Here is a 144,179-nt window from a genome sequence, read left to right as displayed (position 1 = left end):
ACAGAAAATGACACTGTTGGCTCCCTCAGCTAAGAAATGGAGATGAACTCCGTGCCCTAAAGTCAGATAACACTGGACACTTTACTTTTTATAACAAATGAATAGATCTTGACAAAATAAAGTCCTTTACAGACTATGTACCAAAATACATGGGTTAAGTCTATGGGCTGGTTGCAATCACTGAATGATGATTTGTAGCTGCTTAGGAAGAAATAGAAGTCTCAATATATGTGGAGGAGGCATTATTTAAAAGTTAGTTACCATACTGGCCTTGTTCCCATAACATATTTAACTGGGTCAGTCAGAGCTGTCAATAGTTTGAGCAGACATCAAGAAAGAATTGGTAGACCCAATGAATTAATCAGCGTTAGCTTAAATTAGCTTCAAAAAGATCCACTTGTTCACAAGTTCATGCTATCTACCCTGTGGCTTTGTCATAAGACCATCAAAAGCCAGTTAAAACTATCTAAAACCAGATTTTACTTGTATACACCAAGAAAAGGAACAGCTGAACATCCAAGACTTTTCATTTTGGAGCTCACTGCAAAATCCTACCAAGTATAGGTGATCTGCAGCAACTAACTCATGCCTCCTACCACTTTAATAGGAAAAGGCACAGTGATATAATTATTTTCAGTTCTTCCCTAGTAAAAATATTGTAAGATATTACAGAGTTCTTATAGAAATTTAGAGTTCCAAATTTCCCTAGATGATACCTGACCCAGCTATGTAAGCATGTGCCAGAATTATTTGATGACTATTAGGATTAAGTATGTTGTGAAATAAAGCCAATGATTTCTGTTATCTGGCAGAGATCAGCAGAAAAGATTTATATACTATGCTAAGTGGTTGAACCCAACCATTGTGGCTTATTCAGTAAGCCATGATAAAAAAAACTATGGTGCTAGTGGTGCATGAAATCAGCCATAATGTCAAGATACATGAAAAAGCAAGCTATGATTGTACAAAGCCCAATAGCTTGTGTTACAGGCTGATCCTAAAGTAGTCTTTGCCAGTCAAGATAATTACTCTGATGTCTTTGGGTTCTGTGATAACCTTTCATGGATTCAGAAAGAAAATGCTGGAAACATTAATTTCACCGTACTCATCCTCTTGTGCCCTTCATTATTGACTTTAACTAGAGTAATTTGGTATTGTTTTTATTAATGCTTCTTTATAGCACATTTTTTTTCCCTTGAGCTCCAGTTAAGTTAGCATTGGTTATCAATAGCTTTAGATGTGTAGGTGAAAATTCCCATTAAAATAGCATATGTATGCTATTCTAAACAATCAAAAACAAGCTGGGATGGACTTCCAGTTTGGCATCACGGCGAGACAGTGGGGGAAATAGTGGGCTCTGATGAGCCCCACGAAAACCCTGGGTGCCGAACCACCGTCGATGGGTCTTCAGACCGAATCTGTCTTGCAGAGATGTGGGGAGAAGAGGGTGCCTCGGACGACTGAGAGGAACAGGCAAGTTCCTCAGAGGTCGGAGGGAACCCTCTGTGAGTCGGCGGCAGTTATGACGACTGCCACGAAGCTGGGACAAACCAAAAAAAGAAATGTGTAGGAGGAAGAAGTAAAGAACGATGTACTTTGAAGCTGGGTGAGTGACACCAACCTTGGCAAGAAACAACATCAGAGTATGAATTTTTACTAATAAGACCCCTAGCCTTAAACAGCGGCTGTGGATTTGTGGGGCAAGAAGATCTAGTAAAGGAATTGCAGGAGGCAAAGACCCTTTAATCCCTGTTTATCATTTTTTCTTTTTTCTTTCTCCAAAGATCAAATCAGTTCCAGTTTAAAAAAATTTCCTCCAATTGTTCTAGCATGTTTCAATAGTCAATTGTTCCAAATTAGTCTATACTAAGATAGTATAGACTAATTTGGAACAACTGATTATTGAAACATGCTAGAAAAATTGGAGAAATTCTTTTTAAACTGGAACTGATTTGATCTTTGGAGAAAGAAAAAAGAAAAAATGATAAACAGGGATTTAACATCTTTAAATTTAAAAGAAGAGAGACAAAGGGATGGTTACATAATTACAACAAAATGGAGATTGCCGTGACTAAGTGAAAGTTGGATTGCAGAGATCCGACATCCGTTTGAAAAAGAAACAATGTGATTTGTCATTTATTTTGGATTACTTTGAAAACAACCAAGGGCTTTTGAATTTTGGAGATTCCTGTTCTGTCTATGGGTGGTTTTATTGGTGTAAAGAAAGAAGAAATATAACAGAACTATTAAAAAAGTGAAACTAACATAGGAACAAAAGAAGTTAAATGGTGCAGGAACAAAAGAAGGGAAGCTGACGGACTTTGCATGGAATAGTTATAACAAGAGAATTAAAAAGACCTATAGAGTTTCAAATTTGGCAACACTGAATTAAATGGAATATTGATGGATAGATAAGGAAATGCTATAAAATAAAATAGATTTGGTTGTGAAATAAGAACATAAAACAGTTTGATTAAAAATGAAAATGTAATGCTTAAATATTTAAATGAATTTTGAACATATATAGGAGGTGTTTATAAAGTAATAAAGATGGAAAATAAAACAAGGTAATTAAAATAGAAAATCAGTGTAAAGGTGGATAAAAATGATATCCTCATAGAAGAATAAGAGTATGAATATGGGATAAATTTAAGAAAATTCACTACCTTATGGGAGAATATATGGAGAATATGTTTGAGGTAATATGTTTTAATTTTAAATTGTTAATAAAACTGAGAATGGTAAATATGATTAAATATGAATGTTTAATATATTGATGGATGATGAAATAAGATATACAGATTTAATTAACAAACTAAGATTGAGCTTAATGTATGTTGGAAATGGTCAATATTCTGAACCACGCTGGGAATCACCCAGGAAGAGATGTACAGAGATGTATAGCCAAAATAAGATATGCTGGGAATCAGCCAAACAATAGTTGGAGATGTGGAGGAGATTATGCTGGAAATCAGCCAAAACAAAATATGCTGGAAATCAGCTAAACAATACTTGGAGGAGAGGAGGAGAATATGCTGGAAATCAGCCAAAACAAAATATGCTGGAAATCAGCTAAACAATACTTGGAGGTGAGGAGGAGAATATGCTGGAAATCAGCCAAAATAAAATATGGTGCGAACCAGTTAAACAACAGATGTAGGTGTGGAGGAAAATATGCTGTGAATCAGCTAAAATATAAAATGGTTGGAAATTAGATAAAATAATAGATAGGGGGTGAAAAAAGAATATGTTGGAAAAATAATTGAAATGAAGCGAAATGAGTATGAAATAATTCTGTATAAAATGAAAAAAATAAGTGTAAATTAATAGAGTTTAAGATTTAAGGATTTGATGAAATAGGTCCAAGGACTAAGGAATATAGATAGAAACTTGATTTATAAATTGAAATAAAAATAGAGTTGTGCCTATTTGGAAATTAAGATTTGTGGTGAGATAATAGTAAGGTAAATATCTAGATTAAGAGGTTAGAATATTTGTTAAAAATTGGTGTTTTGATTTATATGTTAAAAGGTGTAATAGAGGAAATTTGGGGAAGAACTAGATAGAATTTTGATTAATAACTGGAATTAAAAATGATGTGTTTATTTGGAAATTAAGATTTATGGCGATACAATAGAATGGTAAATATCTAGATTAAGATATTAGAATTTTTGTTAAAATTTGTGTTTTGATTTTTATCTTAAAAGATGTAATGGAGGAAATTTGGAATAGAGCCTGTCAAAGAAGTGTAAGCGATTGTACCTATCTATGACCGGATCAAGACTTCGTTCTTAAAAGATGTATTTTATGTTTATGTTTAAAAAAAAAACATTTTCAAAAAAAAAAAAAAACAAGCCGGAATTTTTATTTGTGAGGTTCAATAGTGATAATATAACTATCTGAAGCCATAAAAAGAATGCCAAGATAGTAGGCAAAAGAAGATTTGCTTTATGACATGTTCCCCAACTCTCTGTTGATGCCTATTGTTGTTACTTTCATTAAACAAATTCATTGGTGCATCTTTAGAATTTAGGGCAATCAAAGTAAATTGCAGAGTTCCCTTTGATACGCTATTTTTTTTCTCTTTGGGAGTTTGTTTCCTTTTCTTCATAATAAATTCTGAAATCATCCTCAGGGAGTTACTTCGCTTCATCTCCTTGCCAGACTCCTAACCATATGGTATGCTGTTTTACTTTCTGCATTAAATCAGTTATTATACCATTGAAAAGGTCTTGATTTACAATTGTCTTGTATTAAATCCTATTTTAAATAGTCCACTATATATTAATAGGTACTCGGTTCATTTGGCAAACATGAGTCAGCAGTATGCAATTTGTCGGGAAAATTTAGAAGGCTAATGTTTGATTGTAGAATTGCAGCAATTATCTCTCTAAACTTACCGATCATTTAATTCTCCTTTTTTGGGGGGCTCAAAAGTTCTAATTAAGTTAAACAATTGTATGTTCAACTACTGTTAACTTTAAATTCAATATTATAGAGAGGAGATAATTTGGTGATCACTACAATCTCTTTGAAATGAACTCAATATTTCAAAAACTTCTATTTAGCAAAGGAAATACATACTGTATTTTTAGGAGTATAAGATGCACCTTTTTCCCCCCCAAAAGGGGGTGAAAATTTAGGTGCGTCTTATACACCAAATGTAGCCCTGCCCACCCACTGGCCCCCACCCTTTGGCCTGTGCCTCGCAGCAGTTACCTACTTGCAAGCAAACAGCAAGAAAAAACAGCCCCTTTCAGCTTCAGCATAGTTAATTAGTACAAGTTGATTAGATCAGCCTCCCGACTCTCAGCTCATTTGTTCTCATCTGTTTTGCGAAGGGCTCTCCTGCTTGCTGCAGAGTGCTGGAGCAGATTTTTTTTTTCCTAGCTATGCTGAAAAAACGAAACTGAAAGTAAAGCAGGCTCTTTGCTGCAACGTGACAAAATGAGACAGGGAGAGATCTCTTTTTCTTTTTCCTCACCAAAAAAGGTAGGTTCAAACAATGGGAAATTTAGGGCAAAAGAGGAGAGTTCAAGATTTTAAAACACAAAAGAAAAAAAGCTCTATTTAACTAGGGAATTGTAATAATTGAGATACTATTAATTGTATATTGTGTTGAAAGCAGAAATGGTTAAGTTGTGGTTTGGAGGAATATATGGGGAAAATTATTTGATTTATTATTATTGGTAAATATAATTAATTGATTTGTAAGAAATTGGATTGCATGGAAATAATTGGAATATTCATGTTCATATTGATTAATATACAAAAAAGATAGCTATAACTAATTGATTTATATAAAAATGTTGAATTTGTATTAAACAATTGTAATATTAAATAATTAACCAATGTGAGGATGGATATAAAAATAGATGACAATGGGAAGGGGTATAATATAGAATAGAAGGGAAAAATTGAATTTGATTAAGATTAGAGATGAGGATGAAGGGTAATATTGGTTTTTTTAAAAAAATAGATGAGGAATAAATATGGCAAAAAGGAAATATAGAAATTGTAAATTTAATTGAAATGACTAAACACTGTTTAAATTTGTGAACCAGCCAAATACTCTGTTCAAAGAAAATACATTGTATGTTTGTATGTGTGTTTGTCTAAAAACTGCTTTAGCATTTCATCTAACAAAGCCTAGCAGATAAATATGCATCATTATTCAAATAACCTGGAAGAATTATGATTACTAAACTTTCTTTCACAAATGAGCAAGTAGAAATACATATCAGTTACTAAAATAATAATAGTCTAGTTAAGGATATGTTCTATCTAGAACAATTTTTTATAAATTTTAGGATAAATAGCAACACCTAAAGCAAACCCTATAAGAATTATAAAAAACATTTTTCTTTGTTATTTGGAATTAATAACCTGAAGAAACCAACCATACAAACATCAAAGGAAAGAAATCCTAGATACAGAATTATCTTCTGATTAACTACTATAAAGGTCAAAACAATATTTCTAAGAGAAATTGAGGAATTTCTAGGCTGTATTAACAGAGGGATAGAATCAAGATCACGTGAAGTGTTAATACCACTTTATAATATAATCCTGCCTGGACTACTGCAATGCTCTCTACATGGGGCTCCCCTTGAAGAGCACCCGGAGGCTCCAACTGGTCCAGAATGAGGCTGCGCGGGTGATTATGGGAGCATCATGGCGCTCCCATGTAACACCTCTCCTGCGAGAGCTGCACTGGCTCCCGGTGATCCTCAGGGTGCGATTCAAGGTGTTGGTGACCACCTTTAGAGCGCTCCATGGCTTAGGGCCGGGATATTTACAGGACCACCTTCTGCCACCAAGAGCCTCCCACCGGCCAGTACGCTCCAACAGAGAGGGGCTCCTCCGGGTGCCATCGGCCAAACAATGCCGACTAGTGGCCCCCAGGGGGAGAGCTTTCTCTGTGGAAGCATCTGCCCTCTGGAACAAGCTCCCCCCAGAGATACGGACGATTCCGGACTTACGTACTTTCCATCGGGCCCTCAAAACCTTTTTATTTCATCAAGTCGGGCTGGCCTAATCTCTCCAATTATGTATTTTAATTTGGATTTTAATGGGGGATTTTAACTGTCGGGCCAAATTGTTTAATTCATTTTTAAATTGTTTTTACATTTTTGTATTTGATGTTTTTTACTTCTGGCTGTTCACCGCCCTGAGTCCTTCGGGAGAAGGGCAGTATATAAATTTAAATATTAAATTATTAAATTAAATATTAATAATGCCTTGGTAAGACCACACTTGGAATATTGCATCCAGTTTTGGTTGCCACAATGTAAAAAAGATGTTGAGACTCTAGAAAGAGTGCAGAGAAGAGCAATAAAGATGATTAGGGGACTAGAGGATAAAATATATAAAGAATGGTTGCTGGAATTGGATATATCTAGTTTAATGAAAAGAAGAGAGACATGATAGCAGTGTTCCAATATCTCAGGGATTGCCACAGAGAAGAGGGGGTCAATTTATTCTCCAAAGCACCTAAGGGCAGGACAAGAAGCAATGGAATGAAACTAATCACAAGTAATTTTTTCATCTGTACTGCCAACGAAAGATCAACATCCAGTAAGAGAACAAAGGATTCTAGAAGTGAACCACTGGCTAAAGGGTTGGTGTTGCCAAAAAAACCTTTGGATTCCTGGCCATGGTCTGCACTACCTCCATGATGAATTTTTGGCAAGGGAAGGGCTGCACCTCAGAAAGACTGGGAAGAATGTTTTCAGAAAATGACTGGCTCAATTTATCAGGAAGGCTTTAAACTAAAATTGAGGGGGGAGGGTAACCAATCTTCAGGAGCTAATTCCAAGCAAAAACCCCTAGAAAACAAGTCAAATAATCAGGTAAGGAGGAATGGCAAGAAGACAAACTCAAATACCAAATAGGAGAGATAGGAAGTAGTTGTGGGTTGCTCCCGGTTCGCACTGGTTCGCAAAAACTGGTAGTAAAAATTTGTAGTAGTCGGAGAACCGGTAATAACATTGGCTGGCCATGTCCCCAAACCAGTCCTCAGCCCTGTCGTCGCTCGCTTACCCTGCCCACTTCATCAGAGGCTTTTATTTCTTAAAACTTTTAAAAGCATTTTTTTTACCTCTTCGGCTGAAGAGGTTGTAGGAAAAAAAATGCCTTTAAAAGCCTCTGGCAATCCCAGCTGAATTATCTGATTGTCAGAAGCTTTTAAAAGCATTTTTTTCTGCAACCTCTTAAGATTGTAGAAAAAAATGCTTTTAAAAGTAAAAAAAAAAAGTTGGCCACATATTACCCCCCACCAAGCCATGCCCACAAAATAAGCCACGCCCACAGAACCGGTAGTAAAAAATTTTAGAACCCACCCCTGGTAGGAAGCATACCCAGAGTCAGACATAAAGACTGTCACTGCGTTATTTTATTTACCAGCTGAGCTCATTATTTCTGGACTGTCAGAGTCTCCGTAGCTTTGCCAACTTCTTATCAGTAAGCTACGTGTTTCCGTATCCACCCACATTCCTTCACTTGCTTCTCACACTCTTCCTTTGTTCTCTTGCCAGAGGTCCGGCTCAGATAGCCGGCCCGAATTACTTTAAAAAATGTAACAATTAACTTTTCTTAGTTAGTGAGGTGTTTTATTTTCTTTATAACAAATAAATGAGTTTTATTAGAAACCTTCCTCGCGTTTCTTTTCAGATTATTGCAAACTTAGAATAAGCCTCGATTCATCTCCTCCTCTAAACCAGGGTAATTAGTCCCAGAGCCAAACATGGGATTAATAAATGCCCTGACATTCTGATAGCACGAGGATGGTTTGATTTATGGCTTTTTCCCTTGTTTTTGTTACTTCTGATAAGAGCGCATAGGCAATTAGTTTTTAGCTACTGAGGTACGCTAATTATATTGCTGAGATGCCGAAACAGAAGTAAAACAAATACAAAATGTATTTTGCTGAGAAGGTGGCAGAAAGGAGGTTTCCAGATTTCCACCCCCTTACTACAGCCACACGCCTGGAACAAGAAAAAGCCGTGGGAACAGAAATGGAGACAGATAAGACAGAAGCTGTTTTTGAAGATGATGATTTACGACTGAGGTCAGTAACATTTTCTTCTGGTCTTCCAAGCTCTGAAAAAGTCTTCCCAGAACCTTCTGAATTTGTAACGCTCGATGCAAGGCCAAAGCACACTGCTGAGCAAAATTCCTCCCACGCAGAGAGAGAAACAATTCATTACTCTTCTCAAAGCCCTGAGCTCACCCAGCGTGAGATGGCTATGAAAGCCTATCGTGACCGTATAAAACTCTATGAACAGCAGCTATCCCAGGCAAAAATGGCTATATCTATGCTTGAGCAAGATATGGGAGATAACTTAAATTTTTCAAAAAGCGCCATATTGTCTTCTTGCTCAGAGCCAAAGACACTCCCCCTGGTGGATTCTGTGTCAGGCCAATTAAGGCAAAGAGCACTGCATACGTCACATGAAAGTCTCCCTGATCAAGTTACATATAAACCTGCCACGCAATCATTTCTTGAAACAAAGCTGCCCGAAGCTAAAGGTGCAGCACCATCTGCTGGCAAAAGTAATTTACTACAAGAAGCTGAAATGCCACAAGTGTTTCCACAGGCCCAAACTCAAACACCCCCTGGCGGTGTTGGTGTCTTTTTAGATGGAACACAGCAAAGGCAAATGACTGCATCTCCAGCAGGTCATGCCAATATTGCAGATCAAGCACAAATGGCAACTGGAATACAGCAGATTCCAGTGCATCAGCCACAGCAGCTACAAATGCCTGCATATGTGCCCCAGCCACAAGTGCAAATAGGGCCACCTCCTGGCCCACCTCCAATGGCACAACCAAGACCATTTTTAGGTCCACAACAGGCACAGCAAATACCTCTGCCTGCACAGCCAGCATACCAAGTGCAGGCTCCTCACCAGGCATTTTCTGTCTCTCCACTAACTGGTGAGTCAAAACTAAAAATGTCAGGGCACAATTACAAAGCCTGGGTCAGTGAGATTACACTATTGCTTCTTAGAGAAGGCAGTCACTGTATGGTATTTAACCCACCTGCTCAACCATGGGACTTTGCAATAAGAGATTTAGAGATAAGGGCTCGCACAACATTATTGATGTCCATGGATACTGAACTGCAGGTCACTTTTCCACCAAATACAACAGCCCGACAAATTTGGGCTGAATTGGAAAATTGCTACAGGCCTATCTCAATTGAATCTTCATGTTTACTCATGTCTGAACTCCACGGTTCGAGATTGAAACCTGGTGAACAAATTGGAGGACATTTGACCAAACTGAAAGGTCTGAGAACAGAATTGAGAGAAAGAGGCCATAACATTGAAGATATTCAAATGATCAGCATCATTATTAACTCTTTGAATTATGAATGGAAAGATGCTGTTACAAAAATTAACCAAGTCCCAATTGCTCAACGCACAGTGGACAATGTCTGTAGGCTTTTAATTGAAGAAGAGGCATTCATGTTGGCCACGCCACACTTGAGAGGACCACCCGCATCAAAGGCTCCAGCTAGTCGCCCCTTCCGAGGAAGGACCTACGCTCCAAGGACGCCAAGATGCAACACCTGTGATCGTGTGGGACATGCCACCCGGGATTGTCCCCAACGAGTTCCAGCTCCTGTCACGTACCAGCCCAGAGGAACAGATTCCAGAGGCAGAGGCAGAGGCGGTAGACAAGGTCGTCGTGGTCCCCGGCGTGATCCACAAACTCCACTCGCCACATTGGCTTTAACCAATGATCCACAACCTCAACCAGAGTACGACAGACGACTCCTGTGGACTTTGGACAGTGGTGCAGCATTGCATGTTACCTACAGAAAGGAACTTTTCACAGAAATGCACGAGCCTGAACCAGAACTACGTGAACTTTATTCTTTTTCAAATCATTCTTGCCAGGTCAAAGGAAAAGGAACTGTTTATGTTGAAGAGCTCGATGCATTCATTCCTGATGTTTATTACATACCAACAGCAACAAGTAATTTGCTTAGTCAGTATCACTTGTCTAGAATGTTAAAGTTCCAAGTTCACCACCTTGAAAAAGCAAGTTACATAGTTAAAGATGGAGATATTGTTGCTGAAACCATATTAATTGGTGGTGTTTATTACTTAAAGCCAAAGCCTAAAACACAAACACAGGCAAGTATGCAAACTCCAAAAAGGCAGAGCACAGGCCCAGAGAGAGATGCTCCAGTGAGAGATCCTGTTGCTATTCCTAAGGCTCCTAAAGCCAACAAAAACAGAGTTGGTAAACAGGTTGCTCAGAGCAAGCCTGAGGTTCCGCATAAAAATGTTAATGTTGAGAATTCACTAACAGGTAAACCTTTGCATTCCAGGTGTATCCACAAATGGCATAGAAGATTGGGGCATGCCAGTTTCCGTGTTCTTAGGAAGATGCCGGAATTCACAAAAGGTTTGGATCTAAAGGGGTGTAAGGTGTTTTTGGATTGTGCTGTATGCAAAAAGGCCAAATCCAAAGCAGCAGCCATTCCCAAACGCGCTACACGCCTGTCAACACGCATTTTTGATTTGGTTCACATTGACATAGTTGGTCCTTTCCCGTCATCATTTGGTGGTAGAAAATATTTTCTAACAATTGTTGATAATTACTCTAGATATGGATATGTATATCCTATGAAAGAAAAATCAGAGACTTTTCAGATCTTTAAAGACTTTGCAACCCTTGTTTCTACCCAACACCAAGTTCGCATCGCCAGAATCCAGAGTGATCGTGGTGCCGAATTCATGTCTCAGCGTTTCCAGGACTGGATGCGTAAGAATGGAATTATTCATCAGACGTCGGCGCCTTACACACTGGCTCATAATGGAGTCGCAGAACGAAGACAAGGGGTACTGCAAACCATGATGCGTTGTCTCCTAGAAGACGCCAACCTTGGTAAGATATACTGGGGTGAAGCTATCAAGTATGCAAATTACATTGTCAACCGTACTTGGAGCAGTGTAACAAATCAGACTCCTTTCTTCATGTTGTATGGCTACAAGCCCGATCTTAAAAACATCCATATTTTTGGTTCATATGCTATGGTGAACATTCCCTTAGCTCAAAGAAGAAAAGGAAGTCCAGCAGCAAAGAGACTGAGATTTATGGGTATTGATGATAATTCAAAGTGGAGCAAATTTATTGACTCTAAACATGTAATTGTGATTTCCCAATCTGCTAATTTTGAAGAAGATATTGACTGGTCCAGGATTCATTCCAATGATCCTGGAGTTTATTTTCCCAGAGATGATACTGCTGATGCCACGCAGATTGATGATCAAGATTCCACTGGTTCTTCTCAACCCGATGTTCCGTCTTCGCAAGCCGCGGATGCTGATGCTAGCGACGAAAGTGAGGACGAGGAAGCAGAAGAAGACTGGACAGTTGTTCCGAGACGTTCCAAGAGGGCCACAAAAGGAATCCCTCCACAACGATATTCTTGGCAACTGACAAAAGCACCCTTGCCTTTGATTTGCAATGTCACACTTCCACCTGATAATTTCACGCAAATCAAGCAGCTTCCTGATTCAGAGCAAGACAAATGGTATGATGCAATGCAGGTTGAAATGGACAGTCTAAAGAAACTTAAGGTATTTACACCTGCAAAACCTCCAGCAAACAAAAAGGTCATTGGCACTCGATGGGTCTACAGAATCAAAAAGAAACCAAATGGTGAGTCACTGTACAAGGCCAGACTTGTAGCTCAGGGTTTCGCTCAACGTTATCCTGAGGACTACACAAATACTTACTCACCGACAGTCAGAACTGAGAGTGTAGAAATTGCTTTAGCAACTGCAACTATCCTTGGTTTAGAAGTTTTCCAGTTTGATGTTGACACGGCTTATCTACATGCAGACCTAGACGAAGAGATCTACGTGAGAAGTCCTCCAGGATTCTGACAGCAAGAAGGGGATACCTGGTTCCTAAACAAAAGTCTCTATGGTCTGAAACAATCTGGTTTAATGTGGTATTTATGTCTTACTGACAAACTAAATTCAATGGGCTTTATTAAGTCCGAAACTGATGAGTGCGTGTTCACAAAAAGATCTAACAATGCATATGAGATAGTTCTTGTTTATGTTGATGATATTGTTTATATTGGTCCAAATAAGCAAATGAGTGAAATTTTTGCCAAAGCTTTGCAGAGATACTTCACATTGAAATCATTAGGTCACATTAGCACTTATTTAGGTGTTCAGATTGAAAAAACACAGAAGGGGTTTAGTCTTTCACAAGAAGATAAAATTGAACAAGTTTTGCATCATTGCAACATGAAAGATGCTAACACAACAAAGACACCCATGCAAACAGATTTTCACAACTTGACACAAGAAGAAAGTCCTGAGTTTGAGGATCAAACACTTTATCGTTCAGTCATTGGGTCACTATTGTACATTAGTAGTTGGACCAGACCCGACATTGCACTTAGTGTTAATCTCTTATCACGACACGTAGGTAAGGCAAAACAGTTTCACTGGACATGTATTAAGAAATTATTGAGATACCTAAAATACACTAAACACATGAAGTTATTGTTAGAACCAACACATACTGATTATGCAGAATTATGTTGTTATGCAGATTCTGATTGGGCAAGTGATAAGAAATCACGTAAAAGTACTTCAGGTTATATGATGTTCTTAAATGGATGTCCTGTTTATTGGCAAGTACGTAAACAGAATTTTGTTTCTTGTTCATCTACTGAAGCCGAATATGCTTGTGTTTCAGATGCATGTAATTCTCTAACTTGGTTTGATGCTTTAGTCACAGATATCTGGACACACCCGATCCGACCGATCACCGTGATGGAAAACAATGAATCGGTGGTTTATATTTCTGAATCTCATTTTACAGGTTCTAGGTCCAGACACATTGACATTCGTTACCAAAACATAAAACATTTAGTGAAAAAAGGTTTTGTCAAAATGCAGTATGTATCTACACATGATCAAATTGCTGATATGCTCAACAAACCACTTCCAGCAGCTCAACACGAGTATCTGCGTGAGAAGATGTGCCTTATTTGATGATGTACTGATATTCGCTCAACTGGTCAAAGAAGGGGAATGTCACTGCGTTATTTTATTTACCAGCTGAGCTCATTATTTCTGGACTGTCAGAGTCTCCGTAGCTTTGCCAACTTCTTATCAGTAAGCTACGTGTTTCCGTATCCACCCACATTCCTTCACTTGCTTCTCACACTCTTCCTTTGTTCTCTTGCCAGAGGTCCAGCTCAGATAGCCGGCCCGAATTACTTTCAAAAATGTAACAATTAACTTTTCTTAGTTAGTGAGGTGTTTTATTTTCTTTATAACAAATAAATGAGTTTTATTAGAAACCTTCCTCGCGTTTCTTTTCAGATTATTGCAAATTTAGAATAAGCCTCGATTCATCTCCTCCTCTAAACCAGGGTAATTAGTCCCAGAGCCAAACATGGGATTAATAAATGCCCTGACAAAGACATCAAGTGCCTATATACAAATGCACAAAGTTTGGGGAACAAACCAGGGGTGGATTATACTTACCTTTACTACCAGTTGGGAACAGAATCGTGCACGCTGGAAGCTTTCAAAAGGAAACTGGACTGCCATCTGTCAGAAGTGGTGTAGGGTCTCCTACTTGGGTGGGGGTGGGGTGGACTAGATAACTATAAGGTCCCTTCCAACTCTGTTAATCTGTTAAACAAGAAGAGAAGCAACCTAGAACTTTCCTGACAGAGAAATTTCCTGACAGTTAGAACAATTAATCAGTAGAACAACTTGCCTCCAGAAGTTGTGAATGCTTCAACACTGGAAGTTTTTAAGAAGATATTGGATAACCATTTGTCTGAAATAGTGTAAGCAGTGGGTTGGACTTGAAGACTTCCTAGGTCCCTTCCAACTCTGTTATTTTATTTCTATTCTATTTGTATTTATCTCAAAGTCAAGGTCGAATCATCAAAAAGAAAAGTGCTTGAGAGGAGGCTGTTAAAGCACTTATTACTTATTAAAAAGATATTTTCTCCAAGCAGAGTCCTTTTTCCAAGCAGTTATGAGATAAGCAGTTAATGAAACTATTCAGTAAACAGATTGGGATCTGGTTTCTTATTCCTACTATAATTATCTCCATTAGTTAAGAGCTTGGTGGGACTTACTGTTAAATATAGTTGGGCACATCAACATAGTTTTTATAAAATATACAGATAAATGCAACACAAAATCAGTTGCTTATCAATTGTGCTATATAAACTGACTTTTGATAGATAGCTGGATTTATATATAGTCATTCAAAAGCCGCCCCATTTAAATTAGTGCAACAGAAGCTAGTCATGACTAACATATACTCTATTGAATTTACTGGAATTACTCAATGACCAAAATTTCCAAAATAGAGATACTGTGAAATAACTAGAATAGGATAGGACAGTCTTGATAACTGCATGCCTAAGACATTAATGATTAGTGGAGTATATGTCAATATTGGTTGAGGCTTAACCAAGAGGCGGTAGAGTCAATGTTTCCTTATTTTTTTTTTATTTCAGGTATTATTCCTTTTTTTAGGGGGGTTTCCCTTTTCTTTCTGACATTTCTCTCCTTTCCTTCCCATGAACCCATGGTGAGCAGATTGTACATGTCAATGGTCTGGACTGGATAAAATTAGATCACAGGTTGCCCTTCTCTGAATCTGATCCTATCTGCTGACTCTGATAAACATTGTGGTTGGAAGGCATCCTGTTCTACTTCCTTTTCATAACATTGTTTGTCAAATATCCTAGGCTAGATTAGTGGTAGGATTCAAAATTTTTTACTGCCGGTTCTGTGGGCATGGCTTGATGGGCATGGCATGACTTGGTGGGCATGGCAGGGGAAGGATACTGTAAATGTCCATTCCCTCCCCATTCCAGGGGAAAGTTACTGCAAAATCCCCATTTCCTTCTGATCAGCTGGGACTCGGGAGGCAGAGAATAGATGGGGGAGGGGCCAGTCAGAGGTGCTATTTACCAGTTCCCCAAACTACTCAAAATTTCCTCTACCTGTTCTCCAGAACTGGTCAGAACCTGCTGAATACCACCTGTGGGCTAGATGCAAAGATAAAAGTATAAAATAAACATACCCATGATGAAGTGGTTCAGGAATAACGAGAGGCACAAGCAAGCAAGTGACAACAGCTCTTTAATATATGGTGAGACTTCAGCAAAAACTCAGAGGCTGCAGCCCTCCTTATATACAATCCTGGAGGGACTGTCAGCCAATCAGAAACTAGGCAGGTTTTGAATCTCCCACTGAAAAGTATCAATACATAACACCCCTCCCTTCCCAGAAGGCACTAACACTCAAATATTTACATAAGTACACACAAAATCTCGCAGGTGCCCTGGCCGAGTTCTCGTTCTAGTTGACCTGCGCAGTTCAGTGTTTGGTGGGGCGTCGAGCTGGTCGGAGGGACTTTCTGTCTCTCCCGGCTCCGCCAATGGAACCTCCTGGATTTTGTCCGGGGCATGGTTATCCCCGGTTGGGAGTGGCGACTCGCTGGGGCAGCGCTGGAACCAGGGCTTGTCAGCTAAGTATTCTCTCGAACCCGGGCTTGAGTTAGCTGTTTTGGGAAAGTTGTTGTAGTTAGGTTCGGAGATGTCTAAATTGATATTTGCTTCGCCAACTATTCTTTTTCTAAGTTCGTCTATGTGGCGTTTCCAGAGTCTGTCCACCCCTACGTCTACCATGTATGATTTTGGGCCTGTTATGCCCACTATGGTTCCTGCAACCCATAGAGGTCCGCTAGCATAATTGCGAGCGAACACCGGGGACCCCACCTGGAACTGTCTTAGTCCGGTGATCTCTCCCTTGAAATTCTCATGTGTATAATTGGGGTGAAGCCTGTCTAACACGCACCGAAGCTTCCTGCCCATGAGGAGTTCGGCTGGGCTTCTCCCTGTGGCCGTGCATGGTGTGGCATGCTGGACAGCTAGAAATTGATCTATCCTGGCCTGCCAGTCCCCGTTATCTAGTCTGGACAATGCTTCTTTGGCCGTTCTTACGAAACGTTCAGCCAAGCCATTAGAAGCCGGATGGAACGGGGACGATAGGGCATGGCGGATGCCCAGTCCGGCCAGGTAGCCTTCAAACAGGGTCGCTGTGAATTGAGGGCCGTTGTCACATACCAGAGTATCCGGTAGGCCATGGGTGGCAAATAGTTTGCGAAGGACTTTGATGACTGCCTCGGCTGTGGTTGAGGGCATTAGTATTATTTCAAGCCATTTTGAAAAGGCATCGACTACGATTAAAAATGTTTGCCCATGGAAGGGGCCGGCAAAGTCAATATGGATCCTCCCCAATGGCCCTTTTGGTTTCTCCCACTCTCGGATGGGCGCTATCGGGGGATCGGGGCGAGACTCCTGGCAGGGTCTGCACTTCCCCACCCACTCGGATATGACTTGGTCCATGTTGGGCCACCAGACGTAACTGCGGGCTAAACTTTTCATTCGGACAATCCCTGAGTGCCCAAGACAGTAACTCCAAGACCCTCGTTCTCAGTCTTGTTGGTATTACCACCCTATCACCCCACAACAAACAACCCCCTTGCATAAACAATTCGTTACGTTTGTTAACATAATCCTGGTACTCCCCACTGACCGCCTTGACCGGCCACCCTTTAAGGACCCAACCCATTACAGTACGAATTACAGGGTCCCTAGCAGAGGCTTTCGCCACCTCGCAAGAGGAAATAGGTCCCAGAGTCATAGCGTCGATCAGCAGAACGGGAGTCTCCGGCGTGGGGTTGACCAGCAAATCGGGGAGGGGCAGCGGCTGAGGGCGTCCGCGTGGCCCAAGGTCCATACGGGTCGATGGACAAGCTGGTATGAGTAGGCCGATAGGAAAATGGCCCACCTGGTCAACCATGGGGACAGGGCAGCGGGGGTGGGTTTGTCACCGGCCAAAAGTCCCAGCAGGGGCCGGTGGTCAGTCACAAGTTCGAATTGATGGCTGTAGAGGTATTCATGGAACTTTTTAACCCCCGCAATTGCAGCCAGAGCCTCTCTGTCCAACTGACTATAGTTCCGCTCTGCGCTTGACAGGGTGCGAGAGTAAAACGCAATGGGCGCCTCTAGGCCGTTTGGCAGTCTATGGCCTAGGACGGCACCAACTCCTACGGGGGAGGCGTCACAAACCAATACGAGCGGTAGCGCTGAGTTGTATTGGATTAGGAAACTGTCCTCAGATAGAAGTCTCTTTACCGCCTCAAAAGCGGCTGCTTGTGGTTTCCCCCAAACCCATGGTACATTCTTCCCCAATAGTTTGTGTAGGGGATCTGCAACGGTAGCCTTGTCCTTTAAGAACATCGAATAGAAATTGACCAGTCCAAGGAAGGCTTGGAGCTCCGCTTTGGTCTTGGGGACTGGTGCATTTTTGATAGCTCTCACTTTGCTTTCGGTGGGGTGGATGCCTGTGCCATCCACCCTGTACCCTAAAAATTCGACTGAGGGGACAGCGATCATGCACTTATTTTTCTTTAATTTAAGTCCCGCTTCCCTAAATCTGGAAAGGACATTCCTCACTCTGTCCCCCAGTTGACGTTCATCCTGAGCGCTGATTAAAATGTTGTCAAAATAGGGCACCACCCCCGGGAGCCCTTGCAAGAGGCGCTCCATGGTGCTTTGAAATAGACCGGGTGCGACGCTCACCCCAAACTGGAGCCTGGTGCATTTGAATGCACCCCTATAAGTTACAATTGTCTGTGCCTCTGCCGTGGCGTCGTCGACTGGTAATTGTTGGTAGGCCTGAGCTAGGTCTAATTTGGCAAAAATTTTGCCGGGCCCCAGGGAGTGTAGTAGATGATGCACGATCGGCACCGGATAGGTGCTCGGCTGCAAAGCCTTGTTGATCGTGCACTTGTAGTCGGTGCAAATTCTGATTGAGCTGTCAGATTTAACTGGGGTCACTATGGGGGTCTCCCATTTCGCATGGTCAATGGGGACCAACACCCCTTGTTTAATTAATTTGTCCAGTTCCGCATCGATCTTTGGTTTCAATGCGAAAGGCACCCGTCTGGCTTTAAGTCTTATTTGGGCTACATTGGGGTCTAGGTTTAGGAGATAGGGGTCCCCACATACTTGCCCAACGTGTCCCTGAAGACGTCTTGGAACTCGTTCAGGAGGCTGGCCTTCAGTGACGGCTCGGACATTCGGTGGACGCCGGTGAAGCCCATGCCCAGGGCTCGGAACCACCCCATACCCAGAAGGCTAGGCAGCTGCTTGGTGACGATGGTCAGCAGCAGGTCTTTTTCGAAGTCTCTGTAGGTGACTCGGAACGTGCCCACACCTTCGAGGGGGACCCAGTTCCCCTGGTAGTCTAGGATGCGCAGTCTTTGCTTGGATAGCTGGTCCTTCCGGAACGACAGCAGGAGGGTCTTCAGGGTCGCCCACGACATTATGGAGAGAGCTGATCCGGTGTCGATCTCCATTGAGCATGGCTTGCCATTGATTTCGACCACCGTGCTGACTTTGTCCTCGATCACCGTGCTGGCCTGGTCGATGTGTATGCTGCGGCCATCTCGCGGTTCAAATTTGCGCCGCTTCTTCGCGCCGCCTTCTCTCATTGGATGCTTCTGGTGCGTTGGTTCTGGTTGGCTGCGGCGCTCATGTGGTTGGTGTTTTCTGGGCAGAATGGCTCTATAGACTCGCGCCAAGTGCCCTTTTTTCTCACAACGCCTGCAAATAGCCTCTCTGTACTTGCAGGACAGTCTATCATGGTGCCCACCACAGCTGGGGCAGTTGCGCCGGGGGCTGCCTGCGTCTTTTCTGTGGTGTTCTGTTCGGAAGACGTCCTCATCGGACTCAGACTCCGAGCTGGATCCAGCGTCTTCCCTGTGCACTGGTGTGGACTTGGGACTGTCTTTGCTGGTCAGCGGACGCTGCAGCATTTCTGCGGCTTTTGTAGAAGCTTCATGAGCCCTGGCCTCGTCTAGGGCTCCAGCAAGCGTTAGATCAGGCTTAGCGAGTAGTCGCCTTTGCAGTCTAATATCTCGAATGCCACAGCGCATCGTCCAAGTCTCTATAGTTGCAATGTGTTGCGGCTTTACACAGGCTGGCCATGTAAGCGCTGACCGGTTCTCCCTCTCGTTGTACGCGCTGTCTAAGTTGGTATCGTTGCACGAACTTGGAGGGCACGGGAGCGTAGTGCGCCCGGAGAGTTGCCATCAGGGTGTCCCAGGAAACAGTCTGGACTGGCGTTGGCTCACACAGTGACTCCGCCATTTCGAACACGTCCGGTCCGCAGTGGCTTAGGAAGAGGGCCCTCTTCCGATTAGCGGAGAGCCCTTGCATGTCGCTGGCTTTGAGCGAGCACTTGAACCTTGTTAAGTACGACACCCATTTTTCACGGGTCGGCTCAAAAGGCTTGGACGGAACATAGGCAGACATATTTGGTATGCTCCTGTGGTTCGCCTCGTCGCCTAGCTGAAGCTCGTGGTCTCACTGGTTCACTTCTTGTGGCCTCAATCCCACCTTCGTCGCCAATGAAGTGGTTCGGGAATAACGAGAGGCACAAGCAAGCAAGTGACAACAGCTCTTTAATATATGGTGAGACTTCAGCAAAAACTCAGAGGCTGCAGCCCTCCTTATATACAATCCTGGAGGGACTCTCAGCCAATCAGAAACTAGGCAGGTTTTGAATCTCCCACTGAAAAGTATCAATACATAACACATGAGGCTGAAAAAGCTTTCCTAACTTCGAAATAAACTAAAGTAAGGAAGTAAAGTATACAGTATAAAGAAAATAATAACACTTGCTTAAGTTCTCAAAGGGATTGTGGAATTATGGATTGTGGATCCTGGAAATGTGATAGGTTAGCCCACAAAAATTCCTGCGAGTGTCATAAAATATTCATTCTGATTCACAGTATGTTTATACATTTTCTAGTGTACATTTTCTAGTTTGACAGTTCTTCAAGAGACATAAGAAAACAATTCTTATGCAGTTAAGAGGAACCAATCTATCAATCATTTAGCTAGAAAAACAGACTAAGTGCACACAACTCATTTTCATTAAAGCTTGTTGCAAAGAAAAGGAATGTAGCAGAAGTAGTAATTCACCTTTTAGTTTTGAGAAGAAATTATAGAGCCAAATGCAATTAGTAAATTAAATTTGGACTTGGCAGCTTACAGAAAATTAAGAAGGCTGAAATTTCCTTGCCTATATTTTCTGTCCTCTTCTTACGGTAGTAGTTTTATTGAGATTATATACTTAGGTTAGTAGAGTCACATCTTATCTTACTACTGTTTTCCTACACATAATTTCACAATGATTGCCTTTCAGCTATTACTTAATGCTGCCACGTAATTTTATTGCAAGCACAGAGGCCCTTAAAGGCTATTTTCCAGCTGTCTTCAATAGATAACTTTAGATAGCTTTTATCCACTTTCATTTTAATGGCATGTCTTCCTATTTATCAGATGAAACAGCTTGTATGGTACAATTGGCATTATCTTTCAGTATCCTGACCTCAGATTTCTCCATATAGAAGTTATTTGAGGGTAATTATAGTTTCAATTAAGTGCTTTTATCTTCCTTTTAACAAATGGGAGGGGGGTTGCTCTAAGTCTATCTTAAAAATATTATAATGTATCCTGTTAGGAAGAACAACCTAGAATTTCCATCTTCACCACAATACTATTATTTCTGTTATACAGAAAAGGTCACAGGCCAATTGTTTGAAAGATGCTGACTTCCATTCAGAAATCATCCTCTCCTATTCCATGTATTTGGTGGAGTGACTTTACATACAGCAGCTCAGATGTCAGTTCCAAAGTCCTGTTGTTTGCTTGTCTGCCTGAACAATTAAGCTGGTGAATTACAAGGGCGGCAGTTTATTTCAATTATGTCTATCTTTGGCTCTCTTCCTGAACAAAATGAAAGGTGCACAGTCTTCAAGTAAATATGTATGTTATAGATTCCTGTATAACTAGTATTAGTTTATTTTAATTACTATCGTTTATGGGATGAAAGTTGTTTGTGAATAGTGTTAAATAAATTCTTACTAACAGTTATGATGTCTACCAGTTTAGAATGACTATATATTGTGAATTTGTATACTGAAAACAACCTATGGAAGATTTGACTATAAAATCCATTTATAAATGGTTAAACAAACTTCTAAAGCAGGGAAAGAGAGAGTGCTAAATTCTTGTTGATATTTGCTTTGAAACAATCAAGAATGCAACAAAATATTTGTCCAAACTTGTCAAAAGCATTTAATAAAAATACTAGTTAAAAAAATTAAATAGTTAATTTAATAACCATAGTCCAGAAGTCAAACGCAATAAAATATGTGGGCATAAGCACCCATGCAAACCAAAAATACTCAGATAGGAATAAAAAGATACAGTAAAATAAAATAAAGAATGGTATCCAAGTGAATAGTAGAAGTGACAAGTAGAGATCCATTCTAGCTGGGAATTTCACTAGGATGAAACAGTTTAAAATAATTTAATATTCCTGTAAAAAGGAACCATTTCTACAATTCTCTGATATAAATGTTCCAAAGGTGCTTTTTCAAGAGCAACTGGACTTTCTGGTTTTTCTTTGAAGACTTTTGACTTCTCATCTTCAGCTCTGAAGAAGCTTCTTGGATGAGAAGAGAAATGTCTTCAAAGAAAAAGCAGAAAGTCCAGTTGCCTCTTAAAAAAGCACCTTTGGGACAACCATGAGCTGGATGACTAAGAATCTCCATAAATATCTGATATAAATTATTTTTTAGTAATGCCCCAACAAAACAACCTAGCCAAAGTAAAGACTCATTGAATCTTCAAAACAATAATGCAAGAAAAGTAGGAAACTGGTGCTATTAAAACTTTTCTATTGCTTTCAACAAGAGACCTGGGAAATAGAGCTATAACATATTTTAACCAGGTTAACTTAAAAGAGCTCAAAGAGGAGTAAACCCACTGAGAGAAAAGTAGCTTTAAAAAGAAATCAAGAAGTTTATATCAAGCTCTAGCATTTACAGAGACCAAGAACATCTTTAAACAAAGACTGTATTCTTAATATATTTTGGGACTACCGCAACAGCTCTAACAAACTTATTGTATTACTTCAAGGATGTTAAGCTTGATAAAAGTACAGAATTGGGCACTACATTTGGACCCACCTAAGAGATACTTCAGCTAAAAAGATCTTGCAGGCAACTAGGATCAAATGTGTTTCATTTGTGAGGAAAAATCACAAGCTATCAGAAGAGCTACACTGAGCAATACCAGCTATGGAAGAAAAATATTCCCTCCAGAGCAGAGAAGGCTTTAAGAGTACTCCATATTATTTATAGCTGAGGTTGGGAACAATGGCCCCTTTATGACTTGTGAGCTTCAACTCCCAGAATTCCTGAGCTGGCTGGCTCAGGAAATCTGGGAGTTGAAGTCCACAAGTCATAAAAGAGCCATCGTTCCCCACCTGTGATTTATAGGTATATACCTGCTTGATAAAATTTCTATCAATTACCCTGTTTCCCCAAAAATAAGACATTCCCTGATAATAAGCTCAATCGGGCTTTTGAGCGCATGAGCTAAAATAAGCCTTCCCCCCTGAAAATAAGCCCTCTCCAAAAATATTTAAACGCAGAGCTGGAAGTCAGGTAAGACAGCAAAAGGAGACCCATCTTGCTCCAAACACCTCAAAATAATAAGATCTCCCCAAATATAAGGCCAAGTGCTTATTTTGGGGTTCAAAAAATATAAGACAGGGTCTTATTTTTGGGGAAACATGGGTAGCTAGTTATGATTTTTGTAAAAGTTCTATGCAACTATTAAAACTTTGTCTCTGATGATTCATATCAAGATTTACCAAGGCAAAAATAGGCCAGTGTCTTCAACAGTCTTATTTTAACCTGGGAAATATTATAATAACCTATCCATGCAAAAAAGCTGGAAATACCCAACCTGCTAATACATAACCAAGAGGGTTTAGATCAGTGGTGTCAAACTCGCGTCATCACATTGTCATCACATGATGTATCATGACTTTTTCCCTTTCACTAAAATGGGTGGGCATGGCCAGTGCGTGACACATCCGGCCTGCAGGCTGCGAGTTTGACACCCCTGATCTAGATGTATGTATGTATGTATGTATGCATGTATGTATGTAACAGAATTCTTGTGTGGGGATTTTAATTGATCACCAGATGATATTGAGTCCAGATCTGCTCAGAGTTTGTGGCCTTCTTGGTAACAAGAAACTTGACCCATCACTCATCAGTCATTAACATTAACATACATCAGCAGCAACACATGGGATCTGGTTTTTTATCTCAAGCACTTGAAATGTGATCTGGCAGAAGACAAATGTCTATCTGGTTGTCTTTCAACTCATTAGAAACATATATCTATGTAACACCTCTGATTTGCAAGTTGCTCTGGCTCCTAGTTTGTTTCTGGGTGCAATTCCTAGTGCTAATTGTTGCCTATAAAACCCTAGAGGGCATACGGCCTGATTACTAGAGGGACTGCCTATCTCCCATATAACCTGACCATTTTAAACTGACAGAGTTGACCCACTCTGGATTGTTTCAATTAAATAATGCCATCTGTTGGTACCCCAGAATTGTGCCTTTTTGGTTGCAGTGCCTGCCCTCAGGAATGTGGTTTCCCCAAGATCTGGAAATCCTCCACTTTGCTGCTGTTTCAAAGGACTTGAAGACCTGGCTTTTCACCCAGACCTGGCTTTTCACCATGAGTGAGTGACATCTCCTAAACTTTGGCTTCTGTGGGTTTGTTTCTCTCTCCTTCCTGTTAATTTTTTTTTCATCCTTGTCATTTTATATATTATTGTATTTCTTTTGTATTTCATGTTTTTACTTACAAACTGCCCAGAATCTTTGTGAATTAGATTGCTTTGATATGTTAATAATAAAAGTTATAATAACATCTGCATCACTCTCTCTGTGTGAAAAGCACTCCAAAAAGATGTTTCTAGATGAGTATCAAACTCTCAAAGAACTATTACAGTACGGAGATTGACTATGAAGCAGCCTTTTTTTTTTTAATTGAGCAACCCCTTAGTTTTTCCCACAGCCTTTCCCTTGAGAGCAAATATAAAGCTGATTTGAAATCAACAAGGCTTCAAAAAGGGAACATCTGGGTTGGGAAGAACCAGTCTTTGTTTTAGAGCTCATCATTCCCTTCTAATATCAGCCTATTTCTCATCAATATTTTCCCCAGTTAATATAAATTTAAATGAAAATATAAATGGGCCAATGTGAATTTTATTTTCAATCAAGCTAGGATTCCTCAAAAATAAAATCCAATACATACTGTAATATATGCTTAATATAATACATTGTCTGTGATGCTAGTCTCATATTTTTCTATTACATACAAATGAGTTCATCCCATATGTTGTATATATTTTAGGCAAAAAGGCTAACACTATTTTTAAGAATCAGAGATGATTATGGAGACTGCATCATTATATATTCTTTCAATCACTTTGAGAAGCAAAAGATAGGCAAGAAATTCAAAGAAATATTGAAAGCAACTCTGGAATAATTCTTCTTGTACTAATGGGAATAAAAGAAACCATTTGAGAATAAATCCGTAGCAAAAGAATAAGAGGGGCAATAAAAACAACACAATTGCCTTAAAAGTAATTGGAGAATCTTACAGTTCGGACATAGTCAAAGCTATTAATCAGCTGCCTCTTAGTTCAATTATGGAAGCCTGTTGAGGATGAAATGGAAAGAGGTTCATTCATGGAATGAATTTTATTGATTGTGTTGATGTGTTCCTGAGACCTCTTTAAACAGGCAATTATACTGATCAGAGAGGTAAACGATGGTGCCAGAAAGGATGCTGTCACTATCTTAAATAAAGTTAATTCTGGTCTGAATGTTAAGTCCCCAGTTTCAGTCATATTTAGTTTAACCACTATTCGATGCAGGCTAATGAGTCATGCTGAAACAATATTTGTTTTGGAATAGTCAAAATAATAAAACAACTAGGACTGAAAGGATTTACAAAAAGTTTACATTAACTCTTCATATGAACATTTTCATATGGAATTAGTATTGGCAAAAGGAAATTTCAAATGACAAAATCTTTCACTGATATTTTAAATAAAATATTGTTATTATCAACATTATAGTATGTTATCTCTTTCTCTGTAGAAGGGGCCTACACCTGATAAGATTACCTTTATATTTTCCTAGGTGCTACTGATACTTTAAATTTAGCTATATTTTTGTGTAGAAATCAGGAAACATACATATTTGTATGCCTCATTCAAACTATTATATGTATATGACAGTATTAAAGGGACTACAGAGAGTTTGTTCAAAATGTAAAATACAGGCTATTTAGCTGCAGGCAGACTTTGGGAATATAAATTGCTTTATTGATTAAGGATATGGATTCACCTACAGCACCTCAGTATATTTCAATTCTATCTACTGAAGCCAGAGACTGAACGGCAGGTCTCCTCTATGCCAGACATATTAATTATATACAGTCCTTTGTGGATTTATATTCAATTAAAATCCAGAATTCTACTATGTGGATTTACTTACAGTAAGAAAATTTGGAAATTCTCCCTTTCCTGACTTTCCTGAATTATCCCATCTGGTTTACAAATTTTCAGTGACTGCTAGAGAGAGTTATGAGCAGAAAGATATAGAAGACTCAAAGCCTTTGTGTTTGCTGGGGTTTGGCAGCTAAGATTGGGTTGTCAGATATACATTGCACATACATCCTTTATGATTCTAGGTTATCTTGTCATAGAAAATAGAAGTGCAAACCTAAATCATTACCCTCCGCCCCCCTTTTCTTTAATGTTTTATTATGCATTTTCCTTTATCCAACATTACATTTTCAGTTTTGCAACAACAGGGTACTGGTTGTATTCAATCCTTTTTAAACATGCACAGTACTATACACCTTGATCATAACCATTATTCTCATAATCATACAGCATAGTATCTTTTCCATACATGATATTGTACATCATAATTATGTCCCTTATTTTCATAGTTGTACTATGACGCTCTATATATTTCACATTCTATACATTTTAATCCATAGTCACGTACAGTCCAATAATAATATTGCTTACAGTATATATTCATATATATATATATATCCTTATCCCTGTATTTGTTTCTAGTTTGTTAATCTTCTTTCGCTATTAAGTTTCTAATCTCTGCACCTATTATCTAACCATTTATACAATAAGTCCCATGTTGAGTAATACTGTTTCTCCTTTATCTTTAAATTCCATCGTTAATCTGTCCAATTTGGCACATTCTAATATTTTCTTTATTACCATTTCTTCTGTAGGTATACTTCCATTTTTCCAATTTTGGGCATATATAATCCTAGCTGCTGTTATTACATGTAACATTAAGTATATGATTGTTTTCTTGTATTTCCCTGGTAGTATACCTAATAAGAATAATTCTGATTTTAAATGTTGTCATCTCTTCTAGCCATCTTTTTATCTTTGCACAATATCTTTTTGCCGATGGACAGGTCCACCATATATGATAGGAGGATCCCTGTGCTTGTTTACATTTCCAGCACTCTGGTGACATATTTGGGAACATTTTTGTCATTCTTGCTGGTGGCAAATGCCATCTATAGAACATTTTGTACAGTTTTCTTTATATGCTGTTGACATTGTTAAGTCATTACCCCTTATATACATCTTAGTCCTTTGCAGCTGTAGTTATGGGTAGTTTACCAGGATTGTATAGAAGCACCTGAATGTTTCATATTGAAAAGGATTACTAGTAGCTTATTAGCCACAGTTTATAACCCACAGCCTCATGCAACCACGGTTACATTTTTGCAGAATATATCAGCAAAATTCATCAAAAGGTTGTCAATGTTTAGTGATATTTTTGTTGTTGTTGTAAGTTTTGTAAAAGAAAGGCTTCTTACATAAAAACTCAAACCTCCCAAAATACAGTATAAGAAGGACTGAAATTTTGTTTCCTGGCCAGTGGTATTATTTATCACTTCCATGCCTCCTGCAGACTTACAGAATATTTAATAATGCATTCCCTAGCCACAAAAAAACTTGCCTGTCCCTATTTTATACCATCAAATCTCAGGGACAATAAATACAACTTTCCACTTAGGAAACCTAGTGAGATAGTTGGTCATTAGAAATTGATTTATGTACCATTCTACAGATAAGGTGAGATTGAATCTCCCCTGAAGTTACATTATATTTTAAACGCAACTGCTACTTATAATGGTGGGGGGGGGGGGGAGAAAAAAATATATCAGGAGAAGTCCTTTCGATTACTTTTATCTACAGTATCTTATTAGGGGGGAAAAACTTTTTTCTTCCACTTATAAAAGGACAAAGCTAAAAGTAAGAAAAACTACTATTCCTCTAGTATCAAACACACCTTTGCTTACTCATTCCTAACACGGAAGTTTTACCAGGAACAGGATCCTACTTTTATTTTCATGCCACCTGAACTGTGTGATTGCTAATTACAGTATAAACAATGAACTCTATTGCAACACAGAAGTATTGGAGGCTGGTACTAGATATTCAGAAGTATTGAATATCTTCTATAAAGATTAATGTCCAATCACAAATATTCCTTTGTGTTCACAAGCATTCCTATTTCAGCTTTACAAATTGGTGCTAATCCACAGGCAATCAATAGAAGAATTTTTTCCCACTTGGTGTTTTGCAGATACAATATACTGAGCAACCGTATAGGGTAGGGCTGATGAAATTTGTCATCCACAGCTGCAGAAATATTTCAATTGGGGAAGGCTACATTAAAACAAGCAGGAATATTTTGAGATGGGTATAGGGGAGCAAAAGTAGAATTGGAAGCATGAGTGAGTTCCTTCTGTAGAACTGTGAAACAGGACAGGCCACAATTTTTTTCAAAAGAAGATAACATGAATTCTGAGTAATGATTATGAACAGAATGTGGGAATGAAGATGATAAATTAAACGGTATTCAAATTGCTAGAAAAAGACGAAGAAGAAAATTCCTTTCATTATCTGCTTATGGTTACCAATGGAACCTACTTGATTGCTATAGAAAAAAAAATCAAATGCTCAATTGAAAATTTAATATGACAGAAAAAATATGTATGAAGTAATCACAATAATTACTGTATGATCATTTTAAATTAATTTTGCCTTGGCCCTATTCACTTGTGTTATTCTTTTCTTTTTAGAAAGAAAATCTGTGTAATGTGGCTTTTAGCCTGAAATTTATTTCTGTCTCTAAGTTTAAATAAATCTACAGTGAGTGGCTTTTGACTACCATATTTGCATTGCAAAAACAGGGCAGTTGTTGGTGATAAAAAAAGAATTGTCTTTATAGCCTGTCTTGTCATCTGGATTTTTCATTCCAAATCTGTTAGCCCTATGATTCCTAGAGAAATATATCTGTGGGTCTAGGTGTGCCTGTCACTTTATCTACCATGATATTTCTATATTTAACTAAGATCTAATAGGATATTTTGATAGTTCAGATTTAGGACTATTAAGGTCATTTCTCTGTAAGTTTAAAGCAACTTTGTCCAGTCTGCTGCCTTCCAGTGCTTCTGAGACAGATTAATTTAAGAATTTTAAGAGTTGTTCTATATTTCTGGAGGAATACTAGAAAGGAGTAAAGTATAAAATAGGTTAATACACAAGTGATATAACCACCAGCTGTATTTGGTATACCTACAAGGAAACAAATGAAGGCAGCAGTTAAATGGAAGTTCTAGCATTTTAGATAAAAGAAAGTCTTAGTGGTTACTGGGATCCATGAAATTGAAATAATTCCCCGTGCAAATTATGGAAAAGGAAATAAGTTGCCAGGCTTTCATATTTTTTAAAGTTCAGCAGGAAAAAAGTTATATTATTAAAATATTAGCAGGCAACACTTGATGTTTAATGAGAGGAGTTACAAGTGTTGAATGAAAAAGCACAACCAGGAAATCAAATGGATAGCGGCTGCTGAAGTTGCCTTAAATTATTTCTCACAGAGGCTTCTCTTTTTGTCCCTCTTCTTTGTGGAGGATTAATTTTGGATCAGGGAACATTGCAGATATTTTCAGAACAGCAATATATTGCCATGGTTGTACCTAGAAAGTAACAAAACATTTGCAAGCAAACAACCAAACTCCAAGAACACCTAGGACTTCACAATAATCAGTAAATAGGATCCAGCTATCTTGAAGCTCACATTGTTGAGCATAAGGAAAAGAAAACAAATGTTGTAAGTTATATGCCATGTAAATCAGAGCTAATCAGAGCAATCTTGAAGAACTGTATTTACCATGTCATAGCACTCTGGCGATTTCATAGTTACAACTAGCTTTTTCCATAATTTATTGAAGTACTTGATATATATTGCATCAGTTATCGCTACATCTTCTAAGGTAGTAATTATCATATTTTGGGTTGTGACATCATGTGGGGATCATGAGCAAATTGAGCGATGTGGGAAGGATCACACTTCACTTCCATTCCATCTAAATGTGAACTATATTCATAAACTGAATTAGGTCCTTGTAGCAATGGTCCATCATTACTACAAGTGTGTCACTGCGTTTTTGTATTTACCAGCTGAGCTCATTATTTCTGGACTGTCAGACTTTCTGTAGCTTGCCAAAATTTCTTATCAGTAACTGATACTACACATGTCCGCATTCTTTCACTTGCTTCACACTCTTTCCTTTGTTCTCTTGCCAGAAAGGTCCGGCAGAGAAATAGCTGGCATGAACTTTTGCAAAAATGTAACAATTTTCTTAGTTAGTGAGGTGTTTTATTTTCTTTATAACAAATAAATGAGTTTTCTTAGAAGAAATATCTTCGGTTTTTGTTTTCTTAAAGTATACTTGCAAGGAAAGGTCTCGATCCTCCCCTCGTAATCAGGTGCAATTATCCCAAAAGCAGAATGGGATTAATCAACGCCCTGACACTGGTAGCAGAGGGCGGTCGAAATTTATGGCTTTTTCCTTGTCTGTTACTTTTGATGATAAGCGCATAGGCAATTAGTTTTTAGCTACTGAGGTACGCTAATTATTTTTGCAAAAATGCCAAGAAAGAAGAAAAGGGGCAAAATGAAGCCCAGAGTTTTATCCTCTTCGGATGAAGAGCAGGAGATAGAAAGACCCTCAAGATTTTAGCCCCTTGCTACAGCCACACGCCTGGAACTAGAAGCCGTGGGAGAAGTAACAGATGAAATGCTCTTAAAAAGGCATCAGGAGAGAGATAAGAGAGAAACTGCTTTTGAAGATAATGTGCTACAACTGAAGTCAGTAGCGTCTCCTTCTGAATATGCATGCTCTCAAACAGTCCTCCCAGAGCCTTCTGATTTTGTAACGCTTGGTGCAGAGCCAGATTCCCTACAAACGGCAAAGCCTTTTTACTCCCACGCAGAGAGAGAAATAATTCATTATTCTCCTCGCACCCTTGAGCTCACCCTGGATGAGCAGGCTATGAAAGCCTATCGTGACCGTATAAAATTCTATGAACAGGACCTATCCCAGGCAAAAATGGCTTTATCTATGCTTGAGCAAGATAAGAGAGAATCTCGTGACTTCAAATTCTCTAAAAGCGCCATTTTGGCTCCTCCTTCTTCGGAGCCAAAGACACTCCCCCTGGTGGATTTTGTGTCAGGCCAATCAGAACAGAGAGCTGTGCACATGTCACATTGTCACATGATGATCACTCCTACTCTAAAGTTCCAAGTGCCACATATGCAGAGAGATTAGCTGAGCTGCCTGAAACAAAAGGTGCAGCACCATCTGCTGGCGAAAGTAATTTACTAGAGAAAGCTAAAAGGCAACATAGTCTACATGAACATTTTGAATTATTACAGCAGACCCTGGCAAACCTGTCTCTAACTCACTCAGAGATTCAGGCTGCAATCCCACAAGTGTCTCCACAGGCCCAAACTCAAGCACCCCCTGGTGGTGCTCGTGTCCTTTTAGATGGAACACAACAAAGCTTAATGCAGCAAAGGCAAATGACTGCATCTCCAGCAGGTCATGCTAATATTGCAGCTCAAGCACAAATGGCAGCTGGAACACAGCAGATTCCAGTGCAACAGCTTCAACCACAAATGCATGCACACATGCCTCAAGCTGTACAACCAGGGCCAGCTCCTGGTCCACCTCCAGCACAAGTGCCTTTACTTCCACAGCCAGCACCTCAAATGCACATTCCTCAACAGGCATCTTCTGTTGCTCCACTGGCTGGTGAGTCAAAATTAAAGATGTCAGGACAGAATTATAAGGCCTGGGTCAGTGAGATTGGATTGTTACTTCGTAGAGAAGGCACTCACTGTATGATTTTTAACCCGCCTGCTCAGCCTTGTTCTCCTGCAATAAGAGACTTAGAGACTAAAGCTTGCACAACATTATTGATGTCCATGGATACTGAACTGCAGGTTACATTTTCGCCTGATGCAACAGCCCAACAAATTTGGGCCCAATTGGAAAATTGCTACAGGCCTGTTTCAATTGAATCTTCATGTTTGCTCATGTCTCAATTCCATGGTTCGAGATTGAAACCTGGTGAACAAATTGGAGGACATTTGACCAAACTGAAAGGACTCAGAAGAGAATTGAGAGAAAGAGGCTATAATATTGATGATATTCAAATGATCAGCATTATTATTAACTCTTTGAACTATGAATGGAAAGATGCCATTACAAAGATTAACCAAGTCCCTATTGCTCAACGCACAGTGGACAATGTATGCAGACTTTTAATTGAAGAAGAAGCACTCATGTTAGCATGCCACATTTGAGAGGACCACCCGCATCAAGAGCTCCAGCTAGGCACCCCTTCCGAGGAAGGACCTACGCTCCAAGGATGCCAAGATGCTACATCTGTGATCATGTGGGACATACCACCCGGGATTGTCCCCAACGAGTTCCAGCTCCCATCATGTACCAGCCCAGAGGAACAGACTCCAGAGGCAGAGGCAGAGGTGGAAGACAAGGTCGTCGTGGTCCCCGGCGTGATCCACAAGCTCCACTCGCCACATTGGCTTTAACCAATGATCCACAACCTCAACCAGAGTACGACAGATAACTCCTGTGGACTTTGGACAGTGGTGCAGCATTGCATGTTACCTACAGAAAGGAACTTTTCACAGAAATGCACGAGCCTGAACCTGAACTACATGAACTTTATTCTTTTTCAAATCATCCTTGTCAGGTCAAAGGAAAAAGAACTGTTTATGTTGAAGAGCTTGATGTATTCATTCCTGATGTTTATTACATACCAACAGCAACAAGTAATTTGCTTAGTCAGAGTCACTTGTCTAGAATGTTAAAGTTCCAGGTTCACCACCTTGAAAATGCAAGTTACATAGTTAAAGATGGAGATATTGTTGCTGGAACCATATTAATTGGTGGTGTTTATTACTTAAAGCCAAAGCCTAAAACACAAACACAGGCAAGTATGCAAACTCCAAAAAGGGAGAGCACAGGCCCAGAGAGAGATGCTCCAGAGAGAGATCCTGTTGCTGCTCCAAAGGCTCCTAAAGCCAACAAAAAGAAAATTGGGAAACAGGTTGCTCAGAGCAAGCCTGAGGTTCCTCATAAAACTGTTGATGTTGAAAATTCACTAACCGGTAAACCTTTGCATTCTAGGTGTATCCATAAATGGCATAGAAGATTGGGGCATGCCAGTTTCCGTGTTCTTAGGAAGATACCGGAGTTCGCAAAAGGTTTGGATCTAAAGGGGTGTAAGGTGTTTTTGGATTGTGCTGTCTGCAAAAGGGCCAAATCCAAAGCAGCAGCCATTCCCAAACGCGCTACACGCCTGTCAACACGCATTTTTGGTTTGGTTCACACTGACAAAGTTGCTCCTTTTCCGCCATCATTTGGTGGTAGAAAATATTTTCTAACAATTGTTGATAATTACTCTAGATATGGATATGTATATCCTATGAAAGAAAAATCTGAGACTTTTCAGATCTTTAAAGACTTTGCAGCCCTTGTTTCTACCCAACACCAAGTTCGCATCGCCAGAATCCAGAGTGATCGTGGTGCTGAATTCATGTCTCAGCGTTTCCAGGACTGGATGCGTAAGAATGGAATTATTCATCAGACTTCGGGCCCTTACACACCGGCTCATAATGGGGTCGTAGAAAGAAGATAAGGGGTACTGCAAACCATGATGCGTTGTCTCCTAGAAGACACCAACTTTGATATGATATACTGGGGTGAAGCTATAAAATATGCAAATTACATTGTCAACCATACTTGGAGCAGTGTAATGAATCAGACTCCTTTCTTCATGTTGTATGGCTACAAGCCTGATCTAAAAACATCCATATTTTTGGTTCATATGCTATGGTGAACATTCCCTTAGCTCAAAGAAGAAAAGGAAGTCCAGCAGCAAAGAAACTGAGATTTATGGGTATTGATGATAACTCAAAATGGAGGAAATTTATTGACTCTAAACATGTAATTGTGATTTCTTAATCTGCTAATTTTGAGGAAGATGTTGACTGGTCCAGGATTCATTCCAATGATCCTGGAGTTTATTTTCCTAGAGATGATACTGCTGATGCCATGCAGATTGATGATCAAGATTCCACTGGTTCTTCTCAACCCGATGTTCCATCTTCGCAAGCCATGGATGCTGACGCTAGCGACGAATGTGAGGACCAGGACGAAGCAGAAGAAGACTGGACTGTTGTTCCGAGACGTTCCAAGAGGGCCACAAAAGGAATCCCTCCACAACGATATTCTTGGCAACTGACAAAAGCACCCTTGCCATTGATTTGCAATGTTACACTTCCACCTGATAATTTCACACAAATCAAGCAGCTTCCTGATTCAGAGCAAGACAAATGGTATGATGCAATGCAGGTTGAAATGGACAGTCTAAAGAAACTTAAAGTGTTTATACCTGCAAAACCTCCAGCAAACAAAAAAGTCATTGGCACTTGATGGGTCTACAGAATCAGAAAGAAGCCAAATGGTGAGTCACTGTACAAGGCCAGACTTGTAGCTCAGGGTTTCGCTCAACGTTATCCTGAGGACTACACAAATACCTATTCACCGACAGTTCGAACTGAGAGTGCAAAAATTGCTTTAGCAACTGCAACTATTCTTGGCTTAGAAGTTTTCCAGTTCGATGTTGACACAGCTTATCTGCATGCAGACCTAGATGAAGAGATCTACATGAGAAGTCCTCCAGGATTCCGACAGCAAGAAGGGGATACCTGGTTTCTAAACAAAAGTCTTTATGGTCTGAAACAGTCTGGTTTAATGTGGTATTTATGTCTTACTGACAAACTAAATTCAATGGGCTTTATTAAGTCCGAAACTGATGAGTGCGTGCTCACAAAAAGATCTAACAATGCATATGAGATAGTTCTTGTTTATGTTTATTATATTGTTTATATTGGTCCAAATAAGCAAATGGGTGAAATTTTTGCCAAAGCTTTTGCAGAGATACTTCACATTGAAATCATTGGGTCATATTAGCACTTATTTAGGTGTTCAGATTGAAAAAACACAAAAGGGGTTTAGTCTTTCACAAGAGGATAAAATTGAACGAATTTTGCATCATTGCAACATGAAAGATGCTAACACAACAAAGACACCCATGCAAACAGATTTTCACAACTTGACACAAGAAGCAAGTCCTGAGTTCGAGGATCAAACACTTTATCGTTCAGTTATTGGGTCACTGTTGTACATTAGTAGTTGGACCAGACCCGACATTGCACTTAGTGTTAATCTCTTGTCTCGACACATAGGTAAGGCAAAACAGTTTCATTGGACATGCGTTAAGAAATTATTGAGATACCTAAAATACACTAAACACATGAAATTATTGTTAGAACCAACACATACTGATTATGCAGAATTATGTTGTTATGCAGATTCTAATTGGGCAAGTGATAAGAAATCACGTAAAAGTACTTCAGGTTATATGATGTTCTTAAATGGATGTCCTGTTTATTGGCAAGTACGTAAACAGAATTTTGTTTCTTGTTCATCTACTGAAACTGAATATGCTTGTGTTTCAGATGCATGTAATTCTCTAACTTGGTTTGATGCTTTAGTCACAGATATCTGGACACACCCGATCCGCCCTGACAAAGTGCAAAGGTCACTGAAAGAGAAACTCAAGTTTCTCTTTCAGTGACCTTTGCACTTGTAGCAATGATGACCAACTCATTCCTAAGCACACTCTGGTTTGAGGCACTCTTGTCCAATCTTACCTTCTGTTTTTCCAAGGATGGCTCTTTCTAGGCTGTGGATTCTGTCACTTAATCTATATGCCTGAACCAAAAAGTGCAAGTCTTCTTATGAAGGATCTTGGTGTTATTAAAGCTATGAGACAAGGACAAATAAGCATTTTTTGTCTTCTCCAGAGAGGGCAAAAAGTAAGGAAGTGATACTAAATATCACCAAAAGAGGCAATACTAGTAGGGGATTAAATTTGTTTTCTTTGGGAGCTTGTGGATTTTCTTCAAATTTAAAATAAAATAGATGCATTAATGTATCCCTGACTTCACATATTTCAAATACTTAATTTTAAAAAAAAAAAAAACTACCATATTTTGGCAATGCAATTTCTAGGTCACAAGGATGGCAGTAAAACTGTAATGGTCATATGAACTGTGCACCATGGAATTACTATTCTGTCTATAGAGAGGAGATCTAAAAGGCAAAATAAAAACATCTAGCTATCAATATGCACCATTAAATTTCTATTTTTATTTTTTATTTATTCTGCCTATCAAACAAGAGCAAAACCCATGAGCCACCATAGATTTTTCATTTACAGACCCTGGAATAGGCACAGCCTGCCTTTTCAGCTCATAATTGGAGTTTGGCTGAGGGATTTGAAGGACAAAATGAGCAAGCTATCGGTTTCATTTTTTAAAATGCTCAAACATCCTAAAGGTGGTGTAAATTTCATTGTTTGCTTGAGTTAAGGTGCCATTCGCCCCACCAATTCCTCAGGAGCCAGGGCAACAACTTTGGCCCACCTCATTCCAAAGATGTCATATGCAGCAATACAACCTTGAGCCTATTGAAGAACCTTTTTTTAAGAGCAGTGTTCACTGATATAAAACACCCACAAAGAACCTTTCCCATATCACTGATTTGTTTTTTATTTTTGTTTTTTATTTTTTATTTGTTTTCTCTTTACATACAATATGTGCTTATAAACAGTGTACTGTCTAGGTCAGTTTGTTTACATAGTAATACTTCTTAAACAGAGGTGGGATTCACTTACCTTCCCTACCAGTTTGCAAATGTGAGCGCGCGCACCTTCCACGAATGCTCGGCCTCCCGCGCATTCTCTGCTCGCATGCACACCATCCATGCATGTGCACGGCCTCCAAAATGTGGCAAAATAGGACGGCATTACACCTGGGTGGGTGGGCGTGGCCTACCACAGTCACCGCTACCAGTTCGCCTGAACCAGACAGAACTGGCTGAATCCCACCACTATATTATTAGTTATAATATTTTATGTTTATTTATAATACACACACACACACACACACACACACACACACACACATATATATATATATAAATTCATATAAATGTATATGAAGTATATATAATATGTATACTGTATATATGTGTGTGTAGTATATGTACGTATATGTATATGTACTGTATATCGTGTGTGTAAAGAAAAAAAACCTCACTCCCTTTAGCACTGATGATATTTCTTAGTTTGGTAAAAAATAACTGCAAGAAAAGAACCAAGTTTAGAGAGTACCAAGCAGGGGTGAAATCCAGCAGGTTCTAACAGGTTCTGGAGAACCAGTAGCGGAAATTTTGAGTAATTCGGAGAACCGGCAAATACCACCTCTGGCTGGCCCCAGAGTGGCCCCAGAGTGGGGTGGGAATGGAGATCCTTCCCCTGCCATTCCCAACAAGCCACGCCCACAGAACCAGTAGGGAAAAATTTTGAATTTCATCTCTGGTACCAAGAACATCACAGCTATAAACTGTTTATAAATATACATGTAGTCCGTTAATTTGAATTTCCAGTTGTCAAGCACCGAAATTTTGATCATATGATCATGTGGAGGACTGGTTGTAGGTTACTTCACTGCTATTGCAATTTCAAACAGTGGCTAAATGAATGGTTGTAAGTCAAGGACAACCTGTATTAGTTTATCTTTTGTGAGTAGAGGAAAGGTATACCAATGCTTTATTTTTAAAAAACAAAACCTTCAAAAATTCATTTTCCACTGCCTAATATTAAGTGAATATCATTTTCAAAGGACCATGTCGTAGTATTGGAAGCCACAAAATAGTTAACCATTTCCTGTGGAGCTAGATTTACTCAAAGCTAAATTTCATATTTTCAACGAGCAACAATCTTCAGTGGAAATAAATATACAGCTGCTGTGGCAAATCCATACAATTGTAAACCACAGATGGTCACACTAGAGAGAGTTAATAAAGGTGACTTAACTGCCAAATCACCAGCTGGCAGAATCAAACAACAACAGCAGGAAGAATGTTTGGTATTGCAAGCCAGACAGTTCTGCAGAATGAAATAAACATTCACAACGGTGCTGACTTTTTAAAAAGTGAGCAACAAACCTTAACTATGTAAATGCACAGAAATGGCTGATTAAGCAAATAAATTTCTCACAATAAATATTTCATGAATATCATTGGAAGGATGATTGACGACATCATTATAAAATCATTGAATAGGAAACCAAGAATATTGGTATAAGGATGGTCAGTTTTCCAACTGAAATAAATCTAGATGTAAAATTCTGCTTTATCCATTTTGGTCTTTCAAACAATTCCCCCCAGCCCCATGATTTCACCCACTCAATGATACCACTGTACCATAAGCCACTCCCTTAAGTCCTTGGATGCTGAAAAAAAATCCTAAGGGAAGTCCCCAGGCTGCAATTCAATTCAATTCAATTCAATTCAAATTTTTATTGTCAGTGCACAATATATGTACAATGAGATTGGTTGAGCTCCCTCAGTGCACCCCCAACACAATACAACTCACAGTGAAGACAGAAAATCCCTAAGCCAATAAATCATATTAACAAAACACCCAGTCCTATTGCACCAGTGCAAATTATCATTAGAATGATAATTCAAATAGAAAGGTAAGGAATATAGATGAGTTGAGTCCTAGCATACATATCTTTAGGCCAGTTGGGATTCAGAAGATAAGTCAGAATACATTTGCAATAAGACAACCCATAAGGTTACGCTATCTCTGAACTTTTTTCATCAACATAGCACAGTCTATAGTAGGGCTGTATTATTCAGTTTGGATTGCAAGATTCAGGCTACTTGAAGACAACATCTCATTGCCAACATCTGGCCAAAATGCCTTCCAGAACCAAGTATTCCTCTAGTTTGCTACCTTCTTCCTTTCCATAGAAGCTACTGAATCTCCTCACCAAAAAAATCAGGTTTTAAGGAGCATGATTCTTTCTCACAGTTAGTCTTTTCACTATTTATCTAGTAGGTGTCTCATTTTCTCTTTTTCCATCCACAAGTTATAAACTATGGTCATAACCCACTGACTAGGAGTTTCAGAAACCAAATGACTATTACAGATGTAGAAAAAGTTATATCTGGGCCTTCTTTGGAACACATGATTAGGAAGTAAGAGTTTAGATGTATTTAGACTGGAGCAGGTAACAACATTCTGAGCCACTACTCAGCTGCTTTCTGTATTTGGTTTATACTGGAGAATGCTTTCTAAAAAATTTTGCTTGCAATTTCCAGCCATATATGGTTCATTTCCATCTATAATCTTTTATTTGTTGGGTTCTACCACACCAAAGTTAGTTCTGTTTTCAATTAGCCTTCCTTTAATAGATAGATAAACCAACAGAATTCCTTTTGTATATTTATCCCCAACATTTCACTAGGTCAGAAAAAATAATTCTTGTATTTCAGCTGATGCTCTAATACCATAATAATTTCTAACTTCAGTTTTTTATTCGTATTTTATTGATTTCATTTACTCATCCTTAATGTACAGATGTATGATGCTACAAGATCCATTGTAGCAAACGCTAGTCAAGTTAAGCAATCCAAATTATTTTCCATTTTGTTCTAAGCAGAAGGATAAGCTCTAAATTTAGTTGCAGCAAGACAAAATATTCCCATACACTACCAACTTTACCCATTGTATTTTATCAAGTTCTTTTTACCATATATCTTCCACATTGTGGATTTTTTCAACTAACAGATCATTACACAGAACCTGGATTGAGGCAAAGAAAAATAAAAATGGAACAAATCATCAAAGCAACGGATAGGAATCTTGCATGTAATTCATATTACTTGAAAACTGCTAAGCCCTTCAAGTCAATGTACCAAAGAACAGCCAAAAACATGATTCAAAGAGCTACAGGGCATTCTAACTATTAGGGTTTATTTTTAAAAAGGTAAGGGAGGATTTGGGAGGATTTGGGTAGAAAGAATTATAGATTTATATGTTGAGAAGAAGGTAATTGGAAGTGATTGAAAGGACTCTGATCTAAACAACCATATATATTAATGCTGCAGTGTTATGCACACTTAGCTGGTAGTAGCCCTTATGATCAGTCCAGATGTTATCCATATATAAAAATGCAGAGGATCTTGACAGAAAATATGGAAAACTGACTGGGAATGGGGGGACTCAATGCCACTAGGTTTTTAAAAAGTGGCTTTAAAGAAACCTTGCAGAGCCTTGGCACTTTAGAATAAAAACCTTGCAGAGCCCTGTGGCTTTAAAAAAAAAAACAACTTGCAGAGCCTGGGCACTTTAAAAAAAAAAATGCAGCACTTAGAAAAAAAAAAAGCTGGCGGAGCCATGGTGCTTTAAAAAAAAACTTTTTTGGGTTTTTAAAAATTATAATTTTTAATTGAATTATAAAGTATTTTAAAATACAAAATAAATAGAAAAGCAGTAGTGGGGGAGAAAAAGAGAAGTTAGGAAAGATAAGAAAAAAAAAGAAGCATTGACTTCCGATTCTCTCTGTTAAGTAAAATAAGGCATTAACATCAAATCACAACTTTTTGCTTTTTCATAATAATATAAACAAGCCATTTCTATAAAGATCTATCAGTCTAATCAGTAAAACCCAAAGTCAGATTTTAATTCTTTTCCACATCAAGCATGAAGTTCAGAAGTGGTCTCCACAGGGAAACAAAAGTACTTCTTTTCTGTAGTCAATTTTGCTATTTCAGCCAACTCCATCAACTTCTGCAACCATTCATCCATAGTAGGAATCGAAAAATTCTGCTATGGTGGTTGAGAGCTTTTTTAAGAAGTAGACTCATGATCCATCAGGGCCAATAGATAGAGATGGTTTTAGGTTGTGTAATGCCTTTTCAACGGCATCTTCTGTGAAATCGACAAGTAGTAGATTGTTGTGATTAGTTGTGTATGATTGGGAAATGTGAGGCATGATCAGTTGCTGTTTACAAAGACTGAACTGAAGAACGTGTTGAAGAGGTTGGCCTTAATGGTTTCATTATTACAGTCTTTCCCGTTTGACCCTTTTAGTGGTGGGATGGATCTTGAATCTTTAAGTTTGTTGTTTACAAAATTATAGAAGGCCCAGGTGAATTTTGTGCATGGTAGGTTTTCCTCTTGTTTGCTATGATAATTGATGCATTCTGCCTTTATCTATCAGCATAAAGATTTGTAGCAACTTTTGAAGTTAGCTACATAGCCAGTTTTGTTATTGCGCCAAATAATGTTTTTTTGGACTGAAGCTTTCTTATTGTTATGGGTAATTTATTTTTCCTGGTTTTGGGGGTTATTTGTGGTACGTGTAGTTTGATGATTCTTTTGACTTCATGTAAAAATGAAGTCAATGGCTGCAGTGATATAATGCAATGATATAATGCTGCAATGATATAATGGCTGCAGTGATGCAGCCAGTGAACAGAGTTTGCCAATCAAGAGATGACAGGCCATCAATTATGAGTTCATAATTGGCTTTTCTAAAGTTATACTTCCGGATTATATAAATCTGGAGTTTATTTGATACAAATAAAGATCAAATTCTATTTCCCTTTCCTCTTTATTAGTTAACTGGGCCAAGGTCTTTACCATTTTTAATATGATATCTTCACCTGGTTGTTCAGATATTCCACAGTCTTAATTGAAATTCTTTAATCCGAGTTTCCAGAATTGTTATCTCTTCCAGTTCAGTTTTACATAAACCGTTTGTCTTTTTCAATTGATGCTACATTCAATCTATTCTAGCTTTCACCTGTTTCATGTCTCTTTTCAGACTTTTAATTTCTTCCTGGAGTTTCCTTGCAAGTGATTGATCTTGGTTTCCAGCTTTAATCCAACATTTTGAATGTGCTCTTGCGTTTTTAGCATGTACTCATCCATAAATGGCTTTTAAAATTCTATATCTCCTTATAAACATTCTAATTTCTTTGTCTTCTTCCTTGTGGCCATTTGCATTTAAAGCTAAAAAAATTAAAATTTTATAATTAAAAGTTACAGATTTATAGGCTTGAAACCTGTATTTCACTGGAATTCTTAAGTATTCTTAAGAAGAGTCTTCCTTGTGGTGAATCAACACTATTATCTGAAAGGGTCTCTGAAGGGGAGGAGCAGAGCTTTACAGCATACGACCCCAAATGACCAATCAAAAGTTGTTTAAAATGAAACTGTTCACACACACCCCTCACAGCAGTCACCACACTTCATACAAAAAGTTCTTGTTTAAACTCCAAAAGCCAAATCTGTTGAGTCACCTAATAATATCAAATTCACTGAAAAGTTTAAGCCAAAAATTACAAAAATAGTTTCAGTAGTTTCCACATGCTTTAGTTTTAGATTGTATCAGGCTTCTTATTCTGGCTCTGCTATCTCAGCTCCACCCTTTTGCCATCTTGAATCACAAAGCCTCAAAAATGATGGAAATTCCACAAAAAAGGAAAGAGCAGGCTGCAACTAGAGAAAGCCTCTTTCAGCATGAAAGGTAAATACGGGGGGGGGAATCTAGTGCCTAAGAAGCGGTGGCACCTTTTATTGTCCGTTAGAATGGCTGATTCTTCCACAGTGAACTTGCTTGGTTGCCTCGCCCCAGCCAAGAAGCAGCTTCCCAGGAGAGTAAAAGGGTCGACTTCAGGGGTGGGTTCTAACTACCTTTACTAACGGCTTGGAATGGGGCCGCACACACACGCTCTTCTGCGCATGTGCAGAAGCATTCTGATGATGTCAGGGTCAGTGGGCGGAGCCTCCCACCGGTTTTACTACCGGTTCTATAGAACTGGTCCAAACCGGGGGCAATCCACCACTGGTCGATTTCCTAAGCCTCCCCCTATCCCATGGGGGGGGGTCTTCTTCCTTAGAAAGCACTCTAAGCCCTGAACTGTGGAGAGTCTGTAGGACAGCTAAAGATTCCCCTGCTGTCAAAGGTGAAGATCCTGCCAGAAGTGCTTTAAAAAAAACTTGTAGAGTGGCACATCCCAAAGCTCAGGGGCAATGGTGAGGGGTGTCAAAATAGGAAGCCCCCACTTGCTGCTGCCTCCCTGGCTTCTGCCCCATCTCCTGCTGCAGCCAAACTGCCAGTTCGGGGTAGAGCCAACTTCCTGAGTTATCTTCACAACTATTTTCCAGTGTTGAGATGTCCTGCGAAGAAATGGAGGCACCGAGTTGGCAGAGGAAAGTTGGCAGTGGTGAGAAGGCCACACACTGCTGGCCACCCTGAGCTAGTGGTGTTGAGTTGTTATAGATCTCCTTCTTTACAAATTGTTAGATCAGGCGCAGGAAATGAAGACGTGACCAGCTCGATACATTAAGTAACTTTATTAGCTACAAAAGTAACAAGACAAGACTGCAGGCGCGCTGCCGGGGCTCTCCTTATATTCGCTCCTGGCAGACGCACTGCCCCTTGACAGGGATTCAAATCTCCCGCCCGATGGCTCGCAGCCAATCCGGGCGGATGTCCTTATAAGGACATAACACTCCTCCCCCCTTAGTCCGAACTGTCAATCTCGTTCACAAAAGTCACGTAATCGCGCAGGTACGTAGGACGCCTTGGCACCCTAGCTGACCTGCGCAGTCTCACTTCTTCTCCGTCTCCGGCCTGGATGGACGGGGCTCCTTCGTCTCCTGGTTCCCTCTCCGGAACCGGGCTCGGTTCGGCTGTCGAGTGAGCGGGGTCACCCCCAGCGCCTCCGGCCGGACCGCAGACCTTGGGTGGCTGGTCCTGTTGGTCTTCCTCCTGGCCTGTGGATCTATCGCCTCGTCTCGATTGCTCGGTTCTGACCCGGGAAGAGCGTCTGAGTCTCGGTAAGTCTGTCGCTTGCTCTTCCCTGGTCTCCCGGGCGCTGCGGTTCGGTCGTGGTTCGGCCTGCTGCCGGTTGGGTGGTGGTTCCGCTCGGTGCCCTCAGGTCCAGTCCGCTGGTCGTGGGTGGTGCTGGCTTGCATCGTGTTGTCCGACCTCGCAGGGGTGGCGTTGGTCCCCTCGGTTGGGTTGGTGTTGGTCTACCCCGTCTGGTTGGTGGTGGTCGAGCCGGTCGGGATGTTGTTGCAGGACTACCTCTGCGGGGCGGCGGAGGTCTCCCCTGCCGGGGTGGTGTAGGTCTCCCTGGCCGGGTTGTTGTTGCCTTTCCCTTCCCCCTAGTCCCTGGTCTACCGTCGGGTGGTGCCTGGGGTCATCCGGGTCGGGTTGTTGTCCGCTGGCTGTTCTCTGAGATGGGCGGGGGTCCCTCTCGCTGGGGAGTCGTGTGCCACCCTCGCCCATGGGTAGTGGGGTGCCCGTCTTGGCTGGGTCCCGGTCTACTCGCCTGGATCTGCGGTCTCCCTGGCTGGGCTGGTGTAGGCTGCCATCACTGGTGGGGTGCGCTGCTCCTTCTCTGGGCAGGTCCCGGTCTACTCGCGGGATGGGTTGGTGGTCCCTGGCCCTGCTGTGCCGGGTGCCCACCTGGCTGGGTTGGTGTTGCCATCTCCCGAGCGGTTGGCCCCGGTCTACCTCGCTGGACTGCCGACGTGACAGTACCTGGTAGTGAGCCGGGCCGACCTCGTCGGGATGGCGTTGCTCTGCCTCGCAGGAGTGTGGTAGGCCTACCTCACCGGGATGTCGTAGGCCTACCTCGTCTGGGTGTGGTAGGTCTACCTCGCCGGGGTGTTGGAGGCCTACCTCGTCTGGGTGTTGTAAGCCTCCCTCGTCAGGCTGGTTTTCGTGTGCTCCCCCCCCACCTTTTCCGGAGTTGGTCGATGTGGCGTCTGCAGACCTGTCCATCTTCCAACTCGACGGTGTAGGATTTGGGGCCGGTTGTGCTGGCAATCTTCCCCTTCAGCCACTTAGGAGAGCCGTTGAAATTCAGCGCGAAAACTGAATCTCCCTTGCTGAAGGCGCGAAGCGGGCAGCTGGCGGTTGCGGTCACTTCCGGGCTGTATTGGGGGTGCAGCCGGTCCAGGGGTGACCTCAACCTTCTGCCCATTAGTAGTTCGGCCGGGCTCTTGTGGGTGGTGGCATGTGGCGTGATGTGTTGGGTGAGGAGGAAGTTGTCTATGCGTTCTTGCCAGTCTCCCGGGCCCATCTTGGTGAGGGCTTCTTTGGTGAGTCTGACCATGCGTTCAGCTTGTCCGTTTCCGGCCGGCCTGTATGGGGCGGACAGGGCGTGGCGGATGCCCAGTCCTGCCAGGAAGGATTCCATGGCCAGGGATGTGAGCTGGGGGCCGTTGTCCGAGACCAGCATGTCCGGTAGTCCATGTGTGGCGAACAGACGGCGCAGGGCTCGGATCGTCGCTTCTGTTGTGGTAGATGCCTTGGGCACCACCTCGAGCCATTTGGAGAAGGCATCTACCACGATGAGGAGGTGTCGCCCCTGCATCGGACCCGCGAAGTCGATGTGGATCCTCGACCAGGGGTTGCTGGGGGTCTCCCACTTCGCGACTTCGGATTGTGGTGGCGCTGGGCGAACTTCTTGGCACGGGTCACATCTGGAGACCCATTGCTCAATGTCTCTGTCCATGGATGGCCACCAGACGTAACTCCGTGCCAGGGCCTTCATGCGGACGATGCCCGGATGCCCTTTGTGCAGAGTCTCTAACGTCCGCCGTTGCAGAGTGCTTGGAATCAGCACCCTGTCTCCCCATAGCAGACAGCCCTTGATGGTGGACAGCTCCTTCTGTTTCCTGGCGAACGGGCTGAACCTCTCCTCCGTTTTTTCCGATGGCCACCCTCTGAGGATCCAGGACTTCACTTGGCAGAGTGTGGGGTCCTTTTGGGTGTGAACGGCCACATCTGCGGATGAGACTGGACAGCTGGCGGCGGCGTCTATGTGGAATAAGTGGAGCATGGGGGCTGGGTCTTCGACTGGATTCTTCGATGGGCATCTGCTGAGTGCGTTGGCATTTCCTATGGCTGTGCCTGGCTGGTGCACGAGCCTATAGGAGTAGCCGGCTAGGAAGATGGCCCATCTCGTCATCCGCGGGGACATGAAGGTCGGGGTGGGTTGGTCGCCTGCGAGGAGTCCCAGGAGTGGCTTGTGGTCGGTGACTATGGTGAAGTGTCTTCCGTAGAGGTATTCGTGGAAGCGCTTCACTCCTGCCACGATGGCCAGGGCTTCTTTGTCCAGCTGACTGTAGTTCCGTTCTGCGCCGGACATGGTCTTCAAGAAGTAAGCGATCGGGGCTTCCGAGCCGTTGGGCAGTTCATGGCTGAGGACTGCCCCCACCCCGTAAGGTGATGCATCACAGGTCAGCTTGATGGGGAGCGTCTCGCTGTATTGGATGAGAACGCTCTTGGACGTCAATAGTCCTTTGATGGCCCGGAATGCTGCTTCCTCTTCCTGGCCCCACTTCCAGGAAGCCGCTTTCCCCAGCAGGCGGTGGAGTGGCTCAGCAACTGTGGCTTTCTGTTTTAAGAAAATGGCGTAGAAGTTGAGCAACCCAAGGAAAGCCTGAAGCTCCGTTTTGTTTTTTGGGCTTGGAGCTTCATGGATTGCTTCCACTTTTGATTTGGTGGGGTGGATGCCAGTGCTATCAATGAGATAGCCCAGGAACTCGACTTCCTGTACTCCTATGGTGCACTTGTCCCGCCTGACTCTCAAGCCCTTGGCCTTGAACCGCTGCAGGACAAGCCTGAGCCGTTCAAGGAGTTGAGCTCGTGAGTCACCTGAGACGAGCACATCGTCGAAGTAAGGTACCACCCCTGGAACGCCTTGGAGAAGGCGTTCCATCATAGATTGGAAAATGCCTGGGGCAGCGCTGACTCCAAATTGGAGGCGGTTACATTTGAATGCCCCCCTGTGCGTGACAATTGTTTGTGCCTCCGCCGTTTTTTCATCCACTGGCAGTTGCTGGTAAGCCTGGGCCAGGTCCAGTTTCGCGAAAATTGAGCCAGATCCCAGGGAATGCAGCAGGTGTTGCACCACTGGGACTGGGTATGCGCTCTGTGCCAACGCCTTGTTGATGGTACAACGGTAGTCAGCGCAGATGCGCACAGACCCATCATGCTTCAGTGGGGTCACAATGGGGGTCTCCCATGAGGCATGATCGATCGGTTCCAGGACGCCCTGGGCGATCAGCTTATCCAGCTGCTCGTCTACTTTAGGCCGCAGGGCAAACGGAACTCGGCAGGGCTTGAGCCTGATTGGGGTGATTCCCTTGTCCAGATTGAAGGAAATTGGCCTCCCCACAAATTTCCCCAGTTTACCATCGAAGACTTCTTTGAACTCTTCGAGGATGGTGTCGAGTTCGTCCCTATGGATTTCGTGGATGCCCTCAATGGAAAGCCCCAGCGGCTTAAACCACTCCACTCCCAACAGGTTCGGTCGGCTGTTCTCCACGATGGTGATGGGCAGCTCTCCGTTAAAGTCCTTGTATTTGATGTGGATGGTGGTTCTGCCCAGGATTCCGATGGGATTTCCGTTGAAGTCCACAAGCCTCGACTTAGGGGTTTTCAGCTGGGTCTTCTTGCAGGATGGTTTCAGCTGCTGTAGGTGCTGCCAGTCCATGATGGAGTAGGCGGACCCGGAGTCTACCTCCATCTTGCATGGTGACCCTTCCGCCATCAGCGTCACGTGGAACTTGGTGGTCCCCTCATCACTTGTGTGAGCGATGGTTGTCTGGTGCACCGTTCTGCTGCGGGGATAGTCGTCCTCCCCGCGCCAGGACTGGTTCGACGACCGTTTGGATGTCCTCTGGTTATCTTTGCGATTCTCGCGGAATCATGGTCTGGGCGGTTCCGGGGCTGGATCTGCTGCTCTGCAGGCCTCGGCGATGTGCCCCCTCTTCAGGCATCGGCGGCAGGTCGCGTCCCTCCATCTGCAGGTTGCCCTGGGGTGGTCGCCTTTGCAGCTGCCGCATCGTTCTCCCCGGTCGCCCTGCTGTGGGTTTTCCCGCCTGGGGGGACGGGAAACCTTGTGGACGGCCCTTTCCTCATCAGACTCAGATTGCGTTGTTGAGTCGTCTGATGAGGTCAGAGCCGACTTGTGGATCTTATGGATCCCTCTAGCTTTTACCATCACGGCGGCTGCCTTCTCGGATGTTTCAGCCGCTGTTGCTTCGTCAAGGACGTCTTTGAGTGGTATCCTCTTCCGGCTGAGGAACTTCTTTTGCAGACCCACATCTCTCATTCCAAAAACAACGCGGTCTCGGATGGCGTTGTCCACATTATCGAACTCGCAGTTGGCAGCGATCTGGCGAAGCGCTGCCACGAATTCTTTGATGGATTCACCTTCCCGCTGGTTTCTCTGCTGGAAGGTGAACCTGTTTGCGATTGGGTTGCCTGTGGGTACGTAATGCTCCTGCAGGGCTTCTTGCAGGTCGTTCCAGGACATCTCCTCAATGTCCCTGGGTGCCATGAGGTCAATCGCCATCTCCAAAACGTCCGATCCGCAGTGAGCCAGGAAGAGGGCTCTTTTCCGCTCATCATCGAGGTTCTGGTAGCCATTGCCTCGCAGGAACTGCCGAAATCGGACCATGTACGACCTCCACTTCTCTCGGGATGGGTCGAATGGGTTCAGTGCGGCAATCGGAGCTTGCGGAGTTGCCATTCTGAGGGTCGCTGTGGTTTCGGGTCTTCAGCTGGGTGGCGATCGTGCCACGAGTCTTGTTCAGGTTCTCCTCTCTAGTCCTTTGTCGCCAGTGTTAGATCAGGCGCAGGAAATGAAGACGTGACCAGCTCGATACATTAAGTAACTTTATTAGCTACAAAAGTAACAAGACAAGACTGCAGGCGCGCTGCCGGGGCTCTCCTTATATTCGCTCCCAGCAGACGCACCGCCCCTTGACAGGGATTCAAATCTCCCGCCGATGGCTCACAGCCAATCCGGGCGGATGTCCTTATAAGGACATAACACAAATAAATGCCAGCCAAAGCCAGATGCAGTTCTAAAGGATTATATCTAAATGTTCTATAGATAGGCTTCTGACAGTAGGGTCATCTTCAGTAAAGACTCTTCGACCTTTAATGGTGTTTTGACCTTAATAATCAAACAAATTAACCATAACACAGATGGTACCTCAGATAATCAGATCCTAAAACTTCAATCAATACCCCGAAAGTTGAGCCAGGTGAACAATTAGATATAGATTGTTCGGTACAGTCATGTGATCTCCATATTGCACACTTTCCAGATAGCTCAATGCACATTATGTTATAATAATCAAGCTTCTGTTGGTTTTCAGAGTTCATTTATTGGAAAAAAGTGTTGTGGCCATTAACATGCTTCATATGTATTTATAAGCTGGAGGTGAGTTTAGGCTTATCTGGGAGGAGAATACTGCTTTAATGCTTGTAAAAACAGTACTATTATGCAGCAAAGAATTGTTGGAGAGGACTGCTCTTGTTTGCTAAATCTTTCACCATAAAGATCTACTGTTCTAATTTAATAACAGGGAAACTCAGTGATTTAATAGTTTCATTTGGATAATGTGAAAATGTCCTTTGTGGGTAATTTATAACTGAATCGTGGACTTGGGGATTATTTTGGAAGCTGCCCATTGTAAACTCCTTTCTATTCCCCTTCTTAATGTAGCTAAAGGATTCTTGCTAAATGGCTGTCAAGTTTATTTTATTTTACTTTTATTATTGATATTTTGGTTATTTAAAATATATTTTATTTTAAAACCAATTTTTATTTAAAAATCTACCACCTCTTGATTAGATTAGTTGAGTCCAAAATGTCTTTAGGAATTTTCTTTTAATGATTCTTTCCTTAAATATTCAATTAATGTTCTAAGTTATTTTTGTGGCTATATTATAAAACCAACCAATCAGTTAATCTGGTGCACCTTCTATATGCCTGTCCTTGCAATATTTGAAGACTACAATCATACTTCCATTTAATCTTTTTCTTCAAGCTAAAGGGGTCTTCAACTGTTCTTTGTAATACGTTTTGTAATAATAGCTGCATGTCACAGTTTTGCCAATCTGTGCTTCTATGACATTATGGGGATTATATGGTGGATCAGTTGACAAGCTGAACTCATCAATTAAATTATTATTCAGAGGAAATATTGTGAAGACATTTTTGTAGCACATCTTTATTATGATATGCCCTGAATAATCCAGAATAGAGCAGAACTATTTCTTGTTCTGTGTTTATCAACAAAAAGTATTCCGAAATCACATGAAGACTTAAATGAGAAGCCAGTTAATCAATCAATATCAGTACCTATCTTCAAACTAAAATACATGAACTTTTAAAATGTTTTTACAAAAGACAAAAAAATTAACACGAAAGAAAGAAAGAAAGAAAGAAAGAAAGAAAGAAGGAAAGAAAGAAAGAAAGAAGGAAGGAAGGAAGGAAGGAAGGAAGGAAGGAAGGAAGGAAGGAAGGAAGGAAGGAAGGAAGGAAGGAAAGTTTCTGATTTCTTTTGCAGCAAATATATTCAGAAAATTATTTCTTAAAATTCATGATTTATTACTGGTAGGAAGAAGAGACTGAATAGGAAGAGGAAAAAATAGGTCATGTCAGGTTTCGTTGCTATCTTAAATAAACTTCATTCTCAAACGCAAAGTGAAAGAGATCATAATTTGGAACGCTGATAGGTCGGACATTTGTTTTAAATCATTTTTTAAAAATTCTGAGGGCAAAAAGCAATTGCTGTCACATAAGAACCAGTGAAATTTGCCTCTTTTCTCCTCTTTTTTCCTTTCAGCAGCACTTGGAAAAACCACAGGTGTTGTATTTTTCAAAAAAATGGATACAACTTTCTGTTGCATTTTTTAAAAAAGTAAATCTTAACCAAAGTATTTTGTCATTACAACTCTTTCATAAAGGGGTTGTGTTTTCACCAAATTTGAAAATTCAAGAAAGACATCCTCACCATGTGATGATGATGGGAGCAATCTATAAAAAGCATTGCATCCAATTTACATGCGTAATATGTGACAGTAAAAAATATACAATGGCTAAAGCTATTTAAATAACTTTTCTAATATCTGGGTTGCTTAAATCTCAACAGAAAATTTTAAAAATAATATCTGAAGTTTCCCTCATTGATTTCTAAAAGGAGGTACTGTGGAAATCTAAAAATGACATGCTACAAAAATGTTTGAATTGTTATTTTGATGTGTATTAATAACTATAAAACATGAAGGTTTTTCCTCTTATGGGAAAAGATGGCACATTTGAAAATATAATATACCAATAAAAAGCAACCTAAGAACTGCACATGTAATAATTAGGCTTACCATCTGATAAGTTTTATTTTAATACAGTGTATTTGTCATTTAACTGTCTTTGAAGTAATCTTCATCTGTCTTTGTTAAAGAAATAAACTATTTTAAATGTTTAGATGTTATATAGGGGAAAATCACTGCTCATTGAGAGACGACATAAAAATAGCTTGCTGTGCATAATCAGTGGTGGGATTCTGGGGGTTCGGCCGAACCCTTTGTTAAATTGCTGGCTCGCCCGCCCCTCGCCCCGCCTCCCACCCGCGCAGCGCCAGCCTACCGTAGCCAGGGGTAGGCAATTGTGGCTCTTTTACAACCTGTGGACTTCAACTTCCAGAATTCCTGAGACAACTTGGCTGTCTCAGGAATTCTGGGAGTTGAAGGCCACAGGTTGTAAAAGAGCCACAATTGCCCACCCCTTCCCTAGCCTGAGTTCCGCTGCCTGGGATCCACGTGGGCTGCCACGTGGTTCCCCACCGGCTCCGGACACAAGAGAGCAGGATGGAGAAAGCAGCTTCCACGCCTTCACTCACCCTCACTCTCTGCTCTGTTGGATCGCCGGCCATTCGCTTACCCTGCCCACTCCCAATCTATTGCTGCCTCCGATGGCTAGAGGAAAAAAAAAACTTCAAATTCTTGCCGCGGGGCTTCAAAGGGCCGCCCTAGAGCCAGTGGTGCAGCCGAACCCTTTGTTAAATTGCTGGCTTGCCCCGCCCCTCCGCACCACTATTTATTGGTGGGCGAGGGGCGAGGGAGCCAGCAATTTAACAAAGGGTTCGGTGTTTTTTTTGTAATTTTATTGGCCCACGGAGCTTCAGCATAGGCTAATTGGCCTCCCAGCTCTCAGCTGATTTGTCTCAGTTGTTTTGCTCAGGGCTCTTCTGCTTCCTTGCAAAGAGTGCTGATTTTTTTTCCCCTAGCTATGCTGAAAAACGAAACTGAAACTGCTTTGCTGTTGCTGCAAGGTTGGAAAATTAGGCAGGCAGAATTCTTTTCTTTTTCCTCACCAAAAAAGGTAGGTGCAAACAATGGGAAATTTAGGGAAAAAGAGGAGAGTTCAGGATTTTAAAACACAAAAGAAAAAAAGCTCTATTTAACTAGGGAATTGTAATAATTGAGATACTATTAATTGTATATTTCTGAAAGCAGAAATGGTTAAGTTGTGGTTTGGAGGAATATATGGGGGAAATTATTTGGTTTATTATTATTGGTAAATATAATTAATTGATTTGTAAGAAATTGGATTGCATGGAAATAATTGGAATATTCATGTTCATATTGACTAATATACAAAAAAGGTAGTTATATAACTAATTGATTTATATTAAAATGTTGAATTTATATTAAACAACTAATATTACATAATTAACCAATCTAACAATGTAATTTTAAGAGCAGTTAACACTGATTGGGTAGATGCAGGGGCGACATTATAATATAAATTTAATTATATTTAAATAGTACTTTAAATTATTGTATTTTATCCCGATTTTATTTTAGATCGTATTTTATTCTAATTGTATTTTAATTGCGAGTTATTCCAATCTTACTTAATTTGTTTTACCAAACCTTTGTAATGATTTGTCTTTGTAATTCTGCACTTGATATGGCCCAAAGGGCTAATCAATAAATAAAATTGAATTGATTAAGATTAGAGATGAGGATGAAGGGTAATATTGGTTTTTTACAAAAATAGATGAGGAATAAATATGGCAAAAAGGAAATATAGAAATTGTAAATTTAATTGAAATGACTAAACAGTTTAAATTTGTGAACCGGCCAAATACTCTGTTCAAAGAAAATACATTGTATGTTTGTATGTGTGTTTCTAATTATTGTTATTTATTCATATTTGTTCTCTTTTATTCTTTAAAGTTTAACAATTCATTCTTTATCTTAATATCTTTATATTTGTTTGGGGTTGGCTTTCTTCCCTTTCATCTTTTTTATTGTATAGCAATCTTTCTCATCAAACCTACCACCTCTCTCTTTTCTTTCCTTCTTACTTTCTCTTCCTCCCCCTCTTCTTCTCCTCCCTACTTCCTCTTCCTTTCTCCTTCTCCTCCTCTCTTCCTCCCTCTCTTACCCTCACTCCTACTCTAATTTCCCTTCCCTTCCTTCATCCCTCTCTATTGCTGTATCCTTTTATGCATATGGACTACTCAGAGGGCTGAAAAAGTTATTTCTGACTGATCCTCGCACTTTTGACCAGTCCTCGAACTTACGACTGTCCTCACATTTTACGTTTTTGCCCTATCTTGTCACCATGGTGAAGAGAAGCAGTTGTGAAATGAGTGACATGGTTGTTAAGAATGCTACAATGGGCATAAATGATGACCAGTCATAAGTGCGAAGACCGGTCAAAAGTGCGAGGACCTGTCAGAAATGACTTTTTTCAGCCCTCTGAGTAGTCCCTATGCACATAGCCATGCCCACCCGGTCACATGACGAGCTACCCACGCCTACACAGTCACGTGACCAGCTAGCCATGCCCACCCAGTCACATGATTGCCAAGCCACACCCCCAACTAAGCCACGCCCACAGAACCTGTTGTTAAAAAAATTGAATCCCACCACTGTGCATAATTGATAGTGAAGGCATATCAATAGCTGTCACAAGTTGTTAATCTGTGCTTTGAAATATATTCAAAACAGAATCTGCTCTCAAGTATCCCATCTGAACATCAGCCAAGGTGCTAGTAAAGAACTACAGGCACCAAACGACCCATTCATGATGCTGACTTCTAATTCCTTCCCATTTAAAAATTGTCAAGGCCCACACCCAACAGCCCTTCAGCCTAACATGTTCCCAATGACTGCTATAGATACGTTGGATCAACTGAAAGTAATCATGCTGTCAAAAAGAAACTGCCTACATCTGCACATTTCCAGGACTTAACAGAACTAGCTTTGCAGATGACATTCTTGCAGTCAACAGACAACTGATTTCCTTCTAACTTTTTATTCAGAAAAGTAAAAGTTACTGTTTGTCTAATTATTTGTAGGGAAATATGCATTATGCATAAGAACGGGGCCCGATATTACAATCTTATACATGCTTACTCAGAAGAAAATCATCTTATGTTTCATAAGGGGAAAATAAATAAATAAATAAATGCTGCCTGATACTTTCATTTTGATAAATATGCATATGCTTGCAAACTTAAATCTAATAGCAATTTCAGTCACCACCCATACCACTATTCAGCCCTATTTCTTCTGGAATTATAATGTGGAAGAAACGCCTCAACTGTGCCAGCATCATCATTTCTGAGCAGTCACTGAATTTGGCTTAAGTAGTCAGTCAGGTTATATAATCAAGAAACGTCATGAAAACTGCCCTTTTCGTAGTGATGAACAAAAAGCTTGACATCTGCACTGATGTAGCACTGAAAGCAGAATACTTTCTTGTGTTTGCTTCCTTGGCAGCTAGAAGAATCTGCCTGTTTATCTTCATACTGCATATGGACAAGAAAGGCTTGCTTATTTTAAAAACATAATACTTATTTTATCCCTGACAAGAGGAAGGTTTCAGATTCAGGTCTAGCTTTAACTCAAAATATATAAATGATTAAAAGAAACAGAATACAGTACCTGGGTCTTGTGATAAATTGAAATGGGAAAAACTATTATATTTAAGTTCAAACATAATATGTCATCTAAAATTTCAGTTCCTTGTATACTCAACTGAATGGGGTGTAATCTATGAGGCATCACCAAACTTAAAAAGTAACTGTATGGTAAAGCCATGCTTAATTTAAACTGTTTTTTTCTATTTTACCCCTGGTTTGCCTGCTGTCTTCCCAATCACAAATATAAGCCTTATTCGAGTAAATTAAGGACTTCTACCTCCATGCCTCTGAAATGCTTCTGTGAAAGGTTACATCCTATAATTCCACTTTCTCCTAATTTGCAAACCACACATAGCAAAGCACTCAATATTTCACAGCCATGTTGCAGTTCAACTGATTAGCATATCAGTTTTTACCATGTAGGTGAATTAAAGCAACATGCTTCTTGAACTACTGAACTAAAAGAATAAAAGCAGATGATAATCAGGTAAACTGATGGAATAGCTGCTACAACAATTCAGCAAAACAATTACCAAATGTTGCCAAACAGATTAGAGAAACATATGTATGCATTCATTGCACTCAGCTCCCTGTTTTATAGCACTCTGTCAGAAAGAAATACAAAGAGAAAAGAAACTATCGACTATGTAATTAGCTTCATATTACCAGTTTTACAAGAAAAATTGACTTCATTTTTTTCCTGACCTAATATTTAGAACAGAGTTTCTCAATCTTGGCAACTTTACGACATTGGAGTTCAACTCCCAGAATTCCCTAGGCAGCCTAGGTTATCAGTTCATGATGTAATAAAGACAACTGTATGTACATTCTACATGACATAAACACAGCATATTATATGTTCCTCTTAACAACAGCTCACAGTATCTCTTCACAATAAATATGAAAGTCACAGTACAAAGATGTACTAAATAAAAGAACAAATAAATGTATTTTGAAAATGAATGTGATTCTAATGCTAAAAATGTTTGCCTACAAGCAAAGCTACATTCTTCATTTCCACGTAAATGGGATTTATGAACAAGTGCCAGTCAGTACCAGAAATTTAAGCATGAAGAACTTTAGTTGGAAGAAATGCCATTGACTGATCAGTCAGTTCCTTAGAAAAAGCAAAAAGTACCTAAAGCTGTAGCACAAGCCATATTTACACTCTATAAAAATCAATAAAACCCTTTTCAAGGTTATTTAGGATACAAATGCCAGTATAAAACATTGTCAGAATAAGATTATGCTGGTACATTTTACTACATAGGACCACAATATAATGTATTGTATGTTTAATGGCAACTCCCAAATTGAATGTTCTGTCTAAGCGCAAGCTTAATGAAAAATTACTTGGATGACAGGAAAACAGGGTGTGTGTGTTACTGACTCATTCCAAAATATGACATTTTAATAGAGTACAAATTAATGTTCTTAGAGCAAATCAGAGAGGTGTGTCATTTGAAAAATTCAAAACCTGAGTAAGCATGTTCCATGGTTCAGTCATACCAGTAACTAAAATTAGTGGTACCACTAAATTAAAGCTGCCAATGGCAAATCTGGTTGATAGCAGATTATCTTTTAGCAGCAATGCTAACAATAAAGGGAAGAGGTGACATTAAAGGAAGGACAGATGCTCTTATAGCTACCTTTCCATCAAAAAGATGACCGATTCTATGGCATTCTTGGTTCCAGATAAACATAAGAAAAACAAGGGAGGACAAGTGGCAAACATGCATCACAATTTCACAATGCAAGCTCTACACTAACATACTTGTGTACCCTGTTGCAATTCAAGTATAAAAGGGTGGAGTTTCTGTCATGATGCCCCTGGCATATTTTGTCATCAATGTGACTATCTATTTGAAGACTATCAAACTCGTGGCCTGTGGACCAGATGCGTCATATGCTGGCCACGCCCAGTTTAGCAAAGGGAAAAAGAGTCCTGATACTTCACGTGATTCTGGCGCGATGCCGCGAGTTTGACACCCCTGATCTATTTCCTTTACCAAGTATGTTGCATAGCTTTTAGGGAGAAAACAGGCGTTCCCTTGAAGAGTATCTATCTGATCAAATACATACCCTTTTGCTCAGTAAAAATGTGATCTGCAAGAGGAGACAGAGGAAAAGATTTGGCCCAAGATAAATGACAAAACCAATGAAAAATAAGAAACTGGCATTTATATAGCATAAACATAATATGTGTGTGTATGAAATAGCACTTCTTGCTATGGAAGCTGGTGAAAGATAGAATTCCCCTAAAAGTCTGCAGCTTAATAAATTTCTAGAGCTGCTGTAGAGCTAAATACAGAAAATGACTGTATCATGTAATTTATTATTCTCACATTATGACAATCATACATGTGCTCTACTAGGAGAACTCTTTGTGTGTCAGTTTTTTTCTTCTATGTAAAATGAAGATAGTAGCATTTTATTCTCCACTCTTGAGATTGAATTCATTAAGACTTACAGAACTTATTTCAGCTCTCTAAATGGAAGGCAGCATTGAAGTGCAAATTATATTATCTTAACAAAAGATGCCATCATTAGAATAATAGAAGCTAAAATGAAAACCAAATATTTTTTCATTCCTCAGCATGTTGAAATTAGTCTAATGCCTATGTCAAAGGAAGAGGAATAATACCAAATAATGAAAGGTGGGTGATGCTAATTGTTAGAGAGAAAGAATAGCAAAATCAGCAGCACAGAAAAACAGATTTAAGAGTTGGCACTTGCTCACTTGTGTTATGTTAAAACAAATTAAATTCAGAGTTATGCTACCACTGAAATATGCTATTTGCTAAATAATTTTGGGCAAAAAATCAAGAGAAAAGAAAGAAATATTGGCTTCAGAATGTTTCTATTCTACTCTGAACGTTTTTGCTATTTACATCATTAGTATAAGATGCTCTATTCTGAGCCAGATAATGTTATTTATATCAACAAGCAATGTTCTGGGAATATAGAGGTTTTGTTTTAGAGAATCAAACTATTGCCCACCTAGTCCAATTTCTGATGGTTTGAGGATGCAGCAGGCTTTGCACAGGTGTCAGGTTTCGGTGCTATCTTGAATAAACTTCATTCTCAAGCGCAAGCTGTCTAATGAAACATTTTATTTTTAAGCATAGCAGAATCCGACATTTCTGACTCAATTTGCAGCCAAACTGGCCCCTCCTTCCAACCCCCTCCTCTTCCGCTCTCCAGCCCCAACGTCCCATTGGCCATCATACATATCCATCTCTACATCCCGGCACGTTCTTTTCACAGGAATGCAGCCCCCACCCTCGTCTCCCAGGAAACCCTATCTGTATATACAAAACTAGGTAAAAGTTCATCTCAGCAATAAATCAAGCTTCCGCACTTTCTGCTTCAACTTGTTATGTCAGCGCTGGAAGAAAGCCTAATTTGGAACGCTGACATCCGGCCCCTCTCCCTTCACTTCTGCAACATCACCTATCCCATAGGGAAAACACAACAAGATTAGTCTCATCAGCCCCTCCCTGGCTGTGCACCCCCCCCTCCCGGCTTTCCCGGGTGGTCTGCATGGAATTTTGCTATAAGGCGATCAGCTTGGATGTTTGCGCTCTTCACCCAGGAAGCCTCTGACAATGGGTAACCCTTCCATTTAATTAAGTACTGAAGGCGCCCCCTGTGCCATCTTGAATCAAGAATCCGCTGCACTTCGTAGTGCGTTTGGCCCCCAACAACCAGGGGCCCAGGAGGTTCACGTGGCGTTGGCCTTAAAGTAGACCCCACTACAGGTTTTAGAAGGCTACTGTGAAAAACGGGGTGAATTTTCCCCAAAAGCCGTGGCAACTGCAATTGCACTGTAACGGGGTTGATTAATTTTATTATAGGAAATGGTCCTATAAATTTTGGGCCCAATTTCCTGCTCGGGAGTCTAAGTCTCAAGTACTTGGTGGAGAGGTAAACTTTCTCTCCTAGCTGAAATGGTCTTTGGGGAGTTCGGTGCTTGTCTGCTTGGTCCTTATAAGATTGAGCCGCCTTTGCCAGCGCCCTCTTAACATTTTCCCACGTTTGTCTCAACATTGCCATCCAGTCGGTCAAACTGACTGAGGAAGGGGGCTCCCTCGGGTATTCTGGCATGGGAACAAAATCCATGCCACTCACTATTTTGAACGGGGTTAGCCCCGTGCTGCTGTGGACAGCATTATTATATGCAACCTCCGCAAAAGATAGGAGGTCTGCCCAATTGGACTGCTGGTAGTCGACGTAGCATCTTAAATACTGTTCTATCATAGCGTTCAGTCTTTCTGCCCCCCCATTGGTGCTTGGGTGAAATGCTGAGCTGAGCCCTTGGGATGAACCTATGGACCGTAGAAACTCCCTCCAGAACTTTGCTGTGAACTGGACCCCTCTGTCGGAAATGATTCTCCTGGGGACTCCATGTAGGCGGTAAATGTGTTTCAGGAACAGTTTGGATAACTGACGGGCTGAAGGCAGTCCACTACAAGGAATGAAGTGTGCCTGTTTGGAGAATAAGTCTATTACAGTCCAGATCACTGTATTTCCACTGCTCCTCGGTAGGTCTACTATAAAGTCCATTGCAATCTCCTCCCATGGTCTTGTTGGCTCAGCTACTGGTTGCAACAATCCAGGCGGGCACCCTGGCCTTGTCTTCATCGTGGCACAAATGGTGCAGCTTTTTACATAACTGTCTACGTCCTTTCTCATATGTGGCCACCAGAACTGCCTCCGTACTAGGTGCAGAGTCTTTAGGAACCCGAAGTGTCCTGCTGGTTTAACATCGTGGCTCCTCTTGAGAATCAGGATGCGTAAACTCTGTGGGACATAGAGCTTTGTCCCCCTCCATGCTAGTTCATCTCTTTTTGTCAAGAGATGTTGATTGTCCCGATACCAGGGGTCTGTCAGTGTTTCATTTTTTAATTTTGCAGTTAAGTCACTTGCAAGTTGGCCTTGCTGGTCACGTCGTTGCCGTCTGGTGATCACTTGGGCCGCAGCTTGGGTGGAGGGGATGATGGCATTCACTACCTGCTCCCGCTCACTGTTGTATTGGGGCATCCGGGAGAGGGCATCAGCCAGGAAATAGCATAGCATAGCAGAATCCGACATTTCTGACTCAATTTGCAGCCAAACTGGCCCCTCCTTCCAACCCCCTCCTCTTCCGCTCTCCAGCCCCAACGTCCCATTGGCCATCATACAGATCCATCTCTACATCCCGGCACGTTCTTTTCACAGGAATGCAGCCCCCACCCTCGTCTCCCAGGAAACCCTATCTGTATATACAAAACTAGGTAAAAGTTCATCTCAGCAATAAATCAAGCTTCCGCTCTTTCTGCTTCAACTTGTTATGTCAGCGCTGGAAGAAAGCCTAATTTGGAACGCTGACAACAGGATGTAAAAGGATATACTCCAAAAGTAGATGGGAGCACTATATGGAGAATGATGGAGACCTTATGGATTTTAAGGGATGGATTGATTTATTGATTAAATGCCATCAAGTTGTTATCAATTTTAGTAAACACACAAACAGATTTTCTCATGGTGATTTGCCACTAACTTGTTCAGGTCTTCCAATAGTAGACTCATAAGTAAGTCTATCAATCTTGCTGTTAGTCATCCACTTTTTTTCCTTCTATTTTTCTCAGCATTAAAGTCTTCTTGAGAACAAGGTCTTTGCATAGTATGTCCAAAGTAGGTTAATTTGAATCTGGTCATTTGTGTTCAGTGAGAACTCTGGGTTGATTTATTCTATAATTCTTGGTTGTCCTTTTAGGTAATCGGGCTGTGAATACATATTCTTGGCATACTTCTGACGTTCTTCAATCATCCTTCCTAGGAACATACCTCTTCCACACATTACTCCACACAGGATTCAGGGAAGAGGAGGGGAGTTAAAGGATGAAATGGACATGTTACATTTCTGCAAAACTTTATTTTATTCTTAAAACATCACAAAGATTTGCCCCAATATATAAAATTAAAATGATGGTAAGGATCTAAGAGATTTTCAAAAACAGATGTATGGAGTAGTTTTTGCATATCTGATCTAACCCAGTATTGTTAACAATAGCAGCAGTTCTCCATAATGCCAGAATTCTGCATGCAATACATGTGTTCTTATCTTGGCACTTGTTATATTGATGACAATTGTATTCTCATATTATTATCAAACAGTGCTTTGACTTGTAATTTCACAAATATTAATATTATTATATATGATTTTATGTGAAATAAATACACTTAAAATAAAAAATACACAGAATAATGGACTTAAGTAAAATGAATTCTAAAGAATGAACTAATTTACTGCAGAAAACGATTAACTTGCATGAAAACATGAATTAGAAACATACTTCCTATCTGGAGGAAAATGATAACTTAGGGTAAGAAGAATGACTGTGTTCCAAACCTAACCTATATGTATTAAATTAGTGAAGCATTCCCTTGAAGCAGTAAGATTGGAAAGGATAGATTTGCTCTATTGTTTAGTTTCCAAATTCAAATATTGCATGTAGCAAGATGCACAGATGTAAATAAGCCATGCATAGGTGCTCAGTTTGTGATTCTTTAACTATTGCTGAACCATAACTTCCAGCAATGCCAAATAGTCATGACCCATATTTCAAATTATTTAAAACATAAACACACACACACACACACACACAATTACAATTTCAATATATGAATTTCCTTTTCATAACATGTTTTGAGTAAGACTCATATTCACCATAACTGTTGATTCACAATGGATCACTAGATCTTCTGTGGCTATCAATTTTAATACCAACTGGAAAGGACAACTCAGCTAGGCAAAAACTCAAAACATGTTAGTATAGAATTTATGATTTAAGCAACTGTTTTTATAATAGCAGGGACAAAGAAACCTAAGACCCATTTTTTCCTGCATTAAATCTTCTTTAAGTCTACATAAACCAGTCCAACTTGATAGTCAACCAGTCTTTCTACCAATCTTGTCTATCATCGAATTTCTGTCTCATGGTTTGTATGATGCTTTGTGTCTCAATTTCCTGTTAAAAGATAAACAACTATAGCAAACATTAAACTGACATGAGTAAATGTAAGGATACACATGATGAAAATCTAATGTGACCTCAGTTAATAAGACTTCTTCATGCAATGTGTTTTAAAAAGGTATGCTTAAGCCTTGCTGATTCATTGTTTGAATTGGGTTAATGGCTTTCATTCAAGTTTCCCTATTTTGTTCTAATTACACAATTCTTATATCCATTCATGTATACCTGTAAAAGTATGTGGGAATGACCTTGGGAGACAGGGAGAAGAGACCAGTTCAATTTTTTAAATATTCAGAAATGATAATACTGCAGTTGCTCCTTCAAACAGGTAGTCAATGCATCAGAGAAGTAAGATTTTTAGGTTAGTATATCTCTAACACAATGTAATAATTGTGGAAGCAATGCATTTTATATAGGTTTTGCTGCTGTGAAACTGTATTTCCAAAGCAAAAACATTTACAGAAACTAAAGTATCCAAAATGACTTCAGTAAATTAATCTGCTGCATATTTTCTACCTTCACAGCAGAATATATATTACAAACCTCAGTTAGTAACAGCACAAAACTACCAATAAGATATATTTATTTATTTATTTATTTAATTTAATTTAATTTAATTTGTATACTGTCCTTCTCCCAAAAGGGACTCAGGGCAGTGAACAGCCAAAATTAAAATACATACAATACAAGAGTTAAGATAATTAAAAGAGATTAAATCAATCGGCCTCCCAATTTAAAACCCCAAGTCTATAAAATTTAAAAATCCCATTAAAAACCATTTAGGCTAGGCCGGCTTGCTGGAATAAATAAGTCTTCAGGGCCTTACGGAAGATCCGGAGGTCCGGGGTCAGTCGTATTCCAGGAGGTAGCTCATTCCACAGGGAGGGTGCCCCCACAGAGAAGGCTCTCCCCCTGGGGGCCGCCAGCTGACATTGCTTGACCGACGGCACCCTGAGAAGGCCCTCCCTGTGAGAGCGTATTGGCCGGTGGGAGGTTATTGGTAGCAGCAGGCGGTCTCGTAAGTACCCTGGCCCTAAGCCATGGAGCGCTTTAAAGATGAGAATCAATACCTTAAAGTGCACCGGAAGACCACCGGGAGCCAGTGCAGCTCGTGCAGGCGAGGTGTTACCTGGGAGCGCCATGTCGCTCCCATAATCACCTGCGCGGCCGCATTCTGGACCAGTTGGAGCCTCCGGGTGCTCCTCAAGGGGAACCCCATGTAGAGAGCGTTGCAGTAGTCCAGGCAAGATGTGACAAGGGCATGGGTGACTGTGCATACGGAGTCCCGATCCAGAAAGGGGCGCAACTGGCGTATCAGGCGAACCTGATAAAAAGCCCCCCTGGCCACGGCCGTCATATGCTCTTTTAAAGACAGCCGTGTGTCCAGGAGGACACCCACATTGCAAGCCCCCTTGTGGGGATCAATGACTCACCCCCAATAGCCAGCAATGGCACCAGCTGGCTATATCGGGACGCCGGCATCCACAGCCACTCGGTCTTGGAAGGGTTGAGTCAAAGCCTGTTCCTCCCCATCCAGACCCGCACGGCCTCCAGACACTGGGACATCACTTTGAGGGCATCATTGGGGTGGTCTGGGGTGGAGATGTACAGCTGAGTGTCATCAGCGTACAGATGGCATCGCACCCCAAAACCATGGATGATCTCACCCAGTGGCTTCACATAAATGTTGAACAGGAGCGGCGAGAGGACCAACCCTTGCGGCACCCCGCAAACAAGGTGCCTCGAGGTTGATCTCTGTCCCCCTGCCAACACGGACTGCGACCAGTCAGAGAGATAGGAGGAGAACCACCGCAGCACGGTGCCTCCCACCCCTAATCCCCCCAGCCGGCGCAGCATGATACCATGGTCAATGGTATCAAAAGCCACTGAGAGGTCTAACAGGACCAGAACAGAGGAACAACCCCTGTCCCGGGCCCCCAGAGATCATCCACCAATGCGACCAATGCCATCTCCGTGCTGTACCCAGGCCTGAAGCCGGACTGGCACAGATCTAGATAGACGGTTTCATCCAGGTACTGTGGGAGCTGTCACGCAACCACACTCTCAACAATCTTCACAATAAAGCAAAGGTTGGCGACCAGATGGTAGTTTGCCAGAACAGCCGGATCCAGAGAAGGCTTCTTGAGGAGGGGCCTCACCACCGCCTCTTTCAAGGCGGGAGGCAAGAAACCCTCTCTCAAAGAAGCATTTATAATCCTCTGGAGCCAGCCTCGTGTTACCTCCCGGGTGGCCAGTACCAGCCAGGAGGGACACGGGTCCAATAAACATGTGGTTGCGTTTAACCTCCCCAGGATCCTGTCCATGTCCTCAGGAGTCACAGGGTCGAACTCATCCCAGATAACATTCTCAAGACCGGCCTCAGTCACCTCGCCGGGATCTTCCCAGTCAGAGTCCAAGCCTTCCCGAATCTGAGTGATTTTATCATGCAGATACTGTGCAAAATCCTCAGCCTGCCCTTGCAAGGGGTCCTCCCGCGCTCTCTAGTGTAGGAGGGAGCGAGTCATCCTAAACAAGGCGGCTGGGCGGTTATCTGCCGATGCAATAAGAGCGGAAAAGTAATTACACTTTGCCACTTTTATCGCCACTAAATAGGTCTTCATATGAGACCTAACTAGTGTTCGGTCGGATTCGGAGCGACTAGCCCTCCAACCACTCTCTAGGCTTCTTTTCCGGTGCTTCATCTCCCTCAGCTCCTCGGAGAACCAAGGGGCCGGGCAGGTTCGGCGCCAGGTCAGAGGCCGCAAAGGCACGACTCGGTCCAGAGCACCGGCGGCCGTCCTGTCCCAGGTGGCCAAGAGGTCTTCAGCCAAGTCGTGAGCCAGAGTTTCAGGAACTGGCCCAAGCTCCCTCTGGAACCTATCAGGATCCATCAGGCACCTGGGGCGGAACCACCTGGTCGGTTCCACCTCCCTGCGGTGGGGTGCAGCGGTCAAAAAGTCCAGCCTCAGGAGAGAATGGTCTGACCATGACAGGGGTTCAATAACTATATCCCCTATATCCAGTCCACTCAGCCACTGACCAGAGACAAAAACCAAGTCCAGAGTGTGTCCTCCTGTGTGGGTAGGGCCAAGAATTAGTTGTGTCAGGTCCATGGCTGTCATGGAAGCCATAAACTCCCAAGCCATCCCAGACGCCTCACTGGCAGACAGCAGGTTGAAATCCCTCTTGACCAAAAGTCTGGGGGTATCAACCGCCACCCTGGCAATAACGTTGAGAAGCTTGGGCAGGGCCGCTATCACGTGGCAGGGAGCCAGGTACGTGATCAGCAGGCCCACCTGCATCCCATGGCCCCACTTCACCAGGAGAGACTCACATCCGGCTATCTGAGGTACAGTGGCCTCCCTCAAATCAAGACCTTCCTTTATAATGATCGCCACCCACCCACCCCTGCCCTGGGCCCTTGGCTGATGGAATGCGCAGAAACCTGGCGGGCACATCTCTACGAGGGGAACCCCCCCTCTTGGCCCAACCAGGTCTCTGTAATACCCGCCAGGTCCGCACCCCCCTCCTGAATTAGCTCGCAAATGAGGGGGGCCTTATTAACCACGGACCTGGCGTTGCACAACATCAGCCTAAGGCCTGGGCTCTGCAACTCTGGACAGCCCGGGGAACAAGAAGAGTCATGGGGGCTGAGGCACGCCACCGCTTGGAGATAGCGGGTGCGTGCCCCCACATGTGGCCCCCTACTCCCGCCATATCTGCCCCTCCCAACCACGGTCCTGATAGAATTCATCAATCATCAATCCATCATCAATTCATCAATATATGAATTAATCAATCCATTAATTTGTAATGCAAGTTTAAATTTTATTTAACTTTTAAATAAAAACACATAAATAACAAAATTAATTTTGATATATTGTATCTAACCTCGAAAGTTGTATTTGTGTGCTTCTACACATAGTATTTCAAGATATTAGACCATAATTATATGCATATTCAACAGCTATGGTTTACAATCACAATTATAGTGTGAAAAACAGCATTAAAATAATTTTATATATATTTCTCCATTAACACACATCTAAATTTAAGCAAGTCATATGGTGCTTATGATGGAATGGTGCTTAAGATTGTTGGCACCAGCAAGCATTATCTATGAATCAGGTTATAATAGAGATATATAATTTTATTAAGTGCCTAGTAATTCTTTGTACTCTTTGTATAGTGAGATGCCATTAAGCTTAGCTCTTGAAAAACCTGTAGTATCCTTTTACTTTATTTATTTATTCATTCATTTATTGGCTTAATATGACTATCCAATTTGAACATTGCAAGTCAGGTAGTTAACAACAAAGCAAAGAAAAACAAACAAGAATTATTTTTTTAATGGAGAACTTTACAATCAGCATGAACCATTTATGAAAATTATTCTACATAACATTTTTTGCGCACAGAAGAAACTGCCCATTTTGCTGGCAAAACTCAACAAGATATACAGTTAGTCCTTGACTTATGACCACAACTGAGCCCGATTTTTGTTGCTAAACAAGACAATTTTTAAGTGTGTTTGTCCCATTTTATGAACTTTCTTGCCATAATTGTTAAGTGAATAACTGCAATTGTTAAGTTAGTAACATGGTTGTTAAAAGATTCTCCCTTCCCCATTGACTTTGCTGTCAGAAAGTTGCAAAAGTTGATCACATGACCCTGGGACACTGCAATCAAATATATGCCAGTTGCCAAGCATCTAAATTTTGATCATGTGGCACAGGGAAGCTGCAATGGTTGTGTGAAAAATGATGAGACACTTTTTTTACTGCTGTTGTAACTTTAAATGGTCACTAAAAGAATGGTTATAACTCAAAGACTACCCGTAGAAGCAAATTAACATTTTGTTCTGTGGATATGTTACATTGAACCTGTTGACAATATCTAAGTAATTTTAACTTATGATACATATTGTTCTTTATAACTTATTTTAGAGGTAGAATAAACATTGTGTCAATATGAGATTTTTATTATCAAGTACAATAATTTTTTGCAGCTAGTCCATTATATGGCATTATATGCTCCATGGCATAGGACCTGGATACCTTCGAGACCGTCTGCTGCCACCAACGACCTCCCACCGACTGGTGCGCTCCCACAGAGAGGGCCTCCTCAGGGTGCCATTGGCCAAGCAATGTAGACTGGTGGCCCCCAGGCCCCCTGCTCTCTGGAATCAACTGCCCCCAGAGATACGAAGAATTCAAGACCTCGGTGCCTTCCGCCGTGCCCTGAAGACCTTCCTTTTTCAGCAAGTCAGGCTGGCTTAATGCTTTTTAAATGTTTTTAATATGTTTTGTTACTGCTTTTTAATTTTGGGGCCAGATTTATATATATCTTTTTAAATTGTTTTTAATGTTTGTATTTATGTTTTTTACTTTGGCTGTACACCGCCCTGAGTCCTTCGGGAGAAGGGCGGCCTATAAATTTGATAATAAATAAATAAATAAATAAACATATCTTGCAGAAAAGGCATGCTCTAGATCTTGTGCATTGCAGTGTGTTATTCGGTGAGACCCAGGAAGAGATTCTTTTCTATTGTAGGCCCATTGTCTGGAATATTATCCCCCAGGAGATTAAATTTGCTGCAATTCTGAGGCATGTCATAAGGTCTTGAAGACATCGTCTTGTTACTAAGCCTGGGACCAAGGTGGATGATTGAACCCTTATCATGATTGTGTTAATTATTGTTGGTTTTTATCTCAGTTGTTGAATATATTATTAGTTTGTACTGTTATCTTATATGTAAGCATTGCTGGCTCTCCAGAGTCATATATTGGAAATGGATAACTGTAAATTGAATGAATAAATAAGTATTTGCTTGAAAGTAACTCGTTAGGTGATTGCCTCTTACCCTTTTTAGCTGCTTAGAAAGCTCTCTAATATTTAATTGGGATATGTAGCATAACAGCTTTTTCATTTTTTAAAAGATCAAAAACAAATGAGTTAGTCTCTGATTTTCTGCATGGGATGGCTATGCCCTTGACACTTACGAACTATTAAATAATTACTACAGAAACATCCATAGGAGATTTCTAAAATAAAAGGCAAGTCAATCAATAATATAACAAAAAGACAGAAAAAGCATTTTCAGCGGCAGCTAACAATTATTCTAAGAGCTTGCCCAAAAAACATATCCAAGTCCCCCCCAAAGTGGGGGAACAAAGAGGGGGAATTAATTTGCCAGAATTCTCCTTGGTACTTTTTAGCTCCAGATTTCACTTTTATTCTAAAAGGTCAGTGGGTCTAAGAGATACTTAAAATTCTGAAGATCAAACAGCACTTCCAATTGCAGCCCTCCCTTCTCCCTAGGAAGACATCAATACAACTATTTACTTGAGACTAAAGAACTCCAGGTTGCCCCCTGCCCGCTTTTGCAGGCTTGAAAGGCTACCTAGAATCCTAGGTTACCAGAGCATAATCTGACCAGGAGTGGATAACTAGGAGACTCATGTCCAGAAGTGAGTACAATTCCTTCTAGGTAATCCTTTGGGGCTTATTTATTTGAATAATTCCACACTTGGCATTTCGTTTCCTGAGGCAGACAGCACTTGAGCTGCTAAGAACCACGGCGAGCCGATTAGGTGCTCCTTTCTTTCCGTAACATTCACTTTCCTCCCCTCATCCTTTACCCAAATAACCTCCTAGGATATTATTTTTAGCCTGTGTAGCAATGCTTGAGAACCACGAACATTAAGAATCCTTTTTATGATGTAGTTCTCGGGCGCACCGTTTCTTTTTTGATCGAATTTTCTCTGCCAGCTCTGAAAGAATTGGCAAACGTGCTAATCCTTCTTCCCACCTCACCGGAGCTGGGAGAAGGACTCCGGTATTTACCTAACTTTTTTCAGGTTTACAGTTGCAAATCCACCTCCTAAAGGCGACGCGTCAAAGGAAAAAGGGGGGCAGGAGGGAACCTCGAGTTCTCTACTGTCAATCCAAATCAACCCCGCGGCTGTAAATGAGCCACGTGGAGTCTTTGCTCTGGAGGTGACTTCCTGCTTAGCTTCAACAAGCTGGCCTGAAAGATTAGCAAGGAAAGCAGAAGGAACGACAAAGAGAATCAGGGGAATAAAAAACAAAACGAAACAGGCACAGCGTATTAGGAAAGAGGAGCCACAAAAAAAAAAAAAAACTTTGTGATTTTACAGGGAGGAAGCGGGTGCGCTGCAAGAGGCCGGGAAGGAGAGGTGGTAACAATTGGAGAAAATTGAGGAAGGCCGAGAAAGGAGGAAAGGAGGAGGAGAAGGAAAAGCGAAGCTGCAGGGGAGGCGACCAAGAGCAAAGCGGAGCTCGGCGCCAGGCGCCTGCCTGTGAGGGGAAAGAGAGGCGGCCGCAGCAGCAGCAGCAGCAAAAGGAGGAGGGAAGGGGAAACACGCAAACCTCGGCGCGCAAGTGAAGAGCAGCAGTCGCCGGGAGGGGGGCGACAGCGGGATCCCGGTGGCGGCGGCGGCGGCTGGGGGAGCCGGTATCGCCGCCGCTAAAGATGCGGCTGAAGCTGGGCTTTCTCTTGCGCGCCGTCCTCCTGGTCGGTTCCTTTCTGGGGCTGCTGCTGCTCTGGTCTTCGCTTTCCCCCCGGGCCGAAGAGCCCAGCCCGGGGGAGAGGATTCGGGTAAGTGGCTACGGCGAAAGGGAAGGGGTGTGTGCCTGCGCGGGGAAAGGCGGAGTGCGGCTCCGCGCACCGGTCGGCGGCCCTCTCCCGCCGGCTGCCTGGGTGTCGGGCCGAAGCCCTCTTTCGCTCTGGGTCCGGCCGAGAGGGGGCGGTGGCGGCGGCTGGTGTTGGTTCTGTTGCCCAGGCTGCGGCCTGTGGCGTTGGCGAGGCCTGGAAAGGACAGTGGCGGCTTTGGAGGGGCTCTGCTACGAGCTGGGGGCTTCCTTTGCCATGGGGAGGCGGTGGGCAGGTGGCCGCCCAGCAGTGGCAGCGGGCGGGCGGCGTTACTTGAGGCAGCCGAACATTGCCTGCTTAAATGCTTTTGCTGATGTTAGATGAAGCGGGACTTTGCCCCTAGCAACCTACTAATATGTCCGGAAGGTGGAAAGGCTGTGAAAAAGGCGTAAGTAATATTGTAGGTTGAAGGGCAGGTGAAAGATGCCTCTTACACCAGATTGTGGAAATAAGAGGCATACTTTAACACAGAATCTTATGACAGGTGCTTCTATCTGAAACAATGACATACAGAGATTCATAAAAGATTTTCTCTTTTTTAATATTTCTGAATATCCTATAGAAAGATACATGCAGTTTAATAATTAGTATCCTTTGGAAACTATTTTTGATCCGTGGGAATGTGCTAGAAATATAATGGAATACTTCTGTCTTTAGCAGTTTGTTTTTCATCTGTATGGTGTTATGAATTTAATATTTCATCCCCTATTATCTCCCTCCAAATCATGTAGTTAGGTTGATTTGATCATCACTTGATTTTTTTATGGTTAAAGATGGACTTGAACCTGAGCCTCCCTATCTCAACACAGAACAAACATTAAAATGTAGGCAGAAAAGAAAATCTTTACCCAGAGGGCTTTGCATAGTATCTCATTTAAACAGTCAACCTACTTGCATGTGTACTGTTACTATACAGGGAACTTGGAGTCCAGCAGGTGGTGCATTTGTGTGCTGCCTTGTACACTTGTAGTCCAATGCTATGCTTTTGAGTTCACTGGAACTTATTTCTAAAAAACAATACATGTAGATGATTAAGTTTCATAAATAAATTATGTGAAACTAATAGTCAATGTCAGAGTGTCTACTTCTTTGTTTACTTAATCCTGCTTCTTTTAGTCCTGCAAAAAAGATGTGCATTTTAAAAATCTTTTTCCAAACCAAAACAGCCTTACTATTAATATTTTTGATTGCTGGTAAAGGTAAAAGGTAGGGTTTTTAATTTTGGTACCAGTTATACTGAAAGTTGGCAAATATGATGATTTGTTCAGGTATTGTAGTTGGATAAAATGTCACTTGTGTCTTTTTGAACTAAGACTCTGTTGCAATATTTTCAGGATCAGACTCAATAAAGATAATAGAAGTTAAAGCTTTAAATATATTTCTTTTTAATTATGATAGGCATTCTATATTCACTGAATATTCAAGGTAGAAGCGACGAGAATGGTGAGGGTGGCTCCTTATATATACAAGGGGTGGAGCTAGGAATGGGAGTGGTAAGTTATGAATACATTAAAGTCCAAATAATAAGTTAACCTCTGATGTTCCATATATACATTATTTACACATTGGAGAATAAGGCATTTACATCTGACAAATCCCCCTCTAAATGCCGGTTCGTTACACAACACCAATTACATTCTGATTCAGGACAATATAATACATATAATTTAGAAGTTAAATATTTGTGTTGTTTAGAAGGTAAGGGTTTTGTTAATATGTCAGCTAATTGTTCAGAAGTATCGCAATGTATTGCTTTAATGAATCCGTCTTGAGACAGTTGTCTCACATGCTTAAACTTTATATCAATATGCCTGGACCTTTGTCCAATTGCATCGGATCTGGATATTTCAATGGCCGCTTTATTGTCTTCATGCATAATAAATGGTAAGGTGGGTTTCTTCCAAACATCAGTGATCAGATCATTGAACCATACAAGGTTATTTGCAGCTTTGGACAAACAAACATATTCCGCTTCTGTAGTAGAAGTGGCTACTAGTTCTTGTTTACCAGTATACCAGTAAACTGGACAATCATTCAATAGAAAAACATAACCAGAAGTACTCTTTCTGCATGATGTATCACCAGCCCAATCTGCATCAGCATAACAAGTAATTTTTGGTTCTCTGTCATTATTGGGTTCCAACATTAAACAAAAATCTAATGTACCCTTCAGATATCTTAGAATTCTTTTAACAGCTTCCCAATGATACAAGGTTGGTTTACTAACATATCTTGACAATAGATTGAGAGGTAATGCAATATCTGGCCTAGTCCAATTAGATATATAAAGGAGTGAACCTATAACTGATCTGTAAAATGTGTTGTCTTTAAACTCAGGGGAAGATTCATCAGTGTTTCTAAGAAAATCAGTTTGCATAGGGGTGTCACAGGTTTTAGCATTATTTAAGTTACATTTGTTTAGGAGTTCGATGATTTTATCTTTCTGTGTAAGTTTGAATCCCCTTTTAGTTTTGTTAATTTGCACACCAAGGTATTTATTCACTTTACCCAGAGATTTCAGTGAGAAGTGTTCATTTAACTTATTTACAAAGATTTCCCTGCTCTCTTTATGCTTTCCAATGTATAAAATATCGTCCACGTAAATTAATACAAATTCAATATGATCATTACTCTTTTTTACAAAGAAACAGTTATCAGCAGTGGTGGCGTTGAAATCCATGGTCTTAAGTACTTTTACCAAGCAATCGTACCATCTTTTGCCGGATTGCTTTAATCCGTACAGACTCTTATTTAATAACCAAATTTCGTTCTTATTAGTGTATTGACTGTGTGGTGCTCTTACATATATTTCCTTATCTAATTTTGCATGTAAGTATGCGGTCTGTATGTCATATTGGAATACGTCCAGATTGAGTGCAGATGCTACTACAAGGGCTGTTTTGACACTCTCTGTTCTCACTGTGGGTGAATATGTATCAGTATAGTCTTCTGGATATTTTTGTGCATAGCCTTGTGCAACTAGTCTAGCCTTGTATAAGGTATTGCCTCCTTCTAAGTTCTTAATTTTATAAATCCACCTGGTACCTATAATTGTTTTATCCTTAGGTGCGATCGCAGGTGTGAATACATTTAATCCTTGTAAACTTTCCATCTCTTTTTCCATAGCTAGTTCCCATTTTTCTCTTTCTTCATGTGGAAGTTTCAATACTTCTTCATATGTATTAGGTGTTATTTGTTCTCCATTCATATGCATTATGTAATCTTTGTATTTATTTGGTATTTGGTTTCTATTGTTTCTAATAGTTCTTTCAGGCTTGCTATGGTTATCATGCAAATATCTAGCTTCCTTTTTTGTTAATGTGTCTGTCTTTATTTTATGCTGACTATTAGTCCAAGTTTTGGTTTTGTTCTTACTTTTGTTAATATTTTGATTTTCTGTTGTTCCTTCCTCGCAAGATATCGTATCTTTACATTTATTAGGAAATATTTCATTAAGGTGCAATTTTGACCAATTGGCCTGTTCATGGAACACAGCTGTTCTGGATACTATAAATTTGTTATTACTATCAATAAATCTGTACCCTTTGGTTCCAGTTTCGTATCCCATGAATCTTAATCTCCTGGATACGTTTTCTCCCTTTCTCCTCAATTGTTTAGGTATGTGTACGTCTGCAGTGACTCCAAATATGTGCATGTGTGATAATTTGGGTTTTCTATTGTACATCACCTCATATGGTGTCTTATTCACAATACTGGACCAGGTTCTATTTTGAGTGTAATTCGAATAATGTAATGCCTCTGACCAAAATTGTTTGCCTAAACCAGCATCCTCTAATGTGCACCTAATCATGGTTTGTAGTGTGGAATTTTTCCTCTCTGCAACTCCATTTTGAAATGCAGAAAAAGGATTGGACGTGAAATGTAACATTCCTCTATCCTTTAACCATTGGGAGAATTCTTTAGACATGAACTCACATCCCCTATCTGTCATAATTTGCTTTATTCTGATATTATGTTGTGTTTCTATACGTTTGTAGAATTCCTTAAATTTCTGAAATGTTTCATCCTTGTGCTTTAATGTGTAAACAAAACCATATCGGCTGTAGTCATCCACTATTGTTAGGAAGTAACGTTTTCTATAGGTAATTGAGGGACTTAATGGACCAACTAAGTCCATATGTACCAAATCAAAAATATTGTTAGTTGATCTGTTAGATTTTTTTGGTCTGGGACTGGTTTTTAGTTTGGTGGACTTACATACTGAGCATTCCAAATAATTTTCACAATTTTTTATTTTGACACCTTCTGCGTGTTCAGTCATTTTTTGTACTACAGGAAAGCTTGCATGTCCTAACTTCCTGTGTAAGATGTGAGCACACTCATCATGAATTGGTTTACCTATTTTTGGTTTCTTTTCCTTGTATGTGTTTTTGTGATCATGAGTTATTCTACACTCATCATTGTCACTGTTACTGACATTTTCATCATCTGCTTCAATATAATCTTCCATATTTGAATCAATGTTATGTAAACATCTTTCTTTAGTTATCAGATAGGGTAGACCTCCTTTTATCATTATAGTACCTACATTTGTTTTGTTCTTTTCTATAGTTGCTTTCCCCTTTGAGAAAACTATATTGATATCAGATTCTCTGCTTAATTTTATGGCACTTAGTATGTTGTGAGGTATTTCTGGGATTAATAATACCCCCTCTATTTTCCCTAGACCAGGCAAGGTCACATTTCCTTTGCCTAGTACTTGAACCTTTTCTTGATTGGCTACCTTTATCACAAACTTATCTTCTATAAATGAAGATAATATACTTTTGTTGTTGGTGGTGTGATTTGTTGCACCAGAATCAATAAGCCAATTGTTATTCTCATCCTGCTGTGTTCTGGTGCTGTCTTGTTTATTTAGCCCATTCAGTGACCCAGATTTCCTCTCTTTTGAATTTTCTCTACCCCCTCTACCTTCTTTGTAATTTGGTGGGCTTCTATATTTGTGTCTATCTGTGGAAGATTGTCTGTAATTATATTTGCTCCTATATTCTGGTCTATGTCTCTCTCTTGAGACTTTGGGGCAGTCTCTTCTACTATGTTCCCTGGATCCACAATTGTAGCATCTAAAGGCCTCATTATGTTTATCTTGAAAGACTACTTTCCTAAAAGGTTTGTGATCTGTTTGGTTACTGGATCGGTTTTTTCTTGAATTGTCTTCTGCTATCAATTTGTTAGATAGACTTTCTATGGATAAATATCCCAAATTAATGGTATCTAAGTGTGACATAAAGCTATCCCATGATGGATCAAGTGAATTGATAATAACACTTTTCATTGTTTGATCTGAAATCACTTCTCCCCTCAATTGTAGCTCAGCTCTTATTTTGTTTAGATTTATCAAATGTTCACTTATAGAAACCCCTGGTTTTACTCTAGAGGAAAAGAAATCCTTAGACATTCTTGTGGTTGTAGCTACGCTATCGCTGTGAAATAGATTAAACATGCATTGAATTATTTCTGATACAGTTAGGTTTGGTTTGATGCTATGATACATTGCAGGAGACACGCTAGATATTATTATGAAAAATGCTCTATGATGTAAACAATCTATTTTTAAAGTCCAAGGTCTTCTTGGAGGGCTAGTTATAAAGAATAGTAAATTTTCTTTCATGAAAATAACCTGAAGCTGTTGATACCACTCTTGTAAATTAATGCCATCAATTCTAAGTTTTGGGAAGTCACTGGGTAAGTTACCTACATTATTCTGTCCATTACTTACAACCTGGGGCAGTCCGTGATCTCTCAAGTGCAGGAAATTACAGAACGGCATTGGGATGCTTGCAATGAGTCTGCGCGGTTCTCTGGCCAGTTCAAGTCCTTCTGGGTCGTCTACGTAGTTTCGCACATGCGCGTTGTTCATTTCTTCTTTGGTGGCGTCGTGGAAGGTTCTCTCCCTTTCAGCTCTCTCGATCCGCTCCTCCTCAGATGAGTCGGTCTCTGGCTCGGTTTTTGGGGTTCTGGTGGTGGTGACGGTTCTTTTCTTCTTTTTGTGTGCGTTGGTATTCGATTTTGTCTGTGGTGTAGGGCGAAATCGGCATGGCTCTCTGGGCTCGGGCGTCGTCGCTTTCGAAGTCAGGATGGGAGCGTGCAGGTCTTGAGTCGCCGGTTTGATTTCTTGCTTCTTCGTAGATGTCTTGGTAATTTTCAGTCTTGGCCCAAAAGCAGCAAAAAGCGTTTTCATTGCTGATTTTACTTGAGATTTTGTTAAATCGTCTTCACTTTCTGATTTTGGATCATCTGAAGAGTTTGAGACTTCTTTCTCACTTTCTTCGTCTGATAGTGTTTTTCGCGCTAGAAATTTTGAATTGAGCGTTTTGATTGGCTCTGCTCCATTCTCTTTTGAAGTTCGTTGAAACCAAGATGGCTGCCATTCAAAATTTCGCGCGGGATCACATCTTTTCTTTTTAACAACTATTTTCTCAGTAGTCATCTCACTTACGATTTTTTGATCTTTGGGTTTTTCTTTAATGACGTTTTTCTCTCTCGCTGCTCCGCTGTTCTTCAGCATCTCCTGGAGGTCCGCGATGAGACTTTCATCATTCTTTTGGCTTTTTAGTATCTTTAATATCTCTGACCTGAGTTCGTTATTTTCTATTTCGATTTCTTTCTGGTCATTATTTTCACTCATTAGTTCTTCTTCTTCAGTGGTGTATTCTTCGGATTCTCTCGAAATCGCATTGGTGGATTCGTTGATCATCTCTTGATCAGTTTCTATTTCTTTGCTGTAGGCCCTGGTGTTGGGCCTATCTTTCTTGGACATTTTTAATTACTTATTGAGTCAATTAACCATCCTCTGCTACCAGCTTGTTGCAATATTTTCAGGATCAGACTCAATAAAGATAATAGAAGTTAAAGCTTTAAATATATTTCTTTTTAATTATGATAGGCATTCTATATTCACTGAATATTCAAGGTAGAAGCGACGAGAATGGTGAGGGTGGCTCCTTATATATACAAGGGGTGGAGCTAGGAATGGGAGTGGTAAGTTATGAATACATTAAAGTCCAAATAATAAGTTAACCTCTGATGTTCCATATATACATTATTTACACATTGGAGAATAAGGCATTTACATCTGACAGACTCAGTAGTGCATGCATACATTTTCTGTGCTTCTTTAGCTGGCCTTTGTGGCTTAAACATCAGCTGTTTTTGATTACTAGACGGTAAATTATAATTTTTAAAAATTATAATGGCAAAGCTTTGACTGAAATATATGCAACCAGCATAATTAACACATTTAATTTCTAATGGTCTATACACTGATCGATGTTCCATCAATCTTAGGGTTGCTTTCAGCATTGATCATAATTAATTTAAAACATATAGCCGTCTGTCTTATATCAAAATCTGGTTGCTTCCCAATAGTCAATTAAAACAATATCAATAATAAAACAACATAATACATAAATATATTAAAACCATGAATATAAAAATGGCACCAACGTTAAGCTTCCAACATACAATCCTTCATAAAATCTCTTATCCATCTCACCCTATCCCTGTGCTTGGGGGAAAAGCCAGTTTTTCAGTGCTCTTTGGGAGGCTAGGAGGGCAGAGAGACCTGCTGAATTTCAAAAGGAAAGGGTAAATCTAATAATTCGAAAATTATCTCTTATCTGGAATGTATTCATATAGAGGTTTACAATAGAACGGTATAAATACAGGTAGTCCTTGCTTAATGACCATTCATTTAGCAACCATTTAAAATAGGGTGATGTTCCATAAATGGTGCTTATGTCCAGTTTGTCAGCTTTGGAAGCCATATTAGGCCGGAAGCTTCCATGCTGCCACCTTCTCATTGTGGGAAAGTAGGAGGGGAGATTTAGTAGAGGGATTGTCTATAGACATAATAGCATTCTTCCAGTCGGTCAAGGTCAGGGCGATCCTGCATCTGGGGAAGGAGTGATGTCTTGAGATGGGATGGCGGTTGATTGGAGCATGTGATCGACTGAGGAGTGAGAGGATGGTTTTGGGGGTTTGGATTTACTGAGGGAAAACCAGGACCTCTCAGATTCGGGTTTTCTCAGATGTGCCAGTTTACCTATTCTAGTAAATAGAACTTTGAAAAATGCTTGCTTCAGAGTCTTTACTTGGAATTGGGATTTTTTCTGGAATACTGACACAGTTGTTGCAGCAACCCCACCATCATGTGATCAAAATTTGTAACCCATGCTTAAAATTGCCCACCTATCTTCCCCATCTCTCTTCTTTTGATTGCCCTGCACAGTAATGCTCATCTGCAGCAGTGCTGGGGTTGAAGTAGAGGCACCAGGGTGATTGGCTGAGACTGCTGAAGGATCAGGCCTCTACTTTAGCTTAAGTGTCACTGCCGCTAAGAATTCTATTGTCCGAAGGAGTCAAAAGGGCAGAGATGGGGGAGGTAAGTGGGTGGGGGAAGCTGAAAAGGGAGCAGTCCCTTACCTTACTGATGAGGTTTGGAGCTGGGAGGGAGCAAGTTGGAATGACTTGGATCAGGTTGGGTCCTGGCTAATGACTGATGGGGTTTGGTTAAGACAAAGGGATTGCATCGCTAACCAGTGTAATTACATGATGTCAGACTTTTATGGTCCCAATTGCTGTCATAACTTGAGATCACCCATAGCACGATTTGTTTCTTTCCAATTGAGTCCTTGGCAGTTCTTTTTAAGAAGTAATTAAAATTTACATATTGCCTTGATTTAAATCAATCTGATGTCAAAACTATAATAAATACAGTAAGTGTTTCACACTGAGAACCTTCTAAAACAGGGATGTTAGCCAAAATACTAAAGCAATTTGTGTCTAAATTATGTACATATAAAAAAGAAATTTTTAATGAAAATCCAGAAGGTTAACTGCAGCACTTTGACACTATTGTATGTAAACTGGAATCCTTCGACAATATTTTGTGAGGCATGTTACATTTAGTCAGGAGTTGTTCCTGAAATATCAGGAGTAACAAATTCCTTTTTATCAAACATTACTTAGGACAATAAAAAAAGTATAGATGAGCTCCCATATTAATTAGTATAAGGCAGTCTTGCTCTAAAATGAGATTCTAATAAGCTTAAAAATAAGTTACAGTATATATTGTAATTCTTAAACAAAGAATGCTCCTAGACTTAAAATTATTTTAAACAGATTGAATTCATATTTAAACTTAAAATAATGATATACAGCAATGACAATAATGTGCTCCACAAACTTACATTTTTAAAAATTAAAATCTTTGAATAGCAGATACTAACAACCTGCAAATTCCAAAGCCTGTTCTTACATGAGAAGTTGTACAATGTGTTAATGCAATTTATTCCCAAATAAAAAAAAGTAAAGGAAAGAGATAAGTGCATATAATAAATTATTCTTTGATATAAGTTATACATGCACATTCTTATTTTGTTGATATGAATATTGCTTGTGTAGGTACTGCTCCTAGAGTGTGTTTTATGAAAAGCTGCTTCTTCAACCACAAACGGCTTGGAGGACAGTGTTAAATTTTCATATCACACATCTTAAATATCAACTTAAGAGGAAAAGACTCAATCTGTAATTATGCAGACTATATAAAAAAAACCTAATAGCTTACTTTATACTACTGTGTTTCCCCGAAAATAAGACCCTGTCTTATATTTTTTTGAACCCTGAAATAAGCGCTTGGCCTTATTGCCATGCGCTCAAAAGCCCAATTGGGCTTATTATCAGGGGATGTCTTCTTTTGGGGAAAACGGGGTAATTCAGGACAGGAGTCTATCCAGCAAGTGTTGACTAACTTGCTTATCTAAGTATGTTTGTTTCTTGCTTTATTTTTAAATGTGTCAAGTTTATGACAAGTGTACATTCATTCCTGTCACCTGGAACTTGATCTTTTTAATTTGAAGAACAAGTGACCTAACTTGAAATCTGCATGTAAAGCATGCTGAATCTCCACTGAATCTCTTTAAAATAATATCTTTCAATTGCCCCTAAATAAGCAGTAGTCTGTGCTCTTAATGTTTTGCTTGTAAACTCATCTATGATTTGTTACTGGTGTTTTCTTTTCCTGAAGAATAGTATAGATGAGGTGTAAGTAGAACTTCATGAATTTTCAATCCCAAAATAGCATGTAGACCAATTTCTAGAGAAAATTACATATAGTGTTAAATATTCTAGGCCATTGTGCTTTTTGTCCTGTTTTGTACTATGTTAATTAGGCTATTAAAAATAATTGTATCGTTTATCATTTGAAAAAGTGTCACAACACTTTTAATGGAACTAATGGCATAAAAGAAAAAGGTAAGATTCTGAAGAAAACAATTACATCTGTTTTTATAAAAATCAAACATTGTGGGCCGGATTTCATAGATATTACAGGTATTGTGATTTGGGGTGATCTTTTGTGCTATCTTCATTATGCGAAATACAATGCTGAGGAAACAGATAGTGGAAATCAAAGCTTGAATTGCAAAGCAGCATAGTCTTCTGCTTTGCCTAATTTATGGTGCTAACCCCTCTCCATCCATTAAACATGAGCTTTCTAAAAGATACAGTTTGATGATGCTACAGAAAAACTTTTGGATTTTTTTTCAATAATCATAGCTTCAATTCCAAGAAAAAGAATATAGCTAGACAGTGTGTTTAAATAAGCATTCAGTACAATATTGTTGTCTAAAAGTAATTGTTTAGTAGTGAACTATCTGCTTTTGGGGCAGTGGGTCATGAAATTACCGTAGTTAACAAGTAGTTCACTAAAAAAAATAACCTCCTCACCAACTGTGTTGAAACATTTATTGTGATACATGAGAAGTTCAATTCCAGGTCTTTGGATTTCCCCTAATCTGTATTTGTACCTTTGGTTTTTCCTACCTAAGTGTAAAACCTTGCTTTTCCACACATTAAATTTCATTTTGCTGGAACGTGCCCTTGTTCAGGTCTGTCAAGAACTTTTTGGATCCTGAGCTTGTCTTCTGGGGTGTTGGCTATTCCTGCCAGTTTAGTGTCATCTGTAAATGTGATGAGTTTTCCTTCTATTCTCTCATCTAAGTCATTTATGAAGATATTGAAGAGTACTGGGCCTAAGACAGAACCTTCTGATACCCCACTACATACTTTCCTCCATGTAGATGTAGTATCATTAAGGAATACTCATTGAGAATGGTTTGTCAGCCAGTTACAAATCCATCTGATGGTGATGCTGTCTGTCCCACATTTTTCTAGCTTACCAAGAAGCGGGTTGTAGTCTACTTTGTCAAATGCCTTGCTGAAGTCTAAGCATACTATGTCCACAGCATTTCACTGGTCTTCTAATTTAGTCACTTTGTCAAAGAATGAAATAAGATTTGGCATGATCTGTTTTTAACAAACTCGTGCTGGCTTTTAGTTATAACTTTGTTACTAGATGTTCACAGATCTGTTTTTTTATTATCTTTTCCAGTATCTTCCCAGAAATTGATGCTAGGCTGATTGGTCTGTAGTTTCCTGGATCTGGCTTTCCCCTCTTTTTTTTGAAGATAGGAACCACATCAGTTTCAGGTTGTAGAAATTAAATGAGCTGTGCCTGGTAATGTAAATAATGGCTTTAGTAACTAAGCATTCCTCCAGTTGTATCCCATTTAATTTCTCCTGCTATAATACAGGTAGTCCTTGAGAAATGATAGGCCACTTAACAATGGTATAAAGCTACAATCAACAGCCCAAACTACTTACGATCATGTTTCAAAGTTAAGATATCTACAGTGTTTCCGTGGTCCTTTGTCCTTACAACATGTCAGGGCGCTGATTAATCCCATTCTGCTTTTGGGTAATCACACCTTGATTTAGAGACGTGGATCGTGGCATTTTCCTTGTGTATACATTAAGAAAATAAACCCGGAGATATATCTTTCTAAGAAAAAACTCATTTATTTGTTATAAAGAAAATAATACATCTTACTAATTAAAATAATTAAATTGTTACATTTTGGCAAAGTTCCTGCCGGCTACCTCTCTGCAGCCGGACTTCTCTTGACAAGAGAACAAAGAAAAGTGTGAAGTAGAAAGAAAAGAATGCGGATATACGTAGTTAGCTTACTGATAACAAAATTGGCAAGCTATGGAAAGTCTGACAGTCCAGAAATATGAGCTCATCTGGTAAATACAAAAACGCAGTGACACAACAGATCACTGGAATGCTGAAGTGTTCCAGCCTCTCTTCTCCCCCATCTTTTCCTGACAGGACCAACAGTGCTCAGGCCTGCTCCCCATGCCTCCTGGAAGTAGTTGCCATTTTGGGAGTCCCAACAAATCCTTGTGTGAATGGCAGCTATTTTCAGAGCTTTCTGCACCAATCAGCTGGCCACAGGGAGGCTGCAAAGCGCATTGCTAGGCGTTGGGAAGCTGGATCCTGCATAAAAGCTTTGCAAGTTTTAGCTGTTTGCCTATGGAGAAAGTCTGCAGTCTACCTTCTAAGTCCTAGCAGTCAGTCAGATGGTTTGCAGGGACCCAGTATCTTTCATTTTGTTACATATGTCTCTAGTCTATAGTTTTGGAGATTTTTTTTCTCCAATTAAAGGGAAAAGGCCTTTAACTTTCCTTGCTTGCTCCTTTCCTGTATTCGTCAGCCCTGAGACAAGGTTTTTAAAAGGGTTAGAAAGCAGAGGCGGAGAGTTTAATTTTGGCACCTGATTGAGATGTGTGGGAGGGAGATCAACAAGTCTGCCCCTACCAGCTTTTTTTGTTTTGTTTATTGAAGAAATGTGGTTTTGTGTGAGAGGCAGGGAGAGAGAGAGGTTTAGCAAGGGGAGGGTTTTGGAACTCTCATCCTGAAGCTGCTGCCTTTTATGCAGGGGCTTGCTTCTAGCAGGAAGTAGGAAAGCTTTCCAGCCTCTTGATAGCCAGCTGATCAGTGCAGAAAGCTCTGAAAGGCTAGAAAACTGGTCCTTTATTTTTGCCCCAGAAAGTTGGGGCACCTTGGCAGGGGGAAGGACAAAGAAAAGTTGAGGAAGGCAGGCATGGCCAGTGTATCCTTCCCCATTTTTTCTCACTGGCAAGACAATCAGTTATGCTGGCATGTGAGGCTGGCATGTGAGGCACCCGAGGGGCAGGAAGCGATGCATGGCATGTCTTCAGGTGGGAGAGGCCTTGAGATGCCTGAAGCAGGTGGGCTTGTGCCTGCACTAGGCCTCCAGAGTTTCACCCATCCCCAAGCTCCACTTACTGACCTGTACATTCATTTAACAAATGCATTGGGAAAAGAAGGTGTTGTAGCGCGGGAATAACGAGAGGCGCAAGCAAGCTAGTGACAACAGCTCTTTAATTCAGGGTGAGACTTCAGCAAAGAAACACAGGCAACAGCCCTCCTTATATACAGTTCTGAAATAACCGTTAACCAATCACAAGCATTCCTGCATTTGAATTTCCCGCACAAAATAGATACATACATAACATCCCTCCATTCCCAGAAGGCACTTATCCCATCTATTTACATATTTACATATAAAATCACGCAGGTGACCAGGGCGTGACTTCACTCTGGTTGACCTGTGCAGTTCAGTTGTTGGTGAGGCGTCGAGCCGGTCAGAGGGACCTCCCGTCTCTCCTGGCTCCGCCAATGGAACCTCCTGGATTTCTCCAGAGGCGTGGCCATCCCCGGCTGGGAGTGTTGACTCGTTGGGGCGGCGCTGGAACTCAGGCTTACCTGATAAGTAATCCAGTTTACTCGAGCTTGAGATAGCTGTTTCGGGGAAACTTTGGAAGTTAGATTTAACAATATCGGAACTTTCACAGGCTTCACAATTCAAATGTTTACGCAATTGATTTATGTGCCTTCTCCAAATTTTACCTTGCCCTACGTCCACTGTGTATGATTTCGGGCCGGTGATTCCAACAATAATTCCCCCTATCCACAGCGGACCGCTAGCGTAATTTCTTGCAAATACCGGGGTCCCAATTTGGAATTGTCTTAATCCTCCCTCTTCCCCCTTAAAATTCGGATGGAATAGTTCGGATGTAAGCTATCGAGAGTGCACCTGAGTTTACGGCCCATTAAAAGTTCTGCTGGGCTGTGCCCTGTGGCAGTGCACGGGGTTGCATGCTGTATTGCTAAGAATTGATCAATCCTAGCTTGCCAGTCCCCCGCATTGAGTCGGGACAGGGCTTCTTTGGTCGTTCGTACGAATCTCTCTGCAAGGCCATTAGAAGCCGGATGGAATGGGGCAGATAATGCGTGTCTTATTCCTAACTCGGCCAGGTAGCTTTCAAACTGAGTCGCCGTGAATTGGGGCCCGTTATCTGATACCAGGGTGTCTGGTAACCCGTGGGTAGCGAATAGCTTCCTGAGGACCTTGATTACCGCCTCGGAAGTGGTTGATGGCATTAGGGCTATTTCCAGCCATTTGGAAAAGGCGTCGACAATTATTAGAAAACTCTGGCTGTGAAAAGGCCCTGCAAAATCTATATGAATCCTCCCCCATGGACCTTTAGGTTTTTCCCACTCTCTAACGGGAGCTACCGGGGGATCTGGGCGGGACTCCTGGCAAGGCCTGCAATTCCCCATCCACTCTGTGACATCTCGGTCAAGTTGTGGCCACCAAACATAACTCCGAGCCAGACTCTTCATTCTGACTATACCAGGGTGCCCCTCATGTAGCAATTCCAACACCCGATGCCTTAACCGGGAGGGGATAACCACCCTATCGCCCCACAATAAACAGCCCCCCAGCATAGACAACTCATTCTTTTTGTTAAAGAACACTTGAAAATCCCCACTGTCCACCTTAGTAGGCCAAACCCTCATGACCCAGCCCATAACAGTTCGTAAAACAGTGCCTTTGGCAGATGCCCTTGCCACCTTGCCAGACAAGAGGGGCCCCAGGGATACAACATCGATCAACAAGACAGGGGCTTCCGGAGTCAGGTTTTCCAACAGATCGGGCAAGGGGCATTGGCTGAGGGCGTCAGCATGACCTAGAGTTCGGCTCGGTCAGTGGATTAGTCTATACGAATAAGCGGCCAGGAAAATAGACTACCTGGTCATCCGGGGGGAGAGAGCAGCCGGGGTTGGTTTGTCACCAGCCAAAAGTCCCAACAATGGCTGATGGTCCGTTATAAGTTCAAAAGTCCGGCCAAACAAATATTCGTGAAATTTTTTGACCCCCGCCACAGCCACTGTCCAGCTGGCTGTAATTTCATTCTGCATTGGAATGGGTATAAGAGTAATAGGCAATGGGCGCCTCTAACCTATTCGGTAGTCTATGACTCAACACAGCGCACACTGCAAAAGGGGACGCATCACAGACAAGCACAAGCGGCAATTCCAAGTTGTATTGGATAAGAAAACTGTCTTCAGACGAAAGTTTTTTAACAGCTCTAAACGCGGCCGCTTCAGTCTTGCCCCAAACCCAAGGAACGTTTTTTCCTAGCAGTCTATGTAATGGTTCCGCAATGGTGGCTTTGTCTTTGAGGAACATGGTGTAAAAGTTCAGAAGTCCCTTGCAGTTCGGCCTTCGATTTTGGTGTGGGTGCATTTTGGATGTCCCTTACTTTGCTTTCTGTGGGGTGAATGCCTGTGCCATCAATTCAGTAGCCCAAAAATTCTAAGGAGAGTACCGCAATTTTACATTTGGACTTTTTGAGCTTAAGTCCCGCTTCTTTAAACCTGGTGAGCGTTTGTCGAACTCTTTCTCCAAGCTGTGCCTCATTCTGACCACTAATGAGGACATCGTCAAAATAGGGTACAACCCCCGGGAGTTCTTGTAGAAGGCGCTCCATAGTGCTTTGGAAAAGCCCTGGTGCAATGCTAACCCCAAACTGCAGTCTAGTGCATTTGAACGCACCTCTGTGTGTTACTATAGTTTGTGATTCTGCCGTAGCGTCATCTACCGGCAGCTGCTGGTACGCCTGCGCAAGGTCTAACTTAGCGAATATCTTGCCAGGGCCCAGGGAATGAAGCAAATGGTGGACGATCAGGACTGGGTACGCGCTCTGTTGCAATGCCTTATTGATCGTGCATTTATAATCAGCGCAGATTCTGATTGATCCGTCTGACTTTACTGGCGTGACGATTGGGGTTTCCCACTTAGCGTGATCTACAGGAACTAGCATCCCTTGTTTGATCAGTTTCTCAAGTTCTGCGTCTATTTTTGGTTTTAGGGCAAATGGTACTCGTCTTGCCTTTAACCTAATCTGGGCTACATTAGGGTATAGATTAAAAAAAATAGGGGTCTCCACGTACTTGCCTAGCGTCTCTTCAAAAACGTCCTGGAACTCATGCAGGAGGCTTTCCTTTAGAGACGGTCCGCCGAGGCTGTGAACACCCGTGAAGCCCATACCGAGGGCTCGAAACCAAGCTAGGCCCAGGAGACTTGGCAGCGACTTGCTGACAATGGTCAGGGGAAGCTCTTTCTGGAACTCACCGTAGGTGACCCGGAACGTGCCCACACCTTCCACAGGAACTCGGTTTCCTTGGTAGTCGAGGAGGCGAACTCGTTGCCGTGAAAGCTGGTTTCTCTGGAACTTCGGTAGAAGCGATTTAAGCGTTGCCCAGGACATGATTGACAGGGCAGACCCGGTGTTGATTTCCATGTCGCATGGTCTCCCTTCAATTTCTACTCTCGTGTAGACCTTTTCCTCTACAGACGTGTTGGCTTGGCCGATTCTCGTGCTGTAGGTCTCTCGCTTTTGATTCTCGCGCCATTTTCTCGCGCCACCATCTCTGGTTGGCTGATTTGAACGTGTTGGTTCTGGTTGGTCGTGATGGTCACGTGACTTGTTATTTCGAGGAAATTGAGCTCTACAGAGTGGCCCTTCTTTTAACAACGCCTGCAAATGGCGTCTCGGTATTTGCAGGACTGTCTCTCGAGAGCTCCACCGCAACTCGAGCAGTTTTCTCGGCGACGACTTTGCTCGCCCTTCTTTTTGTCAGTGTGGAAGACGTCCTCATCTGACTCTTCCTCCGTACTGGTCCGCCCCTCCTCTCGATGAACAGACGTTGACTTTGGACCGTCTTTGCCCGACTGTGGACGTTGTAGCACTTCGGAAGCCTTAGTGGACGTTTCGTGTGCTCTAGCTTCGTCGAGCGCGCTGGCTAATGTTAAATCTGGCTTCGCGAGTAGGCGCCTCTGTAACCTAGTGTCTCTTACGCCACAAATCAACTGTTCGAGGAGTGCATCGTCTAGATCCCGGTAGTCGCAATGCGTTGCGGCTTTTTGAAGGGCAGCCACATATGCGCTGACCGGTTCTCCTTCTCTTTGTACTCGTTGCCGTAGTTCGTAGCGTTGTACAAACTTCGAAGGAACGGGAGCGTAGTGGGCTCTCAGGTTAGCTTGCAGGACGTCCCAAGGGACCGTCTGGACCGGAGTTGGTTTCCAGAGAGATTCAGCCATCTCGAAGACGTCTGGCCCGCAGTGGCTCAGGAAGAGAGCTTTTTTTTGGTTCCCTGAGAGCCCTTGCATCTCGCTTGCTTCCAGGGAGCACTCGAACCTGGTCAAATACGACCCCCGCTTCTCTCGGGTCGGGTCGAAGGGTTTTGGCGGGATGTAGGCAGACATCGGAGTATGTCTCCGTAGTCCGCTCGTCACCCTGGCTGAAACTCAGAGCTTTTTGACTTGCTTCTTGTGGCATCTATCCCACCTTCGTCGCCAATGTTGTAGCGCGGGAATAACGAGAGGCGCAAGCAAGCTAGTGACAACAGCTCTTTAATTCAGGGTGAGACTTCAGCAAAGAAACACAGGCAACAGCCCTCCTTATATACAGTTCTGAAATAACCGTTAACTAATCACAAGCATTCCTGCATTTGAATTTCCCGCACAAAATAGATACATACATAACAGAAGGGATGACAAGTCATTTTGCTGTCTACCACAATTCTAGAAAATGCATTACATTTGACAGTTTCCTATTATGTACAGAGCTGGTGGCTTTCAGTTTCATACCTTCACTATGCTTTACTATGCATGAATACATTTACTAAATGGTAATCATTTTGAATATATACCACTTTGAGATTCAGCACAGCAATTTTCTTCAGTCTCATGATGACAAATGGATTGTTATGGATGATATTCATTGAAGATGTCTTTCGTTAAACATTATGTGGATTGGAGAACATGATTCCATGGACAGGAAGTATCAAGATGCAGATTCTAATAGCTGTCTTTTGGAATGGTAATATTTGGAGAGAAGAGTTTCAGGTATATATTGAATACTTTTCTTCAGATACATAGACAATATCAAAAACGTAATGTTAGATCCTAAGGATTTACATTCTATATAAAAATGACAAGTAGGAAAAAAAAATTAATTAAACTTAGCCTTTACTGCAGGGTCACATGCTTCAGTGAACACAATGAATATAAGTTTTAGATTTATATACCGCCCTACTCCCGAAGGACTCAGGGCGGTGAACAGCCAAGATAACAGGGTGGATAAAAATCAATGATTTTTTTTAAAAAAATTGGATTTTTTTAATTTAAATCGGATTTTTTTGATTTTTATTGAATTTATTTTAATAAAAAACTTTTGGGGTAAAAATCTTTACTAGTGTACTAGTGATTTAAATCATGATTTAAATCATGATTTAAATCGACTCAATTTAAATCAAATCCACCCTGCAAGATAAAACACATACAATATAAAATTTAAAAAACAATTTAAAACATATTAAATAAATTTGGCCCATACTAATTAAAACACCCCTGTTTTTAAGAACAAATTAAATTAAACAATTAAAAAGAGTTAAAGTGCCACAAAACATGTTGCTTTTCCAATAAAAAGTTTTCTCACAGTTCGGAAACAACTAATTTATAAAAAGGATCAAATTTCAGCATTTCAAAACAAACTTAAAATGGATTGGGGGAAATTTGTGAATATAAAGTAGAATTTAGGACAGGAGCATGAAAAATAAGTGTATGAATTAATTTTTAAAAATCAGTTGCAAAGTTCCTGAATGTCGATCACAAGACTTTGGGGATGCTACAGTGATTGTAAAGGCAAGAACTCTGGTTATAAAGTTTTCAGCATGATGTAACTTTGAACGCTTACTAACTGGGGAAGTCATTAAGCCAAGTCTACCTCTAAGTCATTATAGTGAGGAGCAATATGTTTAACAGATACAAATTGAAAATATCAAATTGACCTTCAGTGAAGGTTTTTATAAACCTAGAACCTCATTATAATACTCTCATCTCAAATGATTTAGTCTGCATGGAAACAGAAATGATTCTTTTGAAATTAATAGCCGGTATTTGCCAATTTTTTAATTGGCTTAACATTTTCTGATTCTTCACTGGTTCCATGTCTTTTCATCAAGGTGGAAACTAAAAATCCTAGCTAATTTGTGTTATGGCAGTCTCTCTTTTCTCAGCTATCCATAGGTTTAGAGAGAATTTCAGCCAAATTCCTTTAAAGAATTTTAGATTTCACACAGCAGACCATTCGTGACCAATGGTGAATTTCATTTTCAAAACTCCTTATACTTAAAACCACTTATTCAGTGTTCTTTACCAAGAATACTGTAGAATCGTCTTTTCTTTGGCTTCTTCAGTGTTATAACATTTACAATATTAGATGAGAGATATAATACACCAGGAGGACTTGTACAACTTGAGAACATAGAGCTGGATATATTCCACAGAAGACTTAGGTCTGGATCAAGTGACTCTATTAATGTTTTATGTCAGAGAACATATATTTATTAAATATATAGGGAACGTAGATGTGCAGATTGCTTTGGTTTTGAACAATTTCAATTAATTTTGTGCATAACATTCCATTTCAAGTATAAATTATTGTCTTGGTTATTTGGGAAATGTCTTGATCTTGGTATAAAATGATTCCAAGCCTGAAAAAACTGTCAAAAAATTCACAGTACAAATGGTTTATTTCTTGAAGTTTCACACACAACTGTGGTTCATAATGTTTGTACAAGTCAGTGGGATTTGCTATAGAGATATCTATTTGCTATAGAGATATCAAATGTAATTTTTGCCCTATTCCCATTTATTTCTTTGTCTTATTGATCTCATTGTTAGGGCAGATCAAATAATTTGTTTATCAGACAAAATCATTAACTTACTATATTTATTTATTTATTTATTTGTTCAACTTGTATGCCGTCTTTCTCCGAAGACTCAAGGCAGCTTACAATGCATTAAAAACCATATATAAAAACATTAAAAATTAAAACATTAAAAACAATTAAAACCCATTCACACCATTCATGGCCGGATCTTGCCATATCGCAACAGCAAGATCAACGGCCCCAGGCCTGCCGGAAAAGCCAGGTCTTCACCACTTTTCAGAAGGCCAATAGGGTGGGGATGGTCCAGATCTCAGGAGGTAACTGGTTCCATAGAGCTGGGGCAGCCACAGAGAAGGCCCTTCCCCGCAGGACCGCCACTCCGCACTGTTTAGCTGATGGGACCTGGAGGAGACCAATTCTGTGGGACCTTACCGGTTGCTGGGAGCTATGCGGTAGAAGGCAGTATCGAAGATAACCTGGCCCTGAGCCATGTAGGGCTTTAAAGGTAATAACACCTTGAATTGTGACCGGAGACCAATAGGGAGCCAGTGCAGTGTACCTAGGTGCACCCACGACAGCTCGCGCAGCTGCGTTCTGGACCAACTGTAGTCTCTGAACACTTTTCAAGGGTAGCCCCATGTAGAGCGTGTTGCAATAATCTAACCGTGAGGTGACAAGGGCATGAGTGACTGTGGGGAGAGCCTCCTGATCCAAGTAGGGTCGCAATTGGTGCACCAGGCGAACATGTGCAAAGGTCCCCCTAGCGACAGCTGACAGATGTTGCTCTAATCTTAGCTGAGTCTAGGAGGACACCCAAATTGCGAGCCCGTTCTGAGGGGGACAATTTCTCCCCCCCCCCCAGAACCAAGGTATTCCATCTAATATGGCCAAGCTGCATTATACGCCAAAAATTTGGTAACCTCAAGATTTAGAACAGTTTTCACAATGGAAAGAAAAAACAGGATTGAAATATCTGCTGATTTCTGGAATGACATGGTTTAATTTAGTGAAAGAAGGGGAAAATCTTCACAGGTTGATAGGTAAATAAAATGGAGTGGGAAGAAGGTAACATGTACAGTCATGTGAAAAAGTAAATACAATTTTTTTTTGCATATTTGGGAGTTTTAAACATTTATGCAGTTTTTATTGTGTATTTTAAATCCATGTATTGGACTTACTGGATACCGCCAGACTCACTTGGGCTTGGACAGACTTAACACAAACATACATACATGAGACCCAGATAAAAGATAGAAGAGATTTTAACAATGCATTGCAGATTAAGTATGAAAAGTAGAGTTATGTCGAAAGATAGTGGAAAGGGAAAGAACTATCGTAAATGACTGGGAGTGAATGGGCTAGAATCTTGAACAGAGCATTCCATATTGATTTTTTTGCAATACCCAATTTATAAATAATACCCACAACAATTTTTCCAAAGTCATCTTCCTTGCTTTAGCAAGATAGTCACTTTCACACAATTCTATTGACCCAGGTTGATGGGGAAACTATGTAATTCATATTATCTCTGTAACATGGTGGCAATTGCTTTGGATATTTGATTATATTTATTTGTTCATGTTTTGCTTGTTGTATAATATAGTGAGGTTTTTCTTTATAGAGAAACTATTACTAATTACTGTACTCACCATTAAAAGTAGGCTTCTACTGTGCTTAAATATAAGCACATACTAAATAAAGATACTATTAAATTAAGATTTATTCTTTTTCTTCTCTGTTTGAATTGACTCTTCAGGTTCTCAGAGGGAAATTTATTTGTTAGCCAAGATGAGAGTGAAATGTGCTACATGTGCAGAAATATTATTTTAACAAATCTGTAGGAGCTCAGTGCTTTTATGTTTTAGAGTTTTTATTTTAGCGGCAATGGAAATCATCTTGTACCAAGGAGTTAACATGATTTTCAGAAAAATTAATTGGATACTCAACTTTAGAAATATTTGAAAGTTATGAAAAGTTGAAAATCAGCGGAAGGCATTAAAAGTTGAAAATTAATAAAAAGATTTATTTTTATTCACATTATTACACAAAACCATCTATGAGTTTTCCATGATTATAAACAAGACCTTGTCATAGTGTGATATTATCCATTATTTTTATTGTTTTTATAGACTGAATGAGCACTTAAGATAAACATTAGAGAAATATATAGCAAACAACAAATAACAAATAAAGATTGTTTGGGAAATAGATCTTGCTTTAACAAAATATTGCAAGGCTAGATTTGTCACCTGATTTTTTTTCTGCAGTTTATTACAAATGACTTTATGCTATTTCAACCAATTGAATATAAGTAGTTTGCAAAGCAAACATGTTGCATTGCTAGAAAACATAATAAACACATAATTGTGCAAATATATTCAGAATAACCTCATAAATCCAAAATAACCACGCCATTATTCATTTCAATGCATCCTGTATTTATTTGTCAATCTTCAAATGCTCTTTGAAAAACTAGTTCCTATGCTTTATAAATAAAAGTGAAAGTGCATATTTAATTTCTAAAAGTAAATTTTCCTATAAAAGAGGAGCACCTACAAACAGCTCTACCCTCCATGTCCCCTCCTATTACACCGTATGGAATAGGGACTTTCTCCATATGCTATCTGTTGACATACTTCTCATCTCCTTCCAATGTCACTCCAAGCTTCTGTTTTGATGTCATGTCCGGGAATTCTGTAAATCAAACAGCTCTCTAGGATTTGTACTCAAGAAAAAATGTTTGGGAGCTATCTTGTTGGGGGCCTTTATTACTTCCACATTTCAGAGATCAATAAGGCTCCTGACAAAGCCTCCCTTTAGATTGGTGGGAAACTCTGAAGTGACTGAATTTTGCCTGGAGAGCAGGTACTTATGTTAACAATTCAGGCAGAATGGGCACCCACAAGCATTTGTCACATGTTTGCACAACACGTGGAGAGAAAGAAAGAAACAAGGTATAAAACCAACTATATGGCACAGCCTGCCATACATCAAAAACATTTCGGAAGAAAGCAGCTTCTGAGATCTGCAAGTAGGCATCTCACAGAGGCTACCATTTGAGGACCAATTATACATTGCAAAGATTGCTTGGAAGTGAAAGATACTTCCAATGTAATATACAGGATCACCTACATGGACCATGTATGATAGATTGCAGAACACAAGCGGTCAGGCAAGGAGATCTGAACTCATTGGTGGCCTCACATTGCAATGAACAAGGACAAACATTCAATTTTGCAGCTACTAAAATTGTTGGATGAGCAGGCACAAAAACAGCCAGGGAAATGATTGAAGCCTGGGAAATGGATCCCTTGTCAGTCAACAGGAGCGCTGATTTACCACCAGTTTATCAATGCTTAGGAAGTGAGGCCTTGGCAGCACAAGGAAATGGCAACTAATGACTTAATAGCTGATCATCAACATCCCAATCAACTACTAAAAAGAGTCACACAACCAGGCACTATATAACAGAATATTATACAGAATAGCACACACACACACAGAATAGCCCAAAGCACAGAGAGGAATTCCCTGAACATGGGCTCCAGCACAATTCCAAAAGCTTGGAAGAAGTAAACCATTGGTCCCGGTGACTGACCCAGATTGGTTCCTTCAACAATGTTCTGGGATGTGTATATTCGCCTTCATTTGTGATATAAAACATGACTGAGAAAGTAATATCTGTAATTATTTGCCTGTGATATAGATCTATCTTATCAACTTGTATGATATTCTTATTGATAAATTGACAGTGAAAATAATGTGGAAAAATGAAATTGAAGTTGCCATGTAACTAATTCACTTTGTTTTATATTTATTGTTTGTGTGTGTGTGTAGGACTACAAAGACGCCATCAATCTAATGCCAAACAATAGAGATAATGGTTTAATTCCTGGAAATGACAAATTTAAGCCGGTGTTACCCTGGCCTCATGTTGAAGGTGTGGAAGTAGACTTGGAATCAATTCGACGAAGGAATAAGGCCAAAAATGAGAGATTTCCTCATGCTGGTGAAAAGAATGATCAGCAAAATATTATGCAGAGACAGTATCTTACATTTAAGCCACAGACAAATATCTACCATGACCCTGTATTGCGACCTGGAATTCTTGGTAATTTTGAACTCAAAGAACCTGAATCCCATGGAGTTGTAGGTGGTCCTGGTGAGGAAGCCAAGCCATATGTTTTAGGACCAGAATATAAAGAATCTATTCAAGCCAGCATTAAAGAATTTGGGTTCAACATGGTAGCAAGTGATATGATATCATTAGATCGGAGCATTAATGATTTACGCCAAGAAGAGTAAGTTTTAGTTCTGCCTCTATTTTATACTTATTCAAGAGTGATATAATTTCAGTAAAACTGATAACACCATTCTTATATTGTGTTTACTGTGATAAAGATGTAACAGTTTTCAAGGCATCCGCTGCCCCCCCCCAAAGTAGGAAAAAATAGAGAACTAAATATTTCCTACCACTTCTACTACTAATGATGATTTATTAAACTAGTACACCACCTGACTCTTAATGGTCTGGCAATTTCACAGCCACTAAAGAAATAAATGAAAATATAAAAGATGGCAAGCACAGCTAAACAGAAGAAATGAAGTGAGGGGCTCACTTTTCCTCATCAAAAGTCTGGTGAAGGGTCAGCTTTTCATGACTATTTTAAACAATAGAAATGGGGACCATTTGTATCTTAAATAATACATGGTGTTATGTAAACGAGATAGGTAGCACATAAAATAAAACAGGCAGAATGAAATTATACAAAAGAAATCTGTCTTTAGAATACTCACATCAAACTAAAATAGACTTGTGAAGGAATTCAGAAACTTGCTTTAGCGTAGACAAAATTCAAAGTTCAGAAGCATATGCAGTAATAAAATGATAAAAGCATAGAAGAAAAAAATGCTGTTAAATAGAACCTTTAGTTCAAAACCTGAAGTTGATTGGAAGATGTATCACTTGAAAAGACTTAAAAGTCAACTATTTTCTGAATAAACTATATTTTACATTTTTATACAAAACGTCCTTTTATAAGTAAACACAGGAATATATAGTGACAACATTCCATGCAAAGCCTACACAACCATCTGTTTTGAATGACTTTGAATTCCTACACTGAGCAGAGAGTTGGACTTGATGTCTAAATAATCTCTTCCAAGTTTATGAAGTAACAAAGTATATGTAAACAATATTTTAAAAATAAACATGACCTGTACATTAATTTTTCCCAAATTTTCAATTTTTTATTGAAAAAAATGAAATCTTTGCTTCAAAATCCCTGGACATTATACAGTTTTAGTTAGAATTTCATAATTTATCTTTTATTTCTTCTATGTAATGTATTCCATGCCTTAAAATTTGATAATCTACCTTTCACCATATTTTTCTGCAATAATTTTCTTTCTTCTGCATTATCTAATACAGCTAAGCATTTAGCTTAGCATTTGTATAGCATTTAGCTGTGCCTAAGCATTTGTAATAAAGCATTTGCTTTATTTTTTATTTAATAAGCTAAAAATATAAGTTGATTTTGGCAGGTATACAAAGCAGCCTAGCAAAAATACATTTCCAAAATGTTATTTAAAAGTTATGTGAATCACAGTACTACATGCATAATTGCAGTTCTAATTTCAGTAAAAATAATTTATTTGTAGTTCAGTTTTTATAAAGGTAGTATTTTACTAGAAAACTTACATATTAAAATAACGATATTTAAAATAGCAATAGCCAGTTTGATCTGGTGGTTAAGCTGCTGACCTAGAAATCAGGAGACTGTCATTCCCGCCTTAGACATGAAAACTGGCTGGGTGAGTTTGGACTGGTCACTCTCTCCCAGACCAACCCACTGTCCAGGGTTGTTATTATGCGGGAAATAGGAGAAAAGTGTGTTAGGCATGTTTGCCACCTTGAGTTACTTATTAAGGGATAAAGTGAGGATAAAATCTAATAATGTAATACACGTGCTAGCTTTCAAATGATGGTAAGGAGCATTAGATGTGTGTAGAGGAGTATAGATAGCAAAGTTAGTATGTGGACAATTATGACTATCAAATTGCAAAGCATCCTAATATGGCATTAAATCTGAGGGTCAGCCTTCAAAGGTCTTTGGGATCTGCTCATTTGTATTATTTTTATTATTTATTTATTTATTATTCGAATTTCTATACCGCCCTTCTCCTTTCGGACTCAGGGCGGTGAACAGCCAAAATAAAAACATTTATACATAAATACGATTAAAAATAGATTTAAAATAATTAAATTTGGCCCATAGTTTAAAATTTATCAATTTAAAATCCATATCAAAATTTAAATTTAAATTTAAAACCAATCATAAAATCAAGAGAGACCGGCTAACTGAAATTAAATAAAGATCTTCAATAGCCATCTTGTTTTGGTATGTTTTTGATCTGAAATCCTGGCTTCCTTTCAACTTATTAGCTGGGAGCCTTAACACAAGTGTTTCTTCATATATATCATGAAACCAAAGACAGATCTTATTTTGTTCTCTTGTAGTGGAAGTTCCTTATGTCGATATAAAATTTTCAGTCCATTTGCTTTTCTACTGTCAAAACAATAGATGATCCTTTCATTGTTCAGCCACCTGCAGTTGGAATTGGGAACTTGTTCTTGCTCCTAGGGAGAATATTATGGCATGGAACAAACCAGTTTGGTCATTTACATTAACCAGAGAATTATCAGCTAAAGGATCTTGCTTAAACTTTTTTATTAAGAGCACTTGTTAGAAATAAGACAAAATTACCAGCTAAATGTTTGTTTTTCATTTTCTCCATTTAACATATTTATTTCTACATAATATTTTTGCATTGTAACAATTGAATTGTGAAGGCCTATTTTGTCCTATAGTATAAATTGTTAAAAATATTAAATGATTCATTAGTATTCAGTAGCCTTGGGAGGATATTACTGCTGGGAGGAGAAAATAAGTAGAATCCATAGGACTTGTTAACAAAAAAGAGCAAGACTATACTGTAACATGGAATTTTTACAATGCATGTTTTGTTGATGATAATTTTATGACATGTGCTATATATTACTTTGAAAATTGTTTAGGAATAATGAGCTTAACTATTTAACACATTTTTACAAACTTTCTATAAAACTTTCATAGTTACAGTATTGATGCGACATAATGCAAGAATGACATCAGCATTACATTTTCATTGAGGAAATTATGTCTTTTTCTTTCTAACTTGATAAAATAAAACAAACTTTTTATCCTTTTATCAAACATTTAATTAATGTAAGGCATTTGTCAACTTCTTGATTATGCTATTATTAGCAAGCCAAATTCTTTTCTGCAGTGTGTTTTTTGTTACGGCTCTGCAGTGCTTTACATTCAAAGACAAAAATGTACTTTTGATGTGGGGAGTAGATAGTCTACAGTTTGCAATTCCTTAAAGAAACTGAGTTATCTTGGCAAAAAATGTTCTACTGGGTATATAACAATATGCTGTTTTATTACAAGAATGGTTTTGTAAATACCTATTAAGAGTATCTTTTTTCTTTTTCTCTGTCTTTCTTAGAATACAGTATAGAAGTCTTTAAAACCTGGCCTCTTTCTGGGATTCAATTCTCACATAAACATAAATAATGAGAAACATTTCAAATTCTTCTACTGCCACAAATTCATAAATAGGCATTCAGAGATTTTTCAGAGAGCATGGATTCAATCCTGAAATAGGCCTGTGAGAAATTTTGAAATTGTGGAGACCCAAGATGGATAGTATTGTATTAGACAAGCAAATATTTTAATTCAATAAATGCTGTCTTTCTAGGATAGAAATGTATTTTACTGGTATGCAAATTAGTTCCACTATTGAGGAGCTTGACAAATAGTACAGTATAGAGCTTTTATCATATGTCAGTAAAAAACCATTCTCCAGCGCGCTGCTTGGAGAATACAAAGTGAGGGTTATTCAACAGACTAGCAGTCAGCACTTAGTGTATGTATCTTCAGGCACGCCCCCTTGCTCGTCTGAGCTTCAGTTTTTATTCACTCAGTCAGCTATCAGGACTTACTTTCCTCACTCTGGTGCATAGACTTTTAAATAATTTGCTTTGGATTCTCTTTCTTCGTAATTTCACGGACTTAGCCTTCTAAGGACTATCTTTGGATAGGCAGGAGGAGTTCTCCTCTCTTTCCTTTTTCTCACTATTCCCTGAAGGGTGAGTCTTTCTGAGTTTCCAGACCGACTACCCTATTGAGCCGCGTTGCCTCGTAGAAGCTCTGCCTTGCCTAAGGCACCTTCTTACAGCAGTCCTCTGGTGCCTACTGAGGTTCCCCCGGACTTCGCAATTCCATCCACAGCGGCTACGGAGTCCCTGCCCTGCTCTCAGTGGCACACTCCCTCAGGTTGGAGTCTTTTGCTGCTTATTGAGTCCCTGCCCTGCTCTCAGTGGCACACTCTTCACTTTATCAGATTTCCGCTGCGCTGGGACCACTTCTGAGTGGTCGCACATCTGCCTGCTTACAGGAGCCTGCCGGCTTGGTGCTGAGGGACAATTATCATTTTCGTGCCAATTTTGTGCTCCGGACGGCTGCCATTGAAAGCGAGTGTGCGCCCCGCTTTAACAGCGATTCTCTGCCCAGCAACAATCTGTGCCTGCACAGTAAGCTCCCGACTGATCTGCCCGGCAACGAAGCTACAGCTGCGCGGTAGCGTTTTCACAGCTCCTTGTCAGCCCGACGCTGTGACTGCGCAGCAGGGTTCCCGACGCCGATTGAGGCCGACAGACTTTACGGCCGCACAGATTCAGCGAGCCGTTCTGCCATCCTTACGGAACCAGCTACTTGGGGGCCTCAAACGCTATGGCTGCGGGGGTTTAGCAAGCCGTGCTGCCGACCTTTGCGGAGCCAGGGCTGAGCAGCTGAGTGACTTCATACAAGTGCTCTCATAGCCTTATCAACGGCCCTCTGCCTTAGTTTGCCAATCTGCCTGTCCTTATTGGAAGCTTGGGGGAATGTTTGCAGGAAGGCCTGACCTGGCACCGTCACTGCTTCCTACTAGAGCTGGGCCGATGTGAGTGGGGTAGCTAGCTAGCGCAACCCCACCCCGCCCAATACCCCCCCCCCCCCGGTTTTTTTGCACTCCGGTTTCTGCACTGATCAGCATGGCTGACTGCGACCTTTCTTCCGACCTGGAACATAGTCCGGGGTCCCCAGCAGCTCCGGCCTCTCCAGGTCCTGCACCAAAAAAGGCAAAGAAACGGGTTAAACATAGGCCTGCCATCGTCAAAAATACGTCAACGGGGAGCAGTAAAAGCTTGTCAGTTGCTACCAAGGATGCTGGCAGACGCCATAAGGCGCTAGAGAGACAATTTAACTTGGCACAGCATAAGGCACATAAATCGGCCTCCCACGCAGACGCTTCAGCTGCCCACTACATCGCGCCTTCCATCCCCCCCCCCCGGGATACTGCCAACTGAATCCCAGAGTCACGCCCCGTGGCCATTTCCTCTCCAATGACCGAGGTGGTAATTCTTCCCGTTGTCCAGTTGCATGGCATGCCTGGTCCTGTGGATTTGTCTCATCCCCGACCACCGGCTAAGCGCCCTCCTCCAGAGGCAACTTACACCCCCACAGCTGCGAGGCTCCGCCCTGTGGGTCCGCCACAACCGATGTTACCCTGCGACATTGAGAGACTCATTGCTCAGACTATTTCTAAAACATTGGCGGCTAGTGCTCACCAACCGGTGCAGTACATACCCATGCCATGTGCAAATCCTCCTCCTCTTCCCCCGCCTCCCCCTCCTTCCATTCCTCCCCCTCCTTCGGTATTCCATTATGATGCTCCTGCAGACCATGATGCTTCTCAGATGGACTATGCTCATTCTGATGACTCCTCACTGGAGGATGAGGAACACCGCAAGGATATGGAATTTTCTGAGGATGAGGACCTACTTCCGGATAGGCCAGCCTTTACCAGTCTCTTTAGACCATCTCTAAAGATCTCTAAAGCTACATTCTGTGTCCACAACTTTTTACGGAAGTCGTTCAATGTTCTTGGAACCTGCCGTCTTCCTTGCCGACACTTACTGGATTTGACAAAAAGCTCTACTGTTCGGCTCCGTGCCTCCAGGACTGGTTATTGTTACCAGCTGTGGACACTCCTGTGGCTAACTTAACATCTTCCTCCTCGCTCCTGTCTCATGACATCGCTGATAGCCTCCAGACGGAGGATCGGAAAGCGGAACTTACATTCCTCAAGACACATAACGCGGCGGCTTGGGCGGTCAGAGCAACAACCTCAACATCCTTTTTTAATAGGGCAACTCTCATTTGGCTACGCCAACTCCAGGAGTGTTTACCACCGGAGGACACGAGGGTCCACCAAGACATCAACAAGCTGGTGGCGACGACGGAGTATTCCGCTGACGCTTCTCTCAACATTGCCAAATTCGCATCTCGTGCCTTGGTTTTGACGGTAACATCTAGATGTCTGCTTTGGTTGAGGCACTGGAGAGTGGATATGAAGTCGAAATGGGGGCTTGCATCGGCTCCATACAAAGGGCCCTGCCTCTTCGGGGAGGCTTTGGACCCGATTCTGATTGAGGACAAAGATAAGTGCAAGGTCATGCCCTTGTCTTACTGGCGGACCAATCGCAAATTTCCCTCGTATGGCCAGAGGCAGCCCTTTCGGACTGACCCAGGACCCAGCAGGTCCTTCGCTAACGGATCGTCTGCTCCAGGATTTGACCATTTCTCTGATCGGTCCTCCTTCAGAGATCGCAGCAGATGCCCGGCCCCAGCCAAGCAGCCATTTAGACATACGGGGACCCGTGCCTTTCGGGGAGGCAAGTGACTCTCTCCATCACCTTCCCATTGGCGGATGCCTCTGACACTTTTCCACCCAATGGGAAGCGACAACGATGGATGCCCGGGTTCTACAGACGATCCGGCTGGGTTTGACCTTGGAGCTCCGCTCCTGCCCCCACACCAGATTCATCCAGTGCCCAGTGTCATTCAACCCGATCAAACGTCGATTGATGGAGGCAACATCTTCTCGAAATTTGTGTCATAGAGCTGGTTCCCACAGAACACCTTGGGACCGGTTTCTATTCAATCTTTTTCCTTGTTCCAAAACATTCCAGAGGCTGCAGAGGGATCCTGGACCTCAAGGAATTGAACAAGTTTGTACTTTACCATCAGTTCAAAATGCAATCCCTGAAGTCCATCTTGGGATGCATCCGAGAGGGGGTGTTCTGTCCCCGTCGCACGCACACACACAAACAGACAGCCAGGAGTTAATGAATCAAACAGTCAGGAATTCCTTTAAGATAACAGTCTTGGCAGCGACCCATGAACTGCCTGCCAAGAGATTTTACTCACTAAGGGAGGTTTTTTCTCCTCAGTCCGATATACCAAATTAATTCCACAAAGCAAAGAATTGTCAAAGTCCAGTCCGAAGAAATCCAAAAAGAGATTCTAACAGGGTTCTAGAAACACAATATGACTTCTGAGCTTTTCAATTTGTCATCACAAGGCCTGAATAGCCGACACACCCCCTTTTATCCCTTGTGGGGTGTGGTCCAGTGACTCAGCTCAATCTCTGGCCCGCCCACGCCTCTTTCTCTGCTGCGCATGCTTATCCTTCTGACACTGTCTGGGATCCAGCCAAAATTCATCCCCCTCGCTCTCTATCTGCAGCTGCTCTGAAGTGCCTTGCTCCTGGCATATCTCTTGGCCTTCGGAGGAAACCTGAGGCATTGCCAGAGAGGAGGATCCTGGAAAGGGAGGCCTTGCCAAATCCTCTCCTTCACCTTCTGAGTCCTCTCCCTCTGTTAGGACAGGTTCGGGGATCGGAGTCACAACAGGGGGATTGGATGACCTCCATAGACCTCAAGGAGGCCTATCTTCACATCCCAATTGAACGTCACAATGTCGATTTCTCCGCTTCTCATACAACCATCGTCACTTCCAATACAGAGCCATGCCCTTCGGCCTTTCATCCGCCCCCCCCCCCGGACGTTTACAAAGATCCTACTGGCCTTGGCGGCACATCTTCGGCAAATTCCCATCAGGGTCCTTTGTTATTTGGACGATGTTCTCATCCTATCGTCCACACAGACTCCAGCCACACAGAACCTGGCTATAGTGTTCCAGTGCCTATGGCAACACGGCTTCTCCTTGAACCTGCCGAAGAGTCACTTGCGCCCCATCACCCGGATTTTTCATTTGGGCACAATTATACACTCCGTCAAGGGACAGGTCTTTCTGTCTCCGGAGCGTTGCCTCAGCCTAACGTCATTGATCTTTCAAATCCTGTCACTCCACTCCATTCCTCTCTTACTTCTGTCTCGCCTACTCGGCAAAATGATATCATACATCTCCATAGTTCGTGGGCACGATTTCATGGTCGACAACTCCAATGGTTCATGCTTCTGTACCAGAGATTCCGGCGCAGCAGCTCCAACGCTCGGGTCTCATTACCGGCAGAGGTTCGTCAATCTCTTCGCTGGTGGATCTCGCCAGCTCTGACAAAGGGATGCTTGTTCCTGGAGCCACATCGCATCACGGTGACGCCCACATGCATTCCCGAGTTGCTCAAGGATCTTGGTCTCTGGCGGATCGCCAGAACGACATCAACTGGCTGGAGCTCCGCGCGGTTCGTCTTGCCCTGTGCCAATTTCAATCATCAGTGGCGGGTCACCATGTGCTAGTCCTAACGGACAATGTGACCACAATGGCACATGCAAACCGTGAAGGGGCACACGCTCGAGACCACTCATGGACGAGGCGACTCACTTACTGACCTGGGTGGAGACTTACCTTATTTCACTCCGAGCGCAGCACATCTCCGGGATGACGAATATAACAGCGGATTGGTTGATCAGGACGCAACTCGACCATTCAGAGTGGCGCCTTCACCCAGACATCTTCCGCGAGCTGTCCCATCGCTTCGGCTCTCCGGTCCTCAATCTTTTCGCGCGGTGAGACAACACCCAGTTACGTCGCTTCTTTGCCCGATATCCTTGCCCCCTCGCGGAGGGGATTGACGCCCTTGCCATCCCCTGGCCTCCGGGGTTACTGTATGCATTTCCCCCGATACCACTTATTCCCAGACTCATCCTCAAGATATTGGCCAAGAAAACAGACGTCCTACTGGTCGTCCCTCACTGGCCGCGCAGAGCCTGGTACGCGGACCTTCTGAATCTGTCTGTTGCCACTCCATAGAGGATTCCGGGGGACAGGATCTCTCTCAGCCAGGGGGTCATTCTGCACCCAGAGCCACAATGGCTGCAGTTGACCGCCTGGCACTTGAGAGGATCCTCCTGAGACAGGACAATGTCTCAGGGAAGGCTATCTCTACGATTCAGGCATCCAGTTGACCATCTACATGCCGCATCTATAATGCCACCTGGTCCACCTTCTGTGCATGGTGCGCTTGAGCCCACGTGGACCCTACCTCTGCATCCGTCTCTGAGATGCTGGACTTTCTTCAAGGTGGCCTGGACAAAGGTCTTGCCCCAAACACACTCCGTAGACATGTCGCGGCCTTGTGAACAGTTCTCTCGGCTGGGAACATTGTCGCAGGATGTAAGGATTCAGGGATTTCTGAGGGGAGCGGCGAACCTGTGTCCTCCAGTTATCCATCGATACCCAACCTGGGATCTGTCGCTAGTCCTACAGGTACTTACACAGCCTCCCTTTGAGCCACTGGGAGCCATCAGCTTACGCCTTCTTACCTTGAAGACTGCTTTTTTGGTCGCCATCACCTCGGCCCGCCATGTGCCCGAGCTGGCCGCCCTCTCTGTTCGGGAGGACCTCTGTATTTTCCTTCCCAACCGGGTGGTCCTGCGACTGGACCCGGCCTTCCTGCCCAAGATTAATACCCTCTACCATTGTGAGCAGGAATTGGTTCTCCCTGATTTCTGTCCGGATCCGAGGCATCCGCAAGAGGCCCAGTGGCACGCTTTGGACATCCGTAGAGCCTTGCACAGATATATCCGGAGGACTCAACATTTTCGCAAATTGGAAGCGCTATTTGTTTCTTTTCTGCCAGCGCCTATGGGTCAGAAGGTGTCCTCGTCCACCATCGGGAGATGGCTGAAGGCCTGCATCTCCAAGGCGTACTTGCTTCGGAACAAGCCTGTTCCGGGTATAATCTTACCTCACTCTACCCGGAGCGCGTCCACCACGGCAGTTTGAGCGACTCACGCCACTGTCGCTGACATTTGCAAGGCGGCCACATGGTCTTCGTTGAATTCTTTCATCTGCCACTATAGGGTTGACTCGTTTGCCTCGGCGGAAGCATCATTCGGACGACGTGTTCTGCAAGCAGTGTGTTCTTTTTCAAGTCACACATGAGCAGCCATTTCCCCCTTCCTATTTAGAACTCGCTTGGGCATATCCCTCGCTTTGGATTCTCCAAGCAGCGCGCTGGAGAACGGACGTTGCTTAGCTGAACGTCCCTTCTAGGCGCGCTGCTGGAGAATCCAACCCACCCGGTCCAGCTGCTGACCACTCTTGGACTCCATATGTCTCATTGAACTGTTTCTTCGTGAACAAAAACTGAGGCTCAGACGAGCAAGGGGGCGTGCCTGAAAAAATTTAAAGATACATACACTCAGTGCCGACTGCTAGACTGTTGAATAACCCTCACTTTGGATTCTCCAGCAGCGCACCTAGAAGGGACGTTTAGGTAAGCAACGTCCATTTTTTTAAAAAAAAAATCCCTACATTATGGTTGAATATTGTATAGGTGAAAGCATATGGAATTCTCCCTGTGGCAAGTCAGTGTATCTGTATGTTACAAAAAAGCACATAAATATAGCATGTGATGTACACAATTTTCTGGTTTAAAAATGCCTCCAAATATGCAGGCGTGGAATAAAAATAAGAATATTTGTAAAAAACAAAACAAAAAACAAGGGCGGGATACAAATAGATAAATAAATATAAATATTGAATAACACACTCACTGCCTTTGTTGTAGTAACTAAAGTACTGTTAAAATAGAACCTTTGTTCTCATAAAAAATTTAACACTAGGTGGCAGAATGATTCTAGGTTTAATACAAAACATGCCTTGAAGTGTGATTATATTGTAACTGCAATATTAGTATTCAGTCCTAAGTGTGAAATAGTTGCTAACTACCCTTGCTCATTTTCATATAATATTCATAAAATAACAATTTGCAATGGCATTATGGCTTTTTATAAATATATTTGTAGACATGGTGATGGAAAGTACAATAACATGCTTTTTGATGGTAGTTTACTTGCCACTAGATGTCACTTTTGTTCTGTGAAATAGCAGATTGCTTTTTTATATTAAACTCTAAAATGCTTAAGAACTTGTTTTGATAGTAGCAGACATTTCAATTTATCAATGAGATTTTTTTAAAGAAAGGTATGCTTATGATTTAGTTAAAAGAAAATACTTGCCTGATATAGATGTCTTAATTCTTTTACTTATAATACCTTATTTTTAAATTCTGGATACTGTGAATAATGGGGAAGAAAAAAAAATCAGAATATAGAATGTTAGTTAGAAGAGACCTTGGAGCAGGAGATTCTATACCATTTCAGACAAAGAGTTGTCCAATCTATTGTTAAAAACCTCCAGGGATGGAGCTCCCACAGCTTCTGGAGACAAGCCATTCCACTGATTAATTGTCTTCATTGTCAGCAAATTTCTCATTAGTTCTAGATTGGATCTTTCTTTGATAAGTTTCCATCTGTTACTTTTTGTTCTGCCCTCAGGTGCTTTGAAGAAGAGGTCGATCCTCTCTTCTCCATGCCCCTTAAATACTGGAAGACGGCTATCATGTCACCCATAGTTCTTCTCTTTGTTAGACAAGACATACCAAGTTCACAGAATTTCAATAAATATTTGTTTGCATTGTGTTTAGTATTAAAATAAAAATAGATGCATTATTAATATAATGTAAAAAATATAGAACAGTGAAATATTCACTCGGAAATAAACTTGAACTTTCAGACTTTTGAATTTAAAATTCAAAGTCATTAGTTGAAAGGAAGAATGCAAAATTCTTTGTTTATAAAACAGTATAATTTGGGTTTCGGTAGCACATCTGCTTATGTTAAAACTACAGATTTTTAAAAATAATGTAGAAGTCAAGTCATTTGAGCATACAAATTTCATGTCAAGATGCAGAAGTTGATAGAATTGGGTTTTTAGTAGCATTTCTGAATTGAATTAGAGATAGGAATATGTCAGCATGAAACTAAAAGAATGATAACTTTGGGTCAGTAAAATAAAGGCAAAGCTGAACTAGTTTGAAGTCGTTGATAATATTTTTGGCAACTTCTGTTGGATCTTGTCTTGGCTTAGAAGGTAAGCTCAGATCTAATCAGTACTTGGTCACCAGGGCTGCGGGATAGGCTAGAAAGGCAATGGCAAATCATCGTATATTATTGCTATGTAGTTGCCAGTGAAAATTGACTGAAAGAAGACATGGGCAGCTTTTTGAAATTTCAGTTGATTCACAATATGGTACGTATATTAACTGGTGTATAATTTTATGCAGGTTTTCCCTTAATGGATAAATTGCTATAGGGGGGAAATGGAGTTTTGACCTATTTAATAGATCATATGCAAGAGACATTAATAAGAATTTCCAACTGATAGATGCTAAATTTTGTAACTATAACCATTTTTCTGAATTTGTATTTCTATTCAATTTATTCTTTATTGAAATTAGTTTTACTGAAATTAATATTGGTCATAAGTATTCATAAAAAATCATTAATATAATTGAAAAATCAATTGTAATGTAGTTAGTGATGAGTCAATACAAAATGCTTGCATATACCTCTGTTCCTCTTTTGACTGTATTTAAATTATTAAAAGAGACTGTTTTGAATAACAAAATTGTCTGTTACAGGTGCAAATACTGGCACTATGATGAAAACCTTCTCACCTCCAGCGTTATCATTGTCTTCCATAATGAAGGGTGGTCTACACTCATGCGGACAGTTCATAGTGTAATTAAAAGAACTCCAAGAAAATATCTGGCTGAAATTGTTTTAATTGATGATTTCAGCAATAAAGGTAAATGCATTTAACATTAGAAACCAAGGTTGGATATCACTATCTAGAAAATATGAGTAGCAGAAATACTGAGCTGATATCCAGCTCTTTCTGTTCCTATTTAGAATGTAACTTGAGGAATATTGGGCTCTTAATCTTAAAATGTCACAGAATGCTTGTCATTGTGACTGTATGAATTTGTGTTCTTTGTATTGCCCATAAATATCATTTAGATGAAATAAGTTCTTTATAAGTTCTAGGTCTTTATAAATATTTTATTATTCAATTATTTTGCACTGCATTATATGTTGCTACAATATGAACTTCTAAATAAGGTTTTAATTTGATAAATAATGAGATAATTAGGTATTTTCAATTTTGAGTTATATTGTGTGAATGAATTTAATTGAATTGGATAAGTTAATGGAATTGGTTAATGGTGGATCCAGTGGATATCCTAAATCAATAACCTTTTCAGGAAGAGTTAATAAGAATAGTCCTTGACTTAACAACCACAGTTGAGCCCAAAATTTGTTGCGAAGTGAAACAGTTGTTATTTATCAGTTTTGCCCATTTTATGATCTGTCTTGTCACAGTTATGTGAATTGCTGCAGTTCTTAAGTTAATATCACAATTGTTAAGTAAACATATTCCCCATTGACTTGGTCAGAAGGTTGCAAAAGGTGATCACATGACCTCAGCACACTATAACCATCATAAATATGAACCAGTTGCCAAGTGTGCAAATTTTGATCACGTGACAATGAGGATGCTGTAATGGTCATAAGTGACTTTTTTCAATGCCATTGTAACTTCAAACAGCCACTAAATGAATGATTGTAAATTGAGGACTACCTGTAGATAGCTGCATGTACAGTTAGACATATTTCATTAGATGTTTTTAAGATATAGTATGAAGAATTTGGGAAGATTATAGCAGTCAAACCATGTAGATGACTAATTAAATAATATCATACATATTTCAGATATTGCATTTTCTTGCTGAAATAGTGCCTATTGCAGTTGGGAGGATATGCTTATCTCCTTCAAAATCCCAATTCATAATTCCTTGCTACACTGAACAGTTAAGAGACTACACAGAATTATGAATGATCATTTTAATATAGTATTTTAAACATAGCATTCCAGTAAAAAAATAGTAATCAATGTAAATATTGCCTTGTATTTTTAATTATCATAAGAGACATAGAGTCATGAGAAAAAGTAAGTACATCCCATGTAAAGATCTGTTTTTCTTGTTTAACATATTTATTTAGCAAATTTATATTGCTGCCCATCTCATAAAAAGTGACTCTGGGGGCTTAAAAGCAAAATACCAACCATATCACAATATATAAAAAAAATCAGACATAAAGAACAACGAAAAAAAAGAAAACACAAAGGAATAAAACATAAAAACAGAATAGCTGGTGGGCAATCATAATTTAGCCTTATTCAAGCATATTGCAGGCTCACCAAGGGATCCCCGGGGTTGATGGAACAATCAGGTTTTCAAGGCTTTCTGGAAGGTGAACCTCATCACAAGGGAAATGATATGTTCTTTAGCTGAAATGGCGATCCTGGGTCCCACCAGATAGAACTCCTTTGCGCAGGACCTGGAGCATAGCTCTTCTGATGATGGGATGGATAGATGTATCCAAAATAATATCTCTCGAATAACCTAGCACCCAGAAGCAAACTGGCAATTAGTGCAGCTCATGAAAGAGATACACATAACTGCCCACACAGCCACATTCATTGCTAGCTGAAGCTTCAGATGCTCTTCAATGTCAGACAATGAAAGGCGAGATTTATACAATCTGAAGAGAAACCAGAGTATGAATCGATTAACTTTATTGATTAAAAATAGGGAAGAATCAGAATACTTTAAAATATGGAATTATTTTTATTCTTGTTTGCAAAAGAGATATAAATGATTAATTTTATAAATATGTATAAAAAACCTGATAGTAAGAATATGATTATAGTAATGAATTTGTACAGTGGTTTTGAAGACGACTAAGACAGCAGAAACTGTTGGAACAAGAAGAATAAAATGAACTGAAGAATTCAACACCGAGATGTCACAGGGGAGGGCTGATTGATGTTTTAAATGTTTGTTTGTTTAAAAAATAATAATAAAAACTTTATTTAAAAAAATGTCAGACAATGGTAGGCAGTTACAAGAAATACCTACTTGAAGTAGTTTCTGGGGAGGGGGAATACCAAGTATTAGAACCAAGGATATATTTGCGAGACCACCTTCTGCCACCAATAACCTCCCATCGGCCCCACAGAGGCCGACTGACGACCCCCAGGGGGAGGGCCTTCTCTGTGGGGGCACCCGCCCTCTAGAACGAGCTACCCCCAGGAATACGACTAATCCCGGACCTCCGGACCGTCCGTCGAGCTTTGAAGACCTTCCTATTCCAGCAAGCTGGGCTGGCTTGAAATTTTTAAAGGGTTTTAAGGGGTAATGGGTTTTAAATATTTCGGGAAGCCAATTGGATTTAATTCTGTTTTAAATTATTTTAAATTTTGTATTGTATGTATTTTAATCTGGCTGTGCACCGGTATACAAATTTAAAAATAATAATAATAATAATAATAATAATAATAATAACTTTTACATAGAAATAGCTTATCTGTTTATTATTTTGAATGTGGATGATTGCAAAGCCAGTTTTCATAGTGTCTTTACTCAAGTGCATCATTTTTATCTTTGAATTTAAAAATAACCTTTTGACAGATGGTTTGACATTATCTTTAAGCATCCTCTGGTACAATGAAGAATTTGTAGTTGATTCTCTGATGTAATTGCCCAGTTCATGATACAGCAGAGCAGCTCCAAAACAACATTTCCATCACCATGCTTTACAGTTTTATCAATTTATTCTAGTGGAATGCTGTCTTTGTTTTTCACCAATTGACATAATTCACCAGTTGTTTGGTGATCTTTTATTTTATTTATTTATTTATTTATTATATTTCTATACTGCCTTTCTCCCGTAGGACTCAAGGCGGTGTACAGTCAAGAAAAATATAGACACACAAACATCATAAAATTGCTAATTAAAATTATTACTTAGTTTGGTCAATTAAATAAAACCCAGAATTAGATAACATTTAAAAAATCATTCACATGTTTGTATGTTTAGCCCTGCCTGTTGGAACATCAGGGTCTTGAGGGCACGGCGGAAAGCACGGAGATCAGGGATATTCCGTATCTCTGGGGGCAGTTCATTCCAAAGGGTTGGAGCCCCCACAGAGAAGGCCCTCCCCCTGGGAGTCGCCAGTCGACATAATTTGATTGACGGTACCCTGAGTAGTCCCTCCCTGTGAGAACGAACTGGTCGGTGGGAGGCTATTGGTGGCAAAAGACGGTCTTGTAGGTACCCAGGTCCTAAGCCATGGAGCGCTTTAAAGGTGATAACTAACACCTTGAATCGCACCCGGAAGACCACCGGGAGCCAGTGCAGCTCGCGTAGGAGAGGTGTTACATGGGCGTAACGAGCTGCGCCCATAATCATCCGTGCGGCTACGTTCTGGACCAGTTGGAGCCTCCGGGTGCTTTTCAAGGGGAGCCCCATGTAGAGAGCATTACAGTAGTCCATACGGGAGGTAACTAGGGCATGAGTGACCGTGCGCAAGGCGTCCCGATCCAGAAAGGGACGCAACTGGCGGATCAGGCGAACCTGATAAAAGGCACCCCTGGCCACGGCCGTCAAATGATCTTCTAAAGATAACCGTGAATCCAGGAGGACACCCAAGTTGCGGGCCCTCTCTGTGGGGAGCAAGATCTCATCCCCTATTGTCAGTGATGGTACCAGCTGACTATACCGGGACGCCGGAAGCCACAGCCACTCGGTCTTGGAGGGGTTGAGTCTGAGCTTGTTTCTCCCCATCCAGATCCGCACGGCCTCCAGGCAATGGGACATCACAGCAAGGGCATCATTGGGGTGGTCTGGGGTGGAGATGTATAGCTGTGTGTCATCAGCATACTGATGAACACTCACCCCAAAACCACGGATGATCTCACCTAGCGGTTTTACATAAATGTTGAACAGAAGGGGTGAGAGGACTGACCCTTGCGGCACCCCACAAATAAGGTGCCTCGAGGTCGACCTCTGCCCCCCTGCCAACACAAACTGCGAACGGTCAGAGAGGAAGGAGGAGAACCACTGAAGCACGGTGCCCCCTATTCCTAACCCCTCCAGCCGGTGCAGTAAGATACCATGGTCGATGGGATCAAAAGCCGCTGAGAGATCTAATAGGACCAGGATAGAGGAGCAACCTCTGTCCCGAGCCCTCCAGAGATCATCCACCAATGCGACCAATGCCGTTTCCGTGCTGTATCGTGACCTGAAGCCGGACTGGAACGGATCCAGATAGACAACTTCATCCAGGTATCGGGGTAGTTGTCGTGCCACCACACTCTCAACAACCTTCGCAACAAAGCGAAGATTGGAGACTGGACGATAATTTGATAATATAGCCGGGTCCAGGGAAGGCTTCTTGAGGAGGGGCTTCACAACCGCCTCTTTCAAGGCAGCGGGAAAGACACCCTCACTCAGAGAAGCATTTATAATCCCCTGGAGCCAGCCTCGTGTAACCTCCCGGGAGGCCAGTACCAACCAGGAGGGACACGGGTCCAATAAACATGTGGCAGCGTTAAGCTTGCCCAGAATCCTGTCCACGTCCTCAGGAGCCACAGAGTCAAACTCTTCCCAGATAACGCTCTCAAGACCTGCCCCCGTCTCCTCCCCTAGATCTACCCAATCGGAGTCCAGGCCTTCCCGAATCTGAGCGACTTTATCATGCAGAAATTGTACAAAATCCTCAGCTCGACCCTTTAAGGGATCTTCCCGTACCCCCACCTGAAGTAGGGAGCGGGTCACCCTAAACAGCGCAGCTGGGCGGTTCTCTGCAGATGCAATAAGAGCGGAGAAGTAGCTAGACTTCGCCGCTCTTATCGCCACTAGGTAGGTCTTAATATAAGATCTCACCTGTGTTCGGTCAGATTCAGATCGGCTTGTCCTCCAATTGCTCTCCAGGCGTCTTTTCCGACGCTTCATCTCTCTCAGCTCCTCGGAAAACCAAGGAGCTAGACGAGATCGGCATCGGGTCAGAGGCCTCAAAGGCACGACGCGGTCCAAGGCCCCAGTAGCCGCCCTGTCCCAGGCGACCACCAGGTCCTCAGTCGAGTCGTGAGCCAGAGTCTCAGGAAATGGCCCAAGCTCCATCAGGAACCTTTCGGGGTCCATCAGGCACCTGGGACGGAACCATTTGGTTGGTTCCCTCTCCCTGCGGTGGGTGGAAGTGACTTGAAAGTCCATGTGAAGGAGAGAATGATCAGACCATGACAAGGGCTTGATGTCTATATCCCCTATTCTTAGATCATTCAGCCACTGATCAGAGACAAAAATCAAGTCCAGAGTGTGATTCCCCAAGTGGGTGGGGCCTTGAACTACCTGGGTCAGGTCCATGGCCGTCATGGAAGCCATGAACTCCCGAGCCGTCTCCGACATCTAACCAGCAGATGGCAGGTTAAAATCCCCCATAACAATAAGTCTGGGGGTTTCCACCGCCACCCCGGCTATAATGTCGAGCAGCTCAGGCAGGACCGCTGTTACGTGGCAGGGAGCCAGGTATGCAATCAGTAGGCCCATCTGAATCCCCCGACCCCACTTCACAAGGAGGGACTTACATCCAGCTATCTGAGGAACAGTGGCCTCCCTCGGGCAAAGACTTTCTCTAATTATTGCTGCCACTCCCCCACCTCTTCCTAGACTCATAGGCATCTATAATCTTCCTGAAGTTATTGGAGAGCTCGTTTGAGCAGGGCATGGTGACGACACAACTTCAGCAACAAACAACAAATGAAACTAAATGTCTGAGATTTTAAGTTCCTTCGGATCCTCTCTTAAGACTGTTCTAATCATTTACACTTCATCTGGTGCACTTGATTATAATTTTAGGCATTTGAGGTAGTGATAAATATGTTTACTTAAAGTGTACTTTTTCATCATGTAAGGTGTACTTACTTTTTCCACATGCAAATATTTAAGTGACACACATTATGTAAATAGTGCATTACATTTGTTATATCCCTTTATTAATATAATTGAAATAAGGATCAAATATCTATATCTTGAAAGATGTTGAAAGAATAAAAAATGTTAGACAGTGTCTTCTTAGTTTTTTACATGTCTATGTATTGAAGGTATTTTAAGGATCCTAGAATCTTTTGTTTTCAGGATCGGATGTACTAATAAATTGTAGGTACTAATATATACTCTTATCCCATCTTGATTGCTAATAAATGAAGCATTTTATTTTGTGAATTAAAGTCTTGATGATTTGAGAGGGGTGGTGTATGTCAGAGAGCAGCTATAGTATTTTATCACTCTTCTGCTGTCAATTGAGTCTATTTTACACTGGTAAGAAGCCTAATTAAAAAATGAAATCTAACACCATTGTTTTAAAATGGCATATATACATTTGGGACATGTCTAGAAAATTGGTTAGTGTTTCTTTTGCTTTTCTGTTGGTAAAAGATTTATAATATAAGGATATAATATATGCCCATGATATATCATAGGTTAATTTTTCAATGTTACAATGTTACATTTTCAATGTTGCCTTTCTGTTTTGGTCTGTGCTTGTGAAATAATCAAGAAATAATTCTTAAGTGAGCTTGCAGCTATACCAAATTTACATAATAAATTTGACATCCTTAACTTTTGGAGAATAATCAAGAAACAATTCTTAAATAAATGTACAGTTATCAGTAAATATATCTAAATTACACATTGAATCTGACATCCTTGATTTTTGGGGAATGTAGATATTTAGTCAAATATATGTTTGTTTTTAATATAGATATAATTTGTATTGTTAGCTCAACCTTAAATATTTATAACATACGTGGAAACCTCTTTTTATCATTTGATAGAACACTTAAAAGAAAGACTAGAGGATTATATTAAGCAGTGGAATGGCCTTGTAAAGATTTTTCGAAATGAAAGGAGAGAAGGTTTAATTCAAGCTAGAAGCATTGGAGCCCAGAAGGCTAAACTTGGAAAGGTAGATTACTGTTTGCTAAATAAAATCCTTCTTTCCATATAGTCTCTATTTTGCTCTTAACCGATATTAATCCACTTTATTATTGTAACCACAGTTCTTAATTGCAAAATTACATTTTAAAAAATAAACTCAACATGTATTTTTATAAGAAAATATAAACTAAATTGAAATCTCCTTTCCTCTTTGTTTTTTAAAGGTTTTAATTTATCTTGATGCCCACTGTGAGGTGGCACTAAACTGGTATGTGCCACTAATAGCTCCTATATCTAAAGACAGGTAATAATTTGCTTATTTCTATCCCTCAGGAATCCTTTCAACATTGTAATCTTGTAGTATCCCAGACAGATAATCATTTTTTTTTTTAAACGGGTAATTTTCTAACAAATTTTTTCAGCTGCCCAAATTCCATGTTTTCCCGAAAATAAGACATGTCTGGATAATAAGCCCAATTGGGCTTTTCAGCACATGCAATAAGCCATCCCCCGCAAAATAAGCCTCCCACCAACTACTTAAATGCATGCACAGCCGGTCCCGCCATTTCCTCTGGTTGCTTGCCGCGCAACCAAAATGAGTTGAGGAAGGCTGGGGGGAAAGGGGGGGACATGCCCTCCCCTCCCTGTTCTTCATGCCGGCTGAGCAGCCCAACACATCCCACCCCACCCCAATGGCAATGGCAGCCTGGCTGCTTCCCTTCCCCGCCGTCTCTTTATTGAGAGGGGTGGCAGGTGGGATGGGGGAGAAGCAAGACGTGGAGTGAGATATGGCTCCCCTTGTCGTCTCTTCTTTCCCCCCCCCTCACCGGATGTGGCAGGGCTCCTGCCCCTTGCTTAGCCACCCGCTCCCTTTAGCAATGCTAAGCGAGGAGCAGGAGTCCTGCCATGCCCGGCGAGGGGGGGAGAAGAGATGGCAAGGGGAGCCACATTTCGCTTCACGCATCTTGCTTCTCCCCTGCCCCATCTGCCACCCCTCTCGATAAAGAGACTGCAGGGAAGGGAAGCAGCCAGGCTGCCATTGCCATTGGGGTGGGGTGAGACACGTTGGGCCATGAGATGCATGTCTTACCTTTCAAGCTCTGTTGCTTTCCTCGCCGTTGTGTAAAAGAAAACTTCTCGCGAGTTCAAGAAGTTTGATTGAACTCGTGAGAAGAGATTTTTTTACAACGTGTTTCCCTGGACACAACGACGAGGAACGCGACGGAGCTGGAAAAGTAAGATGTGTGTTCCGCTTCCCATCCGTCCTACCTGCCACCCCCAAATTGCATTCCTAAAGGGAGCGGGTGGCTAAGCGAGGGGCAGGAGCCCTGTCATGCCCGGCGAGAGAGGGGAGAAGAGACGGCAAGGGTAGCCACGTCTCACTCCACGCGTCTCACTTTTCCCCCGCCCCACCTGCCACCCCTCTCGATAAAGAGACTGCGGGGAAGGGAAGCAGCTGTTGCCACTGGGGTGGGGTGGGTTGTGTTGGGCCACTCACCTGGCGTGAAGAACAGGGAGGGGAGTAGTGACGGGACATCCCGCCTCCTGCACCCCCAAAATAATAAGACACCCCCTCCCCTGATAATAAGGCCAAGCCCTTATTTAAGGGGGTCAAAAGAAAACAAGACCCTGTCTTATTTTCGGGGAAACACGGTAGAAGTTTGCAAGTTGGCTGATAAAACTATGCTTTCTCTACAAGACTAATTTAGGAAAAATACTTAACAATTTTTATCTAAAGTATACTTAGCACTGTAAATAGTTTAAAGTTCTGTTATTACCTAAAGACATTAATTGCATAATTGATTTCACTTGTAATGCAAACAGTTGACAAGTTAATATCCATATTTACACAAACGAAGGCTACATTGAAATGAAGAATAAAAATCTAAGAAAGTAGTCCTCAATGCGCAAAGCAGAATTGCATATGAATTGTCAGAAATAAAATATATTATTTAAATTGTTCCCTCTCTTTCCTTTTAAATAAGTAGTTTGGGTAATTACAGCAGATCACTAGTTTTTGTTTCACAGTGTTTAGAATTCATAAATGTATCTGTTAAAATAGTATATTTGTTAGCTTTAAATCAGGCCTAATGTTTTAAAAAAATGCATGACATGTTTAAAAATGTATTTGTTAAAATAATATATTTGCAAGCTTTATATTGTTTTTTTTAAAATCGATGACATGTTTAAGAAGCTGGCAAAACCACTTGACAGTCCCCCTGCCTCATGAAATCAAACAAGACAGAGGCGTTAAACAGCACAATACCACATAGTCCAGTAAAACGTGCAATTTACATCATTCCCTTTGACAATTAATTTTCATGAATCTATGCAGATAAAGATAAACATATTCTCAACATTAATTTGGATTAATTCTGTTAATTTATAATCTCTGTTCCTCAGTTTTGTTTTCTAGGAAAAGTAAGTGTATATCTGTGTACTGTATTTATTCAAACAATATTTGGGTAAGGCATTAAAGATAGTGGGTAATCTATTAGATTAGACAGCTTAACCTTGTCTCTTCCCCTTCCATAAATATTTCAGAACTACATGCACTGTGCCTCTAATAGATTACATAGATGGGAATGACTATTCTATTGAACCACAGCAAGGCGGGGATGAAGATGGCTTTGCCAGAGGGGCCTGGGACTGGAGCTTGCTATGGAAACGTATTCCATTAAGCCACAAGGAAAAGGCAAAAAGAAAATATAAAACTGAGCCATATCGGTAAAGAACATTGTTTTGTTCTATTGATCTTTGTTAATTCATGCTTACCTAAATTCTTTCATTTTTCCCCCTTTCTTTTCCATGAACCATGGTTCGTTTAAATGTGCCATATGCCTTCCTTCATCCTCACCATCATCATCCAAAATCCTGCAGAACCACATGTACTGTGCCGCTTATAGATGTCATAGATGGCAACACTTATAATATTGTACCCCAAGGGGGTGGTGATGAAGATGGGTTTGCTAGAGGAGCATGGGATTGGAGCATGCTCTGGAAGAGGGTTCCCCTGACCAAACGTGAGAAGGCAATGAGAAAGACAAAAACTGAGCCGTATCGGTAATCACTAAATGGCTTAAATGTTTTTCTTTTTCTTAAGGATGTACTGACCTATTAAATACTTGCATGATCTTCCATTCTTAAAAATAATGCTTTAAAATAAGCCCTATCTTTTTTCACTAACCTGTGATCAAGCATTTCTAATATAACTAAATTAACTTTTCCAACTTGTCTATAGTATGCTTTATTCAATTTTCTAAGCAACATGTAATACATAATTGATGCTTTAGGAATTGGTTAGAATGGATGTTGCAATTTGCACATCCTTCAGATTATTAATGTCTCCTATTTCAGTGCATGATTATTATTCTTGTTGACTAGAAAAGTAATGAAGCAGTTCAGGCATCAAAATGGGAAATAGCAAAGCATGTTGGTATCAGTGTAAGCTTGCTGCCCTTCTGACATCTTGGGCCTGTTTCCAGTGTATTGAATTGCCTTATATATTATTTTACTTTGCATTGTATATTCTAACACGTTTGAATGTCATTGAGATTAGTTTCAATTACTTAGTAGTTGTGGGATAAAAATATTCTGTTACGCTATGCTGAAAGAGAAATCATAACAGAAATTATGCTTGCAGCTATTGCCCAGTTTTTTATTCAGTGCTGGGCCTACCCCAAAAGAAAATAGAGAACATATCCAGGGCAAAGAGTTTTGACAAAGTTACTCCTGCAGAACAGCTGTGTGGCAGGAGAACACCTTGGACAGAGCTCTCTCAAGCTTGGTGTCAGGAGAAGAGTTGCCCAGATTAATTGAAGTATTATTAACACTGATGACAACAAATTGCATGATACATTTGCTGTAAATATTTTGATTTTGTTGATTTTTACAATTCCCTTTACTTTGTTTTTACAAATAAAATGGATGTTCAAAAAGAAAATATACCTACCTGGAAAGGAATAAGTTTATTCTAATTTCCTGTTTCCCTGTCCCCATATTAATAAGCCTATGGTTCTGCTTTGATTCAGTTATTCTTCACTAACAATGCAACCTGGTTTATTTTCTTTTCAAAGATTCTTTCCCTTTAGCTAAAGAAATTTGTTTTTTATCATTTCCTGCAGTTTTTAAAAATGGATGCATTGTTTTTATTTTACTTTGTGATTTATTAAGTTTGATATATTTCATTGAAATTATGAAGCTTTGATAAATGAATTAAACATTTTTGCTTTCAAATCCCACAACTGTTTTTCAGTAGTTTATAGCAGAAACTTCAATAGCATTCCAGTCACTTGGCCCACTAAGAGCTTTTTTTAACCTTTACATGTTTTAATCTATTCTGAATTGATACAACTATTGGCGCATGGTGAATAATGCCTCCTTATGTAAAAAAATAAAGCAAACTGTAATACCTTTTTCCTTTTAAGCTTGGAAAAGGAACTGTTCCATTCTAGCATTTTCCCTATGTGTTATTGTTTAAAATTCTTTGAAAGAAAGAATTAAACATTTAATCTGTTTCAGTATTCCTAAATTCTAATTATCTTATTGTGACTTCAGAATCAATGCTTTATAATTTCTGTATATCTAAATTATTCCCTGTTTCTTTAATAAAATAACAATTTATGACATGCTACATGCAGACTCTTTTCGTTTATTTTCTAGATCGCCTGCCATGGCTGGTGGATTATTTGCCATTGAACGTGATTTCTTTTTTGAGTTAGGCCTCTATGATCCGGGTCTACAAATCTGGGGTGGTGAAAACTTTGAAATATCCTACAAGGTAAACAATCATTTCAGAATGATACCAAGATTTTGGTAACAAAAAACCAGTATTGATATAATATCTTCGAACTCTCTAGCCACACCTGGGTTTTATTTCAGTTAAATCTTGCTAATAAAGTCAGAAATTGTATTTCTTTAGTGTGCTAAAATTTAATATAGCAACTTGGAACCTAATGAACATTTTACTATGGTCTGAAAAAATAATATGGTTCAGACTTACATTGCATTTTTTGGTTTTAATGTAAGACTACAAAATGAAATGAATCTCTAAAATAACTTGCAGACATGACTTCATAATTTGGAAAAAATCCAGTTCTTATAGTCTTGACTATTTTATTAATATTGAACATTACTTATATATTTTTTCTTCCAGATAAAATGTAACTGCTCATTTGATTTAATTAGGGAAGACATATTTCTTTGGTCATATTGGTAGTAATGCTGAGAGTGCAGTTCAGTTAAATGCTTTCTATATAGTGTTGATTTGGTAAAATCTCCTTGTATGTATATTCAGATTTGGCAATGTGGAGGAAAGCTACTGTTTGTGCCTTGTTCTCGTGTTGGGCACATATATCGTCTCCAGGGATGGCAAGGGAATCCACCTCCAGCTTACGTTGGATCATCTCCTACGTTAAAGGTAATGCTTATGTCCCTAAAATGTTATTAATATAAATCTGCTACATCATTTCATGTTAATAATTGAATTAAATTAAAGCTGTATAGGTTCACGCCAGATTTATTTACTTATTTAACGTATGACATACAATGTCAGGGAAATCTACACATGCTAGAGACACAAAGCAGTCCGGACAGTCTAAACTGCTAGTTCATTCTGTTTGGCACTTGCACATCTATCTTTGGTGCACTGCGGGGTGGCTTTACACCAGTTAGCTAGCGATGATCTGTCCCCGTCCACACACACACACAAACACAGCCAGCCGAGGGTTAAGGAAGCACTTGGCACACACCCAGGTCTTTATCTCCAACTTGGCAGCGATATACACACCGTCTGCCAAGTGCATTTATTTCCACAGAAACAGAAAGATAATATACTCAGCGTACAAGAGTCCAACAGAATTAATATTCCTCTCAGCAGTTTCGGACGATGCTTTAGTGACTATCCAAGGTTTATTTTTGTTCGTTACAGGGATCACTGGCCACCACCCTCTATTATATAGTCTCTGGGGTGTGGTCCAGTGACTCAGTTCTAATCCCTAGCACGCCTCCTGAGCTGCTGCAATCGTTTATCACGCCTTCGGAGGCATGCATCCAGGAATGACGTCTCTCCCTCACTCTCATCCGAGACACCTGTCTCCCGGCTAATCTCCTCTCCCTTGGCCGGCTCCTGAGACAGTGCCAGAGGGGAGGGGCCTGGAGAGGGAGGCCTGGCTGACTCCTCTTCCTCATGCTCGGAGCTTTCTTCCTCCGATGGGATAGGCTCAGAGGGCGGGGCCACAACAAGCGGTACCTGGGTTGATAGCTCTTCCAGGCTCCTCCTGTGGTCTTGCCTTACCTCATCTCGGATCACAATGCCTCGCAGCCGGCCAGGTCCAGCGCTGACTTCCACTGTCTGCACACATGAACTCAGCTAGGTTTTTCTCACCAAAGTGATATCATTTATCTACTTGCATGCCTTAGAATTGCTGGGTGGGCAGGAGTTAGGGTTCAAGTGATGGGAGCTCATTCCATCTCACAGAGCCAGGCCCGAGCCACCAGAGTGCAGACTACGCGCTGCATCCCCTCCACACCAGAAATGAATAGGAATGCAGAAATTCCTATTTGGCTATTCAGATATATTGCTAAACAGATCTAGATTGAACAGACAACTTCTGACTTTATTGGAGTAAAATAAAATAAAATTAAAGCTAATTTTAATCCTACAATTGGACAATTTTGCACATCCTTATAATTGTTTTCTAATTATCTATCCCTATTTAGTTAATAGATGAGCATTCAGTGATCCTAGACAACTTTTTTGCATTCTCTGGAAATCCATCTAAATTGTACTGCTGATACTTGACAGTTAAGTTTTAAATACAGCCTTTAAACTGTAAAACTTCTCCATCCCTAGTTTTATTAAATAAAAATACATAAAAAGTTTTCTATGTAATTGTTTATTAATTATTCTGTAAATTTATAATAGGACAATATTCTTCAGTCCCAACTTTCATATTGTTGCAGGAGATGTGACAGAGATTAAACCTTCTTCATACTAGTCTTAAATTCATAGAGTGAACTACTTAAATCAATTTTGATCCACTGAAGATGCAAATTGACATCATTGTGTGAAATATTCCCTTCATTCATAATATCTTTTCTTGAATAAGAGATTGGAATAAAATTAGTCAAGTAAGATACAGATAGTTCTTGATATGTGACCACAATTTAGCCCAAAATTCCTGTTGCTAAGTGAGACATTTGTTAAGTGAACTTTGTTCCATTTTACAACTTTTCTTGCCACAGTTGTTAAGTGAATCACTGCAGGCATTAAGTTAGTAACACTGTTAAGAGAATCTAGCTCCCCTATTGACTTTACTTGTCAGAATGTCACAAAAGTTGATCACATACCCTGGGGATGCTGCAATGGTTATAAGTGTAAAAAATGGCCATAAATCATTTTTATCAGTGCTGTTGTAATTTTGAATGAACAAGTCATTAAATGAACTGTTGTAAGTCAAGGACCATCTGTAGTTGCTTTCCCTTTTTTTATATGTATTCATTAATTTTGTGTTTTACAGAACTATGTCCGTGTTGTCGAGGTCTGGTGGGATGAATTCAAAGATTATTTCTATGCTAGTCGTCCTGAAACAAAAGCACTAGCTTATGGTGATATATCAGACCTGAAAAAATTTCGTGAAGATCACAAATGCAAAAGCTTTAAATGGTTTATGGAAGAAATAGCCTATGATATAACTTCTCATTATCCTCTGCCACCTAGAAATGTGGAGTGGGGAGAGGTAACTACTCTTTCATCTAAGTCAGTATTTTAATACTCTCCTGAGCTAATACTAGCCTTGTCTATCTAAGAATGTATATTGGATGAGGAGGATATACCCTGTTTCCCCTAAAATAAGACATCCCGATAATAAGTCCAATCTGCCTTTTGAACATATGTGCTAAAATAAGCCCTCCCCAAAAATAAGCCCTCCCTGAAAATAAGCCCTCCCCGAAAATATTTAAATGCATGCGCAGCCGGTCCTCCGTATTTCCTCTGGTTAGGGTTAGGGAGACAGAGCTGAAAATCAGGTAAGACAGCAAGAGGAGCCCCATTTTGCTCCACACGCCCCAAAATAATAAGACATCCCTGAAAATAAGGCCAAGCACTTATTTCAGGGTTCAAAAAAATATAAGACAGGGTCTTATTTTCGGGAAAACACGGTAGGAATCTTGTAAGAAATAGGTGTTTTATATGTAGAAAACTAACTACAGTATTTAAACTGTTGGAACCATATTAGATCACATATTAAACCATATTAAATTAAATTCAGCTCTTCTGAACAAAACTAGTTTGTCAGAAAACTGTTTTTTTCAGGTAGGAGTTGCCAACCAACTAGAGATATATGTGCCATTATTGTTGCCTGAGCTGAAACTGAAAATTTAGATTTTTTTGTAAATCGTTGCAAAAAGTAGCAGATATTGATATATTACCATCAGATTTTAGGGATTATGGTCTGGAAGAGAATCAAAATGTATTAGTTGTATGAACAGAAAATTGCTTCCCAGCAAAACGAAAACACATTTTTAAACTAATTGTTATGGATAGAATAAGAATTATTTTTGTTATAGGCAAAGAACAGGGAGTTTATTTCAAATAAGTAATCTGTAGGCAAGATGTTAATGATGTGATATCATCCTATGAAGTAAAGCAAAAATGTAATTTCCCTGAATCATTTTCAGTAACTATTGCTTTTATTTAATTCTCTATACTTGGCAGATGTCAGTGGCCAGTTATTTGAATCAGTGAATGGCAAAATGGTCTTGGCAATAACTGCAAGCTTTATTTTAAAATCTTCCAGATTTTTGTCTTGTTTTTTCCGATTTTCTTAAGAAACAGTATTTTGCTGTTTGTCTCAATCTTTATCAATCTCATAAATGAGCATCATTATGAATAAACCACTTCTTTACTTACCCTTTCCTTTGCCATCTAAATTCAATTTCATAAAGACAATATTTATTATAACTCCCATTGGCTTATTTATTACAAAATACCGAATACAAAACTCTCCTCTGGAAAAAACACAAGGGCCATTCTCATGCAGCAGATATTTTCAATATATTTCATTAGACTTGGTTGATTATTGTGGTTGCTGCTGTGAGATAATCTTTAATATATAATATAGTTTGTGGAAATGGTGGAGAATATTAGGACAGATTCATTTATGTATGTCATTTATTGGGAAACCATGTTTTAGACAGTCAGTGGAATTTATAAAGGGAGGGTTCTCTGTGCTGATAATTGAGAGTTGAAAACAAGATTAGGCACAAATTCTCTTCCTTGTTTTTCATTTTAGTGCTCCATAATCCAGGGCTAAGGAACTTGTGGCCTCTAGAGGTTGGTGTACTACAGTTCATCAGCTTTTACTATGCTCCACAAAAAAAAAGTTTTGGCTATAGTTCACCAATATCTGGAGAACCTTATGTTCCTCATATCTGAAGCTGCTTTGAGAGTGAACACAACATGCATTAATTATAAGGAGATTTACAGGGTTTACTTTGAATCTTTTGTTATTTGATATTCTATTTACCTTTATATATGCATGGGTTATATTAAGCTGTTTTGTTGTGCTTTACAAATAATAGTTTTCCATCTTATTTCTATTTATTATTAATTTGCTATATTGTAACAGTAGTGCAAATCATAAATGTATTTCAGATTAGAGGTTTTGAAACAGCATACTGCATAGATAGTATGGGTCATACCAATGGAGGCTTTGTGGAACTTGGTCCATGCCATAGAATGGGAGGAAATCAAGTAAGTAGAGTCAGATAATAGTTTCAGTTGTGAGCCAAAATATTAAATAAATTGCTTATGATTTTTAGATTGGAAGCTGCTCTCCTTTCCAATCCAAGAGACATTTTTGTGATATAAACACCATATCACAAATTTATTTTCTTATTTGTGTGTGTGCGTGTGTATGTATCGTAAGAGTTATTACTGTCCCATATTCCTTTCCCCAATAAATACTACATATATTGTAATCTCTTTTATTGAGTTATTTGAAATAGTTTCTTTCTTTAAAAAAATTGCTTTGAATGTAATGTATACAAGGAAACTGTTTATATGTAAAGAGATTTGGGTTGTAATTCTGCTTCGGTTTATATGATTTTGAAAAATAAACTAAAGCAGCCAAAGTGCACAAATTTTACCTTAACTACCTTAACTTTCATGACATGTAAACAGGAATAATATTCTCTCTATATATTTGAGTGCACTTAAGACTTAACAGTTTAGTTTCTAGGTACCCTTCCCTTATTTTAGTCTTTCAAATAAACTTTTGTTCTGAAATTTTGCAGAAGTCCCAGAACCTTCTGCAGGAAATTGTTTGTTTGAACTAATTTATATATATAAAAGCGAAAATCACTCATGCCATAATCGCGACATCTCCAGAACCGTAAAGCCTACAAACTTGAAATTTGCCACGTATGTTCCTCTTGGCTTCTAGGTACTCACTAAGAAAGGATTTTTCGAAAGGACCATCAGAGCATTAGTATTTCCTATATTATTATTAACACTTCTGATGCCAAGGAGTTCTACTCCCCCTCCCCACCTCAAAAGAAATCTGTTCCAAATGCAAAACACAAGCAGAGGACAGGAGCTTCGCTTTCAGTTTTACTTTCACAGCAGCAAGCAGCTTTACTACAGAACAGTTGAGCTAAACCACACCCAACCTCCTTCCTATCTCCTTCTTGCGCACACAGCAAATACTGTTTGAGTTTCCAAACATCCCTAAACTCTCTCACACACTGACAGGTTGCTAGCCAAATGAATACCAATGGATGCTGTGGGCTGGGACATTCTACTCCCCCTCCCCCTCTGTTCCAACTGCCAGTTGCATTATATTAACACACTCTGATGCTACGGAGTTACACATTCTACATTGTTTCGGCCTGTGTCAATTTATCAATCCCAAACACATATGCGTATCCAAGTTATTTCAATTATGTGCATCAAATTATAGATTGTAAATATTGCAATTGTGCTTGTTTCATACAATCTTAATATACTTGATATGTGTGGTATAGTAGTTAAGTTTCTTAGCTAGGAATAGATAGATACACTTTCAAATCTATCCTCAAATGGTAATATTTAGCATATAGCTTTCTAATTTTTTGTCATAATTATTTATTTTTGCCAATATATATTTAAGAATGCCTCTTTAGTTATATTTATAGGCCAATTTCAGTCTTACTTGTATGCATCAATATGTTTTATATGTTAACATTTTTCAGTTATTAGAACAAAATATGCATTGTTTTTAATATTCATTTTTAGCTCTTCAGAATTAATGAAGCTAACCAACTCATGCAGTATGACCAATGCTTAATTAAGGGACCTGATGGATCAAAAGTTATGATTACACATTGCAATTTAAATGAACACAAGGAGTGGCAGTACTTCAAGGTATCTGAATAGTGCTGAAAGTTCCATTAGGATAATGATAATTAATTCTGTTTATGAATTTTAGATAGATTTAAATCATAGCATAAAACAGGTTGAGCTAGACATGAAATATTATCTTCGGATGAATAGGTTCATTTATGTAACTGCCTTTGTCCATCATATAAATTATTAGTGGCTATGAACAAAATTTAATGAATTTATCCACAACATAGTATAGTCCTAACATATATGTATGAATGTATGTATTATTTTGTGACCTAAAAGGCAAGGTGGACGGGTAAAGCTTCCATTATACAATACAATGCAAAATTATAATAATGAAATAATGCAATTAGCAATTAAGCAGTAAAAGTAATAATATAACATTCATAGGATGCTGGTACCAGTGATTACATTTAACTCTCCAAAGGGATTGGAAAGTCTTGTAGGTTGGGATATTCCTCATTTCCAGGGCAAGCTACTCCAGAGGAAAGAAACTGTGACAGAGGATGCCCAAATTGCTATGTGTATTGGTAAATGGGGTCTTTTAAGCAGGGGCTTCCTAATTGTTTGTGTGGGGGAGCAAAAACCCTGTTTTCATACCATCCCTGGGCTGAGCTGCCTATACTGTCAAGGCTGTAAATAATCTTCATCTTCTAGAACTTCAGATTTATCACTTACTCAGTAGCCTACCCAAAAAGAAAGGTTAAACATAGAAAGTTGTTTAATTCTGATGTACCAGATTTGGCCTCTTGAGTGGGCAAACTAGTGCCTCATTAAGGACCTCTGGCATCTCCTCTCAAAAAGGTATTGACGACAGCCCAGAATCAACTCATAGTTCTTTCCTTCACAGCAAGAGGGAAGGAGTTCAGTCTGAGAGTGGTAGAGTCACGAATACAGAGGACTTTGTGTACTCCTGGGAGTGAGAATTGAGAAGGGAAAGTTGATCTCACAGAGTTGAATCAGTATGTGGTGGGATGGATTGTGTGGATGAATAAAGTGGGCAGGATTGCTTTGTTAGTGTTTACTGCATTGTTTCTCTTGTTATGCATGTTTATTTATTGTTGTGTATCTAGGATTAGGAAGAGGAGCAATTATTAATTAAAAATAGTCCTCAATTTACAACTGTTTGAAGTTCTAATGAACTTCCCCGGTATTATTTGCAACATGTAAAATATATCTCTCTCTCACACACACGCACACACACACACACACACGTACACACATATTGTGGTTATGTTTTGGGCACTTGACAGCCAACTGACATTAAACTGTTTGTAATGTCCCACACAGTGTTGGGTTCTAACCAGTGTTACCACCGGTTCGCTTCGCGCACTCGCTTTACCATTATAAAATTGAGTTTTATGTTTCCACCCTTCAGACCTGGTCCAAAAGGAGATTGTGATAGATGGTATAAAGTCATTTGAGGACCAGGAGGGTCACACTATTCCTAACCAAATCTTACAACAGACAACTTTTACTTAGTTGCTTACATACCTAACCCCCAAAGCTTTAGTCACATAATTTTATTTTCTTGCTCAAAAAGGAATATTTTTATTGGGTCTGTTTTTTCTTTTGTGTATATATTGCTAATACAATTGATTTGAATTCCTTTGTATAATGAGGTTGCTCCAACAAATAGTTCCTAACCTATATTCCTACTCTGCTGTTAAGAAGTTAAAGAAAAACTAAATTTGATTTGTTGTTTTTAATTAAAAACTAATAGCATATTGCTTTTGCTTTTCAGAATCTTCATAGATTTACTCACATCTCATCAGGGAAATGCTTGGACCGTTCAGAGGTTCTACATCAAGTATTTATTTCAGATTGTGACTCAAATAAAGCAACACAAAAATGGGAAATGAACAATATCCTAAGTGTGTAGACAAAATAGCTGCATCTACCTACTGACAAATATAATTTGTATAGAACTGAAAATAACCTGAAAACTGCTGCAACTGTTAACTTGTATAGCTGGGAGCCTGGAATGTCCTGATCTGGATGAAGGACTTAGATGAACTGTGATAGATTTATCATCTGCAGTTAATGTTTACAAAAACTGCTCTTACCTTAAACGTCAATAGATGTTTACATCTCTTTGCTTTCTTTTAGGACGTTGTTTTAAGATGCTCTGGCTTATCATTTAAAGTGCTTTGACTTGTTTCACTGAAACAAAGTTAGAAGCACAAGCTTGGATCCAAAGTAGTAGAAGGTTGTTTCTACATGGGTAAGAGGTCATTTCCTTTTCCTCTTATGGTGACAACCCTATCCTAGAGCCCTCTTTAAGGACCTTCTGTAAACTTTCTGAATGGTGTAAAGGGCTGAAAATCAGCAACTTCCCAGGTGTGATTAAGTGCCTTTCACTTGGGCACAAGCAAAAGAATTGGATCCAAGTATTTGTTGTCTTCTTTGGGATTACACTCAGGGGTTTGCAGGCAGTTTGTTTTTTTAATTCCAACATTCACACTTGAAAAAAAACTTGGTATATAATATGGGGATTATTGACTTGTTATATATTGTTTTGTTTTTACATTTTACTAAGCACTGCCACAGGTTTATAGCCAAGGTGGCCTTTTTTCACAGTCATGCTGCTTTTTTGAAAAAAGAATCTTCAGTATATTTAGTGCCTCCTTAATTTTTCCTCCTTAACTAACCAGAGAAATTCATTACAGCATAAATATATTGAAGTCTCTCTTTTCTTATTAGAAACGGAAAATTTGCAATGCCCCCATTATGTTTAAATAATGTTCTAATTTTACTAGTATACTCTTTATTCCTAATTAGTACATTAAATAATTTGTGCATAAAGCATACCAGTAATGTGATATGAATATCCAAAATAGTAATGTTAAAATATCTTGAACATTTTGAATGATTAAATTGGTGTAAAAGGTAGCACTTAAATCTATGAACCATTTGTGTGAAATAGATTGAAATAGATTAAGTCTTCTCTAATTTGATGCCTCAAGGGGAATTTGTTGCAGATACAAGCACTAATTTCCCTGCTATATTATCCCTTACATAACAAAATATGTTAGAAATGAAAAATTTCTACATCTGCCTAATATGGAATAATTCAGTTATCTAGTTCAGTTTATAAATTTGAATCCAATTTCTTAACAATTTCTAAATTATTTTGCAGGCAGTATTTGGGAAGAAATCTATCCATGTATAGTAGAATTGGAGAGTGGGTTTTTGTTTCTTTGGTACATAATTTGAGAACTTCATTCTTCTAAATAAATAGTTTAATTAAGAGATGTTTTGAATAATTAGGTTTTCCCATAGCATGAAGACAAAATCAAACATATAAAATTAAATATATACAGCACATTAGCATTGTGCTATGACTCTGTTTCAGTTTCAGAAATGTATTTGAGAGAATTCAGTGATACAAACATAATAGCTGTCTTCATTTTTTATGTATTTCTTTTCCTGAGAACATGAGAGCTGTAGAGGGAAGCTGTGCAATCTAAAACTGCCTTAGAATTGCATGTAGGTTCTATAATCACACTCCTGTACTTCCTGAATCACTTTTTCCAAACTATTTTGGAAGCACTGCTCAGCCCTAACTAATTAAAAAAAGAATACTTAAAAAAAAGTTTGGTTAAGAAAATACATTTTTGATGAGAATGAAAAAATATCCAAATTAAATATTCAGTCTTAAAGAGTGATTTCAATAATTACATTGTGGGTCTGGTGTGAAGTGCTGCACACCAGTATTCTACAGAAATACTTAATGCATAGAATCAATGAATTCAGATTCATTTTAAAATTAGATGGTTTTTAAATGTTTTTATTTTGAATTACAAAAATGAGCGGCGTGGTAGCTTAATGGTGAAGACGCTTGTCTCCCACTCGGAAGGTTGAAAGTTCAATCCTAGGTGGCAGCAGATGTTTCCTAGAGTGCAAAAAAAAAAGAATATCTACTACAAACTCAGTAGCATCAGTAAGGGGATCCAACCAGTAAATGCACAGCTCTGTCCAGTTGCCCCGACCCTAACCCGAATTAAAGGATTACAGGGTCATAAATAGGGAGTTTATTGAATTACAAAAATAATTTCAGTAATAGAAATCTGTGGCACTGATTTTATCTACCTAAAAGAGAGTGATGGAGATTCTTTATTTAAAAGGATAATTGCTGACCTTAAGACCAGATACATATAATCTAATTTCAACTATCTGTTTTTTGGGTATCAAAAAGTGTTAATAACTTAGAAGTAAAAGTGGAAGAAGATGGGGAAAGGGTGATAAAATTTCTGGGCACATTTAATATTTCCTTGAATGAAATTTCATTTTTAAATATATATTAATCATATTACTATGCATAAGTGAAAGAGATTGCACGTTGTGCAAGTGTGTATGTGCTAAATGGGTATGTGTGCAATCCATTTAAAATGAAACTGTATGTGAGAATGGATCTGTATTTTTAAAAGTAAATCTTATAACATAAGCCGTTACTCCTAATGACTTTTCATACTGTAACCTGCTTTTTAAGAAGTAGATCCCATATTCTTGCTCTGTAAGTTGATCACTATGCATTTTTACTTATTTTATAAATTTGATTTATGCAGATTTTGATACACTGTATGTTTCTGTAAAGATTGTATAAATCTAAAAAAGTTTTACAAGAAATAATCTCGGGATTTTTCTGTATATCTTCTGGGCTGCTTGTTTTTTAGATGAAGAAATAAATTTTAACTTGTGGGTTTATAATACGTTTGCACCAATAATTGATCATGTTCATAATTAATCAAAATATTTTGTCAAAGTATATATATTTAATGCATACATGAAAGAAGAATTTATGGATGGATGGATGGATTGTTGTGCTGCCTCATCGTAGTGGGTGGGTTTTGTTTCCGGGATGAGATGAACAAACAATAACAGGAGTGTGTGCCAGAAATTTATATTTCCAACAGGGTTACCCAACTCATGAAGATCATCCTAGCTGCCGAGTTAAAGCAAGTTGACACTTAATCTTGGCCATAAGCAGTATAGGAAGTTAGAAGTGATTATCAATTCATACTACACAGGAGAAGGCAGTATCAACCACTCTGTATTTTTACCAAGAAAACTACATAATGTCAGAGATATATGAAGTGGAAAATGAGTTTACGGTTAGAAATAAAACATTATGCCTTAGAAATTTGGCTGAGTCAATCCAGGTGGAGGTGATGGCTTACTTCAGTGGTCAACCCAGGTCCATCTAATGCAAAATCTGAATAATTCAGATTTCAACTGAGGCAAATTTGGAACAACATTCTAGGCAAATACGGTGTTTCAGGGACCCTTCTGCTTCTCTTTTGCATGTGGGACGCGCAGCATCCTGTCCTTTGCATTGTATACCTATGCTGCCTATCTTCAAAGCACCTTGTTTCCCCATAGTTTGAATTTACAGCAGATGCACCCTATATTTTTACCCTCACCATCCTGCATTCAGTTCTCATGCCTTTCTACCACCACTGCCATTTTCCTTGTTATTTCCGTCCTGGAATGCCTTTGGTAAAATATCCAGCTCTGAACCAACAAAGCACATAAGCTTTGATCTATGCAGAAGCATACGCAATCCATACATGCAATAATGTGTTTATTTCTAAGACAATATTAAAGTACTCATGTTTTCCTGAAAATAAGATCTGGTCTTATATTTTTTGGGGTTCCAAAATAAGCATTAGGGTTTATTTTCAGGGAAACATGATTTCAGGTTGATCAGCCTGGCTGGGCACCCCTCCAGCATACATGCAAAAGGTGCCAAGTGCACGGGAACTGACATCCAGCAGCAACTGCAGCCTGTAGGTCCCTTGGTCAGAGAATTCTGGAGCTATGCAGCCCATGCAGCGCAGGTGACTTGATTACTTGATCCAAGCAGCAGACGGCAGAGGCACGGGAGAGAGGCAAGCAACCCAGACACGCACTGCAGGCAAGCTGGTAGGCAGTGGGATGGAATGGGCGGGCAACCACAGGAGGCTTGTCTTTGGTCTCTCAGCTTGCCTGAAATCCCTGCGGTGCATCTGGATTGCCTGCCTTCCCTCCATGTTTCTGCCTCACCTGCAGGGCTGCTGTGCAAAGATGACCCTCCCATGGCTAGCCAGCCACTCTGGCCCTCCATCTCTCAGCTTTTCAAAGGTGTTTTCGGATCATGTGTCTCCCCCCACCTCTGCCTGCTCCTTGGACAGGTGATCAACACCCCTGCTGTAGCTATGCAGGCTGCAGCTGCTGCTGGATATTGTCAGCCCCCGCACGTTCGCTGCCTCCAGTACTGGCCATGCCCCCCCCAGCTGATGTCAGTCTTAACTAGGGCTTATTTTTGGGGTAGGGCTTACATTAGGAGTACACTAATCAGGCTCAAAATCTTATTTTGGAAAGCAATTTATTGTATGAAGGCAACTCTTGCATCAATTTGCACTTGAAGAAAGTTGCTGTTTGTGCTGACGTGTGCACTATTATGTGTATTGGTAGAAGGGAATTCAACTTTCAAGTACTCACCTGTTTTAAAAAGCAGGTATTAAGGTAAGAATCAATGTGATTTTGAGACTTGCTGTACTACAAAATGGAAGTGTTAAAAATTTAAGAATTGCATTTCCCAATCTAGCCATTCTGTAGATGACTCAAATATTTTTTTTTAATTGAAAAAGTTTTTCAAATACAAATTTTTCCCCCCTTTCCTCCCCCCTCCTCCTCCCCTCCCCCTGTGGCTTCTTCAAAGTAGAACCCAAATTCATAACAGATTATATAATACTTTACCATCCCCTTGCTCCATCCCCCATATGCTGACCCTTTCTTTCTAATAATATTATTATATCCCCCTTATACTATACATTTCAAAATAACATTCTACTATAACATTATATAATAACTCCTAATTTAGCATAGTAATATTATTATATCCCCCAATTTAACAATTTCTACTCATAATCTACTCTCTTTCTCCTCCCCATACATATATCTCTTAAATCAAATCTTTTTTGTATATTAATATGACATTTCAAAGCAACCTTCCACTATAAAACTATATAATAAATCCTAATTTAACATTTATTCAACTCATAGTCTGCCCATTTCCTCCACCCCCATAGATATATCTCTTAACTCAAATCTTTTACATATATTCATATCTAAGCATAATATCCCTTTTCTTCAACTAAACAATCAATAAGCTAACCTATCTCCACCCACTTTCCTACAGGACTACCATACATAATAGTTCTTAATATCTTTATTCTTCTGCCCACACCACTAAGAAGTATTCCCTTATATAAATAAAATCCTCAAATGACTTTAAACTTGTAATCCATATAATATCTTCTATAGTGTCTTTCAACTGGATTGTTAACTCCATCACCCATATTAGGGTAACATCACATCCTAATTCCAACAGTATGTTCGGTATCTTCAATTACCATCTGCCCCCATCAACAATAGATGTCTTGATATATAAAAAACAACCACCCGAGTGACTTTATATTTGTATTCCATATAGTGTCTATAGAAGTGTCTTTCATCTAAATTATTAATTCCAACCACCGTAATAGGGTAACAACCAGATCTTCTGCGTGCCCCAATCCCATAACTCTCTTGCCTTGTAGCTCAGCATAAATGTAATACATTTATCAAAGAATCCAAAATAGATAATTCCAATCCATTCAGTTTAAGGCCCTTTTCACATCCCAAAAGTACAGCACTGCAGAGTCTGTCACTCTCCTCAGGATAATATAAATCAATACTTTGCCTCAGCTATCTTTTCATATATTCGATCATCTCTTAAGTAACTGGCATTACACTGTTGTTTAGTTTAAAAGTTTTTGTTTTTGTAAGACCTGCTTCTTCTTTTCTTGACTTTTTGTGGGTTAGATCTCTATCCTGATTTCCTTTCTATAAATTGTATATCAACTATTTGGTTTTCATGCTGATCTATAACTTAATCTTGTTGGTTTTGCTTTTGTGGCTTAAATCTCCATTCTGGTTTCTTTTCTATGAGTTGTATGTCAACTGATTGATTTCTATGCTGGTCTGTAACTTGATAAATCATCACATTAGAATCCAAAGCCGCCTCTCTTGTATTTATAAATAGTCCAGCTGTAACCTCTGAAGGAGAATCCAGAAGCGGCTCATCTACAAAGTCCTCTGTAACTTCTTGTTTTTCCATTACTTCCATCTCCTTCTGCTTGTCCTGAATTTCTATCTCTTGTTGATTTTGCTTTTCTTTATTCCACTCATGTATTATACCTGAAGATGTTGAACCCATTTTAAGAACCTTATAGTAAAATTCTTCTGCTTTTTCAACAGTATTTAGTTGATATCTTTCTCCTTGATATCTCAATATTATGCCAGCTGGGACATCCCACCTGAATGAGATGTTTTGTTTCTTTAGCTCAGTCACCAAAAATCCAAATTTCTTTCTATCTTTTAATATCTTGGGCGGCAACTCTTTATATACCCAGATCTTTCTTCCATACAATTGTAGAGTGGAATTAAAAGATTTTTGCACAATATCATTTCTTATTTCTTTATCTGTAAAATAAATCACCACATCTCTAGGCAATTGCCTTTGCTTTGCAATCCAAGAATTTACTCTATAGGCCTTGTCGATCTTACAAGATACCTCCTCTGGATGAACCTTTAAAATCCCGGCCAGAACTTCAGCAGATATTTTTCTTAAATCATCTCTATTATTTTCCTGTAACCCTCTCATTCTAACCGCAAATTCTGTGAGCCTGTATTGCATCATTGTAACTTCTTTTTCAATCCCTTGTTTTATATTTTCTGCATTGTAAGTCTCGTGATCAGCTTCCTTTTTAGACTTTACTTCAGAGCTATTGTCTTGAATATTTATCAAATCATTTTCCATTCTTTGTATTTTATTGTTCAAATTATAAATCTTATCATCAACTTCCTCCATTTTAGACTCTAATAACTTGATATTTGTATCCATCTTTATAACTATTTCTGAAAAAGCATTAGTCACTGTTACAATCTTTCGTTGTAAGTTATCATACTTTAATTGTATGAATTTTTTAATTTCCTGCCTACATTTTTCAAAATTCTGGTTCACAATCTCATCATGTCTTGCCATTTCCTTCAAAACAAATTCTTTTAAATTAAAACCATTCTTCTGAGTCTGTAAACTCGAAACTTGTTCACATAATTGTAAATGGGGGAACCACCCACCCCCCCCGGCTGCTTGTTTGTCTGGCTTTGTTAATTTTAACGCCATCCTACCACACAGACAAACTCTTTTTAAAGAAAGAGGACTTCTCTCCAAACAAGATCAATATCAAATCTCCAAGAAAAAAAGAAACTTAGAATAGAAATTTTTCTTTTCTCTATTCTAGCCAGCACTGTTTGTTCCGCTACTTTGTAACTTGTTACGGAAGGACTTTCACTTTCGGCTACTTCTCAAGCCTCAGCGGTCGCCATTTTAAGCTTTTTTTTCCCTTCACTTAGAAACGCTTATAAAATCGTTGAAAATACTTGCAATTTAGGGTCCCAAGTCCAGATCTCATCCTCTTTAATTAAACAATCTGTTGTTTTTCGTTGAAAGGTTTGATCTCGTTGCCTGGCTCTGCAAAAGGCAGAGGTCTCCCGAAGCCCGGAGCAGCGGCGAAGGAAATAGGGAGCCTCATCCTGCTTCGTCCCCAAGAGTAAAAGAAAAACTCTAGGGACTTCGCAGAGGGCTCTACCTGCCCTCGCCTGCTCTATCTCACATTTCCTTATGGAAATGGAGTTTTTCGAGCCACCTTTCAGCTGTAAAGGCGGCTCTTTACGGGCGACGGGGCTGGCGGTCCCAAGGGACCGTCTGACAGCGACGGAAGTCAAACCGAAAGCCTCTCAAATAAATTTTCTTGAATGGGAGTAGATGGAATGAAGATTTTCCATCAAATTTTTTATTTCATTTAGATTGTTAGACTGCATACTTAACTATAAAAATAACTAGGTCTTGAACAAAAAGCAAATATAACTTTTAATAACTTTTCATTGGCAGACAAAGTATCAACAATTTGTGTACATTTGGCATATCCATTCTATTCTCAAAGTTGAGGTTTATGCTTAGAAAGGGATGTTCAGTATGAACATAGTTTTATATCATACTAGCTGAATACCCGTTCTCCACTACGAAACTATGTCATCAGGCTTGATAAATCGACACTTAGAGTTTGAAAATTAATGAGTAGTTACAATCGGCCTCTCCTCTCCCCTTCTCTCTGTCAGGCCTGCCCCACAGAAGCCTCTCCTCTCCTCTCCCTCAGGCTTTCCCCCAGAAACCTCTCCTCTTTATTCCCTTCTCTCCCTCAGGCTTGCCCCACAGAAGCCTCTCCTCCCCTTCTCTCCTTCAGCCTTGCCCCACAGAAACAGAAACCTTGCCCCTATCCTATCCCCTTCTCTCCCTCAGGCTTTCTAGACCCTTCTCTCCATGAGGCTTGCCACACAGAAGCCTGTCCTATGCTATCCCATTCTCTCCAGTGTTTTTTTCAAGTTGGGAGGGGGAGTAGAATGTCTAACTAATTAGCATCAGAGCGTGTTATAATAATATAGGAAATACTAATGCTCTGATGGTCATTTCGAAAAATCCTTTCTTAGTGAGCACCTAGAAGCCAAGAGGAACATACGTGGCAAATTTCAAGTTTGTAGGCTTTACGGTTCTGGAGATTTGATGATTAATGCGTGAGTGGTTTTCACATATATATATATAGATTCCTTATCCATTATTTATCACAATTAAAGTATATAATTAAGCTGAATTTGCTACAAATTTATCTCCATATATGCAATACTTATTAAAATCCCTACAATGATTATTTCCTACTATTAAAAGAATGTAATAAATCTTGAAGTAGAATGAGGGGAAAGAAATGAAAGAAAAGCACTAAGGAAATCAGAAGAAGGCTTGCCAAAAGAATATGCTGCCATGATTTCTGCTGAAACTACAACAGTCAGGAAATTACATAGCACACACCAAAGAAAAGTGGCATCAGGAAAACACATAGTCTGACCCTGCTTGCTCCATAAAGTCATTCTGGGATCTCGCCAGGTTTTACTTGGTTAAAATTCAAAAGCATTTTGAATCTTGGTTCTGCTGAAATGCTGCCACATTTAATGATTCACAGAATTTCATGAATCTGAAAAGGGAGCTGCAAATTGGGAAAATAGAAAACAGCTATATTTTTCATGTGGAAATAGGAATATTTTAGTTATACTTCAAATATAGAAGTATAAAGAACTTATTAGGTATGATTTTTCATTTTTCTTCCATAGTAGTTGTACAATTTAAAGTTTTTCTTAATGTATTATAAGAATCTTGTATTCTAATCAAAACTGGTGAGAGCTGAGTAATCCTGTTTTAAATGTAAGGAGGCAAAACTAAGATCTAAGATCTGTTGCATTTACAGGTACTCCTCGACTTACAACCACAATTGAGCCCAAAATTTCTGTTATTGAGACATTTGTGAGTTTTGCCCCATTTTATGACTTTTCTTGCCAGAGTTGTTAAGTGAATCACTGCAGTTGATAAGTTAGTAACCCGGTTGTCAAGTGAATCGCTTTTCTGTTGACTTTGCTTATCAGAAGATCGCAAAAAGTGATCACATGATCTTGGCAAACAGCAACGGTCATAAATATGAACCAGTTGTCAAGCGTCTTAATTTTGAATACATGATCATGGGGATGCTGCAAAGGTCATAACTGAAAAACAGTCATAAGTCATTTTTCAGTACCATTGTAACTATGAACAGTCATTAAATGAACTGTTGTAAATCGAGGACTACCTATATAAGATAAATAGACTTGCATCCCAACTGTAAATCATGTCCTTCCAAAGTTAATAGTCTTATATTTCTTAGTCCAATCCATTCTCTCATCCAGTCAACACTGCTGCATGGTAGTATAGTTCCCAATTTGGCAGTCCAAATCTTCCACATAATCTCGCATCTTGTAACATTTTTATGTTGAGTCTCGCTTTTTTCCCTTGCCATATAAATTTCCTTACTATTTTGTTAAGATGTTCAAAATACGTCTTTTCAATTTTTATCGGTATTGTCTGAAATAGAAACAATAGTCTTGGTAATATATTCATCTTAATTATTGCAGTCTTTCCCATTAATGATAACTGTAGATTTTTCCATTTCTCCAAATCTTCCTCAATTTGTCTTTTTAATTTGTAGTTATCTTCTTTTATCATTACACATCTTGAAGTTAAATGTATTTCTAAGTATTTTACTTTCTTCACAATTTGAATATCTAGCTTCTCCATTAATTCTCTTTTCTGTTTTTCTATGACATTTTTCACCAATATTTTTATTTTTTCTTTATTTATTTTTAGTCCTGCCACCTCTCCATACTCTTCTATTTGTTCTAATAGTTTAGGACCCGTTATTTGGGGTTCCTCCAAAATAAAAACTAAATCATCTGCAAAGGCTTGTAACTTATATTCTTCTTTTTTAATTTTCATTCCTTTTATTTCCTCATTTTGTCTTATATTTCTATTTAATTCTTCTAGTGTTAACACAAATAACAATGGAAATAATGGACATACTTGCCTTGTTCCTTTCATTATGTTAACTTTCTGTCATCTCTCCATTCATCATTATCTTTGCCGATTGTTTGTTGTAAATTGTTTTTATCATATTTATAAATCTCTCCCCAAAGTCCATCATCTGTAATTGCTTTATCATAAATTGCCAATTCACATTATCAAATGCTTTCTGTGCATCTAGAAATATCATCGCTATTTGTTTTTCTGAATGTACTTCATAGTATTCCAAGGTATTCAAAATTGTCCTCATATTATCTCTAATTTATCTTTTAGGTAAGAAACCATTTTGGCCCATATGAATAAATTCATTTAACAACCTTTTTAGTCTATTCGCCATTATTAAAGCAAAGATCTTATAGTCTACATTCAACAATGAGATTAATATAGTTTTTAACTTGTTGCAAGTCTTTAGGTATATGTATCTTCTTTAGGTATAAGTGTAACATACGTCTCCATCCATGAGTTTAGAATCTTTGCTTTCACTAAAAGCTCATTAAATAATTCCAGCATTACATTGCTTAACACATCTTGTAGTGATTTATATAGTTCTGCTGGTAATCCATCCGGGCCTGATGTTTTCCCATTTTTTTGTTTTTTGATCACTTCTGTTCCATCCATCATCGTTATTCTTTTTTCTAGTGCTTCCTTATATTGTTCAGGTATTTTAGGCAGGTCAAATTTTTCTAAGAATTGTTTTATCTTTCCATCAGTATCATCTCTTGATTATATAGTCTCTCATAGTAGTTTTGAGTTATTTTTTTTCTTCATTTCTATAACATATAATTCCTTTTTCATCTTGTAGCTGGTTGATTAATTTTCTCTCTTTTTCTTTTTTCATTTTATATGCCAACCATCTACCTGGTTTATTTGCATTTTCAAAAAAGTTTTGTTTAGCTGACCTTAGTTTGCATGCCAAAAGTTCTTGTTTAATTAAGTTTATTTCATGTTTTTTCAGTTCCATTTGTTTTTTAACTTTGTTATTTTGTGTATCCTTTTATAATTCCTTCTCTAACCTCTTATACTCCTCTTCCAATTTCTTCTGTGTTTGTCTTTTCTTTTTATTCTTTTTCCCCAAATATGTTATTGCCAGGCCTTTAATATATGCTTTCATTGTATCCCATATATTCTGAAGTGATGTATCCTCCTTTTTATTTATTTTAAAGAAAAACTCCAGCTCTTTTTCCATAAATTGTTGAAATTCTTTTTCATTTAAAATTGTTTGGATCAAAGTCCATCTAGACTTTTTCTTTTGTCCTTTCCATGTTATTATAATTGGATTATGATCCGCCCAAATATTTGTTTCAATGCTTACTTCTTGTACATTGTCTATTAAGTCTGCTGACATCCATATCATGTCTATCCTAGACCATGGCATGTGCCTATTTGAATAAAATATATATTGTTTTTCTTTCGAGTGTCTATTTCTCCATACATCTTGTATACTTAATTCCTCTATCATTGTGAAGAAAGTCTTCGGAAGTGTTTTTCTGGGTTTCTTATTTACTTTCATCATTTTATAATCCAAATCAGCATCTATTACAGCATTGAGGTCACCCATTATACATATATTTTCATATTCCAATTCTAATATTTTTCTGTGTAACAGAATTATTCTTCTTTATCATTTGGTGCATATAACGCTACTAAGAGTATTTGTTTAAAGTTCATCCTTACTTCCATCATCAGACTCCTCCCTTCTTCATCCACAAATATTGGCTTAGGTTCTAATTTTTCTTTAATGTATAATACTACTCCTCTTTTGCTTTGTTGTATCAATGAGGTAAATAAAACTCCTAATTTTGAATATTCTAATAATTTTGTGTGTTGTTTTCTGATATGAACTTCTTGTAAACATATAATGTCCATCTTTAATCTATTTAGTTTGTTTAAGATTCTGTTACTTTTTGTCGCTGAATTCAATTTATTTACATTTATTGATATTGCTTTTATTTCTTCTTCCATATTTTACTTATTACTAATTTTCGATCTTGTCGCTCTTGTCTCTCTTTGTTCTCTTATTGCTCTTTCTTCCTGTTCTTTTATCCTTTCTTCTTTCTCTTTTACAGATTCCTCTTGGTATCTGGTGTCTCTTGCTTCTCCCAATTTTCCGTCATCCAATGGTTCCAAAATTGCTCATAAAATAATTTTGCTTTTTCAATAGAATCTAATCTATGTCTTTGTTCTTGCCATGTAACCAATATTCCTTCTGGTATTAGCCACCTAAAACTGACTCCTTTTGTAATTAAAAGCTTTGTTAGGAAATGGTATTCTTTCCTCAAATCTCTAACTCTTCTGGGTATTTGTCTCAACACTACTATCTCTTTATCTGTATATTTCATTGCAGTGTTTCTTGTTATTTGTAGTATCTCTGTTTTTATCGCTTTCTTTGTGAATCTTGCATGAACTTCTCGGTAATTTATTTCTCATTGTGTATCTTGTGCGTACTCTAAATAACTCGTCAATCTTATTTAATATCTTCTCCTTGGCTTCTTCCATCACTTCTGCCAACTTCTCTGCCATCACATCTGGCAAATTTTTCCCTTTCTCTTCCTTTATATTTTGAAATCTTAGATAATAATCAGAACGATCCATCTCAAGGGAAATAATTATTCTCTCTTGATTTTTATCCACTGATGTCAATTTTTTCTCTAGTTCTTCCACTTTCTTTTCTGTCAAATCTGCTTTTTCCTCTACTTTTTGAATTCTTTCTTCATTTTTCCTAATCATTTCCTTCACTTCTTTTAAATCCTCTTTCAAATCATCGTGAAGTGTCTGTATGAGATTTTTTAAAATCTATTGTTTCTGATGTTTTTTGTATTTCTGTCATGGAGGGACTTGCTGCTGAGTGCAGATGTGCTGTAAATTTCTTCATCTCTTAAAGTTGTATGCACCCAATTTATAATCCACTTATGGTTTCTATTTATAATCCAAGTATCTAATCCACCCTGTTGGATGAACTAGAAAAAATAAAAAATAGAAAAAAGAAAAAGAAAAATCCAGTCAGCCCCCCCAAAAGGAATGCCCAAAAATACTATCAATCAGAAAGAGAAAAAAAAATAGAAAAAATCCTGAAGCAAAAGCCAAAGAAAAAAGAAAAAAAGAAACAAAAACTAATGCACGATGAAAAAATAAAAATTAATGAACAGTTATCCTTCTTCAGGCTCTTCTTGCCTTAATCCAAATTCTCTTCTATTTTAAATGAACCACAAATACGTACTTCTTTTTCCGCTCAAACAAAGAAAGAGAGAGAGAAAAACGGAAAAGATCTTATCCACACATTGTTCCCACCAACAAATAGTAGGCAAAAGAGAGGGGGGAAGAAATTAAAAACAACAATTCCAAAACAAAATATTTCAAAAGACTCAAGAAAGCAAATAAAAAAATAAATAAAAGTTCAAAAAATAAAAACAAAGTCAGCACTCCAATCTCTTCTTTCCTTTCTAATATGTCTTTCTCTCTTAAACATCTGTTTTCTTATCAATCCAGCCAGCGTTGTCAAGGTCAACTTTAAGTCTTATGGCCAATTCAGTCTTTTATGCCACTAGATAGCACTGCAGAATATTTCATTCAACAAAAACTAAACAGTTTCAAGCTTCAATTCTTTTACGCCATTTCTATTCACTTCAAATTCATTTGTAATCATTCCATCTTTCTCAGAATACTCAATCAATTTCTTATCTCCTCTTGGTATCAAATCTGCTCTTTTAAATCAATTCCCAATCACATTTTTTTTTAGTTCATTCAAGATTTTTTTTCCTTTGGACTTTCGCTTTCCTTGCCGCTCCAATACCGGAAGTGGAGAGCCAATATATCCCCACTCTCCTTCCTTGCTTTATGCCACTTTCCCACTCTATATTGATTCCAAGTGGATATGAAAAGAAACTTTTATCAATAAAGCCAGTTCTCACCCTGATGATGCACGCTGTCTTTGCTTTCTCCGCTCCATTGTGACCACCCCAGCTTCTTAGCAGCTCCGTATGGCTGCTTTCTCAGACATCCAGTTCAAGAAGCTGCTTCCGACTAACCAGGGAATTTGCAATTTCCCTGTGTTAATCAGTCCGTGCTTCTCTTGTTCGCTGTCCCTACGAGATGGCTTAGGTCAATTAAGACCCCCAAATAGCTGAGATGTCAATAGTTCTTCAGGAGCCCCCAAAGAACATGTCACATTGTCTCGCTGCGACGTTTGCCACGACCCCATGGAAATTTATTTCTATATAGATATATAGATATTCATCTTTATCACATCCCCTGTGATAAACCGGATATTAACCGGACCTGGTCATGCCTAGGAACAATCAAGAGTAGCTAAAACATGTTGATATATACTGCAATGTTTTAAAAAGCAAAACAAATTACTGTATAGGGGATAAAAACTTTTACCAGTTATTGTGTGATTAAAGATAAGAATGGTTTCTATTCTGAGAAAGGAGACAAGGCAAGGTAATATATAGACAGAGATGAAATACTTTCTTTTCAAGCTGTGATTTAATATAACCCAGGTTTAAGGTTTAAATTGCTGGTTGGGAATCTTACAATAAGCTGCTATCAATGTGTTTAACTAAATTGGATAGGCAGAGAAAACAGGCAATGAGTGCATGAGGTCTGACAACTTGCAAATACTAAATTGTATAACTAGCTTTCCCCAGTTGACATTGCTTGTCAGAAGTCCCTGGGAAGATCACAAATGTCAGTCTTGTGACCCTGGGATGCTGCAACTGTTGTAAATACATGCAGGTTACCAACTGCCTGAATTTTGATCATATGACCACAGAGATAGTATATTGTTCATAAGTATAAGGACTGATCATAAGTAACTTTTTTTAACATCATCAGAACTTCAAACTTAACTGTGTAAGTTCGAATCTCACCAGGCTCAAGGTTGATTCCTTCCATAGGAAATAAAGTGAACATGAAATTAGACAACTTTATGTTTTTCATTTTGTTCTATGTATATGAATACTATTGAAAATATAATTTCATGAAATAATTTTACACTATTCATTGCATAGATTGAAATGATAGCCTGTCATACTGTATATCAGATTAATCATTTACTATGCATATGAGCTGCTTTTATCTAAGAAATCTGTGCAGTTAATAATTGCATCCCTTATAAAACAAGCCCAATATTACGTATATTACTGAGGTACAGTACATGTATAGGGGGATTTTAATCAATTATGTTTTATTTAACAAATTGCATTTGAGACATTTTTATCCTTAATATTGTACCCTAACAATATTTTACAGTTATATGAAAAAGAAAGTATACTGTCTTTGAGATCTATGGTTTCTCACATCAGGAGACAGTAATCATCTGATCCTTAGCAGTTCTTAAAAGCAGACAAATACAACCTCAGATGAACAACAGCACATGACATATCATTTCATAAAAAGAAAAGCAAAAGGGAGAAGCATGTGTGACAACCCTTCCAAATAAACCAAACTTGTTTCTAATTGTGCCATCATGACCTTCAACATTTAACATGCTGAGTCTGCAGAGTCTGAGATGTAGCTCTTGGAATTTTTGCAGTTTCTCTGAGCATTGCATGGTCTGCCCTTGGAGTTAATTTGCTGGGATGTCTATTCCTGGGAAGATTGGCAACTTGAATGTTTTCCACTTGTGAATAATCTTCCTCGCTATAGAATGATGGATTTTAAATTGTTTGGAAATGGCCTTATAACTCTTCCCAAATTAATGGGCAGAAACAACTGCTTCCCATTAAGATCATTGACTCTTTGGCATTATGTTAACCCAAACCTTAATGCTGGAGATCAGCAAACTCCTAAAACTTCACTTTTATAGAGGTACTTGCTGATGATCAATTGATCAAGGGCACTTGATTATCAGCCCGTGACTGCTACTTGGCCTCTTTACATCTTATGGCAGCTGTCATAAAAATATTCCAATAAAAAAAACAGGAAACAGCAATACAATAATAATTCTTACTTTAAGATTCAGGTTTATTTCACGAGCATTTTGGAACATGAACAGCCATCATAATACAACTTATATCAATAACCCATTGCAATGAGGTCCACTGACATAGCTGAATCCAGCAAGGAGTAGCTATGGCCAGTGGCCCTGAACTCATGCCAAAAAATTCTTTTTATACTTTTCTGCAGACATTTCACAACTTACTTCCTTGTTTTTTCTTACTGACAGACAGTCTCCACATCTCAAACATCTATCCATCAGCTACTTTCAGTTCCCTATTTCTCACAGATTCAATGTTCTGATTCCTAATATATTTCAAAACTATATGTTTGTTTGTTTGTTTTATTAAATTTGTATACCGCCCTACTCCCGAAGGACTCAGGGTGGTGAACAGGCACAGGATAAAATACAGAAATACAAAAGTTAGAAACAATTTAAAACCAAATTAAATAATTTAGCCCACGACAATTCAAAATCCCAATAATTTAAAAACAAATTAAAATTTCAGTTTAAAAATTTAAAAGAAAGGGGAGAAAAATTAGGCCAGGCCAGCTTGCTGAAATAAGAGGGTCTTAAGAGCACGGCGGAAAGTGCGCAGATCCGGGATCCTCCGTATCTCTGGGGGGAGCTCGTTCCAGATAGTGGGTGCCCCCACAGAGAAGGCCCTCCCCCTGGGGGCCGCCAGTCAACACTGCTTGGCTGACGGCACCCGGAGGAGCCCCTCTCTATGAGAGCGTACTGGCTGGTGGGAGGCTGTTTGTGGTAGTAGGCGGTCCCGTAAGTAACCAGGTCCTAAGCCATGGAGCGCTCTAAAGGTGGTAACCAAAACCTTGAAGCGCACACGGAAGACCACCGGGAGCCAGTGCAGCTCGCGCAGGAGAAGTGTCACATGGGAGCGCCATGTTGCTCCCATAAC

At 39.9% G+C, this 144,179-nt stretch overlaps 1 protein-coding gene across 3 annotated transcripts; it reads left to right on the top strand.

Annotated features, from left to right (window-relative positions):
* Nucleotides 1–69,097: 69,097 nt before the first annotated feature.
* On the top strand, nt 69,098–129,509 carry GALNT7 (polypeptide N-acetylgalactosaminyltransferase 7). 3 transcript variants are annotated; one of them, XM_087874856.1, is made up of 13 exons: nt 69,098–69,302; nt 93,169–93,632; nt 106,210–106,376; nt 113,311–113,441; nt 113,638–113,717; nt 115,958–116,140; nt 116,294–116,476; nt 118,076–118,193; nt 118,710–118,832; nt 120,934–121,152; nt 123,069–123,167; nt 124,689–124,817; nt 126,544–129,428. In XM_087874856.1, exons 1-13 carry the CDS (start codon nt 69,177–69,179, stop codon nt 126,679–126,681), a joined length of 2,160 nt encoding a protein of 719 aa, XP_087730982.1. In that variant the 5' UTR covers nt 69,098–69,176; the 3' UTR covers nt 126,682–129,428. The 3 variants fall into 3 exon arrangements, with proteins under 3 accessions (XP_087730982.1, XP_034257232.1, XP_034257233.1); XM_034401341.3 differs by lacking the exon at nt 115,958–116,140 and having other exon boundaries at nt 126,544–129,509; XM_034401342.3 differs by lacking the exon at nt 116,294–116,476 and having other exon boundaries at nt 126,544–129,509.
* The last annotated feature ends 14,670 nt before the right edge of the window (nt 129,510–144,179 follow it).

The sequence above is a fragment of the Pantherophis guttatus genome, chromosome 8 (genome assembly GCF_059756535.1).
Source record: "Pantherophis guttatus breed Tessera chromosome 8, ASM5975653v1, whole genome shotgun sequence".
In the NCBI taxonomy this organism is placed as follows: domain Eukaryota; kingdom Metazoa; phylum Chordata; class Lepidosauria; order Squamata; family Colubridae; genus Pantherophis; species Pantherophis guttatus.
Note: the sequence above shows the minus strand (reverse complement) of the source record. Positions and strands in the feature narration are given on the sequence as shown.

Excerpts from the sequence above, each read along its gene's own strand:
- GALNT7 (XM_087874856.1), top strand. The coding sequence starts at position 69,177 with ATGCGGCTGAAGCTGGGCTTTCTCTTGCGCGCCGTCCTCCTGGTCGGT. Across the intron at positions 106,377-113,310 it reads TGATGATTTCAGCAATAAAG|AACACTTAAAAGAAAGACTA; the intron begins GTAAATGCATTT and ends ATCATTTGATAG. Across the intron at positions 123,168-124,688 it reads ATAGAATGGGAGGAAATCAA|CTCTTCAGAATTAATGAAGC; the intron begins GTAAGTAGAGTC and ends ATTCATTTTTAG.